This window comes from Notechis scutatus, chromosome 3 (assembly GCF_049901735.1).
Source record: "Notechis scutatus isolate UNSWTSFEM ecotype Mainland chromosome 3, rNotScu1.2, whole genome shotgun sequence".
Classification (NCBI taxonomy): domain Eukaryota; kingdom Metazoa; phylum Chordata; class Lepidosauria; order Squamata; family Elapidae; genus Notechis; species Notechis scutatus.
This window is the reverse complement of record NC_142011.1, coordinates 45,762,638-45,884,533: the sequence shown is the minus strand read 5'-3', so window position 1 is coordinate 45,884,533 and position 121,896 is coordinate 45,762,638. Positions and strand designations below refer to the sequence as shown.

General features: G+C 38.3%; 1 protein-coding gene and 1 non-coding gene across 3 annotated transcripts; one reads left to right on the top strand and one right to left on the bottom strand.

Annotated features, from left to right (window-relative positions):
• Positions 1 to 900: 900 nt before the first annotated feature.
• Positions 901 to 973, bottom strand: TRNAK-UUU (transfer RNA lysine (anticodon UUU)). Its single transcript has one exon. It is a non-coding gene; the product is annotated as a tRNA-Lys (tRNA).
• A 4,738-nt stretch (positions 974 to 5,711) lies between these two features.
• Positions 5,712 to 92,371, top strand: CDK18 (cyclin dependent kinase 18). Of its 2 annotated transcripts, XM_087959670.1 has the most exons (17): positions 5,749 to 6,071; positions 49,769 to 49,851; positions 64,249 to 64,403; positions 77,072 to 77,211; positions 77,565 to 77,690; positions 78,982 to 79,038; positions 79,886 to 80,000; positions 80,280 to 80,374; positions 81,125 to 81,187; positions 81,439 to 81,562; positions 82,390 to 82,510; positions 82,973 to 83,070; positions 83,913 to 84,018; positions 84,619 to 84,661; positions 88,026 to 88,116; positions 89,128 to 89,205; positions 90,478 to 92,371. In XM_087959670.1, exons 3-17 carry the CDS (start codon positions 64,280 to 64,282, stop codon positions 90,510 to 90,512), a joined length of 1,416 nt encoding a protein of 471 aa, XP_087815796.1. In that variant the 5' UTR covers positions 5,749 to 6,071; positions 49,769 to 49,851; positions 64,249 to 64,279; the 3' UTR covers positions 90,513 to 92,371. The 2 variants fall into 2 exon arrangements, with proteins under 2 accessions (XP_087815797.1, XP_087815796.1); XM_087959671.1 differs by lacking the exon at positions 49,769 to 49,851 and having other exon boundaries at positions 5,712 to 6,071.
• The last annotated feature ends 29,525 nt before the right edge of the window (positions 92,372 to 121,896 follow it).

Sequence of the window (121,896 nt, the reverse complement as noted above, 5' to 3'; positions counted from 1 at the left end):
GATGTGATGGACTCATCCTCATGGCATGAAGAAACTTTGCTAACTTTATATTTTTAAAAGAGATGTTCCACGTCCCACAAAAGAGGCATCTTAAATTTGTTTTTAACTGTTCCAATTTTAAAAGAGTATTTTGCCTTTTCTCAATACAGATTATGCTGTACAACAGTATCTCACTGACTATGCTGGGAATGGCACATCTGCCCCATTTCTATTGACTACACAATGTTCCATACTCATTTTGTCCTGAACTGCAAGGAAGATTAGCCATCTGCCTAAATGAGCATTGTTAAGTTTTATGTGTGCTCTAACTTTATTGTGTTTTGAAATAAGCTAATTCTGTTTGTTCAATCCAGGTTTAATGGTCTTTTGAAAGGCCACTAGTTTGGCCTTTAAGAATCAAGACCAATATTCCCTAGAAAGATTCAAATGTGTGTTGCAGGATCTGTTCAAAATGAAGGTTCTGGCAGGAAAAGGTTTAGAGTAGAGTAGAGTAGAGTAGAGTAGAGTAGAGTAGAGTAGAGTAGAGTAGGGTAGGGTAGGGTAGGGTAGGGTAGGGTAGGGTAGGGTAGAATAGAATAGAATAGAATAGAATAGAATAGAATAGAATAGAATAGAATAGAATAGAATAGAATAGAATAGAAAGGGACCTTGGAGGTCTTCTGGTCCAGTCCCCTGCTCAGGCAGGAAGCCCTATATAATTTCAGACAAATGGTTATCCAATCTCTTCTTAAAAACATGGAGCATTCACAACTTCTGGAGGCAAGTTATTCCACCGGTTGTCAGGAAATTTCTTCTTAGTTCTAGGCTGAAAAAAAACAAACAGGATTTCATTTATTCTTTTCAATTTTTTCCTTTGAAAGGATGTTTCTTCGTGCAAGATTTTCTATTAAAAATAGTTCTCGCCCGAACAGGGACTTGAACCCTGGACCCTCAGATTAAAAGTCTGATGCTCTACCAACTGAGCTATCCAGGCACTCTGATATCTGTGTGTTCATACTTTCTACCTTTTCATTATTTTGTGGGGAGAGTGGTACCATTTTGGTCACAGTCATTCATTATCAGCACTACCCTGCTGCTATTATAGATTTGGGATATTCATTTTGGATGAAGCTGAGTTCTGCCTGTTTCTCCTTTCTCCTTTGATATGTTTTAAGTATGCAGAGATGCACAAGGTGAAGCAGGAGATGTCCGATGGTCCACAAAATTTCTTCGCCACATTGATGATCCATCATTTGGTCTATTTCCAATTATGGATTTACCTGACTTCTGCAAGAGCTCTAAATCCATGTTCCAAAATAGCCAGCCAATAGGTCACGGATGAGAATCTAAGGAACATGGGAATCTAAGATTCTGTATTTACTGTAGTTCTAGCATTAGGATACCTTGCTATGTCAATACAGTTTTTTGCTTCCTTGATCTCATGCAGCTGGTTGGGACTCAGCACTGTTCCAGGTACCAGTCTATAGTCATCAAGCTTGTTCCAGCATATCTTAAGGTTAGCTCCTAAGGACATGGGGGATCTTTGGCTTTGCTTTTCTAGTCAACAAGGTGACAGTAGATAGGAGAGGAAATGAAGACAGGAAAATCCACCAATCTCTTCTCTTAAACTTTAAAACTAAGGATACTACCAGTCACTAAAGACAAACAGAGCTCAGCTGTCAGGCCAGCACAATTTATGCCAGAATATTTTTCTGCTAACTCAATAACTGGAGGAATAAGCATTAACATAGCCACAGAAAGAGTCCTGCCTTCAATAGCTGTCATAGCAATCTATGGATTCTGAAGGTATTTTCTATGCAGTATTTTGATGAGTTGCAACCATACGTAACAAGGAATACTTAAATCATGACCATTTCTATTGAAGCCTTGAAGTCAATACATAGTGTGTATGTTTGTGTGCATTAGTGTCGTATTTCTTAGCATCATTCTTGGGCTTACATAATAAACTGGTCTCCAGGCTTTTATTTTGAACACAGGACCTATAATAATCAGTGAGTGTAGCCATTGTGTAAGTTATCTTTCAATACACAGAGAATATTCTTGTGTGCTGTGCTCAGATTGAGAACCCTTTTGTTAGGGAAAATTTAGCTATGACATTAATTGATTGAAAGTAATTGGTGTTAATACACAATAAGAATATATTTACAAACCAAAAACCAATAAAAGGAAATCCAGGGATGGATAGGGGTAATAGAGGTAGTCGGCAACTTATGACTACAATTGAGCCCAATATTGATGTTGCTAAGTAAGACATGTATTAAGTGAGTTTTGTCCCATTTTATGACTTTTCTGCCACCGTTGTTAAGTGAATCACTGCAGTTGTTAAGTTAGTAACATGGCTGTTAAGTTGCTTGCTTGTCAGAAGATCGCAAAAGGTGATTACATGATCATACAGTCATAAATATGAACCAGTGGCCAAGCATCTGAATTTTGATTATGGAACCATGGGGATGCTACAATGATTGGAAGTGTAAAAAATGATCATAAGTCACTTTTTTCAGTAACTTTGAATAGTCACTAAATGAACTGCGGTAAGTCAAGGACTATTTGTAGTATTCTATTTTCTGTAGTTTTCTGTGTTTTGATTGTTTTAATGGTATATACATCCATATACTTTACCATTCAGAATATCTCCTCCCATCACTGGTTACTGAATTTGGAGGGAAATTTCTTTTGAACTTCAAAAGTCATTTTTGTAGAATTAAAATCCTTTGTTCCAGCAGCCTGCTGTTTGGATATTGTTTGCTTTTTCAAACATTTACAACTGATATTTGTATTCATATCTTTTCTTGGTTTGGTCTTATTTATATATGTATTCATTTCTATGCATGATTGGGCCAACATTTTACATGAGTAATTTGATATCCAAACTCTCCCAGCTGTGTCGGATATTATTTTTATTTCTTAATTATTTCTCTTTATTTATTTAGCAGTTGTAGCTTACCGTGCCTTTAAATCCTGTTATCCAAAGCTGCCTTCATTTTTAGCTCTTCTCTCCAAGATGTTTTTGAACAGACAGTCCTTTTTGTGCGAGTCCGCAAGTTCCTTTAATTTGTCTCTCGTACCTTTGCATCCATTCTTTCCAAATTATAGTCTTAAACCACCATTTCAGTGAGTGAAGATTGCTATAATTTCTCATTTCTGATTAGTAGTTCAAGCCAAAATCATTTCCTGTGACACACTCACAAAATGTATGCCCAAACTTGTTAATGTCTTGCAGAATTACTTGTCTTAGTCTGGTTTCTGGAAATTGACTATTTTGAAGTGAAACTTTTCACTTATAACAACGTTAAATTTTCCTGTGTAATTCAAAGTGATGTTTCTGAAAGAGTCCTTACCACATACTTATATATGAGACTCAGGTTGGTGTAAGTGATTAAGGCACCAGGCTAGAAATCAGGAAATAGTGAGTTTGCACACCAGTGGTGGGATTCAAATTATTTTACTACCGGTTCTGTGGGCGTGGCTTGGTGGGCGTGGCAGGGGAAAGATACTGTAAAATCTCCAGTCAGAGCTAGTATTTGCCAGTTCTCTGAACTACTCAAAATTTCTGCTACCGGTTCTCGAGAACTGGTCAGAACCTGCTGAATACCACCTCTGTTGCACACCCACAAACACACACAAACACAAAGAGAAATGCATTTTCCTTGTTCTTGTTCATCTTAACAAGAGTTAACACTAGATAGGACCAAACTTTCTTGTTCATGTGTTATTCCAGGGGTAGTCAACCTTTTTATACCTACCGCCCACTTTTGTATCTCTGTTAGTAGTAAAATTTTCTCTAAACCGCCCACCGGTTCCACAGTAATGGTGATTTACAAATTAGGGGACAAAACCCCTACTGCCCACGATGAAAGCTGGAACACCCACTAGTGGGCGGTAGGGACCAGTTGACTACCACTGTGTTATTCTATCTTACAATAACAGTTACCCTATTCCTCCAGTTCAAAATGAATTTAATAAGATTATTCTGGTACAGAAAGAAAATATTCCACTTCCTTGAGAATAGTGAATGGCTGAAAGACATAAGTCAAACATCTTTGATTTTAACTCTACCTTGGTGTTTTAGATACCTTGCTATTTGACGCAAAGGATAAAGTGCCCCAATTACTACCAACTAATTCCACAGACATAAATCAATTGGACCAATTCTATTTCAGCATCCTTCTCTATACTCTGAGCTCAGGGTACCCATGCCAACAAACAGCGTTCTCCGATACCTGGTCACAAGTGAGTTCACCCACCAGACTGAATATTCTCATTTTTATTAATGAGAATCCTGAGATTCTTTTCATTTTGATTCATTGAAATGTTTTTTTGTATCAATTTCTGAAAAGGCTTCAGTGTTGCAGCTTTCAGAATAATGAACTGATCCTCGGGTAGCACTGGTGGTGTTTGGAGTTTCATACCCCTTTCTAATAGATGCAAATACATTGTAAGCTGTACAGAGTTGCTTAAGATGGGTGGCCATATAAATATTTTAAATAAATACAGTCAACAAGGTCCTCAAGTGAACGTAGGTAGGCATCTTGCAAGCAAAGTTGGAGAAATTAACTGGAAAGGGAATAGCAACAAAAACAGTTCTTGTGATTCAAAGTAATCCACATGAGCTGTGATCACTCACATTCCTGTTATTGTTGTACTACAAAAGACAGATGAGAGAGAGTACCCTGGAATGTTATTCTATGAGAGAAGAAGAGGTCCCTGGGCAGAGAAAACTAGCATAACAGGGAGAAGACATCAAAAACCAGGCAGCTTGCTTTCTATCCGGATGAAATTAAAGTCTGGCAAGAATTGCAGGGGTCTCCAACCTTGACAACTTTAAGACCTGTGGACTTCAACTCCCAGAATTCCTCAGCCAACAAAGGAATTCTGGGAGTTGAAGTCCACAAGTCTTAAAGTTGCCAAAGCTGGAGACCCCTGAGGTAGAGGACAGTAATTAGTATGCAAAGATCCTGCATCCAAATTAGGCAAGGTAGACATAGATTGATAGCAGAGGATTCAGATCTTTTTCTGCTATAAGGTGTGGACAGGTAAATGCCTATGGAGGTTCTCAGTCATCCCGATCACGATGGTCCCAAAGGTGCATTTAATAAAGGCAGCTGGGCTTTCTTCGTTTTTCTTATCCTTGAAGACATCTCAATTGTCAACCAAGAAGCTTCTTCAGTTCCAATTAACTGGTGGGGAATGGAAAGGATTTATAATCTTTGCAGCCGGACAGTCATTAACACTCTCATGGTCGTGGAAACCACTTGGGGGTGGGGGGGAGTTGTTAAACTGGGTTCTCAGATTACCTGTCAGGTGGAGAGGGCAGGAGAACAGGGAAGCTTCCTTGATATTGTATACTTCGATAAAAGTGAACACAAAAGATCCTTGCCTCTGATCTAAATCAGAGTCTGTATAATGAAGCTCAAGAACGAGTTGCCTAGTTGAATTTGGGTATTTTTTTTAATTGCTTTCCATCCTGATCGGTAATTTGATTATCCCTCTCCTTCGATTATCCCCCTTTCTCTACTTCGTTTTTACCACCATCGCATTGCTTTCCGCGGCATGGGCGCTACAGACTTGGAAAGGCTGCATCTGTTGAATTCTTGACTTTTCTTCCCACCGCAAAATACGGCATCGTTGACATCGGGAGGACAAATCCCGCGCCATTCACGCCCCTCAGGCCCTCCCTCCCTCTCGCCCTCCCACCTCAGGCCAAGACGGAGAGGAGGAACCAGCGCCGCGTGAAGCCCTCTGGCCCTCTGCGGGAGGTGGCGGCAGGGTCGCCCCTCCCTTCCGAAGCGCCGGGCTCAGGTTGTTCTTGGAAACCAGAAGCCTCTAGTTCTTCTTTCTGCCCGGATGGGACCTGGCCAGGGAGCGTCATGAATTTCTGCCGGGAGGCGTGGACGTGGGACTTCGCTGCTTCTTTTTAACGCCAGAGAGGTGGGGGGGCGCGACGCCAAAAGCCGGCGAGGCGGGAGCGAACCCCTCTCTCCAAAGCAGCGCCTAAGCGAGCACCGCCGCGGCTCCTTCCGTGGGGCTGTTTGCTTTCGTTTCCACGGGGTTTCGGTGTAAACCGAGCAAAGGTAAGGCGAAACGCAGCGTGAATGGCGGGGGGAGGGAGGGAGAAGAGGAAGAAGGGAACGGAGTCCGTCTCTTCCAGGGGCCTCGTCGTCCCTCCGGCTTCTCCTTTGCTTTCTCAGCCGGATTGGAGGGCGCTTTTGTGCCACGCGTGAGGGTGGGGTTCGCGAGCTTCTTGCGAGGAAAGTTCGGTCAGTCGGACGGCTTTCGAAAGAGCGCGGCGACAAGAAACAACTCGCGGCTCGACGACCTGTGCGCGTAGGCTAGGACCCCTTTCTCGTTCTGACGAATGGTAATTCCGCGCCTCTCTTGTTGCGCCCCAAACCTAGGTAAGAGGACCTGGGCGGGATTTTCTGTGAAAGAGAGGTAACGATCCCTGCGTGCGGAAAGCTAGTGCGCCAGGGAGATTACGCTAGGAACTTCACCCCGGCAGCTTGTTTTCTGTATGCATCAGAATCCTGCAAGAAATCCACTTAGTAAAAACGTCAAAGTTTAATCACTGCATCCTTTGTGAGAACAAGACAGCGCCGCTGGATTTATCCTTAGATGTTCTGGTTTATTCAAATCATTTCTGCCATAGAAGCCTTGGGCCTTCAGACTATGAAGATGAACTTTGCGTAGCTCTCATTTTCACTTTGACACCATCCCTCTTTTTCTCTCTCTCTGATATATTACCTGGCCTCTGATTCCTTTAACCCCCTGGACTTTTATCAGATCAGTACTTTGACCTTCTATAGAGGAAGCTAGCAAGGAAGGGGAAAGGAGAAAATCTTTGGGAATGTGATTAATGCAGAGGTTATTTCCCTTTTTTACCTGTCGTATTCTAGCAGGGGATAATCTGCCAGATTTCAGTATAAGGTTTTGATCATGTAAACAATTCACATGGTTCTAGCATCAACGGAGCTGGAATTATTATCATTTTTCCTGAGTAAATGGAAAATCTGTGTTTAAAATGTTTATTTGACATAGTTGTCTTCATCTGATTTGATGGGCTCCCCAAACTGGACGAGCATATTAGAAAGTCCTGAGCTGCCAGACTAAAGCTGAAGCCAGCCAAGGATATTTGAAGCAGCTCCTTACTCCCAGAAACAAAAGAGAGAGTGATTGTTGCACATACAAGAGGACAGTGGTGGCATTAATTGTGAAAGGCAATACAGAGTATCCTCCAAACTGTGGGCATGGATTTTTATTTGTGGTTTTTACCAGTCAAGTGAATTGGAACAACTGGCATGTGGCTCTGAGGGTGATGAAGTAGCTACTACGAGGATGTTTGGCTCTAATAAAGTTGAAGGGAAATATATCAGGAACCATATTTGGTATAAAGAAGACAGTGGAGCAGAAAAATATATCAACAACCATATTTGGTGTGAAGCTTAGAAGGCAATTTTAGGGGCCCTGTAAGATACTAAAACATGCAGTTACATGCTGTCAAATAGGCAATTAATTCAGAAGGTATATAGGACTGCTATACATTTTGGGCACAAAAATCAGAACAACAACTAGATGGCAGCAAAGAGTTAAACATTCATTGTATCCTCTGCAGATCAGACATGATAGCAACAGATTTTGTCCTGAATATTAATGCTTTCTTATTGTCTATTAATTAGACAGCAAACATTTTTTTCCTAAACATCTTACTTGATGGTCTTTCAAAAAACAAGATGTTATATAGTGCTTTGCCTTCTTTGGGGATTAAAGAAGCAATTCTAGTATTCAGAGATGAGAATCTGATATAATTTAGTTTGAAACTTTGCCTTTATTTCAACAAAAAATCAAATCCAAATAAAGATGTGCTTGCTAAGTCATGTGTTTGTTTGGTTCTGTTTTAGTATGTATTCACTAAGTCCAGTGGTTTATGGTTTATAAGCCACAATGAGCTTATTTAAGAATCAAATTAATTGGACTTTGTAAACAAAGCATGAATTAGTATAATGTTAGTATAATCTAGTTAGCATAACTAGATCATAATGTTCCTGCTATCCCTGTGTTTTGCTGTGCAGATATTACCATAGGCTGCAACTTTGTGTATATCTTTTGAAAGTGAGTTCTTTGAAACAAGTAGTGATTGCTGAAATCTAGACATGTATAGAATTGTACTTCAAAAAAGAAACCCCTCCCTTCTTTTGTTGAAGCCCTCTTACACATGGTAGCAAATGCTGAGCAGGAAGTGTTCAGTGAATGAAAAGAAGCTTGTTCCATTTGCTCAAGTATTTCATGATGGTTTTACTCTTCTACTGTCTCACTTTTCACTCTAGGCTAGAGTGTATTGGGTCCGATGTTCTGAATGCGTTTCATCTCTCTTTGAGACCAATTAATGGAAAATTACTTAACATTTTACATAATTGTATAATGTATTGATAAGTAGCACCAGCAACAGTTGTACTTTGTATCTGTGAGCAGGATACTTGAAAGATCCTGAGTCTGTCCAACCTAAAGCGAAAAGCAGAATTATTAGCATTAGACCTTGGACATATGCTGATAAATAAAGGCTTATTCATGTATTTTAATATGAAAGATTGTTACTGTAGAATTGTTATTTGGGGTTGATATTCTGACATAATAGCCCCTCTCTGCATCAAAGGAGAATTGCAGTTGTTTGGGTATATCATCCTTCTGGCTTTCTTGACTAATTCTTAGGCTATTGTGTTTCTGTTTGGGACTTTGTATTCTACATGCAATCATAGTCTTGCTTACATAATCATTGGGTGAAAGAAAAGATTTTGCCAGGGAATATGGATTATTTTCCAACTCATTTTAATCTTTCATTCATTTCCTAAGCTTATTTACAGAAGTGAAAATAAATAAGTTAGAGGTTTGTTATTCTAGGCCTAGGATAATTAATTCCACTGTCAAGGCAACTTTTGATGCTTGAAATGTTGCTGAACTACAAATATGATCTTATATCATCAACCATACTGACTGTTGGGCTGCTGGGAATGATAGTTCAGTTCACATCTGTTATGCTATAAGCTGCTTATATCTGCTACAGATTACTATTACTTGATGCTCTCTTTAGCATACATTTAAACATTTAGCCTATCTTTTTGTTAAAGACCTGTTTGCCTTATATGTATTCTCTGCTTCAATGAACTTGTGAGTTATCCCTGCAGTTATTCTTGAATACTTGTAAATTGTTTGTGTTTCTTAGCCAATATTAGTTTCAAAGCCCCAAGAGAAAGTTGCTATCCTGAAAAAATTCAGAAAAGGGGGTGAAATGCATAATATATTAGTAGGCATCTTTGTACTGGCATGTCTTCTGCACAAACTGCATTGAACATTCACTCTGGGGGCTACTATGCTGCCTGTGTTACATCCAGTTAAAGCCATTTGTTCTATATAGCATTATGCTTTACAAATCCATATGAGTATTTTATACACAACAGCTATTTGTGCTTTTTTTCTTTCATATTGGAATCTGGTTGCCTTCATTTTCTGCATTTTATTTAATGCAAATGGTTTAAGGGTTGCAGTTAGAGGTCCCACAGCTAATTCAGAGTCCCGTTATAGTAGTTACCGAAGTAGTTCATATGCTGTAAATAACAAAAAAAAAAGGGGTAACTATGTGCAGTTTAAAGGCAAGGTCCAGAAATATAAAAATTTGCCAAAGGTTCCAATCAGAGCTTTAAAATAGAAGTTGACTCTTAGTAATCAGATTGATCTTCAGTTCTTACTTACCGGTACTTTTATTTTGTTTTACCAGTGAGAGGTCAAGGGCTTTGTCTCCCATTACTGTCTTTGAAGAAAGAAAACTTCAGAATGACAAAAATGTGCATTATCTATAAGAGAAGGCTTCTTATCTAGGCATCTAGCAACTGAAATTCAAAAGCCTCTGAACCTTAGATCCCTTTCAGGATGTCTGCTGAAAACTGAAAGACCAATTTCCCACTATTTTAAAGTAGGAAACAAATAAAACTGCAATGATAATCCTACTGTAAATAATTCATAGCTGTTAATTTTTTTTTTAAATGATAATTCCCCCACATTGAACTTCATAGCCAAGGTTTAATGTAGCTCCTGCTCAACAAGAATGTTTACCTTCTACTATAGCCCCTTTTGCAGCCAAAAATGATGTAAATTTACAACCTGTCTATGATAGTTGGCTTATTTATCTTGACAATGAAAGATCCTGTTGAAAATACTACTGTGGCCTTGTCATTGCTTTTAGCTTTGTCAAGGCTATGCTGTAAGAAGCTGGGCTATGGTGAGCTAAGAGTGCAAATAGGGGACTACATAAAAATATATCAGCAACAGGAAGACTTTATTGTTCAGATCATTTTCCAGGCCAAATTGTCTTTCCAAATAGTACAAAAGTCCACTCACCAGTATAGGTGGACCCAGTCAGTCATTAATTTAAAAATGTTTCAATCAGTAAGATATTCCAAGTTGTAATTCTGGTAGCTAGATGTTGTGGTAGTTAAAGTACTAGCTTGTCACTTGGGACACCTGGGTTCAAGTCCTCGCTCAATGACAGAAAATCATTAAGTGATGAGTCAGCTGTTTTCTCTCACTTCACAACTATTTTCTACTACTTTCTACTTCACAAGAACTATTGGCAAAGCACTGGAGAAGAAAACACACTATAAACAAGTTTCAGCTCCTGGACAGAAGGTAGGATATAAATTTAATAAATCAATAATTATCAGGGAGACCCAGCTATATATATTATAGGTTGGGTGACTCCTGAGTCTCTATCAACATATTTAAAGACCCAGGAAACAAACAAAGAAAAAAAATGAGAATGATTTATTTCTTCCCCTTGGGAAGATTGTTTTCATTTTGGCCTTCTCTTTTATTGGAGAAAAAAAATTGAATAAAGTTTCCCCTAAATCCATTTCTGTCTTCATATCTTTAAGTCTATCCCTAATATACAATACTTTCAATGAGATATTGAACATCTCAATTGTGTCTCTCATTAATTCACAAAGGTACTATAAAAATCTATAGCAAAAAAAGGAATCTTCCATTCTTGTCTCCTAAGGCTGGATACCCTCTAACACTTTCTTAAATCCACATTTTATTTAATATGTATTTAGAAGATATATGAAGAGAGAGAGAGAGGTGTTAAACAGAGAGAGAACCAAGTGATAGATAATCCATATACCAATGAATCTGCTTCCTCAGATTTCCTTACAATGTTCTACCCTTTCTTTTGCAAAAGAAAATGAAAAACAGAATGTCTGCTTTTGATGTTGCACAGCATGTTGATTTTAGTCCTGCAAACAATTAGGTTTTACAGAGCTATCGTACACTAATCAGATGCAGTGTTTTTCAAAAAAATGCAAATACAATTCCTTTTAAGATAGTCTTTCTCTAATTCTTGTTACTTCTGCAAATCTTACAGACTCTGTTCCAAGGCACTTGGAAACCAGAAGAAAAGCTGAGCATGGTTACTATTTATAAAAGACTAAATTTTAGAGGAATGGGATTGAATGAAATATTCCAGAAGGTAGCATAGCTGGTCAGTTAGTTTGAACAGTAAACAAAAAAACCTCCTCTGTATTAAAAGATTTTGTTGAAGGACCACTCATTAAGAACTAATTTGGGTCGGTGTTTAATTTTCAGATCTATTTCTTATAACATGGTTTCATAATAATGTATATTAAATACAATCAATATAAATACTTCCAGCATAAGAAGTTTAATCTGGCTCAATAGTGAATGCCTTCACCAGTCATCACATTTTGCCGAACAAAAGGAAGATAAAATTTTGAGGATTTTTTGACATCTGAAATTTAATTTTGCAGCTGTAAGATTGAACCTGATTTTAAAAATTGTAATACAGTAGCTGCAATGGTGTCCATGTAATTCTAGGATTCCAGGCCAGATTCTATTGGAAAGCAGATTGTTGCCATCCGCCAAATGTGATAAATCCCAATCTTCCTGCAAATTTCGAAACTTATAGAAGAGATGTGGAGGTGGATCATCTTTGCAATTGTGTATATCTTATTCTCCAGCTTCCAAGTTTAGACTCAGTGATGTTGAAATGCTTGGAGCATCTTAGCACTCAAAGTTCTTTGTGACTCTGGAGCTAGAGGGGATGTCAAATAGATCTTATGCCTGTGCTTGCTAGAGTGTCTGAAATGTTTCAGTTTTAAATATTCCCACTTCAATTTCACACTAGAAGCTGACGATAGGAGTATGTCATTACTGTTGTTGCCTTTAACCCAAAACCATAGACCTAGAAATGTAAAGTCAAATCTATTTCTAAATGTACTTTAAGATGATGGAATCTTCAATTATTTATTTATTTATCAATTTTGTTTGCTGCCCATCTTGTGGTTCAGGTGATTTGGAGCAGCTTACCTCAAGATCAAGGGTGTCAAAATTTCATTGAGAGCTGCATCAGGGTTGTGTTTGACCTTGGGGGGCTGGGGGGGGGGGCGTGGCCAGCTTGACATCACTCATGTCGGGGGGCGCCTTTGGTGGTCCGAGCACTTTGCCAGCGAAAATAGGTCCCCAAGCTCTGTTTTTGGCTGCAACAACCTTTTGCAACCCTCTGAAAATGGAGCTCGGGAGGGCTGCTCGTGGGCTGATCCTTCGCTGTTTCCAGGGCAGCCCTGCAGGCCAGATTTAAGCACCCCGCAGCCCACATCCGGCCCCCAAGCCTTGACTTTGACACCCCTGCTCAAGATAAAACCCACAAACAATAAAAAAAATATAAAAATATTTTTAAGATGACAAAAATTAAAACAAACCAGAAACAAGGATTTGGAGGGAAAACTTGGGGTGCCTTCTCTGTTAGTGCAACAGCCACCTCCAGCCAACATCTTCTCCTTCCAAAGGCAGCTGGCATAGAGAGGTTTTAAGGCTTTTCCTGAAGGCTAAACGAGAGCAGGCAGACCTTACCTCCTAAGGCAAGATGTCCCAAAGGACAGGAGCTGAGGTAGAACAGGCCCTTCTCCTGGATCTCACCAGCTGGAATTCCTGGGCTGATGGGATTGCAGAAGGCCCCTTCTGCCAGCACAAGTGGGGTGGTCCAATCTCATTGGGGAATAATAGTTCCACAGATATCCATGCCATAAAGGGCTGGTTTTCCTATATCACAAATGCTGAGTCACAGATCTCATGATGCTAAAGCTTGTTAGTCCATCATCTACCAAAATCGAAGAGTGCAATCCAGAATGATAAGTGCTATTAACCCAATATGGTTAAACTGTTAATCTGGGTTTCTGTGAATGATAAAAATTGATATTTATAATTATCACAGATGCTTTCTTTTTTGCAGGGGTGATGCAGTTTACTTATCTCTCGGCCACCTGCCTCACTTTACAAATGCCAATTATTTATAGAACATGACTGGAAGTAGCCATGCTTGGTGAGGCCAAATTGTGATAGTTACTTTTCCAGTGGCCTGGGGAGAAAAAAATTGTGTGGAATTATAAAATGAGTATGAAGCAAAGGAAATAGATTGTTTTTTATACTTAATTCCCATTTCTGCACATCTTGAAGCACCCACTTTGCTTCAATAAGTCTGACATTAATTAAAAAGCACTGTAAAGAAATCATGAACAAAAGATCAAAGGGAAGACTTTTGATCTAATGTTTTAAATAAAATAGGAGGAGGAATGAGCATATGGTTCTGTAGGGTGAAAGCCATGGAGTGAATCAACTAAAACACAATTTAGAATATTCTTAAACAAAAAAGAAAACAGAAAAAAATGGGGATACCTGCATAAAATGAACCACTTTGAAAAATTTAACTGTTACAGTCTATCTGTCAATAGCCACAGTAATATATCTACACCGTTGAATCAGGCTGCATTCTATCAAGATATGAGAAGGATGGCTGCATTTATTATTCACACATTCCCTGTTTATGTAAGAATGAGAATTAAAATAAATAACTTCAGAAGAGCAAAATGTTTAAGGGGAACGCCACTCTCGCCTGCCCTAGGTTTTGCCAAGCATTCCTTTCTCCTTCTATGCACAGGTCATTCTCAATTTACAGAAGTTCACTTAGTGACTATTTAAAGTTGCAACAGCACCTAAAAAGTGAGTTATGATAATTTTTCGCACTTAATGACTATTGCAGCATCCTCATGGTCTCATGTTCAAAATTCAGATGTTTAGCAACTGATTCATATTCATGACAGTTGCAGAGTCCCGGGTCATGTGATCCCTTTTGCGACCATCTTACAAACTAAGTCAGTGGGGAAGCCAGATTCACTTAACAACCGTATTACTAACTTCATAATTGCAGTGATTCACTTAATGACTACAGCAAGAAAGGTCATAAATGGGGCAAAATTCACTTATCCACTGTCTCATCAAACAACAGAAATTTTGGGCTCAATTGTGGTCATAAGTTTTGAGGCTTACTTGTACCAATAAAAGGAAGAGAAAGTTTGGGAAGAGAAATGCCAGAAATGCCTATATTTCAGAATTTGAGAAGGGTTTGGTATCTTAACAAGTGGCTCTATTTTGGTCTAAGACAGATTCAACCTCTGTTTGAATAAGAGCCACCACTTATGATCTGCTTGTGCATATCTAATTTGCTTCTCATGGATCTGCAGCAGAGGTGGTATTCAGCAGTTTCTGACCAATTCTAGAGAACCGGTAGCGGAACTTTGAGTAGGTTGGAGAACCGGCAAATACCAGCTCTGACTGCCCCTTCCCCCATCTATTATCTGCCTCCTGAGTCCAGCTGATTGGCTGGGTCTTCTTTTGTTGCACAGGAGAACAGAGCTGGAAAGCAGGTTAGTGGAATGGGGAGGGAATAGGATTTTGCAGTAACCTTCCCCCAGGAGTGGGGAGGGAATGGAGATTTTGCAGTATCCTTCACCTGCCACACCCACCAAGCCACAGAACCAGTAGTAAAAAAATTTGAATCCCACCACTGATCTGCAGGAAGTGGGGGGCAGAGTTTCCACTATTTCAATGGTGAAGAAGAGGGCAACTGTGATTACATTGGAGGATAGAGGTTGTTGTGCCATGCGTTCCTTATATCTTCTGTGACGCAAGTGCTTAAGTAAGTTAGTCCAGTCCATTTCAAAAGGCGGATTGACTGAAAGCGCCATCTTGTCCTTCATGTCAAAGAGCAAATTATCTTAGGGTGCCCTGGTTTGAGTTGTGTATTGCAAACTTTCCTAAAACCTGCATTTCACAACCTGGAAATTCAAACTCAGCAGTATTTCCAGTGCTGCACCATGGTCACTCAAAGGATACCTCAACACAATGTATTTTCACTCAAACTCTTCCCTCTCCCTTTCCTCAAAAATCAGCATGAAGCTTCTGCCAGCTTTAGAACACTGAGAACAGGCCAGGAACACTAGGAGACCATCTGTCCTTCCTCCAAATGAGCAGGAGGGAAATTCCAAAACAAAACAAAAAAAAAAGGAACTGGAACAGTTATCTCACACCTGAGCTGCTGAGCTGGAGTTAGAAAAAGATCTTTGTCCCCACTTCACACACACACAAGAAAATAAAGGTCTAGTCCCAGTCCTATCCAAATGTTCCACACATTCTGCACTTTGTATCATTTTCAAAAACAAATGAGCAGTGGTGACCAGGTGAAGGAAAGCAACACTGTGCAGAGGCTCTTTGTTCTCTTTCTACTGCCTGTAATGCAGGAAAGATAACACGATGATATTTTTCCAGGAAGGTGCTCTTCACAGTAGCTCTAACCATGAGTGTAGTTTGTGGTAAAGACCGTCTCTGTGTGGGTGTTGAGTATGGGAGTTTAATTCTGTAGCTTGCCTGAGCTGAGATGCAGCAAGACGGGGTTCGGTGAAAATTCAAGACAGCTTTTTGTTTTCACAAAGATTATGAAATTGATTAGAGATTGGATTTGTTAATAAGATTGCCTGTATTATTTCCACAGCATAATTATTTTCTCTTAGCCAAGCAGGAATTAGGAGGTAAAAAAGTGCAAAGCCAATAGAAAAAGGGTCTGCCCACAATACCCAAAACTCCATAGAAAAAAGTCTAGTGTTATTGTTTCAGATACAGCGAACCAGTGCAGAGCCTAAAGAGTTATTTCAGCCTTCACAGTGAACTAATTCCATAAGGATGGCAAATCCAGTGGCAATTCTGTAGTGGTCCAAAGGAGGAATAGATAGAGAAAGAAAATTCTTTCAAGAGTATAATTTAAATAAAGTACTCACCACTGTCTGCTAAAGCAACATAGCCAATAGTAGATCTTTGTTGATAGCACTCTTTCCTCCTCAAGAGTTATTCTATAACCCTAAACTTGTGCTTTTTTCAAAAAAAAATTACATATTTTTCTCTCGGTTTTGATGTGGGTGGTGGAGCATCTTAGCTTTTAGCATTTGTCATATTGTACACAGTAGATATTTCACTGCTTTCAATTTCATCTTGATCTTGACAATTGCTGTTGTCAGTCACTAAGATTTTTCGTCATTATTTTTCTGTCTTCTGCACAGTAGTGGATTTTTAAGCTGTGCAGATGCAGATAGATAAACTCAACAAGACGTCCATAACAAATTACATTTATTGGTTCATCAGGTATCCTCATAACTCATGTTTGTGACGAAGTTCTTCTTTAATGACCAATCCTTTGTATATCTGCCGTGTAGTAAAAAATGTAGTAAAAAATCTCCTAACCCATCTCGTAGTGATAGAAAGCAGCTGCCATGAGTTAGAGAATGCAGGCAAAAGTGAAGAAAACTCCCCCAACCCATCGAGGGTCAAATTAGTGACCAATCAGGATTACAGATGTGGCCACGTGACATGAACTACATTTCCCAGGATACATTTAACTACATTTACCATGATACATTCCCTTAAGGGAACAGCTCATAATTCCTAAATAACTATCCAATTCCCATAGATTGCCTGGGACAGCACACTCCCTGCCTGGAATTGTAAATTCCATTATTAAGAGAAGAGAAAAAAAATTAACTATAAAGTAGATAATCAGTAAACAGCAATACTATGAATAGCAGATAACTATATAACTAAGATAAACAGTTAGCTATGTAACTAAGAAAAACAGTAAACATTAATAAAGCATCAAACAAAGCAAAGCATGCAAAGCTTGAGGTTCAATCTTCAAGTTCGGCCTTTTGGTGCAAGTCACCTCTGGCGGCCTTTTAGGGTGTACAGGTATTCTTGGTGGCAAAGGTGAAAGTCTGGTGGTCGCTTCTGGTGGCCTTTTAGGGTTGACAGGTACTCTTGGTGGCAAAGGTGAAAGTCTGGTGGTCGCTTCTGGCAGCCTTTTAGGATTGGAATGGTACTCTTGCTTCCATGGTGTCAAAGGGCATCAGGAAGCTGTTGGAAAGGGTGTTGTGGAGGCATATACCTGTGTAGAGCATCTTAGTGGACATCTGGTGGTTGTTGGCGACCGTTTATTGATCACTGGTGGCCTTTTAGGCTGGAACGTCATTCTTGTTTTCGATGGTGCTAAAGGGTGTCAGAAGGCTGTTGGAATGGATGGTGCTAAGGCATTTGCCTGGGTTGGAGCCTGGATCCGATCGACACTGGCAGTTCTTACTATCCCCCATCCTAGTGGGGATTTGATGGCCACTGGAGTGTCTACAGGGCCGCCGACTGACTCGGAGAAGAGAAAGGCACGTGGGGCATTATTTCCCAGCAAGAGTAGAATCTCAGCCTCCAGATCTAGAGTGGGAAAGTGATGAGCCAGGTGCTGTAGGTGAGGCATGCTACTTATGACCTAAGGTATTGCAATCTGACTGCAGTTGTTTGGCACCCCATTGCATTCAAACACGGGCAGCAGTGGGAACCGGGAACTTCCATCCAATGACTCTATGCAGAGTCCAGTAGCTCTCCTCCCCGCCGTGCTTCTTGGTCCATGGCATGTTAATACAGCGAAGGGAAGTTTGTCCTGTTGCACCTCAAAGGGGTTGAAGAATGCAGGTCTGGCCAGGGTGCAGGTGCTTTGAGTGTCTATCCACAGGTACATTTTCATGGCATCTTCGGGGCGTCCTTCAGGGTACACTTTGGCTAAACAGATGGGAAGACACAAATGAGGGCATGCTGAGTTGGCGCACAGTGCTATGCAGTTGACACTCATCCTTGGTTTTGGTTGCGGTTTGGCAATCTGCCGAGGAGCCCTGCATGCTTCTGTGCTGTGCTGAGGCTCCTTGTCCAAAGGAGGGCTACAAGATATATGAGGTGGCGGCTTGGAGTCTGGATGCAGCGCGGTCAAGTGCTGGTCACTATTGCATAAGTCGCATTGCACCTTGGCTGTGCAGTACTTGGACGGGTGTTTGGATTCGCAACACTTGTAGCAGTATTGGTACTCCCTTAGCAACTCTTTTCTTTGGGTCAGTGATTTCGCTGCAAACCCAGTGCAGCTGTTCAGCGAGAGACGAGTGTGGTGCATAGGACAAAACTGTACTCTCCTTGTGTTCGGAGATCTAAATTGGGTTGTATCTGATGAGTCCTCTCCCCAACTGTGTGTGGATGAGGAGTCGATCTCGGTTTTCTGGACAACCATGAAGAGTCTTTCCCTGGTAGTGTGCATAGGGCCTGAGGGCGATATGTGGTTGCTGTTGTATCTTCTGTCATTAGGAGGACTAACAGCTCTGAGTCCATGGGCCTGGTATGTGTTGCACACTGTCGCCTGGTGGGACATGAATTCTTCAAGAAGTGTGAAGGGTATAAAGCGGTGGCGACCCTTGGCCATGAAGGTGTCAGACAACTGGAGCCACTTTTCAAGTAGCACCTGCGGAAGTTTTCGAACAATTTTTTTCTGCATGTCGACGTGATCGAGACAGGCGAGTCCCAGTAAGTTGGGATCCTGTTGTGCCGTTCTCAGCTGAACAAGTATGTTAGCGAGGTCTATGATCTGGCGAGGCTTGTCGAATTTTAGGAATTTTAGGAAAACTGTTGAGGCTATCCAAGAGTGTTGCTTCTACGTCCTCAGAAGTGCCATACAGTTTGTCAAGTCTTTTCCATGATGACCCTAGGGCAGCAGCCGGGTCGTCTAAGTGGGATTCATAAAGTGCACTCGGTATGTTGGCAGAGTGGCCCTAGCCATGCTATCAAGTGTCCGATTATTTCATCAGGGTTCAGGTGTGCCATGAGTTAGAGTGAGGCAAAAATGAGGAAGTGAGCTCATAATTCCTAAGTAACTATCCAATTCCCATAGACTGGCTGGGACAGCACAATTATATACAATTATAATAACCATTCTCTGAGGCGTTGTGTGATTACATTGTGCTAAATGGTTTAAGGGTTAGGGTTAGGGTTAGGGTTGGTTTTTTTTAATGTAGCTTAAAATTTTGATGAAAGGCTGGAATAAAAAAGTTAATAGTTAAAAAGCACATTCTAACAGATCTATGGGAACTACAACTCTAGAATTTTCAGTTAGAATGACCCAATTGTAATTCTGGATTATCTGAAGAAGACTGTGTCAGAGAAGACTGTTCTAAGAGCATTTTCTAACATAATAAGATAATAATTCAGAATAATTTCTGAAAATATTAGATACTGATTCTTTTAATGATGGCTAGCATTTATATACAGAGGAATAATACCCTCCTTATCAAAATAGGTGAGATTGGGGAAGCATGCATGTCTCTGCTTCTGGAATTCTTTTTATTATATTCCTAAAAGCTCTTCTCTGAATCTCATGGCCAGATAGAAGGCAGACATAAGAATGGAGCCATCAGTAACATTGCAGAGCTACTATCGAACTTCCTTGATAGGGATGCATTGGGAGCTTCTTTTTTTGCAGCCTCTGGCCAGAGCTGACCCATTTTCAGAATGATGTTTCTCTTGTCAGATCTCCCATGGTATCAAAGTTGGTCCCATTCTGTTCTGTTTTCAGAAAGTCATCATGGTGACAAACAGGGAGAGACAATTCAGACTTGAATTGCTTATTTGTTTTGCTAGTCTAATCATAACCAAATCTGAGCAGTTTACAGACATACAATCAGTAGTAAGATTAAAACAATATAAAATAACTCCATAACAACAATTACAACAAAATCCTCATCACTGAAAACTAACCTGCAGAAATGCCATCCAGAATCACTTAGATGAGTCGGACAGAGTAGAAATATGATCAATAAATAAAATAAATACATATTCAACCTTAGGAGGATATAAGATAAATGGCACTGGATAAGCTCTAAGAATGTGAGAAGGGAAGAGGAAGGTGGTTTTTTTTTTTTTAACCTCTCATTACCATGATTTGGTTTGGACCTGTTACCCAGTTCTTGGAACTGAAGAAGCTTCTTGGATGAAAACTGAAACATCTTCAGGAAGAAACAAAGTCCAGTTGCCTTTTGAAAAAATACTTTTGGGATAACCATGACCTGGATGACTGAGAATCTCCATAGATAAGAGAAGCAATTAAATAATTTCTTTCAAAGATTCCACTGGATCGAGGAAAAAATATTTTGCTATGCTCAATATCCCATGAACTGCTCAGTTCATTCATTTCATTTATAGAAAGGATTTCAAAGCTTACTTTTTACACTGCAGAAGTTCCACTTGCTATAGGAGGAAAATTATTTTCATATTGTCCTTAACTCCTTGTGTTTTCCATTCAGGGTATCATGAAATTTTGGTATGAAAGAAGCATGAATTTTGGGGTTAGCCTTGTGTATACTACCATAATTATACAAGTGCTAGAACTGGTTTCTGTGGCTATAGTCACGGAAACTGATAATGAAGAAAATGGTTTAGATTCCTCTTTCCACAACTTGTATTTAAAGAAGTGTGTTGGGAAGCAACCATGATATAAATCAAGTCTTTTGTTACAAGTGGTCCTCACTAAATGACCATTAATGACCAGTCCTTTAATGACCATTCAAACTTACAATGGCACAGATTGAATAGTACTTATGACTAGTCCTCAGAATTCTGACTGTTGCAACATAAATGAGGACCCAGATTGTTGGGGGCAATATGCTGACTCTGTAAACCAGTTAGAGAGGGCTGTAAAGCATTGTAAAGTGCTATTGCTATTGCTATTCTTTTTGTTCCTTTTTTCTCTTTTCTATACTTTTTGCTTTTTTTGTATTTTTCTTTTTGTAGTCCTTTATTTTTTTATTTTATAGTTTTTATTTATTTTTTTCTATTTGTAACTCTTAAGAAAATTATTTTGAAAAACAAGTGCAGTGGGAATATGGAACATAAGCATGAACCACAGGGAAATTCAGCATGGTAAAAGATGAGTTGAATCAATGCACATTGATATCCTAGGTATCAGCCATTTGAAATAGACTGGAATTGGACACATTCAGTCAGAAGATCATATTTCTCACTGTTTAGGGCACAAAAAACCAAATAAGGAATGGTGTTGCTTTCATACTCAGGAAGGATATAGCAAGGACAATGCAATGAAGTTTAAGCTCAAGCCACTGATGCAGCAGAAATGGGAAGGTTGATGAATTTTATGATCAAGTTAAATCTGAGATCAACAGAAGAATCAAGATGTTACTCAATGAAATGCAGTCAGAAATTTTTTATCAGTAAGGTTGTGCTAAATGCTCGATATCTGCTCTATTTACAATCCGCCCGTAGGCTTTATGTGCCACCCAACACACACAAACCAGGACCCTTCATATCAGATTCCTTTATTTTAATTATTATCCCAATACATAGAAGATTCTAATGCAACATTGCCTCAGTTCTCAAACATTAACGGAAAGGGCCTGTACATGGCTTGAAAAGGAAAAAAATGATGTTAAAATAATTAAGTCAATTTGAATAAACATACATTTTACACAAGATATTATTTTAAAAAAATGACAATGAAAATTACTGTCAGAAGCTTTGTTATAATATTCATGTTTCCAAAGTTGACCTTGATAAATATAACAGAATGCATGTAGATTATTAAACACCTTTATTGGAACATAATTATTTTGTTAATAAATTTGTCAATTTTTCCACCTTTGAATTTTCCAAACTTTATTAATATTCCTTTGTTTCATTGTGCGGGAACAGCTATAATTGTCCTCACTTATTAGAGGAAAGCAGAAATAATGTTGGCAAAGAACTATAGCAGAACTGTTAAGAGATTATAAATGAGAAAGTAAAAGGCAACTCAGTCCTGGGAAATGAGGAAGCATGAGAAATACCCATGTCTTGATTCTGTATTGTATAGGAGGGGGAGAGAGGGAAATTCTGCCTGGCTTTCAACATTGTTATTATTTATTTATTTATTTAATTTTTATTTATTTAACTTATTTATTTATATTGCCGCCTATTCACCCATGGCGACTCAAGGTGGCTTGCACAATGTAAAACCATATTTAAAACAAAAAATAAAAATAGAAAACAATAAAAACTAACAAAAAGAATCAAATAAATTAATAAAGTACAATAGAACAAAATCTGGACAAAATAAAAAATAAAAAAAATCACCCCCCAACTCCCGCCTAGCGACAGCAGATCACACTAGCCATTTAATGGGCTCCATCTCACTCTGGGTTCCCCAGGTCCAGTGGCAAAACCAGGTCTTCAGTGCCTTTCGAAAGAGTGCTAGATTGGGGACCATTCTAATCTCTGGGGGAATGATGTTCCAGAGAGAGGGAGCTACCACGGAGAAGTCCCTTCTTCTGGGTCCCACCAGGTGTATCTCCCTCAGGGATGGGACCCGCAACATTCCCTGCCTCCCCGCTCTAATGGGTCAGGTAGATGTGACCAGCAAGAGACATTCCCTCAGATAACCCTATATATATTATGTTATATATTATTATAATATATTATTATAATATATATTATAATTATATTGTATATTATTATATTTTATACCCTATATAACAATGTTCCTTAACCTCAGCAACTTTAAAGTGTGTGGATTTCAGCTCTTTGAATTCCCCAGCCAGTTTGATGAGTGGGGAGTTCTGGGAACTGAAGTTCTGGGAATTGAAATTTAAAGTTGCCAAGGTTGAGGAACTTCCTTGTACCAATAAAATCAAGTTGCCGTAATCCATACGGTGTCTGTTTCCTGGCCTGGCCTACCTTGAAGGGCTGGCATCTTCAATATCCATGCTAAATGATAGGATTTTAAATCCATCATACCTGGAAGATTTGAAGATGGAGAAAAACTGGTATAGACATAAAAAGATGCTTCTTTACACTGGAAACTTCAACACAAAGCTTGAAATTATGAACAGTATACTTTTATCATGTTGGATGATGGCACATAAGTATTACCTTCCATTATCTTTCCAGTTTCCAAAATATTATTACCTGGTGGAGGACCGCTGGCTAAAGATCTGCAGCTGACTAAAGAAAAGCTTGTAGCTTCTGTGCAGTGGTGGGATTCAAATAATTTAACAAGCTGTTCTCTGCCCTAATGATTTCTTCAGACAAACTGCTTCAAACAAACTGCATCAAACAAATTTCTTCACCAAACTGCTCAGAAAGTTAACAACCGGTTCTCCCGAAGTGGTGCAAACTGGCTGAATCCCACCACTGCCTCTGTGGGACACTGAACTGTTGCTTTTCTCTCCAAGGAGATATCTGAATGGATATGTAGAAAGTGAACATGCAGATACAAATAAATATGAAGGAAGGGAAAGCACAGTTTTAATTCTCTGGATAAATTTAACAAGTTCTCAGAATTCTCAGGGGCTGGAGAGAGGGAGCTTTGTCATCATATCATGTTATTAAGTATTAATTGTGCTATTAAGGGACAGATACTGTTGCCTCTTCAGACAATTTACATGGTCATGAAAAGCAGTGAAGTTGCACTGATTGGCCCACCAGCAATCTAGCCTTTAATTTCCAAAATTGTCTTTAGGCCCATGTGTAGCATTTTTGTTGTTTTGAAGTCTGTCACAAATATACAAACCCAATGAAAATAACTTGTAATTCATCAAGAGTAGCCTTCCCGAGCTGACATTTTGTAGTTGTCCTAGAAATACAGCACAGAGAAGATATCAGGATTATGTTGGCTGGGATTTGTAGAAATACCCAATAGAGGAGAATATATGTAGTTTAGGATTGAACTGTGCAGTCCATGGTGTTCTCTAATCATCATTGTTTGCTTGCAGATAATAAACAGAAAACAATATGCTAATCAAGAAACTACCAAAGAGAAAACAATACCCCCACCAGTACTGACAGGGCAAACTACTGTCTATAAACAGACAGCAATCCCCACTCCCTTCTAGCACTGAAGACATTACCTAGCCAGGTAATGAAATGTCTGCAAGCAAACAGCCATGCTCAGAGAGACTCCACAGCTCAACCCTGAGCTACATATATTCTTTTCTACTGATATTTTCTACACATTGTAAAGGTTGCAGTCCCAACATTTTTGAGGAAATTGAAGAAGACTACACTGCAGCGACCTTTATATCTGTAGACCACTTTAGGTAACTTTCAGTCATATACATTTTCTGGTAAAGGCTTATATTTTAAAACATTTTCAGCCTCCAATAAGCCATGCAGGGCTTTTCTGATGCTATGTGCAAGGGCAAAACTTTTCAGCTATAGCAGTGTGAATGAAATTTCTCACATAAATGGGTGCTTTTTCATCTCTTGGAGGCAAAATGATATCAATATGAAATGTTGGTGGCATGACCTGGGGATATTTTGAGGATGCAGAGGTGTGTTTAGGAGCCACATGGAGTCTGAGAACCATGAATCACCACCTTTTGGAGGCCGATAATTTTCATGTACCCAGTAGGTATGAAATAACATGCTACAATTCAGTAATAATACTGCTTACATTATACTCATTAGAAGACAGTCTCCCCATGTATGAAGCCTTTGGGAATAACTGAGCATGCAATTATCTAGTCTACATGAAGACAGCAACTAAGATCTTAACACATTATCACAGCACCACTAATTATATAAATTAATCACTCATAATAGGGGGTAGGGCGGATTAAGAGTTTAACACAAAATCAATACTGGCCGCAAGTTCTTCAAATTGGTTTTTCTCGCATGTTTTCATAAGGCTGAAAAAGCTCCCAAGAGATCTTCCAACAGTTAAACATTGAGAAAAGCCATCTATTTTAAAATACTGGCTCTCCTCGTACAACATCATTATTTTGATGGGTCCAGTGGCTTCTCTGGTCACCAGCTTTACAAACCAAGGACTGAGGCAAGAATGGCTGTGGATAGTTGTAAAAATCCCTCATCCAGCACTGAAAGCTGCAGTAATGCCCATAGGCCCCCAAAAGAAATTTCATTTCAAACTGGGGGAAATGGTATTTTCTGATGGAAATAATTTTCCTTTCCTAAAGATAAAAAATACTTCTGATAAAAGCATTTCCTTTTAATTTTTTAAAATCCAAAATTATTTTTAAAGAAGATAGACCACCCTTTCTCTCTGTCATTCACAAGACTGGTCAAACTTTGGGACTTGAGGTTGTATAGAATAAATAGGTTAATTTTGTTCCACAAAAAGGAAGCTCTTGTCCTCAGTTATTCAAACACGACTTTCCAGTCCTGCAGCTTTCTGTTTGCTGTGCCTTTGCACTTCCCTTTAGCTAAAAAGCCTAGGATTAAAACAAACATTTCAGTTTTCATCACAGGCCAGTCAAGGTTTTGCCCTACGATCACCAGAATCTCAGTCAAGGATTATACAAATTACTGAGAAGTTGGGTTTGTTTTATGCCTCATAGTTTAAATTTCTTGTGAAGAAATCAACTCAATGCAGAGGCAGAACAAATAAGGTTAATTAGGCTTCTCTTTCTTAAAGACCATGGGGAGATGTTTAAAAATGTACTTTTTCTGACTTTCTTCCAAGAAGCTCAAGATAATAAAAATGTTTTTGACAATACATGAAATTATAACTTAAAAATATAAAGCATAAACCAGAAAAGTGATATTCATTTCAGTATACAAATCACAAATAAAGTTTAATAAAATCATGGGAGCAGATAAAATCTTAAGTTACTCAAAATCACAATACATTCTTATATAAATAAGAACAAGAATATATAGTTCTCTTTCAGTACTACATTTGTTTATTTAGAAAATATACAAGTAGTCCTTGATTTACAACAGTGCATTTAGTGACTGTTTGATGTTACAATGGCACTGAAAAAAAAGACTTATAACCATTTTTCTCACCATTGCAGCATCCCTGTGGTCACAAGATCAAAATTTGGACCTTTGGCAACTGACTCATATTTATGACAATTGCAGTGTTCCAGTGATATGTGGTCATCTTTTGTGATCTTCAGACAAGTAAAGTCTATGGGAAGCGAGTTTCACTTTACAACCATGTTACTAACTTAATAACTGCAGTGATTCACTCAAAAACTGTTGCAAGAAAGGTCATAAAATGGGGCAAAACTCACTTAACAAATGTCTCGCTTAGCAACAGAAACTTTGGTCTCAATTGTGATCATAAGTCAAGGACTACCTGTAGACACCTACAACTCTGGGCAATAAACAATCCATACAGAAAGAATGCTAAAACACCCTCATAGCCAATGAGAATAATACAATGGAAGAAAAGATAATAATTCAATTAAAAACAAACACAGGCGTATTGAACTCCCTAACATCCCGGTTCAATTTAAATACCCTAGGCTGGATTTCACAAACCAAGTGCCTTCGAGATATGTTGGATTAAAATAACAATGTTCAGCCAGCATTAAATTGTTGGAAAATCAGGAAGACTTAATAAGGCTTAATGGAGAGGCAGTTTCTGTAAGCAACACCAGCATGTTTCCTTCCTGCCTTCCTTACAGGATTAGGCCAGTAATTTCTTCTAACAACCGGTTCTCCGAACTGCTTAGAATGTTAACAACCGGTTCTAGCGAATAGGTGCGAACTGGTAGAATCCCACCCCTGCCAGAGTCCCCTAGAGGCCATGCTCAGCTTTATTCCACTGGTGTGGTAGAAGAGCTGCAAGGGGAAGAACAAGGAGGCTGGGAGTAGGAAGCCCACTAAAGCAAACATGTTGTCTTTTGAGAGGTTTCAAAATGTGCCATTCCTAAAAGGTTGCCGGAATGATTACTAGTACAACTGAACAAAGATAAAGAAAGATACAGTTGAGGGACAGAAAACCCTTACAAACTGGCATATATCAGTTTACAAACTCATTCATCACCCTTTTAATTTTCAGACAAGGCAATGATTTTAAAAATTCATTTTTGTCACATGAATTCGCAGATTAGTCTTGCACATTAATTACTAAAGTTCTCTAAGACTATTTCTCTGGCGGTCTGAGAGACGGTGTTGCTTTATAAGGATAGTTTTCAACCCACTTTAAAAAGTATAAAATCACATCCAACTTTAACTTCTGTTGAATGTTATCAGTGAAAATCTGCCAATAATAATTGCTTTTCGACAATATGGGCATCACTGACACACTAAAAACTAGAATATACAGGAACAACCAAAGTAGCGTTTTTAATGACCGCAGATATTACTGACACTTCCATAGTACACTACTTTCTCTCTGGAATTCAAGAAGAACAAATTAAAATGTATCTGCTCATTATTTTCATTCAAGCCAACTTTGACCAAAAGAAGCCACAAAACACTTTGTGCAATCACAACCGTACCCAACTTCTGCTGGAGATGGAGCAGACGGGAAAAAAAGCCTTTCAATTTATTTCCATATGAAAAATGAATATCCGGCTTCTGCTTCCCTATATGTATTTTCAAAGATGTTGTATGTGTTTGTATGGATATCACAGAAAAGTCTGTGCTTATATGAACAGAGAAGTATCTCTTATGGGTGAATGTACTTAGCCAAGTTATATTTCTTCTGTATTAAAAACCCCACTGACAACAGTGAAGATAGATTGGAATTTTGGTACCAAAGGTGGTTTTTCCAATGCTTCTAAGTATGCTTGTCATAGCTGCAGTAACAGCTGAAACCTGGAAAGAGGGCATTACAATCTAAACAAAGATTTTGGAAGTGTATGTACTAAAATTTCATCATAAAGGTACTTCCACACCAGCTTTCATTCCACTCTGGAGGTGTAACCAAAATTCCAAACCTTCAAACTACACAACAAAAGAAAAAAGAACTACAAACTCCAAGCCTTCTGACATATGCTCCTACTTTGGCAAAGATAAGGACAAAGCAGACAGAACTCTTGTCAATTTCCCTTCTGCAGAGAATGAACAAGGCTGTGCCTGACACTGCCTTTCACTATTCTCTTCCTCTCTTCCCCTCCTTCCTATATTTCTTGCTGCGTTTGCAGAATATACAGAAATCTCTGGCTAATGCGACTGCCTAAGAAGATCTCAAGGTGATTTCCTAATATTTTCTTTTTATTTTTGGGTGTTTTGTTAATATTTACTAATCACCAAGGCATCTTTATGTGTAAGCGTGAATAACCATCTATATTAACTGTTCAGTCCATTTTCATTTCAATTGATTATATGTCATCAAGTTGATATCACCTATTAACAAACACACGCACACACACACACACTTTTCTGGGATGAACCATCCTCATCCTGGTTTTTCAGGTCTTCTAATGGTTCACCCATAATTGCTGAGCTGTCTCCAACATCTTGCTGCTGGTTATTTTATTTTTCTCTTTCCTAGCATTAGAGATATCCCAAGAGAGCTAGGCCTTTGCATAATGTGATAATTTGAGCCTGTTCATTTGGACCTCAAATGAGAGTTCTGGGTTGATTGGTTTCTGTTATCCATTTGGTTTTTTGGCTAGCTATGATATTCTCAGGACTCTTCTCAAAACCATCAATACCTTTTCTATCCTAATAGATGACCAAGGCCAAGTTTGCTATGGTAGTAAACAGAAGAAGGAAATCATTCGAGATTTTTATGGGAAACTATACACACAAGAGAATATTGATGAGGAGAGAGTTAAACATTATTTACAGAATGCTAATTTACCCCAGATACCTAAAGAGATTGAAACAATGTTAGAAAGCAATATAACGATGATGGAGTTAACTGAAGCACTCAAGAAGCAAAATAATGGAAAGGCATCCGGCCCAGATGGACTTCCGGCAGAATTTTACAAAACATTACAAGAATAATTGAATCTTCCATTGCTAGAAGTTATGAATGAAGTTGTTAAAGAAGAGGATACCTAAATCATGGTCAGAAGTTTATATCACACTTGTTCCAAAAGAGGAGACCGATCCATTACAAATCAAGAACTATAGACCTATTTCCCTACCAAACACAGATTATAAAATTTTTGCTTCAATATTGGCAGAAAGACTTAAAAAATATTTAAATAATTTTATCCATCCTGATCAAAATGGATTTCTGCCAAAGAGACAAAGACAATATGAGAGTAATCTTGGACACTTTGGAATACTACGAGGCACATCCTGAAAAACAAATGGCTCTGATATTTCTAGATGCACAGAAGGCATTTGATAATGTGAATTGGCGATTCATGTTATTACTGCTGGAACAGATGGGCTTTGCTAGAAAATTTATTCAAGCAATAGAAGCTATATATCATAAGCAAACGGCAAAGGTAATGATAGAGGGAGAACTGACAGACTCTATCGATATAAGAAAAGGAACAAGACAAGGGTGCCCACTATCACCTCTGTTGTTTGTGTTAACTTTGGAAGCGCTAAATAGAAATATTAGAGATGAATATAAAAGGGATGAAAATTAAAAAGGAAGAATTTAAGTTGCAAGCATTTGCAGATGATCTGGTTTTCATCTTAGAAGACCCACTAGAAACAGCATCAAAATTGATAGAAAAGATAGAGACATATGGAAAGGTGGCTGGTTTGAAAATAAATAAAGATAAGACAAAGATCTTGACAAAGAATATGCTATCAAGACAAAAGGAAGAACTGGCAGATCTATTGAAAATTCAGGTTATGAATAAGATCAAGTACTTGGGGATATACTTGACAGCAAGATGCAGTACACTAAAAGAGAATAATTATATCAAACTTAAACAGCAGATAGCGCTAGATTTGGCGAAATGGGAAAATTTACAACTCATTAATAGGGAGAATATCAACAATCAAGATGAATATATTACCCAGAATTTTATATTTGTTTCAAACAATTCCAATTAGGCTTGGAAAAGACTACTTTGAAGATTTAAATAAAATTGTGTTGAAATATATATGGCAAGGTAAGAAAGCGAGAATAAAGTTAAAACTTTTGCAAGATGCTAGAATAAGAGGAGGATTTGGTTTGCCTAATTGGGAGTTGTATTACCAAGCTAAAAATTTGATGTGGGTTAAGGAATGGATAACATTAAGAAATACTAGATTGTTGACATTAGAAGGACATGACCTGTTGTTGGGGTGGCATGCTTTTTTATGGTATAAAGGAACTAAAACACAGGGTACTTTAGAAGACATTATATACGGGAGTCTCTGTGGTTAAATCGGGAGAAGATTAAAAGACAATGTTATTTGAAAATTCCAGGCTGGCTATCGACTATTGAAGCATTTTCTTATCCTATAATATACAAAAAGGAACAAACAGTTAGATATAGTGAAATATTGAATGAAAAGGGTGAACTTAAATCTATACAAAAACTAGAGGAACAAGGTATAAAGATGAATTGGTTTTCATATGCACAAATACATTCAAGGTATGATAAAGATTCTAAAACAGAAGGTTTCTATGATAAACTGACTGACTTAGATAAGATTTCGACAGGTACTGATGAAAAGGTAATTAAAAAATTGTATGGATATTTATTAGAAATTAAACTAGAAGAAGAACAAGTTAAAGAAACTATGATTGCTTGGGGGAAGAATTTTGGATATGGGATTGATTTAGAGAAATGGCAAAAATTATAAAATGACAATGTCAACAGCATATAAAGAAAATTTGTGTAAGATGTTTTACAGGTGGCATTTCCCCCCGACAAGAATAGCAAGAATGTTCAAGAATAAATCCGAAAAATGTTGGAAATGTCATCAGACACCTGGCTCATATTACCATATGTGGTGGGCTTGTGCAGATGCTAAAAAAATACTGGACTAAAATCCACACGTGGTTGGAAAAAATGACAAAAAAACATACAGATTTGAAACCAGAGATATTTTTATTGGGAATTTTACCTGAAATATATAGTAAAGACTTGAAATACTCAATTGTAAATGTATTAACAGCGGCTAGGATTGTATTTGCTAAAAACTGGAAAAATGAGAAAACACCATCACAGGAGGAAATTATTAAGAAAATATTGGAATGTGCTGAAATGAGTAGATTGACATTTGAAATTAGAGAACAAGATGATAAACAATTTTATAAAATTTGGGATCTATTCTATCAATGGTTAGACAATAAAATATAGTAATGAAATAGGTAGACTTTTAGAAAATAATAAATATATAAAGATGTATTCTTTTCTTATTATATCTGCAAAATGATTCTAGGATAGATTTGGGATGATAATATGAACTGTCATAAAACAAATTAAGTAAAATATGATTATTTCGTAAAACATGAATGAATAAAAGTATAGTCAAATGATTGATTAATAATAATATTAATGTATTTAATATTTCATTGAAAATACGAGATTATATACAATGTAATTGTAATTGAAGACTACGAAATGGAAGCACAAAACAATTTGTAAACCAACCGACACACTGTGTGTGTGTGTGTGTGTTTGGGTATTTTCCCACGTCATTGTAGTTGTGCTTTTAAAGTTGTAGCAACGTTTCGGCAGAATCTCATCTGCCATCATCAGGCTTCTGTATAGTGTTCATCTGTGAGTCAGACTTTTACAGTGGTTTCAGATTTAAATTTGGGGCAGCCTATTGCTGTGCCAGAATGTTTTTTTCTTCATCCTGATTGGTTGGGAGTCTTGGTCTGTGTTTATTGGTCTTGGAGTTTGCTGTGTTCTGCTTGATTGGTGTTTCTAATATCCTCTGTCTGTTTTTTGGCTCTTTTTGTATCTTGATTGGCTGGCAACATTGTGTTACTTTATTGGAGGCCTTTAGTGCAGCTTGGCTCCGGGTAAAAGGACAGCTATCATTAGTTAGGAAGCTGAAACCACTGTAAAAGTCTGACTCACAGATGAACACTATACAGAAGCCTGATGATGGCAGATGAGATTCTGCCGAAACGTTGCTACAACTTCAAAAGCACAACTACAATGACGTGGGAAAATACCCGAACAAAGCTGAATGCCATACATGTAAGTACCAAAAAAACTTAAGAATATATATATATATATATATATATATATATATATATATATATATATATATATATATATATGATGACTTGATGTTTTTATGTTTTGTTTGTTTATGTTTGTTTTAAAAACCAATTTTTTTTAAAAAAAAAAAAAAAACTTTTCTATCCTGCTTTTCAAAATCCAACTTTCACATCCACTGCCCGCTTCATCCTGATACATCACAGACACATCAGACATCCAAATATTTTGTCAAGGCCTTTATTGCTATTTTACCAAGAAAGATGCTAGTCTGTAGCATCTTTCTTGACTACTAATTGTTTTAGTGAATCCTAAAAGGCAGAAGCTATCTACCACTTCAGTGTCTTCATCATCAGTTTTAGCAGTAGTTGCTACTGCTGTCATTATGTTGTTCCTCTGTATATTTAATCTTAGTCATCTTTGTCACTGTGACCCGTGCCTCTACTATTACAGCTTACAGATATTTTACATTTTTCAGTTATCAGAGTAGTGTTGTCAGCATGATAGGATTATTGATGTTATCCTCCAGTTTCAAAAAAGCACAACAAAGAATGTTCTTTCTGCGCCAACTCAGAAAGCTCAAACTGCCCAAGGAGCTGCTGATACAGTTCTACAGAGGAATTATTGAGTCTATCATCTGCACCTCTAAAACTGTCTGGTTTGGTTCTGCAACCCAGCAGGACAGACATAGACTTCAGAGGATAATTAGGACTGCAGAAAAAACAATTACTACCCACCTGCCTTCAGTTGAGGACCTGTACACTGCACGAGTCAAAAAGAGGGCTGTGAAAATATTTACAGACCCCTCACATCCCGGACATAAACTGTTTCAACTCCTTCCCTCAAAACGACGCTATAGAGCACTGCACACCAGAACAACTAGACACCAGAACAGTGTTTTCCAGAAAGCCATCACTCTGCTAAACAAATAATTCCCTCAACACTGTTCAACTATTTACAAAGTGTACACTACTATTACTGTTAATCTTCTCACCACTCCTGACCACCCATCCCCTCCCACTTGACTGATTTGATTGTTGATTGTCATAGTACCCTATGACTATCATTAAGCGTTGTACATTATGATTCTTGATTCTTAACGAATGTATCTTTTCTTTATGTATACTGAGAGTATTTACACCAAGACAAAATCCTTGTGTGTCCAATCACACTTGGCCAATAAAGTATTCTATTCTATTCTATTTAAAACCAAGCTCATCTTTTCCAACCCAGATTCTCTCAATATAGATTCAAGATAAAGGTTGAATAAATAAGGAGAGAGTTTGCCTCATTCAGTAACCATACTCTGTCCAGAATATTCAAGTTTCTGCCATGGTTATTGTCATCTCCGTCTATATGCATATTCATTATCTGTATTGTGTTATTGTATTCTATACAATATAATAAGAATTCTACAATAAGATTTCACATTGAATACAACAAGGAGGCATAACCTAAGAGTTCAATATATATTTTGGAATATATATTAGTGTATTTGTAATGACATCACAATGTATGAATTGAATGCATCTTAATCCAGCTCTTAAAGAAACCTGAATTAACAGATTATTTGAAGTTATTATTTGACCTATTCTTAAGCCATTGAAGACAACCCTGTGCTGAATGCAATTAAAGCATTGCTGACACAACACATTCAGAGAAGGGAAGGTCACCTCCAATAATTGGTTCCACTGTCAAATTGTTCTTGTTTTTTCCTAGCATTACATTCCTGTAACTTAAATCCATTATACTGTGTCCTGTACCCTGGGATGATAAAGGAGGGGCATTGACTTTCTTCTGTGTGACATCCATTAAGATGCTTGGAAACTGCCCTCATCTCTTCCTTCAGTTCTCTTTTCTTAGATTTTAATATCAAGTTAGGTATTCCTCATTTACCTGTATATCATATGCCCACACATTTCCTCCCCCTCATGGACAGTGATTAATATTTATATGTATTTATATGTTAGGGTGTAGGTATATGTATGTATATAGCATTTCTATATGTGTGTTATGTATGTGTACACTTTTGAGAGCAGGCAACAGAATTTCATTTTTAATGTGTGCAGGAGAAAAATGACAATAAAGGTAGTAATATTTAATAGTTGAACAACTTTGTGTTTATTCACATTAAATTTCATTTTGTTATTTTTATCCCCTTCCCCATCTTTATCAATATTTTGAATTTTAATTCTCTCTTCCAGCTATCCTATTTAGTTCTGTGTGCTGTCCAGCCAATGTATGGGAATTGGATAGTTAATTCGCAATTGTGAGCTGTTCCCTTAAGGGAATGCATCATGGTAAATGTAGTTAAGGTATCCTGGGAAATGTAGTCCATGTCACGTGACCTCATCTGTAATCCTGATTGGTCACTAAATTGACCCTCGATGGGTTGGGGGGAGGTTTCCTCACTCTTGACTGAACTCACAGACTCATGGTAACTTCTACTTCTACTGCTACGAGATGAGGGGAAAAGGATATCAGATAACCATCTTTTTACCTGTAAGACAGCTATACAAAGGATTGTTCATTAAAGAAGAACTTCATCACAAATGTGAGTTATGAGGATACCTGATGAACCAATAAAAATACTTTGTTATGGATGTTTTGTTGAGTTTATCTATCTGCATCTGTACAGAAGACAAATCTACCACTGTACAGAATACAGAACATTCTGTATGATCTGCAAATTTGATAAATATTTGCTTCACCTCTTGATCCCAGTTATTACTGAAAATGTTAAAGAATACTGGACCCTTGACTGACCTTGTGGCCCTCCATTTGATGTTTCACTCCAATGAGGAGTTGTTTATGAATACACTTCAGTTATGGATAGTATAGTGTGCAAGAAATGAGTACATATTTATTATGCTACTTCTAATCAAGAATCTGAATACTAATGGTCAAGGTAAATTGGCAATAAATAAAGTCAACAGAATTCCAGCAGGGCTGGGCTTACATCTCTTGTGGATGCAAAGGGACTCCAAACTAATAACACACTTGAGCCCTCCCTCAGGCTCATCCTGGTCATCTACATATATGTCTAATACTCATAATAGCCAGCCCATATTTATGAAGCTTGTTGATCAGAATGCCATTGGTCTATAGCCTTTCAGGTTGGAATCTGAAATCTGCTATGTCTACAGCATTCCCACAACAATAAATATCAAAACAAGTAAGCTTTCAAAAATTCAATAAGATTACTTTGGCAAGAGTAGTTATTGACAGATCCTTGTTACTATATAATAATAATTTCTACAGTCTTCCCAGATATTTATGTCAAACTAACTTCAATTTCATGGATCCTCTAATTTCCAATTTTTGAGGTTAAGGACCTTCTCCAATTCTGTACTTCATCCATTCTTCTGAGTTCTCAAAAATAATAGATTAAGGCTCAGCTGAACTATCAAGTTTTTTCAATACCTTAACACAGGTATGTAAGACTTGATTGAAGATTTAATTTATAAATTAATGTTTAATTAATTAATTAATTTAAGTTTTCCTCCCTCTCACTCAAGATCTGATCTCAAATTTTGTTCTGTTGATTGAGCTTCAGATGAATCTGACCATATTTTACTGCATGTGAAAAATTAGTACCAAAATATGAATAAGAATGTGGCATCACATGTTTAGATTCGAAATGTACGTGGCCCAAGGCCCTAAGAGAGTAATAGAATAATACAGTACTACAGGGAAAGTGATCAGCTGCAAAGTGCCATGGCAAGTCATCCTAACACAGAAACACATTTAACATCAGTTTTTGGAATATGGATTGTAACAGCATACAGTGTCTATTCTTTCACACAAAGTAGTGTTGGTCATACCAAGATTAATCAGATTTCAGGAGTATTCATGAATTGAGGGCAAATGGGAATACCAGAAGAGTTCATTTGAGGAAGTGATTTATTCTGCAATGATAACTTTTTTAATCAGCCTTAAAAATGGATATTGCACCTAAGCTTTCACCAAGCATGCAGTTTCAATCAGTCAGCAGTAATGCGAGAGATGCTTGAGTCTTCAGCTTTTTTCTTTGGGTTTATATAGTTTTTATTTACCTAGCTACCCTGTTTGCTCTCAATATAACTAATGCTAGAAGTCTGATTTCTGAAAGTAGCCATGGCAATTATTTTCCAACTGACAAAAGAGCAGATTGTTTACTTTCTCTTCAGGAGGTTAATGCAGTCAATCAGGAATCAAAGTTTCTCCAGGGATAATTAAAAATGATCTTCCTGAATGCTGGCATATACCATTGTCCATCCAGCACAGTGTAGTTGTGTCTCCATGGAATTAATGGGCCAAACTAATGGGACAACTATTGTAAATGGAATTAGTTAGAAAGAACTTTATTTATGATATTTGTTTAATTTAATGTATTTGTTAAACTACAGTTTTTGTGCTGCTCAGTGGTGGAAATGTTTCATATGCTGTTATTATCGCTATATTTTTATCCCACTTTTAAAAAAATATTTTGGTCACCTCAAGGCAGCAAAAATACGTAATGTTCCTGCCTCTGATTTTTGCCCACAACAACAGCCCTATGAAGTAGGTTGGAGTGAGAGAGAGTAACTGGCCCAAAGTCATCCAACTGGCTTTCAAGTCTAAGAGAGGTTTAGAACTCATCATCTCCTAGTTTCTAAGCCAGCACCTTAACTACTACACCAAACTGGCTATTGTATGTATGTATGTATGTATGTATGCATGTATGTATGTATGTATGTATGTACAATATGTATGTATGTATGTTATGTATGTATGTATATTTACTACTTGATGATTACAACTTTAAGGAATAGTACTTCCTTAATATCCCACTGCAAGTCAAATTGCACAAAAATAGAGGACATCACTCAGGCATTGTTTGTGTATATTGGAGAGAGTAGAATTGCACTTGCGGTCCTATTATTAAGCAAGTTCTGTATAATAATTTAAACCTACACTTTAAATGGATATAAGCCATGCCAGGGATTTGAAATAGACAGAACATCAGTCACATCTGATCTCTACATAATCAGCACATTAGTTTCCTTAGCCACTATTTTATTATGGCAATTAACATTTGTAAAGTTCTATTTGCTCTAGTGTTGAAGACCTTTGGTCTTTCAGTACCATCTGTCTTTCGATTAATGCTCTATATTTTACTTATTTTCTTTGTATATTTATACTTTACCTTTCTTCCTTCATGAAACTGAAAGTTATTACTATCAGAAGCCTGGGGTCAAACCTGCTTTTAGTTTCATTGAGATGGATGCTTTATGGTCTGTTGTGAACCATATTTTGTTCTATTAACTGCCTTTAAGAGAAATTCAAATCATTTCAAATATGCTAGCTTTCCTTCCACTTCCCTTTATGCAGCTTATCCCCACCTCAGTCTAGATGGACTCTAGACAGTTTGTATATATACTTCCTTCTTATAGGCAATACAAGAGGAGATACTGCATTCTTATCTTATGGCAAATGTTTTAGAACATGCTTGGTTGGAGTTTCTCATCAGTAAAAAGCATTCCATAAACTTTAGCATAAATAATGCCACTATTGTTATATTATAAAATCCAATAGAGTTTAAGGAAGGTTTCAAAATGCAGTATACTCACAGGAGAACTCTCCAGGAGAAGTAATATTCATGCAATAATCTTGGAGTGAGGAAAAGGTGAGTGAGTACATCAGAACAGGGGGTTGCCAACCTTTTGGACCTCAGGGACCACCAAACTCATAATTTTAAATCCCTTGGACCAGAGACCCTGGGAAAATCTCTAAAAAAGTCTGCAGGAAAATTCTGCACCCTGTTTTCCTATCGATCAATCATTCTTTATTTGGGATTGCAGGATATCATCTCCAGCTCTGTTCGAGAGAGAGAGAGAGAGAGAGAGAGAGAGTGACTGACTGACTTTTGGCTTCATGCAAGGAAAACAGCAGAAACAGCAGAAGTCTTTCTTTCTCTCCCCCAAACATCACCAGAAATGAGTCTTTGTGAGACTTGTCACACCGGCAGAGCCTCTTGCAGGGTCACACCGGCAGGATGCCTTGCAGGGTCCCAAAGACTCATTTCTGGTGGTGTTTGGGGGAGAGAAAGAAAGACTTTTGCTGCTTTCCTTGTGTGCAGCCAAAAGCAGAAGAAGAAAAAAGCAGAAGGAAGCAGCCCAGTGGCCAGGCAAGGTGCATGGGGTAAGTGGGGCAAGTCCCCCCCTCCACCCTTTCTCCCCTCCTCTCACTACCTCATGTTGTTTGCAATGCAAGCAACGCAACCCTTGTGTTCCCGTGGGTTATGTGGGCGGCGTAGCCTTGTGTTCTTGCGTAGCCTGGCTTAATTGCTTTGGGGGTGACATTTTTCTGCGGACCACCAAAATTTTCTCGCAGACCACCAGTGGTCCCTGGCCCACTGGTTGGCAACCACTGCATCAGAACATCCCTTTTTCAATTGTGAAATAATTGGAGGGTTTACTTTTGGGATGCTCCCTGGTGGTGGTGATGTCCTCTTGTTTTAGGGGAGCAAAAAGTAAGCTGTGTTGCATAAGGAACTAAGTTATTTATCTGGAGATTATGCTTCTTCTTATATTGCTTTTCAAGAATATTCATAATGCTCAAATATCGGTCCTTTCTCTCTTACATTTTGAAAAGGCTCGTGCACTATTATCAGGGTTTTTTAAAAATCAATTTTGCCCTAAATGGTAAATTCAACATTGTTTACCTTTCTGCAATTTTATTAGCTTATACAAATGAATACATATAAAAATACTTTTCTGCTTGTTGGTTCTGTTACCCATCCAGTTTCCAAAACTCTGTGCCTTCCTATTGCACAAGAAAATCCTCTTTTTAAATGGTCCAATTGAGGAGCTGTACATCCAAGTCAAGCTAAGAAATAAAGACATATAAGAAACCAGACAAGCAGGGGACTTAAAAAAAATCTTCAACAATTAGCATTGAACAGTAGATGGCACAGGTCATCTGGACATAGTCTCTACTAGAATGAGGTCTATTTAAATTGCATATGTATAAATATGTACTCCCAGATATTTGCTTGTTTTAAAAAAATCTTTGCAACTATTCTCTCCTTCTCTTTCCCATAGACTTAATTTCTTTGATTTGCTTGCTTTACATCATTTGATTCTACTGCAGCTTGAAATAACACAGTTTCACCACAATGGCGTTTAGCTGGCTGTCCTTTTGGTTGCTGCACCAGCCTATGGAAAAAAATGTATGGTATTATTTCTTCCCTGGTTGCAAATCTGGTTAATAAACCCATGATAAGTATATTGGATAACAGCAATCTTTTACTACAATTCTTACAGTTTGGTTTACACTAAAACCACAATGAGCTTTCAACCTTTGGTCTTTAATGGAAGATCAGGTTTAATGATTCCTTGTTTTTAAGTCAGAATAGGCTCTTAATCCTTTCTCCCTTATGAAGGTGAGACTACTCCCATCTTTCTTGGAAGCAGTGAGCAAAATGCCACATTGCAGACAATAGTATAAAGATTGAAAATCTGGGATATCCTCATTAAATGTCTTCCTTGCCCAGCTCAATGACTGCAGAATTTTTTCCAGGGGGCAGAAATACATACAAATGACTCCTTTGCTTGCAGTAATTTATTGAACACCTTCTTTTCTTTGAAAATATATTTAGGAATCCAGCCATTATTCTTTCTTTTAAATTTTGAACATTACAATTCATCTGTACAAACTGGAGATTCTCACAGCCTCATTTAAGATGCAATATATGGTATGATATAGTAAGATACAATATATGGTATAATATAATTTCAATAGATATGTGTGAGAGGTTATAGCAGTAGGCTTTGTCTCCTGACCTTTAAACAGGAGAAAAAGCTAGATCTTTTTTAGATAGAAAATCCTGCTATCTTCTACTTGTACACATTTCCTGTTTTCTTCCACATAGAGCAGAGCCGGAGAAGATCATTAAGTTGCAGGAAATACAGTACAGTGTATTTTTAACATAAGGAATCTTTACCAATAATTTTATTTTGTTTCTTTCTCTATTAAAAGTAAAAATTTAAGTACTAAAAAAAACCCAGCCAAGTGGCAGTCTAGTCATAAATGCCAAGTGAAGGCTGAACCACTTCCTATACTAGATATTGAGCACTCTTGAAATTTCAAGGCAGCTAAGAGCATCAAGAGGCTCACTGCATTATAAGTGATTATGCTGTTTCCATTTCTGTTTTGTGAATTATGTCTTCTGGCAAACAAGGCACTCAGGCTGAAATGGTCATAATAAATATTTGGTGAGGAATTCCTGTTTCTGTGGTGGAGGTAAAAACACATATATGGAAAAAGAGGCGTGTAATCTCCCTAATAGCATTTTTGAAATGGAAATATAGGGACTGATTTGTGTCAAAATGTGCTTCATAATTCTGCATGTGCATGTATGTATATGAACAATCCAGGTTAGAAGAGGGAACAGCCCTAAATACAGTACTAGCTAGCATATAATAAGCAAAGTAATCATTGTTTCTGATCTGCTGCTATTTATCATCCCAAAAGATTTATCAAAGCTGTGATGAAAGATAGAGATCAATATCTGTTGGCCCATCTGGTAATGACAATAACATATGGAAGATTGTAGGAGGAGTGAAATGTAAAGAGCATAATTCACAACTGATATGAATGAAAGAAAAATAGGCATGCTGTTATATGTCTGAGAAACTAAGACAAAGGAAAAATATAATAGATGTGAATGCCAAAAAAGTTGAATATGTATCATTTAGGTTGCTGTAACTGCACATGAAAATTCGATTTGATATGTTAATGATAGTTGCATAATAGTAATGTCAAGTGTTATGTAATTTTTTGAATAAATGTGATCTAGAAGAAAATATTTTATTTTATATGATTAGATAAATGCAGACAAGATCTGAAAAAATGATTAGGCCATTTGGAGACAAGTAATAGTGACTGTGGAATGGGCATTGCTTAGAAATAGGTGTGTTGTTTACTTGAATACATGGTTTAAATAAATGTTTATTCATATATACAAATGGAAGAAGAATAAAATAAAACATGATTGATTTGACCTATTCTTTCCTATTTTTAATAGTGGATCTTGAGGGAAAATGGAAACAGAAGAAAAAAAAGTAGAGTAACAGGAAGAGAAAATCTGAGTCAGCTGTGAATAAGTATTAGAAAATAGAATAATCTCAACAGAATGGATGGAGAGTGAAGTTGCTTGGAAAGAAATGAAAAGAATTATGCATTAAATGCCACACAAATGTGTAGAGTTTTACTCACATAAAGTATAAAAAAGGGTGATTTCTAGATATCATGAAAGATTATGTATATAGGAAAAAATAATATGATTGCTGCAAAATAACGAGAAGAAAAAGATACTGTATAATATGTATACAGAAGAAAAATAGTTGCAAATTATGTAAACAAAGAGAACAAGGAATAGTTAAGATAAAAAGGGGGAAAGAATGCAGAACAATTTAGTTAGAAATCATAATTGTTTTGGATGTGAATGAAGAAGGCTTAAAATAAAACATCTAGAAGAATGAATGGGATTAAAATGAAACAATGATTTGGGATGAAGATGAAGTGAGGGAATGCTGAAAAAAATACTGTTTAAGATTTGTATTGGAATGATAGTGGTGTGTTGAAGAATAGAATGGGGGAAAGGGCTATAATTGTACTGAAGAAATCATTGTTAAACAACAGTTGGAAATGTTGTGGGAAGATTGAAATATATTATGACCATAGATGATAAAACAGGAGAAATGTTATAAAATATGGGTGACGTGTGCTTAGAGAGTGGCTGTGCAACTTGTTTAATACATGCATGAAGACAAAGTGGCTTGCAATCTGAACTTTGGTTATCCAGATAACATAGAACTTACCTTGTGGTAAGATGGGTGGCAATAAACTTTATAATAAAGAGAGAGAGAGAGAGAGAGAGAGAGAGAGAGAGAGAGAGAGAGAGAGAAAGAAAGAAAGAAAGAAAGAAAAAGAAAGAAAGAAAGAAAGAAAGAAAGAAAGAAAGAAAGAAAGAAAGAAAGAAAGAAAGAAAGAAAGAAAGAAAGAAAGAAAGAAAGAAAGAAAGAAAGAAAGAACCCTAGTTTTGTTCAAATCATATGCAGGACTGTTTGATCCTGGAGAGAATAACAGAGTTGAAAGGGACCTTGAAGGTCTTCTAGTCCAACCCCCTGATCACCCTAAATCAGTGATGGCTAACCTTTTCGGCACCAAGTGCCCAAAGTGCGCATGCACATGTAACCCCCATGCATGCCCCCCTACACATGGATGCATGACCCCCAGGCACGTGCCCCACCCCCATGCATTTGCATGCAAACCCCACGCGTGCGCCCTGTCCGAAGCATGCATGTGCGACCCCACACACACATGCGATCACCATGCATGCACCCCTGCGCATGTGCAGCAGAGAGGCAAAGACCAGCAGGAGGCATGCACGTGCATGCGCGGTGGAGCTGAGCTGGGGCGACGGCTCACGTGCCTACAGAGAAGGCTCTGTGTGCCGCTTCTGGCACATGTGCCATAGTTTCGCCATCACGGCCTTAAACTATTTCAGAAAAATGGCTGGCCAATCTCTTCTTTAAAACCTCCAGTGTTTAAGCACCCACAGCTTCCGAAGGCAAGCTGTTCCACTGGTTAATTGTTCTGTCAAGAAATTTCTCCTTATTTTTAAATTGGTTCTTTCCTTGGTTAGTTTCCATTCATTGTTTCTTGTCCTGCTTTGGAGATGCAGGTGCTTTGGAGAATAGGTTGACCCACTCTTCTTTGTGGCAGCCCCTCAAATATTGGATCCCTGCTATCAGGTCACCCTGCAATCCTATCTAAACCAAGGAATATAAGCCCTCCTCACCAGCTCAGTCAGCCCAAGGATAGCCCTGCCAAGAGAACTGCAAAATAGAGAAACCCCAAGGTTACATCCTCCATCAGTTGATCCTTAGAATTTCTCACATTATAGCGTTCCACTTCTTTAAAAATCCTTGCTTTTCCATTTTTTAGGGTCTTGAATCATTAAATAAATTGCTGGCAGTTTCTCCTCTGTGTTGTGTTCCTTCAGCAAAAATCCACTAGAGTATAAAACTTACTTAGAATTTTACCTTTTTAATTTTTAAAATTCTACAAACTATGTATGTATGTATGTATGTATGTATGTATGTATGTATGTATTTATGCAGAATATAGACAAAAGAATTACCCAAGCATCAAATAAACCCTTCTGAAATCAGCTGTTGGAACTGTGTGTAAAATACCTTGACCTTTATAAAGAAAGTTGGATAATTCATTCAGGGCATATAATTAGAAGCTATCTTAGAAATTTACATTACAAAACAAGCAGAGCATTCCTCATTTACTTCTTGTATTTTTTGCTTATTTCAGTGCCACAAACTGAGCTTAGATAACCTGCTTGTCTTAATTGTTAATTGCAGTTTCTTCTTAAACAAGGAGTAGAATTCTGATGTTCTAAATCTTGCTGTCTGTACCTTAATTGCTTGTTTCCACATAATGCTAAAATAAAATAACGGGTTGAAAGCCATTGTTGAAAATGCTAAAACCTGTTTCACAAAAGAACAGTAGTTCTTTTCTTTTAATTGTTAATTTTCATGACTCTAGATATTCTCTTAGCTCTGCGTGGGATGGAGCATGACTGAGATGTCAAGATCATGGAAGCTTTAATTAAAAATTTAAAAAGAGAAAAATGGTTGCGTTCAGCCCTATCCCAAATGTGTATATCAGTGGTTGGCAAGTCTGGCAGCTAGTCTGGACATCTTAAAGTTGCCACGGTTGAGAAATGCTGCTGTAAGTGAAGTGACAGCTATCAATATAAGTCAGCCAGTTGTCCATGTTTATAGAGCCATTTAATTTTTCCATACTCGTCCATATTCCTTTCAATGAGACATTTAGTTATGCTACCTCCAGAATAGCCTACTGGGAAGACTGATCTTGAGCTTCTCCTCCAAAGAAACTTTCAATCCAGTTGATTCAAAGCTGTCTGCATCCCACACTTTCATTCCTTCTACTTTACCAGCATGAGAATAATCCAGAGGCCAGATCAGATTCTTTAAATCAAGAATATCCTTGTATTTCCATAGTAACAACATCAGTAACAACAGGAACACTGGGGATGATTGGCAGTGATACATGGTGATAGTTGACTACTTTTTAGTTATGGGGTTTCTTCTGTTTTGCTTTGTTTGGTTTTGCTTAAATTGTAAAAAGACATGTTTAGCTGTTCCTCTTAGGAAAATGTGTTAAATGTCAGAGGCTACAAATATACAAATTATCAATCCTGTAACATGAGTAAACGTAAGATGTGTAATATAAAACAAATAATTTGTTTGAACTGAATTTATTCAGCTGAATAAAAAAAACTAATCCTCTGCTTAAATCTTCTGATAGAAACTGCTATGGCTTGATGGTGATATAGTGATTATAGCTGAAAGCATGTGATCCATGCAAAATGCTGACACAACCAACTTCTTTTCAGCTTGACAAGACCGTCTCTGAAAAACATACAATATTGCTATTGAACTATCAGATTATGACTTGACAAAGTGGTACTTCATTGTACCGTATCCAGCCAAAGTTAACACAACATGCCATTTATTTATTTCGTTTCTATTTTTCACTACTTATAACCCGGGTTAAAGTGAGTGGGGGGAGGGGGATTGCAGAATTGGCAAAGAAGTGCAGGAATGTCATGTTAATACTTTCCCTTTCAGATGCTTCAATTATAATAAAGTCCTGAAAATAAAGAAGTTAGATTCCAGGTAAATGTTGCTTGGGGGGCGGGCGGGCAGGTGGGAGGATCCTAGCATAAGGTAAGTTGAACAATAGAAGTGATTGCCTAATGGTATGGTGAGCTGCGCTTCATTGCACCTATCTCAATAAAACCTGAACGACCATCTGTGGACTTCCACACTAAATGTGGAAAGTAAACAGTCCTCTCAAACTCTTGTGATTTTGTGTCCCTGGTAACTCTTACTGTGTCTGTATTTCTAGGACTTTAAAGAAATCAAAATAAAGTTGTATTGTCTTGGAAAATAGCAGTTCCTTTGCTCTTTGCAGATATAAACACATATTCTATTATTCTGTTACTAATTACTGGCTCTTGTTTGTGGGTATCTAGGGTATATGTACACTTCTGTAGACTCATTGCTGGGAATCATACAAGTCTTTATCATTTGCCTTGTAAAGAAAATGCCTTCCTCATTTTATTTGGCAATCAGCTCATAATTCAAATGATTGCTCATTTGAACAGGTGAGAAAAGTTGTAATTTGCCGATAGTGAATAATTGGCACAAATAATAAATTTCATGGAAGTTGAAGATGAAGACAAGGGAATATAAAATAGAAGAACAAAGTGTGTACATACATACATATATACATCCCCTTTTAATGCTAGCTTAAGAATGAAATTGCACATTTTATATTTGTTATGCATCTGATAAAATGGGCTTTGACATATGAAATTTGTGCCACAATATTGTTCTTAATTTTTTTAAGGTGTAATAGAATTATAGAAGGGGGACATGGCCAACAGGTTTTACCTGATTATTTCCTCTTGCCACCTGTTGCATTTGTGGGATTCTAAAATGTATTTATCATGGCTGGCATTTCTTTGTGGTGATATACACAACCATTAGTATGGGAAATCCATTCAGTCCATTTTTAATATAAAGTTTAGAGGAAAGGGACAGAGGGAGGGACGTAATCATTATGTAAGCAATTTTCCTAAGTTATGATATTTGGCAGTTTTAAGAAAATCTATTGCAGCTCAAGGAGAGATGTTGACAAGAAAAGTTCCCATTTAAAGATCAGAAGTAGATCAGCAGATCTTTTCAGACTAATAAATGTAATCAAAAGGCCTAAACAATCAGGAACTGTAACTCACTTCATCCAGAGGTGGTATTCAGCAGGTTCTGACCAGTTCTGGAAAACTGGTAGTGGAAATTTTGAGTAGTTTGGAGAACCAGCACTAACCTTCCCTCAGGAGTGGGGTGGGAATGGAGATTTTACAGTATCCTTCCCCTGCCACGCCCACCAAGCCATGCCATGCCAGGCCCATCAAGCCACACCCACAAAACTGGTAGTAAATTTTTTTTTATCCCACCACTGACTTCATCATATAATGGGGTTAGGATTAAGGTTAGGAGTGGCTACCTGAAGGGCAATAAGTCTATTGATGAGGTGGCAGAAAGGTAGGAAAACCTGTTTTAAATAACCTACACATTGCAGCAACTGGTAGCAAACAATTTTTTAGACTTGGTCTTCAATGGTACAATTTTGTGTCATATGTGCTAGTCTTTCTTCTTTGTCCAATGTAACAAGCAGGCTAATATATTCCTTTGGAATGTCAGTATTATTACTTGGCATTATTATTATTATTATTATTATTATTATTATTATTATTATTATTATTATTATTATTATTATTATTATTATACAGTAGGAAACTTCAATTATGTTAGACCTTAGCCTGACTATCCTAAAAGTAGCATCAACTACTTTGTTAGTTAGCATAACTATATAATGCTGGATTTTTATTTTCTTCTATTAGAATTTCTTAATTCTGCTTATATATTTTGCTATTCAGAATGCCACACTACTATTTGAAAAACAGTTTCTCGGTCACAGCATTTCAGAAACTAAAATGTCCTCTGAAATGAATCAGCTTTTTTGAGCAAGCCAATTTAAGATTGAAAATTATGTACAAGAGAGCAGTACAAGAACAGATTTTATTGAGCTGATGATGAAGGAAAGGAGCTCACCAGGACTGGCAAATAGACATTAGGGGCATTCAGAATCAAGACACATTGACAAAGTGAGGTTTGCAGAAGAATTTGGGTTTGTTTTTTTTTCCTGAGATTCATTGTTGGCAGTGTGTAAAACTTCATTTTGAGATTTATGGGCAGAAAGATAATGCATGAAAGTTACATTATTTACCTTCTTCTGTAATGCAAAGGCAGAGAGCCTAGGTTGCTTGGGGGGGAAATCAGTGCAATGCTTTATTTTCAAGTTATAATTATGAGAATGGAGATGATTGACAGTTGTTTGAAATTAATCCAGAGGAAGATAAAGGTTTTCTGTACTTTATTAGTAACCTGTTCTACAGACAAATAAGAGTAAAATCTAATCGTGTGCAGACTGAGAGAAAAGAAGAAAACTCAAATGAAGTAATGCATTTAGGAACAGGAGGCTAGGAGTAAAATACATGGGGGAACATGATAAAAGATTTAATCCTTAAACATATACAAGTAAGCATTGTAGATGCCCACAGTGTGGATTGCACTGAAGTGTGGAGGGATGGGTGGGTGGGTGAGTGGGTGGGTACATGGGTGGGTGGGTGGAAGATAGATTTGGTCAGTTTGATCTAATAGTTAAGGCACCAGGTTAGAAAGTGGGGGACCATGAAAGCCAGCTGGGTGACCTTGGGCTAATTCTCTTTCAGTCCAACTCATCTCACAGGGTTGTCACTGTGGAGAAAATAGGAAGCCACCAAGTATATTGGATATGTTAACTGCCTTGAGTTATTTGTAAAAATTGTAAAAGGGGATACAAATGTTTCTCAGGAGCTCAGATATTTTCAGTTTTGTATTCTCTTTCTTGACAGAGTTTTAAGTTCTAAGCAACCTGGCTTTTCCACTAGTTATTTTTAATTAAGATTAAGCCAATGAACCGCAGAAAAAAAATGAATTATTAAAGGGCCAACAGAGGTAATTTGCATTTGTCTGCTGGTCAGCACAACCATGTTTGGTACTGCTATTGGGTACCATTTCTATTCCCCATCAGACAATAGGAATGCTGGTTCTGTCATATTTGGCTATTGCCAACTCTGATCAGTGGTATCATCATGAAGATAAACTTGCTAAGAATAGGATTTTCTGTCCTCATTCAGATAGTTTAAAAAGAATGGTGCCTAACAACAAGAGCACAACTATCCAATGTCTTCCTCTGGTTGCACCATCTCCTTTTTTTCCTCAATATCAGTAACTATGTCTTCTCCTCCACCTTTAATTTCAGTATCTGTGTACAGATTGGCAAAGCTGACCAGCTTGGTACTAGTGAACCACCTGGAAAGTAAGTTAAATGTGCATGAGGGGCAACTCTTGAGTCCCAGGCAAACAGCTGTTTTGTGATCTTTCAGCAAAAGATCCAAAACAGACATATCCTTGCAAATAATTGCGCACAATGAAATCTGACCTTGACCTCATTAGACAAGCAACCAGACAGCACATCTAGTAAAAAAAGCTAGAAGCTAGCTGCAATTTATTACAGTTCTTGGAACACAGATTGGAGCAGGATAAATGCTTATTCTTGTGAGGAGCGAATGGGCAGCCACATCCATTTCAAATTGTGGACATTTTAATTGGAGTTTCCTGTGAAAATAATCAGATGGTCCCAGTCTAGTTAGAAGAAATTGATTGTGTTTTTGAGAGCCAAAGAGTCATAAAGATAATGAATGCAGAATAGCCAAGGAATAACAGCAACAAGACCTAATAATATCCTGCAATTTCTCAGCTACTCTTTTTATCTTGTCTCACTTCCTCTCCAATCTCTGTTATATTTAGTGAAATATAACAAATTAGTCATATGAAGAGAAATCTTTTGTCACCTGCAATTTCCATATTACCCTTAATAGAAGCCATTGGATCCAGCCAAGTATCTTCGGACTTGAAAGAGGCAGAATCTTACATTTCAGACAGAAGAGATGGGAGAATAAGAAATGGAGTAAAACCCCAAATTTACTGATTTGTCAGTAAAGACAAATCCTTTACTCTAGAACAAATCCTTAGCAATATTACACTGGATTGGATTGCACAGAATTATCAAATTCCATCATGCCACTTTTAATAGTGTGGATTTACCTTAAGAATTTTGCTTCATTTGATCCAAGTAAAAAATATAGTCTGTGCGGGAGAATACAAACTTTCTATATTAGAGGAACAGAAGATGACAAATGCTTGACATGTTGATCTGTGCTAAATAAGAAATCAACTTTCACGGAAGAAAAGTTGGTTATATGAATAATAAATAACTAATAAGCTTTCATTGTGGATTCAGATAAACATCTAAGTTGGCAACACCCATTTGTAAAATATACTAATATACTATTGCTAGTTGTAAGATCTCAATTTACCAGCTCCTGGTAAGTAAAAAATAATAATGAAGTGTGAATTAATTAATTGATATTAGTTCATAAAAAGCTATCATATACTAAATTTGTTTTTTACACAGCAATGTTTGTTAATCAAAAGTATTCACTTTCAGTCAAAAAGCTGACAACTTTTTGTAGCACAGGTGCATATTTTCAGGCTCTGGGTACTTTCTGGATTGCCTTAATTGCACAGTGATTATATCATCAACCAGGAGAAGGAATTTTATTATTTTTCCTGGCTGTCTATACAACGTTAATCCATGTGTCATTGCTTCAAAGAGGCATTCTTTTCATGAGTGTCAACTTGAGTTTATTGTTGTGTTAGATCAAATGAGCTTGTGCTCTGTACAGCCATGCAGAACTTGATCTGAGTACTTACTAACTTGGCTTAACTCCAGTCTTCTGTGGAGTAGGTACTGGAATAAGCAGTGATGGGAAGTAAAGCAGAACTAATATAGAACTATATCTTGCATCTTTGTTATGGGGGGTGAGGTAGGAAACCCTTGCTTTTTGGAACACATGTGATAGTTCTAGGTCTGCAGCAAAGATGCGCTCTCTTTTGAATTCTCAGATGCCAAAGAAAAAGGATTGGGGTGTGTGTGAAATGGAAATAGCCTCAGCCAATTTCTTTCTGGATAAATTTCAGGCTCTCTGGTAAGATAACATCAAGGGACTTGACTCATCAATTAAATGTCAACCAACAAACAATAGAATATTGTCGGTAGAACATATTAAATAATAAAATAATCAAATTTTAATCTAATGCCAGAGCAATACAGAAAACATTTGTATGAAAGTATAATACCAATAATTAAGCTAGAAAGTATTCAGAAGAATTTCACTTCAGCTGACCTCTGGAAACCATCAGTCTGACTTGGGGAGGTGCTGTGCCATAGAAACCCTTCCTCCTGGCCTGATCCTCCAAAGTTAGGAATCGCTGGTAGATTTTCTCAGGAAATAACTAAGAAAAATCACTACACTAGTTTGATTTTGATTTATGATAGCTGGTCTTCTTGACCAACCAGATTCTTATCAAGATGATATGGGTCAGGTGATTTAAAGTAATATAATAAAGTGTGTCCTAAGACTGGAAATGTGCTAATAGCACTAAATGTACCTGTTACATGGAGACCAGACATCTGACCAGTGACTTCAACTCTTTAATAACAGTAATATAGAACAGAACAGAGCAAAACTATGGGCAGCAGTAGCCCCTTTTATAGGGTTGGCTGCTACCCTATTAACCAATACTAGTGCATCAAGTTCAACTAATAACCAATAAGAAGTGTCCTAAGTTTAGCCAATCCTTGTTCGTTGTTTAAGGACCAATCAAATGTGCAGGCTTCCAAAACCTGCTTTGCATTTAGGCTTAGTAATTTTTATTCATTCACAACAGTACCAATAATGGATTACTAGTCCTGACTCTTGTTTATATCCACTTTGATATCTGGAACTACTTGATGTTCTGTTCTGTGGATATTAGTGCCACTTTTCTGAGCAAGATTGGAACAGGGTATTGCCTACAGAGCAAGCTGAACTACCTATCAGTCTGGAATATTTAAGATTCAGGAGCAGACAATTCAGAACTGAGCCTAGTCAGGAAAGTTAAATGTTTGATTTCAAAGGAGATTATACCAATATTTTTTTATTCTGATGAAATAGAGTACAATATACATGAATTTCCAGTAGAAGAGAATACATGAATTTCTGTCATAAATATGTGAAGTTTTATTTCTGTTTTTGCTAGTAATATAACTACTGCCCTCAGCCTCAAATTACATAATACTCATATTATGAGATAATTACTAAATATAGTCAAATTTGTAAGCAATCTGCAACTTAAAACATGATATTAAAATAACTATTAATGGCACATTTTTTTTTATTTAAACAGCAGAGGAGATACCTGATTCCCAAATGACTCTGGATGGCTGACAATATAACAAAACAAAACAAAATTAACACAGTACAAGATGTATATCCAGCCATTCCGCAAAAAACATCCACAAAAAGTATGCCAAATAGGGGCTCCATTCATCCTACCCCAAGGCCTGGGAGAACAGCCAGACTTTAAGGCCTTCTGGAACACTATTAGTGTGTGAGCTACACAAATTTCAAAGGGAGATTTTTTTGCTTAAAGTAGTTTCCACCTATGTTGAATGAAGAAGTAGTCAGAAAAGCCTTAAAATATGCTCCTTTAGATCAGGGGTATCAAACTTGCAGCCTCCAGGCTGGATGCATCATGCACTGGCCATGCCCACCCCACAAAGGGGGGGGGGAGTTGTGATATGTCATGTGATGACAATATGACTCCATGAGTTTGATACCCCTGCTTTAGATGGTCAAATAACATTCCATTTAATGGTTTTTATTACATTTAATGGTTAATTCATACTGAGGGATGAGAGATATTTTTCTGGAGTCAACTGTTAAGAGAATTATGTGTTACAGAACATACGCTTTCCCCCCCTCCATAACACTTTGTAGTCATTTCCTGTGCCATTGGCAGCCTTACCACCAGGATTTTAATTATTTCCCATCTAAAAAATTGCCATATGGAGGAAATAACCATGCAGTACCAGTTTATGCACAACTGAATGCTAGGGTTTCTAAGCAGTGAAGGGCTGTTCGAGTCCTTAGATAGTGGTGTGCCTAGTAAAAAAGAGAAATTAGAAAATGCATTTTGGATCCTTTACAACAAATGCCTACATTTTGGAGTACCACAAGAGCTGGAAAAATAGCACACAAACACACCCATACACACACACAAGCCTACAGCATGTTGGTGACACTGACAGATAATCTTTTAAGCTTTTTCAGTGCAGACATTTTAACCCAAATGTTCTGTTGCCATGGTGAACAGTGAGTTAGCTCTGGATGCTGAATCTGACCTCAACAATCTGGAATGTGATCTTCATTTGTGCAAATATCCCATCATGGGATCATACTGGAGAACAAATTGCAGCTTTGCCCAACACTTAACCTCCCTTGTGCATCATAATAAGAATGGGGAGAACTATTGTTAGCATCTTAAGAAACTTCAGTGGAAGTCTGTTGACTGTTTAAAGGATAAATGTCTGTTCAACATAACAAATTTTTACTAACGGTAAAAAGTAAGTCAGTTGTACTTCTGGATTCTCTCTCTCTCTTGGAGCATGCTGGGTATTGGTCAAAACTCTTAAAGTAGGAGAAAATTCATGTGTACCAACATCTTCTATTCCTGCTCATACTGATGGGAAAGTATAAGGACCCATTTTGTTCCCTGCAGTGTAGGTAAGGTTGTCTGAAGGGAAATTCTGTATGGAGATTTTCTTCTTACCCAGAAAGAAGCAGTAAAAATGATAGACAAAGTATTCAAAAGTAGTTATGGAATGGATGAGGAGAAAGACCAGAAAGAAGTATTTTGTGTACCAAAGAATCCTTGCTAGAAAAACTACATACGTGTGTATGAATTGATGATATCATATTCTCTTTAAAAACCTATGTTTGAACTTTGGGCATCCTCTGGATGCAAACACCTTTCCCCCCTCAGCTTAGGTTGATTTTACAGCTGTAAACCTAATCTTATTAGGTTATGTTCAACTTTAATGGTATCGGCTTTTGCATATTTTCACTTAACATAGATTGGCCTTGAAGATAATCAGGATGTTGCAGTGTGTGCAAGATGCAGAGGCTTTAAGGGGTTGGAATTTAGATCATGCACATTTGCACTGTGTTAGAATAGGTTGAGGAATTTGCTGTACATGGTTGATCCAGGACTGGTAATTGCTTTTTTAATGGGAGACTACCAGGAAATCCCAGGGTGGAAATTTGAAGCAACGTTGCTAAAGAAGGCAGTGACAAACCTCTCTATGAAAACTTTAGGTCAGCAGGTGTCAAACTGGACTTCAGAGTCTTTCCTTGTTATATTTATTATGCTGAGAGTCCTGTTCTAATTGGTAAAAAAGAAGATTCAATATGGGCTCTGGTTTAACTACAGTTGGTAGGCTCACTCTTCTAGTTTACAAGACAGTGATTAGATCATTAAAATAAAGGTTTGCTTGGAATAAGAAATTCTACTTTTCTCATAGCTCCTCTGAATTGTTATACTTATTTAGTTTATACTCAGCTTGTCTACTCAACTTATTTCTCTAGTAGCAAGACTTTCTTTGTTTTATAAGGCAAAATTGCAAGGCAGAATACTAAATGCTTGATGCTGAGAGGCACTTTTGGAATAAGAAAGGTGATGATGTCCTGTATATTGATATATAAGCAATGAATTTATATAAATAAAAATATATGAAAACTTTGGAATTCAGTATAACTCATTGCAGAAACTGTTTAAGTTCAGCTTTATATAATTATGACTATGGGAGAAAGCAGAATATCAGCAAGGGTGATAAATTACACCTATTCCTTAATTAAAAATTGTATCAAGAAAGGTGGGATATTTTTCACCAATGTGAAATCTGTCCATAGCAAATCATGTTGTTTAGAATTTATTTTGAGACTTTCTGATTGTAAAATAAATAAGCATGTTACTGACTTCTGGGAGTGAGTTATAACTCACTAGATCCGTTATTGGACAGAATACAGAATAGGATAGAGAGTAACAATGTTGGAAGAGACCTTGGAGGTATTTTACTATTACCACCTGCTTGAGTAGGAGACCTTATACCATTCTGGACTGTCCAGAAGGCAGTCCACTCTCTCCTTAAAAACTTCCAGTGGCAGAGCACCCAAAGTTCTGGAGGAAAGTCATTTCCTCTGATTGATTGTTTTCACTGACAGAAATTTCTCCTTAATTTTAGGTTGGATGGATCTCTGTTTAGTAAGCTTCCATATGTTACTTCTTGTCGTGCCCTAAAATGCTTTGGAGAATATGTCAACTCCTTCCTCTCCATGGCAGCCTCTCAAATATTGGAAAACTGCTATCATTAGACTAGATACACCCAGTTCCTCCAACCATTCATCACTGGAAATATCACTGTTGATACTACCCATATTCCTTGGAATGAAACATAGAAATTGATATGCAAGTGGGTTTTTCTGCACCTGCTTTGAACAGGTAAAAGAGAACACACAAAAAAGGAAAATAGACAGAATACTGTAGCTAAAGAGAATTAACATCTTCAGCATAAATATGTGGCTTTACATGCTTTCTATGGTTTTTGTATTTTTGATTACCATATAAGACAACTGCATGTAGTACAGATTCCATGATGTTTTGAAAATTCTGCTCAGCCCTTTTTTAGTTAGTTAATATCATACCTGCACACTGAAGTTCATCTGTCCGCAAAGCAAACAAGAATAAATTTCTAACTACTGAATTGTTTCTGTTACTAGTTTTTATATTTTACTCTGCTATAAATTCCTCATTTAATGCAGCATGTTCTATACAAATAGATCTGGTTTTTATAAGCTGAAAGGACCATGACAAAACTATTTCCATCTGAAAATATGTGATGGGGAATACAGTATAAAGGATAATTGAATTGGAAATTGCAAGACCCTCATAACAATGAAACACCACAGAATTTAAAGAAGGTGCCATATATCCAGAGAAATAAAGAAAAAAAGGGGTGATATACACTAGCAAAAGCCTAGCAAAATAGTCTGTTCCCAACAAAACCTGTTTCCATCAACAGTCCCCTAAGGGGTAGTTCTGTCTGTTTGCAGCTGCATCACTGTGCGGCCACAAGAACCAGCAGAAGGAAAGAAGGTAATTACCCTGGAAATAAACAGTGCTGTGTGCTCAGTGCAGTTGTGCTCATTTTAGCAACTGGTCAAATAGAGCTTCTCTTTGAGGCCGAGGCCAAGGAGTTTTTAGCATTGTTATGTCCTGGAAACAGTCTGTAGGCTGTTGAATGGTATGTTTGTGTACTGCAAATTTCAAACAGAGGCTAGATGGTCCTCAGTAAAAAAAAAAAATGCTGTAGTGGATCTTGCAATGAGCAGAGAGTTACACTTCCTATTGTATGATATATATGGTGGGGAGTATTAGATTGAAGAAGTGGATATTAGGTAAAAATCACCTTTAGCCTTGAAAACCCACCAAGTGGGCAGTCAGTCTCCTTTGCCCAATTTAACTCACAGGGCTGTTGTACTGATGTTAAATTGAAAGGAAAGTTTTTTTGTAATCTGACTTGTAAGCTCCTGGAAGAAACTTGAATACATGCATAACAAACCAATAAAGCACATGGTCCACAGGTATACATTAAATAAAAAGAAAGAGAACATCTCATAAATCCCATAAAGACATAAAGGATCACTCTGAGGATTGTTAACTCGGAACAGAATTGAAATGTCTCCATAGGCGACACATTCAACAAATCTGTTCTGGACAAGTGGCATTATTATTAAACACAGCACAGTCCAGCTTATCATTTTTTCCATCAAAGGCCAGATGACATTTCTTACGCTGTGAAGACTTCAAAAGCTCATGCTTGGTAAAATTTGCAGAATATTTTAATCAAAGGCTGCATGTGTTACAGTCATAGAAGTAAAAGCACCAGTGCAACAAAATATGATAACATGGATTGCTTGTTACATGATGTCAGATTTAACACAACTTTTGGGGATGATGGGAGTTGGAGTAAAAAGATAACTCCTGATACTGAAAACTGGTCTGGTATATCCAGTTAGAAAATTGAGGACTTGCAGGCAAATAGGGGTGATCCAAGTCTCTAAGGGCATATGGATTCCTCTCCAGTCATCCTGGTCAAGCTTTGTGGGAAATAAGGTTTGGCGTAGTCAGTAGAGACTTTATTAAGATACTGGATTCAAACCAGTTCCCTGTGCCATGAAAGACTGTGGGAAGTAAGCACAGGAGATATTAGATCTACCACTTATGTTGTAAATACGTTTACATGTTTGGTGTAATATCTGTTAATGTCTGTTAATCTGTTAAGTCTTTGCCTGCCTACCTATCCCAAGAGCGCTACCAAAATAGATATAGCTCCTAGCCTTTTAAAGTATGGAGCAGAGAGGGGAATTTTGATGGCACTCAGATGGACAGTTGCAGCTTAGTCAGGGAATCCAAAATTCACTCTTCTGTATTTAAATCTAAATGGCATGCTTTGGCATTTGCACAAAGAAGATCCCCCAAACTTATTCATGTTAAGGGCTTTCTAGAAGGATGGCAGGGATGAGGCTAACATTTTCTCAGGGAAAATGATGGGCAGAGCCCATGGCAGAAAAGACACGTCTAAGAGATCCTTCATCTTTAAGATATAGGTAATATTTGAGTTGCTTAGGTGTATTTGCTGATTATAATCCTTACTTGTTACTAGTAATCCTTATCTGTATTCTATCTGAGCTGTTTTGTAGACAAGCTCAAGTACACCATGTTTTTACACCTTTGAGCAGCAGATCTCATCTACCTGGGATCTATTAATTTTTCCTTAATTTATCAGCATTTCCTTTAGGGCAGTGGTCCCCAACCTTTTTGTACCAGGGACCGGTTTCAAGCAGAACATTTTTGCAAGGACCGGGGGCTTTCCTGTCGCCGCAGCTATTCCGAAGCGCCCGTTTCACCCCCACCCCACACCGCCCGCCGCCAGCCTTCAATCCACAGTGTCCCGTTCTGCCTGCCTGCCTGCCTGCCTTAGTTTCTGGTTGTTTGGGAGCAGCTTCGGCTGAGAATAATAACTATTCGCCTCTTTTACTCAGCCGAAGCTGTTTCGATTCAACCATTAACGAAGGCAGGCAGGCAGGCAGAATGGAGCACTGGGTTGAACCCGCCGCGCGGGCGAGCGGGCGGGCGGACGGGGTGGGGTGGGGGAAACGGGCGCTTCGGAGGCGCTGCGGCGACAGGAAAAGCCCCCGCTTCTTTGAAGCAGTTTCTTCCTGGGCTGGTGGAGGAGCGAGAGAGCGACTGAGAGAGCTGACCCAGAGAGAAGGACAGGCTTGGTTGCTTCCTCCCTCCCTTCTTTCATTTGTGTCCTTGATCCCGATCCCAGCAGCATTCACCGAAGGTGAAGAAAGCCGCCATTTTTTTAAAAAAAATTCTTTGCGGCCCGGTAGAGAGTGCTCCACGGCCCGGTACCGGTCCGCGGCCCGGTGGTTGGGGACCCCTGCTTTAGGGCATTATTTGCTCTTTTTCAGTATTGAAATTATTTACTTGCAAGCAAAGTTCTAGGAATCTTGTCTATGAAACAACCCAAGTTTAAAGGAAGGTTGCTAGATAAAGCTATCATTCCCAGGTAAAGAAAGAATTAAAGTTCTATGTGGTTTGGATTAAGTACAGTATGTGTGCACTCTCTTAACAGTAAACCATAATACTACATGACACTGTAGCTTTCATACAGTCAGGCTAGAGAAAGCTAGACTGTAGCTTTCATGCAATTAAGTTAGAGAAAGCTTATTGTCAGTTTTTAACAAACAAACATTCAATTTTGAAGAGTTAATCTGTGTATGGATTAAGATAGGCAATAGGCCCCATCCCATCCCCAATAGTGGTCAGTAGACTTCATTTCTTATTTATCTCTTAAAAACTGTTGTGCTTCTTAAAATAAACAATTAAATCAGTGGTTCCCAAAGTGGGTGGTACCGCCCCCTGGGGGGCAGTGGAATGCCTTAGGGGGGCAAGGGGGCTGGCAGGGGGCGCTAAGAGGTGGCAGGGGGCGTTCAAGGCGCCGGCCCTGCAGGTTCACTCGTTGACTGTAGCACCGCTCCAGAGCCGGCGCCTCCAATGTGGAAGGGGTGACACGTTATGGGCCGCCACAGCCGTGTTCGATGCACCGCCCCCCTGCCGCTTCTTAGCGCCCCTCTGCTGGCCCCCTTGGGGATGCTAAGAGGCGGCAGGGGGGCATTCGAGGCACCGGTCCTGCAGGTTCACCCATTGACTGTAGCACCGCTCCGGAGCCGGTGCCTCCAATGCGGAAGCGGTGGCACGTTATGTGCCGCAGCAGCGTTCAATGCACCGTCCCCCTGCCACCTCTTAGTGTCCCCAAGGGGGCTGGCAGAGGGGCACTAAGAGGCGGCAGGGGGCGTTCGAGGCGCCAGCCGGCATTGCAGGTTCACCCATTGAGGCGCCGGCTCCAGAGCGGTGCTACAGTCAATGGGTGAACCTGCAGGGCCAGTGCCTCGAACCCCCTGCCACCTCTTAGCATCCCAAAGGGGGCCAGCAGAAGGGCGCTAAGAGGTGGCAGGGGGGTGGCACGTCAAATGCAGCTATGGTGGCATGTAACGTGCCACCGCTTCCGCATTGGAGGCACCAGCTCCAGAGCAGTGCTAGTCAATGGGTGAAACTGCAGGGCCGGCCGGCGCCTCAAACACCCCCCTGCCACTTCTTAGCCCCCCCTCTGCCAGCCCCCTTGGGGATGCTAAGAGGCAGCAGGGGGGCGTTCGAGGCACCGGCCCTGCAGGTTCACCCATTGACTGTAGTAATGCTCCAGAACCGATGCCTCGAATGCGGCAGCATGTTGGGAAAAGCCGCTGCCACCACTTTCCCAAAGTGCCGCCACTGTCGCATTCTGTTTGTCTGTCCATCCATCCGTCCATCCGTCCATCCATCCATCCATGCATCCAAAAGTTCTGTCTGTTTGCCTGCCTGCCTGCCTTCCTGCCTACCTACCTGCCTGCCTGCCTGTCTGTCTGTCTCTCTCTCACTATCCATCCATCCATCCATCCATCCATCCATCCATCCATGTTCCAAGCGCCGGCCCCGCAGGCACATCGGGAAAGTAGAGCAAAGCCAGTCTGAGAGGGAGGGAGGGAGAGAGAGAGGGAGAGAGAGAGAGAAAGAGAGAGACCTGATGCATCAGACTGAATGAGGCCTAGTTTAGACTGAGGCCCTTTTCCACATTGAAAATATCTTTGCCAGCACATTGAAACCTCTTTGGCTTCTATTAAAGGTTTTGTGGACGAAACATGGTCAAGACTATCAGGAAGCTGTCACATTTTGTTGAGGCTTTAGACAGGATCCATTGGACCAGATCTCCACCCTAAAAATTACTTTTCCTCAATGTATTACTAGTGCCAATTCTGAAGAAGGCAAAACCAAAATGTACTGGTAAATTACAAGGAGAACACACACACACACACACACACACACACCCTTTTAACCCTGCTGGAGCAGGTGATTAGACTAGAATAGATATCTCATTATCTTTCTCCTCCCTCCCTCCCTCTTTCTTTATTTCTTTTTCTTTCTGTCCCTTCCTTCCATCCCCCCCTCTTTCTTTGTCCCTTTTTCTTTCTTTCCCTTTTCTCTTTATTTTCTTCCTCTCTTCCTCTCTTTCTTTTCTCTCTCTGTTTCCCTCTCTCAGGCTCATCCCTTTGGATCAGGGGTCGCCAAACTTTTGGACCTCAGAGACCACCAAACTCGTAATTTTAAATCCCGGAGACCACAAATATGAATTTTGATGGACGGTGGCTTTTTGGCGTTGGTGGGAGAGAGAGAGAGAGAGAGATCTGATCCAACCTCTCTCTCTCCCTCTCTCTGACACACACAGGCAGGGGTGGGAATTAGATCCCTGATCTAAAGCTGTCCAAACTCCAAAAACTGGTCAAGTAGCTCTGGGGAGGCCAGTCATAAATTAGAACACTTGCTAAACAACCGCTCATTAAGTGAGGACCACTTGTATTTGATTTGCCTGGCCACGCCCACCCAGTCACATGACCAGCAAGCCACGCCCACCCAGTCATGTGAACAGCAAACCACACCCTCAAATTAGGCCACACCCACAGAAATTTGAATCCCACCCCTGGGCGGGGGGCACCGAGGATGAGTTTGTAGCACCAAGGGGGCAGTCGACCGAAAAAGTTTGGGAACCACTGAATTAAATTAAATGGAACACAGGCTTCTATGAAGAAGCTCCCAGCATTGCTTTTTTTTTTTTTTTTGCCATGCCCTTGAGTGCACCTGGGAATGTCAAAAGAGGGTGTTGGCTGACCAAGCCCATCATGGAAGATGTTATCTGAAGGCAGATCTCCCGTAGAAATTCTTTTGTGAATGAATTGCTCACAAGTTCTCAGAACTGTAATAGTGTCCATGGTCCAAAAATATTGCACACCCTGGTCCGAGTGCTCTTAGTTACATAACACATTCTCCCAACAGATCCTTGATCTTTTTTCTCATCTTGATTGTGCTGTTGTTCTACTGTTAATCTATTTGCCATTTCCATCAAGCACACTAAGCAGTTTTAATGTGTTTGTCATTTTAAAGTCTATCAAAATAAACTTAGATGCAGGTTACATAAACAGTAAGAATATAATAAGAACTCTCCTGGATCTGATCAAAGGTCCAGCATCCTGTTTTTCAAAGTAGTTGGAAAGACTGCAAGGACCATTTGAAGATATTTTTTCTCTTCTGCCACTGCCCTGCTGTACAAAGTATTTAGCAACATATGTCTTATAAACTTGTAACATTCCTAAAGCCTTACATTAACATGGTTTTACTTCATTGATATATTTAACTCCCTTTTAAATCCATTGAAGTTATTTGGCAGTAAATTCTGTAAGTGATTTATGTGTTATTTAAAAAAAAAACTACTTTCTTTTCTGTGTCTTGAAAATTTTGCCAGTTTTATTGGGTAAATAACTGGCTGGCTTCCATAATTTAATGTATTTATAGACATCTTGTGTTTTGTGTTTTGTGTTTATATTTTTAGAAGTGTATTGCTCAGTTTTATTAGTTTTTGTTGTTTGTTATATTATTGCTTTACCTTAGTATTGCCAGAATTTGTTCTCTTGAGAATAAGAGCTCCACGTTTCAAATAGATCTTTGCTTTTTATAGCTTTTCTGATTCTGCTAATTAACCATGATGGTGTCTGTTGGACTTAGTCATATATTTTCTAACTTAGAATGTATTTTCTAGCTGAGTGTCTGTTAGTATGGTCTTGGTTTCATTCAAATGCCTTGAAAAAATGGAACCCTTTGACCCTTTCCCTTTAACTAGTTCCCCCATGCCTTGGAAATTTAATTAAATGAAATTAAATGTGTCTGCATTTGAGAATTTTTCCTCTTAATATGCATCCAACAGTCTAACATTGCTTGCATTCCAGGTCAAGTGCAGGATACCACCTCAATTGTCATATGTCACCTTGCCCTTTTTAGTTCCCATGACTACCTATTCTGGGCTCAGCCTTTTATTATAAGTTTGCGATACAACTCAAACATTCACTTACCCAGCCATCATAAGGTTAATTGATGTTCTATTCATCTTTATATGATGGGGTTTTTTCCCCTGACGTAGTTCAGCTTGCAGAAGAAGCCACAAGAAAACATGGGTATATTATTGTTATTCAAATATTTCAGCACTTTGGTTCACTATTCCAGCAGATCAGCATTTTTAATTAAAATGTCCATGTAAACAATCTGTGAAGGACAACACTCTATTTAATAATATCCACTCCCAGTCCAGATTTCAGAAGAGATAGTAAAGACACACAAAGCTTTAGCATCTGGACTACAGCTGGGACAAATAACATGTACCCAGTTTTTAAATGTGCATCTAAGCCACCACATGAAAATATCCCACACCTAGGTATGGGGGGGGGGTGTGTGCCTTTTTTCCTGTTGCCTGTCACTGAAGAAAAGGGTAATTCCTGCATAATAAAATGTAAGGATAGAGAGAAAGTGGTTTGAGCAATGGTGATGAGACTGCAGAAGATTGTAGAAAACCTTTCTTAAATGCAGTTGCCCTTATTAACATCTGAAACGTTCCTTTTGTGAAACCAAAGTTAATTAACAGAAACATAAAATACACAGTTTGGGTTGCTATTAAGTCTAATAATATTTCTTTACTGAAGAATTGGATGGTGTTTTTTTTTTGTCATTTTCTACTCACAGTTAGTTATTTCTGAGCTGAAACAAAACAAAACTGCCCAGATGGTACACTTTGGGGGTGTATTTATCCCTGCATACCCATGGATCCTGTTTTAGATTACTGTAATCTAATCCTTTTAGCCATGTACTGTTGTTGTTAGGGTGACTTTCTTCAGAAAAGACCCAGAAAGTTGGTTTGGTTATCTGAATAAAAATGAGCAAATTTATTTATTTATTTGGCTTTACGTAGCTAAAAGAAAAAGATAATGCCTCTTAATATTTCTTAAGGAAACTTCTATAGGCTACAAAATCAGTCCCAAACAATCTTTATGGCCATTATAAAAGTGCTGAATTGTTTATCATTTATTAGTAGCCAGATTAATTTCTTCTAGAATTTATTTACCTAATAACTAGATTATAAATCCAAAGAAATTTATAGGACAGCTATCCGATGTTGTAACTACCTATATTCCAAAACATTCTCTGTGCAAATTTGGACTAGAGGAAATGGGCAAGACTGGTGAAGGGAGTCAACTCTAGTTATCTATCTAGTTACATTAAAACTAGAACTAGCAGTTGTATTAAGTTTTAGCAATGTCCTGTCTCAGCGAATTTATTTTACTTACATATTATGGGTAAAATTCAAGAATCTTTTACTCTTTGAGAATGTGATCTATTAATGGCAGTATATGTGGTTGCATGCAAAAAAATTCTACTTTCATTCTCTTGCATCTTCAAACCCTGACAATATTGGCAAAACTGCATTAAACTTATTAACTTTGAGTTAAATGAACAATTGGTAAGATGGATTTTGAAAAACCAAGCAGAGACAGAGAAAGGATGCAGCATTCAACCCTAAAAAATTTTTTTCATGGTATAAAATAGCTGGAGCACTTAGTCTTTCCTGAAAAACTGGAAGATACTCTGCAAACCTACCTCACCCCTCCCCTTGTCTTTAAGAGACTGAAAATAATTGCAAACAACTTTAATATGTTCACTGTCTTGTCGGAATTTAAACTACCATAATTATGATTCATGTTTGAAAATGTTGCCAATCCAATTTGCAAAATAGTTTCCCATAAACCAAGATTCAAGAAAAGTTTATTTAGAATTTGGATCCATTCAGTACTTCTATCCAACGAGTAATTATTCCTGAATAAGAGGGGCTATTACATTGAAAGAATTGAGGATGGGCAAAGAATTACTGGAAGTCCTTAAATGTATTGGCTCTCTCTATATGCTTTATATATAACTAAAGATGCTGATTATTGCTTACAAAGCCCGTCATGGACCAGGACTGTAATGTTTGCAGGTCTGCCTGAGTATTTCTGCCCATTCCACATGGTCACATGGGATGGGCATATTCCAGGCTCAATTTTGCAGCAATGTTATCTGATAGGACCTGGGAGACAAGCCATTTCTGATGCAGTGCCTGCCTTTTCAAATAATTTCCTCCCTAAGACTTGGACAGCCCTGACCCTATTAACCTTCAGGAAAGCTTTACAAAATCTACTTTTCCCAGGGTATTGGCCCAGGATAATAGATGAGCCCAACTTCTGAGAAACGGAATGTATGATTGGTGATCCCCATCTCTATGTGGTTGTTATGTTGGCTTTTGTGTTATAGTTTTTATTTGCAATATTCTTGGGGGGAGGGCTTTGTTTCATGCATGCTGCCCAGAGTCATGATTATGTGAGTTGCACAGCTATATACATTTTCTAAGTAAATGAAAGGTCACAAAGAATACACGTTTTAAAATAAAAATGCATACTACATGTTGCTTTGTTGGATCTTTCTAAAAGTGGCTTTTCACACTTACTGTAGCTTCTACCAAATATCAAAAATGACTGATATATTTCTCCAGACATTGATGAACTACACGAGCAGATCCCTTTAGGACTTATCAATGTATTTATATTTAAGGAAAAATAATGATTATCATTTTAAAAAATGTATTCCAATGGTTCTTTTTGTCCCCCATTACAAGAAGTCATGGATAGTCCTCATTTTAAAAAAATATTATTTAAGGTTTAAGAAAACTCTGATGTAAAGCATAAGTTCATTCTTTTTTCAATGATCAAACCAAATTCTGGGTATATGCTATCATTGTGTCTGCTTCAACACAGTAAACTGAATCCATCTTTTCATGTATGAATCCCTGCTGATTGAAATGCAAGAGGGAATTATTCCATTTACTGTGAGTGTGATTTCAGTGGAAATCAGAATTTCATTTCCTATATCTCTGGTTGCAGTTCTGTGAATAAACTGAGAACCATCATTTTGATTTTCTTTCCTATCAGATCCTATAGTTGACTTGCTCTACAGAATAAAATGAACAAGATGAAAACGTTCAAGCGCCGCTTTTCGCTTTCAGTTCCCAGGACAGAGACTATTGAGGAATCCCTGGCAGAATTTACAGAGCAGTTCAATCAGCTCAACAACAGGAAATATGAAGGTAACAAGTTGAGGGCGACAGCATTGAAATGTTAAGTGGGTAATCTAGGGTGTCCAAAGCCATTTTAAAAACAAAACAGCTGAACTCCTCAGATTACAGAAATCCACCTCATGGGAGCAGGGCCTTGTTGTTAGCCACCAAAATCTATGAAGTGCAAGATGTTTCAAATTTAAAACATCTTGAGCTTGAAATCGTCATTTTGACTGTTCAGAACCCCAAAAACTTTAACCTTAGACTGTCTACTATTGACCTCACCCCTTTCCTAAGAGGTGTAAACAATTGGCAAATCAAATAAATAAATAAATAAATAAATAAATAAATAAATAAATAAAATGTTGTTTCAGTGCTGGAAAGAAAGCATGCTGTTCTCAGGTAATTTCAAGTTGAATGTTGAAACAACCTTGAAGTGGTCTCAGCTCAACAACAAAACATCTGTATCTGAGAGTTTTGTTTTGAGTTGGAACCAAACATTTAGGCTGTTTCAACTGACTGATTATTTCAAATAGGACTGTTTGTTCCAGTATGGAAACACGGGATGTTTCCTGTTTTTTGCACACCTCCCTATTCTGAGGAAGTGAACTAGGACACAATGGCTTGCTTGCTTATTTGAAGACACATTTCTGTACTATCTTGTGACCCTACAAGACATTTCACAAAATGAAATACCATATAACTAATTTAAAAAGTGACAAAGTTAAGCAGAAAGTTAAAGATCAGTTTTTTAAAAAACAAAAGGGGAGGTGGCATTATGGAATAATCTCTCCAGGTGGTTTCCTTTCATATGAGAAGATTCATTTAGCCTCTGGTGGATGTGCCTGGGAAGCATCTCAAATGTAAGATAAAGTTCAAGGTATAGCTGAGATCCTACAATAGTTCTCTGCCATTTTCTTTATATGAATTTATTTGTATAAAATCATGAGTTATATTTGAATGTGAGACTAGAAGAAACACATTGTTCAAAGCTATTCAGTATCTACTTAATATTTTAATATTGGAAAAAGCAAACTGCAGTCAAGATCTAATATGACATGTTTTCTGGTTTGTACATAATACATCTGATTGTGGAGAGGACAATTTTGTACCTTTTTCAAGTTTTGGGTTAAATATTTATTAATGGAATATATATGCTTGATTTTATTTAGACATTTCAGTTTTGTAAACCTTTAAATTCATTCTTCCATTGAAATCCAATCTTCCCATTAAGCATTGGTTGGTTGGGTGGGTGGGTGGGTGGATGATTGATTATGTGCCCTCAATTTAGTGTCAATTCTTAGTGTCCACCTAGCTAGATTTCCTCCAGGAAGATTTATCCTCAACATTACTCTTTTGGATCTTTTAATCATATATCCCTTGCAACTATAATTGAGGCAATTCACTTTGCTATCCATTGTCCTTCTCTTTCTTTCCATATTTCCCAGCATGATAGACTTCTCCAGAAAATTAAGCTTTCATATAATATCTCCAAAGTATGATAATTTTAGCCTGGTCATTTGTGTGTTAAGTAAGAGCTCTGGATTAATTATTCAATAATTCTTTTTTTTTTTTTTTTTTTGCTTTGTTAGCTGCATTCTGGTATCCACAGGAGAAAATTGCATTAAATGTTACTTCTCTGTTATTCACTTTTGTGCCAGCAGCAGCTATTAATAAACTAAAAAGAGTGAATTATCAAACAAATAATTATCACTAAGCAATAATAACAACAACAACAACAACAACAACAACAACAACAATCAAAAGACTGGAACAACATACATTTTAAGAAGATACTTGATCCATTTTTAAAAGTTCAGTTGACTGAGTTTCATGTTTAATGAATTTACACACACACACACACACACACACACACACACACACACACACACACACACATTGCAATGTTTAAAGACTAATTCCTTCAGACTCTATACAAAAAAAGTAATACAAAATTGTTTCTCTGCCAGCCAGTAATTGCATGATATGTTGCTTTTAATTTTATATCATTTTTATTCTAGTTTTGATATTTTGTAAGTTTCCCTTGGATTCTTTTGGAGAATAGGATATATATGTTTAAAACAGTTAAACAGTTACATGTTCCTATTTTTTTTCCTTCTCTGTATGAACTGATTGCTGTAGCAAAGTAAGGACTAGATATTTTTTTCAATTAATTACTCCTATTTATAACTAGACTTTAACCAATGTTATTAGTCTGAAAAATCATATCCGATCTAAACTTTGCTTTGGTTTGCTTTATTCTACTCTTTCAGATATTCTCATTTGACTAAGATAATGTGCACAGGAAAAGCCTAGAACATACAAAAGGAAAATCAAATAATTTTCTGACTGGGCACAAGGAGTTCCAAGCAGTGTCACCTTGGATTGGGCACAACCTGCTGGTGTAAAACTAGTGATGTGTTTTTTTCAGAATTGCCAACCATTTATGAAAGTGATGCCTTCAATTCTTCCTTTGACAAGGACCTTCTGCTGTCTTAATCCCATATGGAAAAGCTACTTGTCATCTGGCTCCTTGTGATTCACATTCAGTTAGAGAACTTTGAGATCCATAAAACAAAGCTTCGTGACTTGTAACAGCAATAGATATGTAGATATTCTCTTCTCTCTAAAATCTCAAAATCAACTTGGACAAGTTGTGAAGATGGTTTAGGCCTCTCTTTGTTTTTGTCCCTCCTCTCTGTTCTCTACAGATGAGCCATAAAGGATGATATTGCTGTCAGTTCAAATTTTCTCTTTTGATAAAGTTATTGGAGTACAAGCAGTAATGGGTAGAAAATTGAATAGGCTATATTTAATGGATATTTTTATGTTGCTTGGTCTTTAGAATTGAGCAGAAATGTTAATGCTTAACCAAGTAATTAAGACTTTTGATTCAAGCAAAGGAAGGAGATTCTGGCCTAGTTCCCCAGGAGATCAAAGCTTGAGAGGCAGTATTTAAATATCTTGATAAAAGAGGGAGGATCATCAAAGGCAGAGGAATGTTTGTGATTTCCCTTTTAATTTACTTCGATACCTTATGCGCCCTCGTTATATGCTGAGTCATAGGGCCTTCTGTGGTTCACATTAAAAGTGAAACGGAGTTAAGCAGGTCTCTGCAATGTTCTCCCAGCGGCTGCCTTCAAGTCCACTTAATCCTTTGGCCAAAACAGTTAAGATGTAAACACCTCCCAAGTTTGTTACATCAGCTATGCCTTTTAGGACAAGATAACGTTGTTTCTCTTATTCTCTCCTCTGTCCTTTCTTGTCTATTCACTTAGCCTTCCCTTGTCAACTGCCTCATTCACCAACTGTTTAAAGTGGAGCAAAAAAAAAACTTGACTGGTCTTCAAACTTGCGACTGTCGCAATGTCGTTATAGTCACATGATTGCCACTTGGGTGCTTTGCAACTGGCATGCATTTATGGCATTCACTGAGTCCCCTGGTCACATGACTGCCTTTTGCAAGCTTCACTACCAGGTTCTGGACAAGCAGTCAATGGAGAATGGTGGAACTGTAAGTTGCAGTCATGTGATGTCTCACTTTTTCCCTCTCTTTTTTAAAAAATAATTTTATTCAAGTTTCCAGATGCAAAGATAAAATACTAATACAAACTAAGAAAAATATTTGAAAGTAAAGAAAAGTGCAGTCATTAAATAAGGGTATCTGTACTACCTCATAAGACAGCTATAGGGTAAACTCTACTGTTACTGTTTTATTTTCATATTGTTTTCTCTCACCTAATAATCTCTTAATTTGGTTTTTTTTTTACTTTGACACCTACATTCTAATGTTTAATGACAGTCTTCCAGATCAATTGCCTTAAAGCAGGAATGTCAAACTGGCGCCCCTGCAGGTCAGATGCATCATGCGCAGGCCACACCCATCCCAGCTCCACAAAGGGAAAAAATGTTGCGAACAGTTGGTGCATGATGGCAACATGATACAATGAGTTTGACACCCGTGTCTTATAGGCTTTGACCATATACTGTGTGTATATTCAGATTTTGTTCTGTGTCTGTTAAATACATTCCTGAGACATACATTATATTCAGGAAACCTAAATCAACAGGATTTTTTCCCTTTGTTTTTTGCATACCAGTAGAAACTCTGTGCCACACATCTGATGCTGGTATTAAATCTTTTCACTGCTCTGCCTGCCAGTCATACATCCATGGAATCTAGAAATTTACTAGTTTAGATTATGGCTAAAATGGTCTCCCCAAATTTGTCGTTCTAAATGCAGATTATATATTTTTGGTATGTTGTTCTCACATTGAACATTTCGGGAACGGTTTTGCTTCTTCAAATGGATGGAGGCAAACCAACATTTGAGAGCTACAAGCTACTTTTAAGTTGGTTTACAGATTTTTAGTCCCAAGAGATGAGTTAATCAAGGCAGACTATTGTTTTAAGCTGTTGCAATAGTTGCAGATTTATCAGAATTTGGACAACTCTCCAAGTAGATTGGAAGTCATGCTTGCCATGGGAGTAACTCTCGGCTGGTGGAATTGTAAGCCGCAAGCCAAGCCTAGGAGGGGAGCATGTTTTAGACAAATTAAACATTGTATTTTTGTTTGCTCAAAAGTCCACATGCTGATATTTGGCCTTTTCATACTATACCTTACATTTCTGTGATAAATAAAGGAGGCAGAGTCAGAGGCAGCTGTAGGAATTGGGGGTGGGGGAGGGGATGGAGAAAGAGAAACTTTATTTGTAGCTGTGTTCAAATGTGTGTTTGGAGGAGGGTTGATCCTGCAGTTTTTCCCTTGTAGAATTACTTAGAAGTATAGTAAGTAGAAATACCTCCATTTGGAAAACTAGTACAAGTAGTGCAGATTTTTGTCACTTATGACATTTCTTGGGACTATTTTAATGCAAATATGTATTCCAGAAAAATCTTTTTTTTTTCTTTAGGAACTATTGCTATGATGCTTTTTCACAACATGAAACAAATAGGATTTTCCCACAAGAATTCATTTCAGCTCTTGAGCTCATTTCTGCTTAGCTGAGCCAAATATTTATTTTATAGAATATAAATCAATGGCCTTCCTGCTTCACGACATCATGAGCATCCATCCCAGTTCATGCTGATTGCAGCATTTCCATTCTGCATTTATTTACTGTTTCAGGAGTTTGCCCGATACAGGTAGTCCTCACTTAATCATGGTGACAGGGACTGGAATTTCCATCACTAAGTAATGCAGTTATAAAATGTGACATCACATGACCACTGTCCCAGTTGGACAAAAATCTTGGGTCGACATGTGACTGTATCTTGCAACTTTCTCCTATGAGCTATTCAGAGCATCCAGTAGTGGAAGGTTCTTCAGTCTCTGCACGTCTAGGCTGGGCTTAATTTCTGGAACGCTCCTCCTCCTCCACAGGACTCCTCCCCAGCATTCATCAGTTTTGGCTCAGCCTCGTGAGGGATAGGCAGTGCTTGTGATTCTTCCTTGGCCGAAGCAGGAAAATTCGTTTCTTTACTAGCAGGTTTGAAAATTGATCAGCTTGTCTTTAGGATTCTTTAGCCTCCTAATCACATTACGAACTCTCGACGTTGGCTCTTTAACATCAGGCAGTTGCAGATCGCTCGCATTACAGGGAAGCGCTGTTTTGTGCCCCAAAGCGGAGGGAGGCTTCGGCGCTGCTCTGCACCCCCTCCCCACAACCGCTCTTTCTACCTCTGCCATTCCAACAGATAGCCGCAGTTTCTTTCATCTGAACAGCGGCGTGAGCTCTTTGCTCACAACAGTCGTCGCTTTCCTTCCCCTCTCTGAACGCTGCCTGGGGGTGGAAGATTTAAACGCTTAGTTCCTTCCACCCTTCCCCCGCCGTTTAGCCTTATAGGAAGAGCCTTTGGAGGCTACTCCTTCACCCGGCAGGAGTTTGCTGCTGGGGAGCGCGCCAAAAGGTTAACAGCCGGAGGCCATTTTTTCTTACAAAAACCTCGTGGCCACGCTGACTGTATTTCATTTTGTGCTGTGTGAGGTACTTTCTTTCCCAAGCAGAGGTTTCTCTTTAGGAACACTTGGGATCATTATACCCTCATCTTGTTTTTACTACATTCGAGGCTATTCCTACATTTAAATTGTTGGCTTAACCCTCACAGCCCAATCAACCCAGCGGCACAACAGCAAGCACCTAGGCCTGTGTCCGCCTGTGCAGGGAAGCTGTTGAAGGCCTCTACCTTTATCAACTTGGGCCTTTAGGCATTCTCAATTTGGCTGTTTGGTTTTTCAGCATTTTAGCCTCGTGCTATTTAATTGATATTCATATACATATAGCTATATATATTAGTGATTAATAATAATTATTATTATTATTCAGTATAATATTTTAATATCAATAAAATATTATTACTGAGATACGACTCATTATAGATAAGTATTAAAAAAAGAGAGAGAGAAAAGGGGGGGGATAAAAAACATCATCAGGGCAACCGGTCTGTTCTCAGATCAGGTCCCTGGGCGTGCCAACCGCCTTCACAGTATTGCATTAAATAACAAGCATACTGTAATTCCTTCAATCGAAATGGCAGGCGGTAGCAGCTCTCAGACCTCATCCTTGAAGGTCAAAGCCAAATCTCAGCACAAACCCAAGCTGGCTAAAGGGAATTCTAAAGCTTCAGAAAGGGATGCCAACAGGCGCCATAAAGCATTAGGAAAGCAGATAGATAAGTGCACACGGGAGGCGCACAGGGTCTCACAGGACTTTCCCTCCTCCAGTCCAGGTCCATCTACCTCTTCCCACCCTCCTCCTCCCCTAGATCTCTCCCTCTCATCCAGGCGCAGCTTGGCTCCCCAAAGCCAACAGGCCCAGTTACCTGGAACACCGACCACATGAAGGGCTCCTGAAGCTACATTCACTCCAATGGCTGCTGGTCTTCGACAGGACGACACTTTTCCAGAGGAGGTTCCAGAGAGGATGAAGGCCTGGATGGAGCTGGCAATCCACCAGGGAATTGCAGCAGGTCTTCAACCCACAGTTCTGACCAGGGAACATCCTGTAACCACTGATTATGATTCCCAATCGCTGAGGTCATTGACCAGGTCAGAGCAACACTATAGATTGAATCGGGATCAATACATGACAGCGAGCACCTGTCAGAAGCAGACCCCTTAGAAAGGGGGATGTCTGAGGATGAGGGTCTTGTTCCCGATCAACCTGTATTTACAGGATTATTCTGCCCACAGCTTTTCAGATCTCTCTTGTTTAAGGCAAAAAACATTGCGTGCCTGAACAAGTCGACCCCTTCTACCACTCCAACTCCTTCAGAAGAGGGACCGGAAGATCTAATTTTCAATCAACCAGTAGTCAGGGCAGATGTGATCCCAGTTCTTCACATGTTTTCGGACCTGGTACAGAAACAGTGGGCGTCTGCAGTGGCGTACCCGGCCCCCACTGGATATGACAGGAAATATTTCAATTTGGCCCCTGATTTCTCAAAATTGTTGAATACTCCCGAGGTAGACAAACCTATAGTGGGATTAGTGTCCTCCTCCATTCCCAGTGAAGCGCTGGAGGCATTAAAGCCACAGAAAAAATGGACCGAGCTAGCCCTACGCAGGGCCATCAGAGAGCCATGGCCGCCTCCTTCTTTACCTGTTCTTCTCTCAAATAGCTCCGCCTCTTACGGGAACATGTCCCTAATTCCAACATTAGAGCGCACCAAGATATTGCTAAACTTATAGCAGCCGCTGAATTCTCAGCTGACGCAACTTATCATGCTGTCAAGTTTTCAGCCAGGGCCATTTCTTCACATGTCACAGTGCGATGCTTACTATGGTTAAAACATTGGCAAGTGGACTTTAAGCACAAATGCAAGCTGGCTTCATCTCCTATTGTGGGAGACAGACTGTTTGGCCCTTCCCTTGATCCGCTACTCATTGAAACCCGAAACAAAAAGAAAATTCTACCTTCGTCAAGTCTCCAATTTCTGACGTATAAGGTAGTTTTCCTTGTAGCGATCACTTCTGCTTGTCGTATTTCGGAACTGGCAGCTTTGTCAATCAGAAAAGACCTTTGTGTCTTCCATTCTGACTGGGTGGTCCTTCGTCCTGATCCTACATTTATACCCAAAATTAATTTGGCGTTTCACAGGGCACAAGAGCTGATACTTCCTAACTTTTGTCCCAGGCCATCTCAAAGGTTGGAACTACAATGGCAACGGCTTGATGTGAGGCGAGCATTGTGAATATATATTCACCGCACAGCGACTTTCAGGAAAACGGAAGCTTTATTTGTGTCATTTCAGCCAAACACTCAGGGATGCAAGGTCTCTTCTTCCACAATAGGCCATTGGCTACGGGCTGCGATAGCGAAAACGTATCAGACTCAATCACTACAGGTGCCCAGGGGCATAACAGCTCATTCAACAAGGAGTGCAGCAACATCGGCAGCATGGGCCACGCAGGCACCAATAACTGAAATTTGTCGAGCCGCAACCTGGGCCTTTCCATTGCCCTTCATTAGGCATTATAAAATAGATGTGTTTGCATCCGCTGAGGCCTCCTTTGGCAGAAGAGTCCTGCAATGGGTTCACAGGGACCAGGAGAGGATTCCAAGCCAGACGGATTCCCTCCCATAGGACAGGCCAAGTTTTGGTATGTCCCACTACTGGATGCTCTGAACAACTCATAGGAGTAAGGGCATTGGTACTTATCTGATACGCCCGTTCTCTTTGAGCTGTGAAGAGCATCCAGCCCCACCCCTTTTTTCTGTCTGGTGGGGTCCCGTTTTGGCCAACGAATTGTTAAGGTGTTCAGGGCGAGTGGTGTTTATTCTCTCGTCTTCACCAAAACTGGGGAACGCTGGGGAGGAGTCCCGTGGAGGAGGAGGAGCGTTCCAGAAATTAAGCCCAGCCTAGACATACAGAGACTGCAGCACCTCCCACTACTGGATGCTCTTCACAGCTCAAAGAGAACGGGCCTATCAGGTAAGTGCCAACGCCCTTTCTGTTATTATCCCTCAAGCAAAATCAATGGGGAATCTGGCTGGAAGTTGCAAATCACAGGTGGATCACAAGCAGGCCAGAGGGTTGGTGAGTACCATGGAGTGAAGTGAAGAGGTGCTGTGTGGGACCTGGGGATGTTGCTGCGGTGTTCAAAAAGTGCTTGTGGGCTGGGAATGAGGTGCTACAAAGCAAACACAGACTGTGGAGTATGAGATCCCTAGGATCTCGTCATCTGAAACAAGGTTGATTTTACTTGTAGGAAGCCGGCAGGGAGGGTCACAAATGGAGACCACATAATTATAGGATGCTACAACTGTTATAAGTTTGAGCCAATTGCCAAGCGCCTGGATCACAATCTCATGACTGAAAATGTGCTGCAACGATCAGCATAAGTACCATTTATTTCACTCCATCACAACTTCAGATAATTGTTAAACAAGTGGTTGCTATCCAAGGCCTACCTGTAATTATCATTAAGTGGCTGTTTTACTTTTTTATCTTAACCTTTTCTGCTTCTTACTAGAGTTCTGACAAAGTCACATCCTTTGGGCAGAAGTGGAAGAGCAGTGCAGTGAGTGTATATGATGTAATGTTAAGGTATTGGCCTAGAACTTAGGAGACACAGGTTCCAGTCTGCCCTCATCCAGGGAACCATGAAAAGTCCCTGAGTGACCTTGGTCTCTCCACCCAGCCTACCTCATAGTGCTGCTTTCATGGAAATAAAATGAAGGAAGATCCCTTGTAAACCCTTTAAAACTTGAAGGAAAGTGCAAGAAGTAATTCTAACAAAGAAACAAGCACAAAGTATAGGCCACCATGCTGTTCTTCCATCTTTGTGAAAAAACAAGAGTTACAGATGTATATTTTACACAGCTGAGACCTTCACCAGCCCTCCTTTGGTTCAGTTCACTCTACTGGTACTTTTCAATCTCCCGTTGTTTTAATCAGTGTTTACATTTGTTCTAAAATACTTTTTCACCTGCACTAAAATTATTAAGGTAGAATCAAATTATACACTGGATTAAGTAAAAATGTTTCACACAAAGCATAAAAGTATAAAAAGCACTGTGCTGGATTAGACTAAAGAACTGTTTGTCTGCTAGGTTGGCATCCATTCATTCACTCAATTTAATGGCCACCCAGCTGCATAAGATCTGGGCAGCTTATTTGATTAAAATTTTAACCTGTGTCTGAAATCTTTCTTTAAAAGTATCTACAAAAATGTGGGTGTTTTTGGTTTTTGTTCATTTTAATAATAAGGAGAAATGTATGAGGAAAAGTTAAAAGATGAGAATACATTTAATGCACAGAAGAGATGGCTGATCGGAGTTGTGATTGCAGTCTTTTAATATCTCAAGGCTTGTCACATTGAAGAGGGAGTGGCTATATTCTGTATTGTGCAAGAGAGCAGAACCAGAATCAATGGTTTAAACCAGGTGTGTCCAAACTTGGAAACTTTACTACTTGTAGACTTCCAGAATTCCCCAGACAGCCATGACCACAAATCTTACAGTTGCCAAATTTGGAGGCCTTTAGTTTAACTTTAAACTAAAAGGAAGTAAATTCAGGCTAGAAACCAGGAAGAATATACTTAATTCTTTAGAAGCTGGATAAACATCTCTCAGAGATGCTTTAGTAGACCCTGTGTATACCTGCATCTATCATTTCTATCCCCTGTAAAAGAATCTGATATCACCTTGTAGAAGGGCTTGAAATAAGCATGCAGTACAGCTCTGCTAGGAGAGTTATAGTTATGAAATGTTCTTTTAGTCGCATGTTTTTCATAGAAATGCCTTTGCAAATTCTGAAAAATGTATTTAATGGAGCCCTTCAGTAAAATGGTGAAGAGTTTTGCTGAACTCCCCTCTGGGTCTCCCTTCTTCTAACAACAGCCATCAAATTGTGAACCATGGAGAAGTAGTTACACATGGAAGGCTCCTTTCTTTCAGATCTCATTTTCCATTTGTGGCTCAACAACACTTCAGAACTACTTTCTCAAGAGATCACTTATGTTTCTTAGAGACGCTCTTTTTTTTTCAAGAGCATAAGCAGCTATCAAGTGAAGAGGTAGATATGGAACCAGGGCATACACTTGAAAAACTATTTGAAAAAAAATCTTTGAACCTCTAACAGATATAAGGAAATAGTCATTCAAGTCTCTATAACTCTTAAAGCAGCAGAAGTCTGAAAAGGGGGTTATTTTATGACAAGCTGCTAATATTTAATTTAATCCCCTACATTCTAACTACTTACATGACAATGATCCTATTTGGCTCGGGTCCTCTGTTAGAATTGAGGAGTTTGAATATGGGATGGGTGTCTCAGGTATTGGAAAGTGCTACATTAAGTTACAGGTGGCCATTTCCATCTTCTCCTAGAGCAGGGGTGGGCAAACTACGGCCCGCGGGCCACATCCGGCCCGTTGGTCTGTCCAATCCGGCCCGCCCCTGAAAAAAATCACTGGGCGTTGCGTATTGCCCTGTGCCACGTGGCCCCCAAAGCTGCAAAACAGTGCAGAGCGCTCTCGGGGTAGGAAAGAAAAGAACTTTGCAAAGGCCTCGGCTGGGAGTTCGAAATCACCTTCGAGTGCGACCTCTCCGAAGGTGAGTCCCCGCCGATCCCCCTTTTTTTTCCGGGGCTTCCAGGCTTAAACTTTGCAAAGGCAAAGTTTGCAGGCTGGAGCGTCTTCCCGCCGAGGAGCGGGAAGGGTTCCGTCCAGCGGGCGGGCGGGCTGCTTAAACTTTGCTCGGGCGGCACTTTAAAAGCCTGCTCCCAGCACCCGAGCAACTTCCCAGCAACTTTCGGCTTCCTTTTTCCTCGCAGGCGCTCGCGCCTGGCCCTGAGCTGCATGGCGGAGGGGAAACCCAGAGCGCTGCCGGGTCGCCTCCTCCAAGCAGCCCGCCCGCCCGCTGGAAGACGCTCCCGCCTGCGAACTTTGCCTGTGCAAAGTTTAAGCCTGGAAGCCCCGGAAACCCGAGCAACTTCCCAGCAACTTGCGGCTTCCTTTTTCCTCGCGGGTGCTCGCGCCTGGCCCTGAGCCGGGCGGCAGAGGGGAAGCCCGGCGGGCGGGCGGGCTGCTTGGAGGAGGCGACCCGGCGGTGCTCCGGCAGCAGCAACAGGCAGTTCCGCCCGGGCTCCGCTCAGGTGTCCGGCTGGGGCTGTCAGGAGTTGCTACCGCCGGCGCAGCTCTGCGCGGCTCCAGTCCCGCGTTGCCTTGGGAAGGAAAAGGCAAAACCAGGAGCCGCTGAGCCTGAGCCTCCTGTTGCAAAGCACCGCCGCGGCTCTTCCTTTTTGCCTTTCCCTTCCCGAGGCAACGCGGGACTGGAGCCACGCCGAGCCGCGCTGGCGGTAGCAACTCCTGACTCAGGGGCCTCCGGGGAGGGGAAGGAGGAGAAGAGGGGGGAAGGGGGGGCGATTCCCAAAAAATCTTGTGCTGACCCGGCCCGTCTGTCAAATTTTAAAAGTCAATGCGGCCCCCGAGCCAAAAAGTTTGCCCACCCCTGTCCTAGAGAAAAGGCCAGGATTCTGTGTCTGTCCATCATGGACCTTAGATGGACAATTTTATTGTGTTTCACGTGGGATCTCTGATATCTGGTAGTCCAACACCCCCTCTAAATACCTGCTGATTTAAATTTTTACAGTTGCTCTAAGTTGCTTTGTTTATCTCAGCCACACACTGTCCCTGGCATTGCCAGTCTCTATGGTCACCTACTAAATTGCTATTTATTTTTCCTTTCTGATCAGATATGGCACAAGGACATTTACATCTGGCTCACCTGAATAGGGATATCCGAATGCAGCCCAGTTCTGCCTCACCTTTGGAAGGCCGGTCCCCGACTTCTCTACATTACCGAAATGGCAACCAGCGCCGCTTTTCTATGGAGGTAACGTGCAAACTATTAGACAAGCTTTGCCCAGTGGCAGAAATGATGCTGATGGAGTTCTTGGAGATGCCTCCTCCTCCTCCTCCTCCCTTTAAACATAGCAAGATAAATTTGAAAGCTTGACACCGAAAGGAAGCAACCTCAAATATCAGTGGCCTATCTAGTTTTCTCTTAACATGTGGTGTGTTTTGTTATATAATAATTGTGCATATGGTCTAGAAGCTGCTCCCACAACAGGTAATGCTAGATTTAACCTGGCATTTATAAAAACTATATTGTATCATTTTGTAGTTGGATCCCACTATCCAGTTTGGAAGATCTTGTCAAGTGTAATGTGTTATTTTTCTTCCCAGGATGTCAGCAAGCGTCTCTCTCTGCCCATGGATATTCGCCTACCCCCAGAATTCCTCCAAAAACTAGAAATGGAAAATCCAGAGATTTCTAAGCCTCTCAGCAGAATGTCACGGCGGGCATCTCTGGTGAGTCTCCAGAACTCTAGAGGTTCCACCGTTTGGCCCAGAGTTTTGTGTTTCGGTTGTAATGTCATCAGATGGTACGTCATCAGTTGCAAACATTGGCTAGAGATTTCCTTAGAGTTTCTCTCAATTCTTACAGTTTCATCTTAAAAGAAAATATTTAAATGTTTTCACAGTAAAGTAGCGTAATGATTTTAGTAGTTTTTCATTGAGCAATTGACTCGTTTAACTACCATTCACAGTAATGACAGTGATGAAAAAGTAACTTTGCAATCAGTCCTTGAATTTACGATCTTTGGACATCTGTAAAGCCAAGGAAACCTGAATTGCGGTTGCTAAACAAGAACTGCCTAAAATAGAGTATCAATTTCACCAAGGGATGAAAAATTCCAGTTCTAATCTAGCTAATAATACTTCTTTAGTGAACTGAGAATGAAATGCTTCTTCAAATCTTGTTATTGTTGTTGTTATTTAAAAAATGTGTCTTTACCACCACCTGCTGTTGAATAATAAATATATTAAAATGAGAAATATGAACCAAGCATCTTTAATACTTCCACACAGAAAACCTCTTACCAGCCTAGAAGGATTGATCCATGAATCTGTCATCTTCATTAGTGCTATATATTGTTTTGGAAACATATGCCATATTTGCTGAATAAAATTCAACCTAAACACAGTAGATTAATGTTAGTTTTTCAAGCATTATAATATTCCATGGGAATAGAGTTTGTGAGAGACCAAAATCTTCTTGTGTCACACAAGAGGTCAGGGGACTATTTGGTGAATTAGTCTGGTTATCTTGACCCTTGGATCAATATGCTTATATTTCATAAGCAAAGGAGAGAATCCCCCAGGCAATCCTCACTTTTAATTGATGCATGTGCTGACCAAAGTAACAGGCCATTTGAGAAGTAAATATGAGAAATATTGCTTGCTGCAAAATACCCCAAGCAAAGACAAGAATGTGAGCAGTCTTGTTTTTAAGCTCCACAGTGGGAAAGAAGCAAGAGATCTCCAGATTCTTGAAAGTCAAACGGCTGGTTCTTACCAGCAATTGGCTGGTGACTCTCTGCGTGGTAACAGATGCTGAGCTGCAAGTTCAAGGACCTGTCTTCATTTATTTCCCAGATAATTCATTTTAAGCAATATATTTTTACAGAATGGTTATTGGTAAGCTTCTCCTGGAAATCAATCCAATGGGCTAGACTTCTTAATAGACCTGTGTTGACCTGTGTTGTGAGTTTCTTAATATTGCATTTTGTACTGATACTTCTCTCCTTTTTTATGGTAGTCAGACATTGGGTTTGGCAAGATGGAAACTTATGTTAAACTGGAAAAGTTGGGGGAGGTAAGAATAATCTCAAAGAACGATCGGTCCCATCCATCCGTCTTTGCAAGTTCCTGTTGTATTTTTGTGATAATACTTTTGCAACCTGATTTGGGAAACTCATATTTGACATATAGGAGTTTAAGTGTTTAATATCTCTCTAATTCTGAACTGAATTTAAATACTATAGGATTTATCTGCATAAAAAAAATAATTACCATTGCGTGCCTTGGAGCATATCAGACTATCTTCATTATAGTTTATTACATCCATTCCTTTATAGTTTCATATAACATATTTTTCCTTTTATTTCATTAGTTAATTCATGCCTTTTGGCACTTATTCCTTTTATAGTCCAAGTTGCAGTTCATATGCCATGCTTGTCACCAAATGACACTAAGATTTTGACCCCTGCCACTCATCATGTCTATTCAGAGTGTGCTTCCCAAATTAAATGCACTTTCCATATTAGAATGGACAGGAAGAAAAAAATGGCAAAATTGGTGTGGTCTGGTCTAGAAACTAAGAGACTGTGAGATCTAGGTTCAGCCCAACCTACCACACAGGGTTTTTGTTGTGGGAAATTAGGATAAGGAAGGAGTGGTATTAGATATGTTTGCCACTTTGAATTGATAAAAAAAAATAATGTGTGAAAAAAAATCTAACAATAATAAATTAGATCCAGCCTCTCTGTGGAATTTGTTTGACAGATGGTGTCAGTGGAGATTTATTTTTAATGCAAATTTTAAAAAGTTTAAGGAGTTAATTCCTTAAATTCAGGAGGCCCAGAATGAAAAAGAGAGAGAGAGAGAGATGTAAAATCTATTGCATTTTGTGGTACTTACTTTTGTTGCTGCTTTCTTCACAGGGCACTTATGCTACTGTATTTAAAGGACGCAGCAAACTCACCAAGAATCTTGTGGCGCTGAAGGAGATCAGGTTAGAGCATGAAGAAGGGGCACCTTGCACAGCTATACGGGAAGGTAAGATGTAGACTTGGGGTTTCCAGACCCCTGTTAGCAGCATATAGCAATTATTTTTCTAGATCTATTCCTACAAATTCATATGTTGTCAGTTTTCCCTAACATGGTTCTTCCTGGTGTCTTAGATTACATGTCCCATAATCTGTCTTTAAGTTTCCTGGGAATTGTGTAACTGGTAGTCCAACCAATCTGTATGGATGAGCTGTGATTCCAACTCATAGCTCCAACACCTTCAGATGATGTGTTGTGTGATTGATACGGCTATGGTTTGTCTTACAGTTTCCTTACTGAAGAATCTAAAGCATGCCAACATTGTGACTCTCCACGATATCATTCACACAAAATGCTCCCTCACTCTTGTTTTTGAATATCTGGTAAGTTTACAGATCTCTTTCTAAGGGAAGGTATAGCTGGCTAAGGCAACTGGCATGGTAGCTTGCCTGGAATACATCAGTAATGTGCTGAGCAGTGCTAAGGTTCTTGGTTTTCTTTTAACTCTTAGCTAATCAGTAGCATCCGTTAGAAAATGTTCTCTGAAGAATGTTCATTTATTGTTCCCAGATATTGTTTAATTGTGCTCCAGGTAGCACAGATAGCAGTTTTGTTTACTCAGCCATAGTATGTACTCAGTCCTATTGCATTTGCCAAGCCTTCCAGAAAAGGTGAACAGAGTTGCCCTAAATAGTAATTGCAAATGGTATAATTGCAACTGCTGGAGAAAACAGAAAGAAATGGCATTTTCTTAGCAGTAGCAAAAATGTGGCTTAAGAGTTGGGAAAATTTGAATTTTCTGAAACAGATGTGTTTATCAGGAAACATTTAAATAGCATCTGGATTGGGTGTGTTTGCTAGAAGAACTGCTTTTTATCTCCTGTTACAGTTATACCTGCATATTCATTTTACAATATCAACAAATCTCTGAAAAGGTTGCATTGTTCAGAGTTATATAATAAGCCTTACTAACATCTATGTTTTGTTGGAGGTAATACTTAGTTGCAAATATATCTTGTTCTTCTGAAGTCCTGGAAAACATAATTTGATTTGCATTTTCTAATACTGAAGAAATTGTGGACATCTCATTCCTCATAGCAAGTTATGCCCTCAGGACATGCTTATCTTTGCAGGATAGTGACCTGAAACAGTACCTGGATAACTGTGGGAATCTGATGAGCATGTACAATGTGAAGGTGAGTAGACAGATCGATGGATAGAAAGATTGGCCTTTTCAAAGGCTTCTCTTGGAAAATAAACTTATGAGAGAATTGTGCTTCCCTTCTCTATTTGGTATCCTGGAAATATATTGGATTACTATATGCATAATTTACAACACTTGGTCATTAGCATATCTGGAAGCCATCTGGTTGAGAAATCTGTATTTCGGAAAAACAAACTGCGAATGTTACCAATTGTTTCTTCTCTGATCTTCTCTTGCTTCAAGATTTTCATGTTCCAGCTGCTTCGTGGTTTGTCCTACTGCCATCAGCATAAGATCCTACACCGAGATCTCAAGCCACAGAATCTGCTTATTAATGGAAAAGGAGAACTAAAACTTGCTGACTTTGGTAAGTTAGTGAGTGAGACCTTCTCCTTGGCTTTCAGAGTAATGGTATTTATTTATTTATTATTTATTTATTTATTTAGCAAATTAATATGGCCACCCATCTCACATAATGTGACTCTGAGCAGTGTACAAACACAGCAACAATTAAAATAACCAGACAATCTTAAAATACTGAACATAAATCAAAATAAAAGCACAGAAATGCAAAGAACGTGAGAAATAAAAATCACTTAATGTCAAACTACCATCTAGCAGGTTCCCCATGGATTCCCTAAGGTTTTTTGAGGGGGGGATTAATCTGTTGGCCTTCAGAAGAGTTTCGATGGGTGCTTTTAATATTAGGGTCACACATCTCAAGAAACTTTCCCCCTTTTTTCTCTAATATTTTCCTGTATATTATTTACAAATAAACTGGACTTTTATTCAAGTTATGAGATTATAAGAACCTTTTTTTCAGAAGCATCTTGTAGTTGTTCTGTCACTGAGAACAAGCTCCATTGAATTTAATGAACATAGTTCTCTAAGTGAAACAATCAGTTCAAATAGCTCATACATAACTGTTATGTCCACCACTGTTTTAAGCAGAGGTCTCCAAACTTGGCAACTTTAAGACTTGTGGACTTCAACTCCCAGAATTCTCCAGCCAGCATAGTTGAAGTCCACAAGTCTTAAAGTTGCCAATTTTGGGGACCCCTGCTTTTAAGTATTGAGTTACATAGGACTCTTTTTTGTAAAAACAGGTTTGTTTTTGTAAAGCATATATGGGTTTAATCTAAATCTCGATTAATAACTGCAGCTGAATCTCACAGGGAATTGTTTTATCCTCAGGTCTAGCCAGAGCCAAGTCTGTCCCAACAAAGACATATTCCAATGAAGTGGTCACATTATGGTACCGACCTCCTGATGTCCTACTAGGATCTACTGAATATTCCACTCCCATAGACATGTGGTAAGCCTAATGTCTGTACAAGGGTGAAAATGATTGTTCTTCATGCAGTTCCTTTTAAAATTAAGAAATTATAGTTTGGCTGCCCCCAATACATACTTTTTCCAAATTCCACAGCATGCTGATGACTTAGGCTTTATAATGTTAAAGACCAACTTCTAAATAAGGTGGCACTGCAGTTTACAAGTACTCACTTAGCAGAATCAAACTCACAGGGGAGGGATGTTACAGAAGATGGAAAAAAATTAGATTTTTGTGGCTCATTCCTTCATGCTCCTTGAAACCTCTCTTGTCTGGTTAGCAATTTAGTATGAAAAAAATAATCCTTTTTGCCTGATCTTCTGGAGTCCTTCAGGATTCAGCATCTTCTTCAGAGACTGAATTAATGAGAGGTATTAATGAGACAAGGCAACTTAGGAGAAAGCACATTGCTCCATTCAACTTCACAAGACCTTCTCCTTTTAGGGGCGTGGGTTGCATACACTATGAAATGGTCACAGGACGTCCAATGTTCCCAGGATCCACTGTGAAAGAAGAACTTAATTTAATATTCAGAATGTTGGGTGAGTCTTCTTCGTTCTGTTTCTGTGTTGGGCAGAAAATAATGCAATAGATTTCTTAAATGACAATATGTAAATTAGCAGGGAAAGTACATGGAACTCTGCTCAGGAAACAGTGCTATAATAGCAAGACAACCCAAATGACGCCTTCAGATTTTATTGTATCAAAAGAGGTACACTTGTGTAATTAACTTCATATGCATGCTTTGTGTTTTCAAAAGTCATGAATATTATTATATAATATTATTACATAAGCAATTATTGCCAGAGAAATAAAACAGAGATTAAAAAATGCAGGTATTTGGAATAAGAAAACATGGACTGCAGGAATTACCGGGAAGGAGTTCTTTTCTTCTTCCCAAAGAAAGCAGGTGCCATAGCAAAATGATGGGTAAATTCAGGGGAGCACAATTTGTCAGGCTCATTGTGTGGTATTTCTTACTGAAAGGATCTTAGGATGGTAGACATGGCAAATCCATACTTATAATCATTACTATTAAATGTTAACCATTACTTATTATCAACCTATGCCAATGTAGAACATCGTTAGTTTTGCCAATCTAATGCAGTATTTTTCAACCTTGGTTACCTGAAGGTATGTGGACTTCAACTCCTAGAATTTCCCAGCACATCTTCAAGTGCCAAGGTCAAATAACACCGGTCTACCGCTATCCTTAAATTTCTATGTTGCCCTACCCTACAAAAGAATTTCTTAATTTTGGTTTTATTATTTGAAATGTTCAGAAATCTAAATCCCATGATAGATAGATATATGCCACCTCATGTCATGCTGCAGGTGGATCTAGAAAAAGTGTTAATCCAATCCATTTTTTATTAACTTGCAGGAACTCCTACAGAAGAATCTTGGCCAGGCATCACATCCAATGAGGAGTTCAAAACTTACCAGTTCACACAATATCGAGCCCAACCTTTGATAAATCATGCACCCAGGTAGAGGCAAAATCAAGAAGAGACCAATTTATTATGGATCATAGCTGTTGGTTGCAAGTATTGCAAGGAACAAAATTTCAGCAGTCCTCTTAGAAATAACTAAAGAAATAGATACAGAGAATAAATGGTGGTATAAAGAACTCCTGGAAAAGTTGTTTGATTGTCTGCACTGCCCTCAGTGAACACAGATGATTTTTCTCTGTCCCAATGCAACATGCATGGTTCTTATTTGCACCGAGATTGAGGAAATGAGAGGCTTTCTTTTCAGGGGCTGCCACTAGATGGCAGTAGTGCTTTGAGAAGTTCAAACTGCAAAGGTAAAAGCTAGGCTTTTTTACTGCACTGTGTTGTCTCTACCTAAGAAGGAACTCAAATTGCCAAGTGATTTTTTTTTTTTAATTAGCTTCTGCAGTCTGCTATCCTCCAGGCATATTGGATTATTATTTCCACCATCACCAGAATTCAAACTTTGGGGAAGTTGATCTGAGCCACTTTTCTTTGAAGCTGGCCCTTTTAACCAGAGCTAGAGTCATGTGTTCAGGTATTGGTCCTGCTGCTTGAAGAGTTTCCCAAATACAACAATGCTTTCTTCTCTTGCAGGCTAGACACAGAAGGTATTGACCTTTTGACAAGTCTCCTCCTGGTAGGTGATCTTACCTGCTTATCCAGATATCAGAAATGTCACAGCCTAGTTCCCACATGCTGAAGGGATTCAGTATCATTGGTTTCCACCCTGGGGATTCATGGAGCGACTGTGTGTCCAAGAAATCTTCCCAGACCATTATTCCTACTACTCCCCTTGATTTTTCTAGTTGACAGTTTTTATTCTAGAAGTCAGGAGTGTCAAACTCAAAGCCTGTGGAGTGCTTAGATCTGGCCCATGGGACCGCCCTGGAAACAGCAAAGGACTGGCCCACGGTGTCTCTGCCAGTGAAAACTGAGCTCGGGCCACCACAGCCCCCCCCCCCACAACATGAGTGACGTCAAGCTGGCCATGTCCACCTGACCACGTCCACCCACCCCCAGGTCAAACACAACCCTTATGTGGCCCTAATGAAATCCAGTTTGACACCCCTGCTATAAGTGAAAGAAGCTAAGATTGTTAGTGCTGAAGTTCTATAAATGGATGCTGAAAATAGTATGGGTAGTGCTGGCCTCTCCTCATTTTGACCTTTTGTGGCCACCAAACAACCTTTTTCTCAATATTATTTTTGTGCTGTCCAGGCAGTTTATAGTTAATTGGGAAGTGGGATAGTTAGTTAGGAATTGGGAGCTGTCCCCTTAAGGGAATGCATCCTGGGAAATGTAGTTAAGGCATCATTGGAAATGTAGTCCATGTCTTGTGGTCACATCTGTAATCCTGATTGGTCACTGAATTGACCCTTGGTTGGGTTGGGGGAAGCCCTGTGTCCCTTTCCTTGCCTGGACCCAGCAGCATGCTGGCTCCCTCCACTCCTTTGTTATGGGATGAAGAGAACTGTCTTTTTACACTGAATGAAGTCAGCTATTCTTATAGTCTTATTTCAAAGTAAATATGATATTACAGTGATATTCCAAATCCTAAGTAAGGTTAGCAATCTTCTAAGAAGTTTATTTGCTTGCTTTTTCTGGTGAATTCTAAGCATTTCTCTTGATTTTCCTGAGTAATTTCACAAAGCTGCACCATCATGCTGCATTCTCAGCCTTTCCTTCTTCCTGACATTTGAACAAATCTTCTCCAAATCACTGTTTCTAAATGTTCTTGCTTCACATTGAAGAAGACAAAAACAGCCACTTAAAATGCACTGGGAATGGTAATGATTCCATATTGAGATCTTTGTTTTTCATTATTTATGCAAAGGAAGCCATGTTGAGCAATTAAGGAAAATATTTTATAAACATCGGTTGCTAAATTCTCTCAGGCTAAATATTAATCAGAGTGTATGTGGGAGTATGGGAATGCATGTGGTAGAAAGGGAGAAGAGGTTGAGAAAGAACCAGAGGATGCTAAACCCCAAACTCTGAATTTAGGCAGTCTTAAACTGAATCGTAGAAAGCTGTTCCCAGTTGAATTTGATTGGTTTCTGGATCTTATGCAGGTTTCAGGTTGCACCTAAAAGTGTTAGAAGAGGAAAACGGCTAGTTCCCACTTATAAATATTTATGACAATATTTATAGCCCATCCCAATTTAATATAGCTTGTGTGGGATACAAAAAAAAGGAAAAAGGAAAAAATATATGAAATAAAAGTAGGGATGGGAGGGATGATATTCCAAGAAGGAAGACCACCACTGAGAAGGCCTGGCACCTGGTTCATGCCCTTTAAAATTTACAAGGGAGAAACCTAAAACACACTCTCTGTGGGCAGATAGATGAGCAGATTTGATTCGCAGGGGTGTTGGGCTGGATGCCTCATGGCTAGGCCACGCCCACCCCAGCTTTCGAAGGGGGAAAAATGTCCCAAAAGGTCACGTGATGGCAATATGATGCAGCGTTTGACATCCATGTGATAAGGCATTGCCTGATTTATCCCAATGCTGCATCGTGAGGGTCTTCAAGGTATTGATCAGCGCATTGAATAGCACCTGAAAGCCAGCTGACAGCTAATGTGGCAACTTCAAAAGAAGCATTATTCTGGCCTGACAGGGTTGTCCCATCAAAAACCTTTGCATTTCATACCAGCTGTAGATTCTGGATCATCTCCAAAGGCAACTCTACATGCCACAAGTAGCCGTACTACTACGACTACAATGGTCATTTGAAACCAAGCTAGGATAGCATTCCCTAGTGCTCAAATGTTATTTTGATTCTCATGTGGAACATACATCTGTTTCAGCTTGACAGTGGTATATTTAGTGGTAGACCAAAGGCCAAAAACTACTCTGAATCAATCAATCATTCACAATTGTGACTCTCAAATACACAAGTACCACAGTATGCAACTCAGAACAGGCCACTGATATTGGGGCTGAGGCCATTGGGAACATAATTCATTTGTCAGCCTTGCCATGTGGATATAGTAGTTTTACCCCAGCTTTCAGGCAGATATAGCATAGGCAAAAATGACATGACTGGCAAGTTCAGATCAAAATAATTGCTATTTCTAAATGCTGTTGCAAAGAGGGGGTAGAATGAGGTTTATCCAGAATGGTGCTACTTTAACCATCAAGTTTCAAGTTTGCACTCAACAGCACTTCTGGATCTTAGTCAACTAGCCCTCTTTTACAGATATTGGAGATGAAATCAGCTTAATAATCCCAGTGGAATTGAGGAATACAGTTTGGAGCTCCAATCAGAACCAATAATGCCACTGTAATTGGCCAGGAAACAAGAAACTGAAATGATACGATTGGAAGCTTCAGAAAAACAAAAATAGCTGGTTTACTTTAATAGTAAACCAGTAAAGATTCCCGCAAAGGAACATAACATGTCTAATCATTCCAGTGAACAGGCATAAATGTTCCTCCATTCTAAGTCTGATCTATGATGTTACCAAGTCTCAGATTTGTTGATTATTGTGTTGCTTTGTTCTGTTTCTGCTGCCAAGATTCTTTTGTCCTGTTCTGGCTTTTGTAGGCAATGTTGTTTGACTCTGCAGTAATTGCTTGACTTCCCTGTACTGAGCCAAAACTAAAATAAAAACATACATTTTCTAAGGTACAATTGTTTTGTGTGACTGCAGACTGAAGAAACCAGACAGGATGCAATTTTGCAGAAGAATTTGGGGGGGTCATAGATTTGACAGACTTAAAACAAATGGTCCAACTTGTACAACATCTCTACTGAACTCCAAAGGACATTAGGAAAATAGTATTGTTAGCAAAATAACTCTTCATTTTATGTTTTCTAGTAATAGTTTCCATCTCCCATCATGCTGTTCAACCAATCATTTATGATTCTTCTGCAGAGTAATATCCTCAGATCAGTCAATTATTTAAAAACTCTGCAGCCACACAATGAATCAGCATCTGGGAACAATGTATAAAATCACTGTAAAAATATGGACTCAAGTCTCTTTTTCCCTCAAGTATGAAGCCAAACAGCGTATCTCTGCTGAATCAGCTCTACGACATCCCTACTTTATGATCCTAGATGAACAAGTCCACCTCCTTCCTGAGAGTAAGCATACAATGGGAACATTGTGACATAAGATGACTTCATAATAGTTCCAAAGTATGAATGAAGCCAATTGTTTTGTATCAGATTTAAGCCCTTTCTCTGATTCTTTCAAAACACCTTGTACTTCAAGCAATTAATCACAGTAAAGTTTTAGAAGTATCATACAGGTCGTCCTTGACTTACAACAGTTCATTTAGTGACTGTCCAAAGTTACAACAGCATTGAAAAAAGCAACTTATGACCATTTTTCACAGTTACGACCTTTGTAGCATCCCCATGATCATGTGATCAAAACTGAGATGTTTTGCAACTGGTTCATATTTGTGGCCGTTGCTGTGTCCCAGGACCATGTAATCCTCTTTTGTGACCTTCTCACAAAGTCTTTCTCACATGCAAAGTCAATGCAGAAGCCAGATTCACTTAACAACCAGGTTATGAACTTATCAACTGCAGTGATTCACTTAACACATGTGGCAAGAAGGGTTGTAAAATAGGCCAAAACTCACTTAACAAATGTCTCACTTAACAACACAAATGTTGAGTTCAGTTGTGACTGTAAATCAAGGACGACCTGTAGTTCCCTAACAAGAACTAAGATATGGTTTGTTGTGCAGCACAGTTGATGGCTGCATTTTATTGTTTGTAGGTGTTATGCTTTTCGCTGTCACTCTGAATACATCTGCATTTTAGTCTCACAAAGCCAAGTACGCAAAATAAATATGTAAAATATTTAAAAAGGCAGAAGCGGAAGAAATAAAATCCAAGAAATGCCATTTTTGAAAAGAGAAGAAGATGTGGGAAGAAAAGCTACTACCAGAACTTTGGTAACATAAATAACATCCAGTGAATACCAATACCACTAATCCAATTGATCTTCTATAGGTGTACTTACTTGTAGGCATCCATCCACTGTAATCAATTGGGTCGTATACACAGAATGAATCAGAATGGCAAGTGACCTCTGAGAGATCCAATCCATGACTTCTGTTTCCATTTCCTTCTCTCCTCTAGCTACCTCCATCTTCTCTTTGAAGGAAATTCAACTTCAAAAGGACCCTGGCTGCCGAGGCTCAAGTTTCCAGCATGTTGGTAGGTACCAACTTCTTCTGGAAAGCAGTTTGACTGAAGGCCCTACAGAAATCTTTTGTTTTCTACATTTTTCTGATATAGATTGGAACAGTGGAAAGCACTGGTTCATAGCAATCAGCTATCGAAATATGTTCTAAAGATCAGATCTCATAACATAGAGATGATGGCCTGTACTGTTCTAAAAAATAATAGAGTGTGTGTTTCCCAAGTATATGCCTTGCTAGTTGTATATCATGATTGATCCTTCACAGGAGAGATCGTCATAGTACATGATACCACATAAAACCCAGGTAAATGAATATAAGGAATCCCAGAAGGTGGTGTATGTAGAAGGGAGAGATTTCTAACCCTCCAAATGTTGCTGTAGTTTAATTTTCAGCAGATACAGCTGCCATGACAAGGTAAATCAAACTGGAAGGTAAGATTTGGCAATATTTTGCCAGAGGCCTTGCCTATTTTGAGGGGGCCAGAGACAGGAACTAAACATTCTTCACACATACTTTTCGGGGACACAAAACAAACGAGTAGTATTTTTTTAATCATATCCATCATAAGTCCTTTATACTATAGTAATATATATTATATATTATATATTATATATTATATATATATATATATATAATATATATATATATTATATATATATATATATATATATATATATATATATATATATATATATATATATATATATATATATTCTTAAGTTTTGCTGGTACTTACATGTATGGTATTCAGCTTTGTTCAGGTATTTTCCCCCGTCATTATAGTTGTGCTTTTAAAGTTGTAGCAACGTTTCGGCTGAAAAACTCATCTGCCATCATCAGGCTTCTGTATTGTGTTCGTCTGTGAGTCAGACTTTCACAGCCATATACACCCAATCAAGTCACACTTTACTAGCAGTTAAAAGGAAGAAGCAGCTGCAAGCTCACATTACTCCGAGAAGCACAAAGCCAAAGACACAAGCCTGAAGATGATGATTGAGACTTCATCGAAACGTCGCCTAGATACTTCCAATTTTACTTGGGATAAAACCCAAATAACCAAAGATCCACATACAAATACCCGTGAAAACCTCAGAAAACAAATATATATATTTATATATATGTACCATTATACCATATATATAATATTAATTTCCATTCCTCCTACATATATAAAGTAGAGGAAGGAATTGTGATGAAATCTCCTTTTTTATCTCATCTTCCAAGCCACAGATTTTGGTCCAAGGTTCTTATATCCTCTAATTTTTCTCCTTCCCTACTTCTACAGCTCGAGGAAAGAATAGGAGGCAAAGCATATTTTAAGCCTCTTTGTTCATTCTTCCAATCACTGAGAAGATGGAAGCACTGAGAAGAGAGCAGACCGCTGGATCCCAGATAGTCCATCTGAGAAAAATAAGGGGTGGCATCTACTGTACAAGAGCTGCCTTGCAATCAGCTATTTCTCAAAATCTCGCCTCTTTCTCGAATGAGAAAGGAAAAGAGAGACATTGTAAAGCCTCAGCCAGCTCCCATTCTTCGTACAGCTGTTGGAATATACCACCTGGGCAAGAATCTGCATCAGATGGTGAGTGGCCTCTGAAACAGTGAGGCTGCTGTTTTAGATGGAAGCAATCCAGTCGTGGAATCAACATCAGCGTTGCTTCTTCAATGTCTTATCATAACCAACATTTTGCATTCCATTAGATTTCTATGATGTCTTTCAGATATGATGAGTATGAAGTAACAGTGGAAAGCACTGGTTCTCATGCAAATCCCTCTCCCTCTGCCTTTAAACTGAAAAAAGAAATATGAAGGTTTAACAAGGGCAACTACAATAACAATTTAAAAGCCTGCTTTCTTTGAGTTACCTTTGCTCTATTTTTTTAAGAAATGTTCTCAATTCTAAAAGGTAAAAAAATTAAGGAGAAAGGATGGAGTAAGAAAGGAAGGTGTTTTGATAGATTTTCTTAGGCCCTTAGTACTTAGGCATATCAAAGCATATACTAAGTTTAAGTTTTCTCAAACAAGATTTCAACTTGCAGACCATGATTTAAATCAGTCCTGCTCTCTAGATACATTGAATTATAATTCCCACAATTTCCAGAAGCTAGGTACATATGAAACTTGTATTTCAGCACAGGTAAGGAGTACCAGTTTGGAAGAAGCTGATATAGGCTTTATTAAATATATACCTCCTATTTTTTAAGAATCTCTTTTTAACTTACCATATTTATCAGAAACACATAGATATACAAAGGCTGAAATCAAGTCATAAAAAAGTAGACAGTACTTGAATCTTTAACTTGGTTGACTGTAAAACTGAAAAAAACTTTGATTCTTTTTTTTTTTTTTTTTTTTGGCCCTTTATACTTCTGTATTCCTGTACTGAATCATGTCAGTACTGTACTGATTCCTGTACTGAATCATTCCTGTACTGAATCATGTATGAAGATACAACTATTCTTTATTGTTTGTCCCTGCCACTACAGAAACATGCTTTAAAGTCACAAAGCATCCTCGGTAAACTTGCCACATCCTTGGTGATCCTGGCACAAACAAAAAATTCTACACTCCTATGTGCATTTATGTTTTTCTCAATATTATTATGCTAGCAAGCCTATTCCCTAGTAAGTATGTGCGGCACTTCAGATAAATCCCCTTAAATCTATGGAAAGCAAGGGCTGCTGATCTATTTTTATTCCTGAGATCAGTCAACTCACTAGAGAGATGGTAGTAGTGGAATGAAAAAGCTTGAAACCAATTCCTCCTACCACTCAAAAGATGTTATGCAACTGTTCCACTTTCTTAATGAATGTTATATGTTAAAACAAAAGTTGTAACAAATGGTGGGAAAGGATGTGAAACAAGGACATTAATTTTTGGATCAAATACATGCAAAAACCCTAAATTATAAGTGAAGATGCAAAGTGAATGTTCAATAAAAACATAACTAAAGACATTTTTATGAGGAAATCAGAGTGCTTCGATACTGAGAGTAGCTAGCATTACCAAAACCTTTCTTCTTTTTTTTTCCTAATAGAAAAAAGGTGAAAGAAATTGTAAACAAACACCAAGTGTTTCCAAGTGGAATACAACATATTCTAGATATATTCCTCCTCTTAAAATGTCATGAATGAGCCAGGGCAATTGCACAATAAAAGCCTTGCTTCAAAGCACCCAAAGATTGGCAGATTGTGTAATCAGTTCAGGTGTCTGTGTGATTCAGGTATCTGTGTGATGCGACTCAAGATTATAGTACTTCTTCTGCATAGCCTAATGAAAAGAGGTGGTTAACCTGGTTCCTAATAATACCATTGTGAGCAAGACTTCTCCCCCGATACCCGCTCCCCCACAAGTTCCTTATCTTTGCCTTTTATAATATTTTAATTAAAACTGAGTTCAGTTAGAAATGGGCATACAGGCAAAATGAATATTAGCCTCAGGGCCCCACAAGCATATTTAGAAAATAGCAGCTCTCAATGCCTGCAGCACAATGCTTTATTTGAACTTGTGCCTATCAGCTCAGAAGAATCCAAAGTGGAAACAAGGAATGATGGAGGGGTCAGAAAGTGGTGTCAAATTAAAATTACCTTTTGATAAATCTACTGTTTGTGATTTCTATACTGACATGATGGATATTTTGTTGCTACATGCTCTCAAAATTGTCCATCATATAATTGCCTATCTCTGCTCTAGAAAACTATTCTTCAATGCTTCAGTTTTAACAGCTGTTCAATGAAAATATTTAATTGAGTGGCCATTTGCCATTTGTGCAGTAATCGTTCAAAATTTGTTGTTCTGTTTTTGATTGTTGTTTCTTCATTTTGGAGTAAAAAGTAAGGAGGAATCCACTTAGGTAGCAGATTCCAGAAGACGCACCAAATTAGAGTCACCAATCTCTCTATGAGATCCAACTCTGATGGGAACGAAGGAAAAGTCATTGATCTTTCGCTTTGAAAATGTTTTGGTTATCAATGGTTCCCTTTTGTAAAACAAAGACAATATATATATAGATTTTGCATGATTTTCTTAAGAAAAGAAAAGGTGTTGTACAGAAATATAGATTGATCTCATCAGCAACGAATTAGCAATGGTCTAAATACTTGTAGTAAAGAACTGCCTAGCTACTTAAACTATTATGTGAATTTCAGCCTTTCTTCTCTTATCGTTAGTGTGCTTGCTTCCTCACTCAGCCATAATACCCTGGTGACAAAAGAAACTATAACTGACCCACTTCCCTTTCTTTGCAATTTCTATAGATCTAATCCACTGAGAACCTATAATGCCAGCAGATCCCTCGCAACCACAGGCTTAAACCTTCAAAGCTCTCTTGTCTACTTCCTTCCTGCCAATAACATACAATCATTTCTCTTAAATGTTGTGTTGTGTTTTACCACTTTCTCCCCCATAATTCCCCACTTGGATACTGTTTCCAAAATGCCAATTTTTTAAATCAGGTTTCTGTTTCCCGGGTTATTTCTCACTTTATCCTTTCTCTTCATCTCTTAACTTACATATGTGGCATTCCTTTTATATTCAGTTTCTCAACACAAGAAAATACATTTTATGGAGATTATCTTGTTTATATCCTCTGTCAATTTATCACAAACCTGTACATCAGGTTTTTCTTTTGATTCTTCTTAATCCACTGTTTATTTTTAAGCATCATGGCTCTAGCTCTTGCTTCCCTGCAGGGCTATTTCCCAACACTAAGTCCTCAGGGAGCCCTAATTCCTGAAAGAAATTTCTTCCCATTCCATCACAGAAGAAGCTGAAAATATGAATAATTATTTCTTGATCAACTGGATTCTGTTTCATTCATTGCTGTTGGTCAACCAGTCAGTACTGTTTTAATTCCTTCCAATACTAGGCTTTAATGGCCTAATTTTTCTCCGTTTGGCTATTCCAAAATAAATTAGGTATTCTAATTATCACTCAGTTATATGGTTTTGAACTTTCAGGAAACATCTTGCATATAATTAAAATTAAAAGAAAAAAATACTTGAAACATCATATCAACAGACAAGGTCCCCCATCGAGGATATACAGAATGACAAGGTGGTTGAGCTGGCATGCCAATTATGTTAGTAAAGGCCAAAGGAAAACTGTCAAGCGGAAGGGCTTGCTTGGGACTTAAGGGCAAATCCACCCAGTAATCATTCCCTCTCGTGTTATCTCAGTGGTTTTCCACAACTGATGGCTTTATTTTACAAAGCTATTTTTGCTAACATAGATGCTGCGTCCAAACAATGCAGGGCACTTGATAGTCATTGGAGGAGCAGCCTGAAATTATCTGAACTATGCCAACATTGTCAAGGTAGATTCTATCTGTTTCTTCAGTCCTATTTGGGCATGAAGGAAACCCAGACCTCTGGCTTTCACTGCCAGCCTTTTTTTAATGGTTTGGTCAGCTGGTTAACCTTAAGAGTGAAAGACCCTGAAATTGACTAGCCCATCCCTGATTTTCACTTAAAATGAATGCGAAAATAGTCTTGTCTCTTGTGCTTCTTTAGCCTGTGTGATTTGCAATTCTTTTCCCAATTGCTGCTGTTCCAAGGAAGTCCCAGTGCTTTGCTCCCTCTCCCTACATATATTCTTAGGATAAGTTACATCTGTCACACCATTTCATATGACTAAGTCCTTCCTCAGATGCCACTCTTACCCACTGTTTGAATCTCAGCTACCAGATCTGGAAACCAAACTATGATTCTTTGTTACTATATAGAGGTTATTAGGCTGACCAGGTGGCCCCCACTTTCAAGGAATAAAAATAGCAAAGTACAGTCAATCAGCAGAAGAATGGGAAGGGAGGGAGGGAGGAAGGAAGAGAGGGGTAACTAAAGCATAGCCATAAGGCAGTGGTGGCTAACCTTTTCGGCACCGAGTGCCGAAACGGAAGCGCACGTGTGCTCATGTGCCAGAAACTGGAAGAACAGCTTCCCAACACATGCACAGGAGAGCTCCGGAAACCAGAAGCTTAGGTTCCTGGTGGACATATGCACAGCGGCCACTTGGTCTTCTGGTTTCTAATGCACGAAGACCAGCTGGCTGGTGCGCACATGCACTCTAGGGAGCTGCTCTTCTGGTTTCTGGCACTCCTGTGTGCACAAAGACCAGCTGGCTGGCACACATGCACGCGCCGGAACCCAGAAGAGCAACGGGGAATGGCTGGCATGCCCAGAGAGATGGCTCCGTGTTCCACTTCTGGCACGTGTGGCATAGGTTCACCATCACAGCCATTGGGCATGTCAGCTGGAGAAGACTTTTCACCTTCTGAATAACCCCAACTGAAGCTGGAATTTCAGCCAAAGGAACCACCATTCATGAATTTTAGAATGAGGTGCCTTAACACTAGAGAGGCAGCATAAATGCATTTTGAACATGTGGTGAAGGTATTCTGTAGGGGCAGCAAGATTCAGGTGGCATATTTCCTGTCAGCTTTGAGAGAAAATAGGAACACCATAAACAGCTGTGTGGTTAAGCCTAATCTTATCTTGAATGAACGAATCTGGTTATTGGGATGAGGACCATGAAGTTAGAAAGCTTTCCATTTTATATGAAATTTCAGAAACCAGCCAGGAGAGAAATATGTCTTTTTTTTCCTTTCCCATTCTTCAGAAATCTCTCTTGCATGGAACTCTGCAATTAATTGTTAAATGAATCATGAAACACATCTTTACCAGCTTTTTCCTTCGCATTATATAAATGAAGTGGAACTGAATGTTTTTTCTTCTGAGCCAATTAGATTATATTAACAGTTATTTGACATATCCTGGAATAAATACTTTGACCAATTAAAACCACAACCATAACTGTTTACCCAATGTCACATTCACTTTTTAAAGACTTCCGTACAAAAGAATGATAAGTATTAAAGAGGAAAGCAGTAATTTTAGTACTGGATTTTGCTGACAACCGTTAGCCTACTTGCAGTGCTATTTACAAAGTTAAGACATTTACCTGGTTTTTTTTTTTAGACAAAAATATTTGCATAAGAAATGGATTCAGTAAAGCATTTAATTACATGCTAATATTTTGCATCTAGATTGACATATGGAAATCACTAAATACCATAGAGTTTTGGTGTGTTACTATTCCTAGGATGAAACATGGAGATAATCATTGCCTGTTTACAATCATTATTTATTCATAGCTTTTTTGTCCTGCTTGTTAGCCAGAAAAGCTGCCAGCAGCACAGTAAAACAAGACAGGGCTTGCTTCAAGCTTGTACGGTAATCACAGCATAGAAAACTGAGTGGGGAAGGATAAGAGAGAAAGGAGATTCAGACTCAGTTATTAAAATTACAAAAATTCTTACAAGATTAATTTTGTAAGATTAAAACAATTATATGAGGTGGTATCCAATGGAGTATTTATTTCCCATTCCATCCTGTTTTGATCAAATGTCTCTATCTTTGTGTCAGATTCTATTGGTATATGTTTCCCCTTCCTTGGCATTCAAATTACTTAAAATAGATTAAAGTGCCAAATGTTTTCTTAGTATACATTTTAAAATTTGCTTCCTCTATTAACACACTTACAACAATCTTAAAGACAACAGGACTTCCTTCAGTACACAATGGCATTGTACTATAGTTATTTAAACTCATATATTTCCCTTTTCTTCCATTCTTATAGCATTCAGTCAATACTTTCTCAGATTTAACACAGTTGTGAATCTTATTGAATTTAATTTTATATCTCTTTTCACCTGAGAGTTTAACAAAAAATTGCAGTCAATTACATCAAAATTACTTGGGAACAGATTTAGCCTTTGCTAATAGTCACTATGGTGAAGAAAATTGCATGATCAGAATCTAATAACATGTCTAGAAAAATACATGTTTAGGGGGAGGAAATGCAGGCTTTCCAATCATCTCCTTTCTGGGTGCATGTAATTATAGGAATATACATCTGAGCTATAATGTGAATAAGGCATTAAATTAGGCTACCTGTATGCATACATCAAGGATAGTTTTGTTAGCAATGATCCTGCATGATTGCAGAGTATGCATAGTTTTGCACTCCTTTTTCCTGTTACTTACAATGTATGAGCCAAGAGGAGTCCAGTTCTTTCAGAAAGTGCACAGTATCCCATGATCCCGAGCCAAAACATCTAACATGAAGAATTATAGAAAAGATATTTTAGGCCATTGCATCTTGTACCCCTGTCTTCTAAGATATTAGAATCCTGTCTGATTTATCTAAGCCATTGATGAAAATATTGAATACAGGTACCAAGGCTGATTCTTCTGGCAGCCTAATCCATTTGCTATTTCTATCAAATCTGAATACCCCTTAAGTACAGTTTTCAATCTGGCCACACTACCTGTTGTTATTCACATCCCGTGTTTTGTAAAGGTATTTCAACAGCTTTCCCACAATTCATTAAAGGTGGTAGACAGTTTTTTTAAAATGAGGTAAAATTAAGTTGATAAAAATTCATTCTTGTCAATTCCATGGTCATAATCATAGCATTTTAAAGAAGTTTAGAGATTAATGTGTATGATCTGCTCCAGATTTGACCCATATATCGACAAGTCTATAATTTCTTTCTCTTCTCCTTCTTGAAGTTAGGGTAAAGACAACATTTACTCTCCAGTCGGGTGGCATTTCACCAGTTTTCCAGGTTTCTCAAAGTTAGAATATTAGAATATAGCCAGAACATTTCCTAGTTACATTGGTGACCAAGAGACAGTTCATCTAGTGCTGGCAGTTTAAATTCATTCAGAATAGAGAGATATTCTCTGGTCATGATTCCATCTACCACTGACTTACCAATGATCAAAAGGACAACAGTAGTGGTGGCCAGGCTCCTAGAGTCAATCCACTTGTGAAGTGTGTTCTGGGCTGCCAGTTGGAGCAATGAGTTCTGTAATGGAGAGGCTTTCTTGGTCAACTATTCTTCCTCACCAAATCTTTTTGTTTTGTTCTCCTTTATTTTTGGAAAATTAGGTTGTCAAAAGAGAGTAACTGAGAGAATGTTGGTGTTTTCCTGATCCAACTGACAGGGTGGAATTAGTTTACTCTGTATAAATCTGGACCTGTTTTTGATTAAATGTAATCTCCATGAAGTTACCTGATTGTGTTAATTAACTCCTTTTTGGTGTACTCACAATATGCTAAACTTTCCAGTTAACTGCTTTTGGGAACAGGATTGTTGGGACTTGGTCATTTGGAACAAAGCACCAGTGTTTGCTTAGTTGAAACTATAAAAGCAAATTTAACCTTGACCCATGGAATTCTTTACCCATGCACACCAGCAATTTCACTGTACTTTCCATCATTCTCCTTCACCACTAGGACTTTCAAATGAACCAAAAACCCAGTGACTTATGCTGTTTAAATTCCTTACTTTGCTCACTGAAAATACATGTAGAATTTACATAATCCCACTGCAAAAGTCTTCAGCAAGATCTTATAATCAGTTGAGGAATATAAAGCTATAGTTACCATCTCACAAAACACATATGAACCAAATATATTCCTTATTTGGATGACATGTGGGGAAAGGTTCACCTTGTCATTTAGTTTTAAAACATATAGGTCCACCATCCAAAAAGCCAGCAGCCTAACTTAAAAACAGGAATGTTTGTGACGCATTTCTGCAAAAGTGACATATCGTGTTTAAACAGAATAGAGGAAACATTGCTTAGGTCTTGTACCATTTTTTGTCTTTTCATTTTAGGATGTTATTGACAAAAACAAATGGAAGAACACAATCAATAAATAGACTGAGTTAAAACTAGGAGCTCAGTTTTCCTTGCAGTATAGAGTCTGTTTTAAATATAAAGAAATATGTTTCTGTATTTGTTGCTTCAGGAATTCTGTTTTAAATGGTGAAACCAGGGGCTGGGGGGATTGATGAAAAACAGTTAAAAAGCGATTTGACAGTTCTGCAGGATCTACTGAAGCAATTCCTGGAAAGCAAAGCTGGATCTATAATTGTGTACCAACTAGCAGAGAATGTGGTCATTTTTCTTCCGAATGGGCTGAAAGTACTTCAGTCATCCTGAAAAGATTTTTCCTATGGGTCTTAAGAGAGAGGCATTACCCAAAATTTCTCCGAAGCTGAAATTTGTTCCTGTCCCTTGTTCTTCCATTAAGTAGCCTTTTCCTGAAGAAATTATCAGAAGGACCTGGTAATTTATTAGACTGGGGACCCCAAACCTGGGCCCATTAAGACCAGTGGACTTTAGCTTCCAGAATTCTGGGAATTGAAGTCCACTGGTCTTAACGGGGCTAAGTTTGGAGACCCCTATATTAGACCTTTCTTAGTCACTAATTAATGTCTGTTTGAGATTATCCTTTTGTTCTAACAAATTTCAGTACATATATTTTCTATTCAGCCAAGTGATATTATCAGCAAATATTTGGTGTTCTGATATATGCAGCTTGAATTATTATTCCTCTGAACCTGCTCACTCATATGATTTGGCAGATAGAATTTCTGCTGATGTCTTTCTGCTGGACCTCATGCACACTGCCCTTTCCTGTAGGTCTTAGGAAAAAACTTGCAAACCAGAAAGATTTCAGAAAAAAAAGAGGCTGACATTTTCTAGCAGAGCGGTAATACATATTGAAAAGTTATACTTTATTGAATCTCCTACTCTTAAGATCCACATTTTCATTTTTGCCTATGATTGGAGTCCTTCTGCCTTGGCTTCTCTAATTATTCTTAATAAATATAGTTTGCAAATTAATCCAACTAGCCAGTCACTCAATACGTTGAAACATTAATTAGGATTATTTTGTTAATTTGTTGTTGCACAATTGCCTTACCTTGTTCATGGTGTAGATCCAGACAATATTGTTTCCACTAGTAATTTTCCTATTGAATTCTTCCTTACAAAGAAATAAATCTTCCAAATAGACAGTTCCTGTTTTGATTACTCTAAACAACATTTTTTCATTCTCACATAATTGGATAATGGGGTGAGAAATTGGTTAGAATTTGCTGAAACATGATTTATATCATCCTTGACCCCAAGAGCAGTAAGAAGAATTTGCTTAGCAACATCTAGAGTGCCACCAATTTCCCACCCCTACTATGCACCTGCTTACTTGGGAATTGGCCCATCAGGATCATTCCACACATTTGTAATATTCTGCAGACCAAAATCCAATTTATGGCTATACATGGAACTATGTTTTACATTGTATATTCCTGTGTTGCAGAAAACAACATATGTTTTTCTTTGGGGGTTTTTTTTTCTTTAAAATACGTAAATTATCTATATTTCTGTACTACCTGATCAGCAACAACTACCATTTAAATTTGAGTAAATTTGAATTAGATAGACATATGTTTGAGATATGAATTAGTATCAGAATGATAATGCTTTTGTAATGTACTTGGGATATGACTTGTACAATCACCTTTCTTGGTCATTGTATGATTATTCCCCCAGATTATGCCTTCTAGATATATTAGTCTAGAACACCCAGTATTTCTAGTCAACGCAAGGATAAGAATTGAAGCCTAACATATGGAAGTCCCCAATTTGAGGAAATCTGCACTAGCACATTTTCTGTTTGAAATAAACTTCAGATAAGTCTGTTTCCAAGACAACATTTGCTTTTTCATACATAAAAATAGAAAATACACCTTTCTTACATGCATTTTAGTCATATTTTAATACTAAAGAAGAAATAGTACAGAAAGTAGATCTAGAAAATCATTCTGGGCTTGTCTTGTGGAAGTAAGTCCTAACTAACTAGGTAGTTGATTGCCAACCAAATGAGTCACCCAACTGCTTTGAAACTCATCGGATTTGGTACTCAATGCATTCTGATATAAAATTTTGTTCAGTACTCATTGTTTCTTTGGTACTCAATGCACAAGCTAGAACTTGTTGGTGTTGGCTGCCTTGTGACTTATGGAAAAAATTGTTTGGTGCTCATCGTTTTTGGTACTTATTGCACCTCCCAGAACCAATTCATGATGAATACTGAGATACCATTGTAATTCCAATTCCACCTCTAACTTCATCCACAAACTAGCAAGCTTTGCAGATACCTGCCCATTTATCTGATTTTGGAATGTCTAACTTCTACATTTAATATTTACAATTGCAACATTTCTTTTCCAGTATCACCATAAACCCTTTTTCCATGGAAAATAATTTTTCTCCCTTTCATTTCCAAATCCAATCACACTTCTTAAATTTAGTCCATATTTCTGCTCTTTTTCAGAAGGCTTCTGAGAAATCAAAGGGCTGCCACGCTTGCCTATTTACTGGTCCAAGGGAAGCAAAATTCAGTCTGCTCTTTTTTAAAAGTTGCTCTTTCATGAAAGTGCTCACCATCTAGTAGTACCAATATCACAGGCAGTACCCCAAATATGAAACTGAGTTTGCAAGGCAACCCTAGTATCTTCAAGCAATGGCTTTTGCTTTTTCCACTTTTGATTACCGGCTCTAACATTCAGTGATGCTATCAGGGCAGGATTTTGGGAGAGATGCTTAGCACCCATTCAGTGTGACCAGAAAAAGCCCCCAAGTGTAGCAAGACCACCTTATTACATCTACCAGTAATTAAGCAATAGCCAGAGCTCTTTTTTTATGTCACTAAATCCAAAATTTAAAATTATCTAATTCTGTGACTGTTGAATTCATGTATTCCCAAATCATGAGACTTGGGGAGACTTTAGCAAGGAAAAAGTTGCCTTCCCCATGTTTTTCTGAAATATCTTACATTCTTCCTTTCCTTGGTCAGATTCTAGCCCTCACTTTAAAACCCACATGACTAAATTAAACTGTGACCTTGAGGCTTGTTGGTTGTTCTTTTTTTAAAAAAAACTTGCTCACTTATTTACTGAAATCTAACACAAGGGGAGAGCGTGCAAGCAGGCTGAGGCGCAGCACATGATTTCAGCAGGTTAACTCCTTATCAGCTGACACCAGATTCAAAGCCATGTGGAATTTTCAAGGTCCTGTCCTAAAACAGTCTGATTGCCCAGGGCAAAGTAACTGGCTTCCATTGAGTCATTTCAACTCCCTAGCCTAAAACTATGTCATTTTCAAGCACAATGGGGTTAGAGTGTGATTCTACTAGCCCAGGCAAAATCTGTGTATCCTACTGTGATCCTTTTGGATGATAACAGGATAAAAAACTAATGGTTCTGCTAACGGAAAAGCGCAAATCAAACCTGACTGGCTGCATCTGTATCAGCCGTATATCCTATATTTTAGGTAATGTGTGCAATGTACCCCTAAACCAAATCTTGTCTCCTGCTTAATGTCATCTTGCAGTAAAAAAAATCCATATTATTCATTGCTCATTTCTAAACGTCGTAGTTGATTCAACTCAGCACTGTATACATTCCTGTAAAAAGTTTTGGAATGATTTATCTTGAAAATACTGATAATATATGGAAACTTGATATTATTGTACAAATAAAAGACAAGTTTAAATGTGATTATTTTATCAAACTTTGCCAGGTAAAGTAGTTCAGATTTTCTAACAGAAAGTTTTTAAATAAACTGAAGGTGACAAGGATAAAAGCTTGCCTGAATGTGTGCCTCCACAATGCTTTATAAATGGTACGGTAGTTTGAGAGATTATTTACCTACAGCATGGATTGTTGTGTTCATTACTTTATTCAGGCTTACCTTGCAAAAGTACTACTGAAAATGAAATTTGAAAAATAAGGGGCTGTTCAGAACAGAGATTTTGTTTTGAAAGGTAGAAAGATACAATATCAGTCGCTAGTGGGATCTTGGGATCTTTATGTAACTCCAATGTTGTTCAAACTTTTGCATAGTTATGGAAAACACTTCATCAATAAAGTGACAGTGATCTCTCCCTCTCTTTCTCCCTCTCTTTCTCTCTCTTTCTCTGAATTAAATTATTATTAATATATTGTTTTGGTCAATGAAAACTTACCAAATGTAAAAAAAAAAAGAATGAAACAACATTTTCTGCTTTTTGAAGTTCCCGACATTTTTTTTCTTTCTCATATTCATTTTTAGAATTGATATTTGCAAGCTGGGTTGCTTGATGTATGATCTAGAAAGTCAGCCAGATCTCTATGAAATATTAAAGCCTGCTTTTAATATTTTAGAGGTAAATACTGCTGCCAGAGGAGCAAAGTAACAACTAATAGAGCAAAGTTGCTACCAAATTATCAGTCTGAATGGTTAAAATTAGAAAATTCAAGAATAATTGTGGCAACAGTATTTAAGTTTAAATGTAAACAACATTGAATCAGCTTTTAAAAAACAACAAATTTATCAGCACAAGTGAAGATCCATAGAGTAACAAATAAAATAGGTACATTAAACATTGGAGGAATAGGAGTTGTTTCCAAAATATCACAAAGTTCAATTTTATGTTTTATAAAAATCATTGTGATATTCCATAGCCACATTAAATCTATCACACAAACGTCTATAAATTACTTCGTGTTCAGCAGCAAAGCATCTACTGGAGTTAATTGAGTTCAGTGCAACTAGTGATCTAGTAAGAAACCGTAGCATTACATTGATCATTTAGTTCCTTTATTTATTATGTGTTTGTTTATGCTGTCCATCTCCCTAATAAAGCAACCTTGGGAGGTGTAGAATGAGAAAGTGGTACAACTTTTTAAATATAGGAATCAGAGACTCAGGCATGGGCACAAAGATAAATTTAATTCACACAGTGTTCTACAACTGTTTAATCCAATTTCTGTCTTCTTGATAAAATGTATAATCTCATTTGAGGAAGGATACTGTTCAGTGATAAAATGCATGTGTTACATTTGAAAAGTTTCCAGTTTTCAAAACTTCAAAAATGGCTGGGAAAAAACTCTTGATTGAAATAATGCTGAGTTATTATTAACCCATGCAATAATTTAATGACCTGATTCCATATAAGACAGCTTATTTATTCCTTTTAAGACTCATTCAGTTTTAATACAAGATGTTATTGAAGTGTAGGATAAAATTCAGTCAACTCTTCTTAGCAAACCCATTAAATTTTATTTACATCTTACGTTTTATAATACATCTCTTAACCACCACCCCTTTACATTCCTCCCACTGAAATATTTTTACACTGAAGACAATTTCAGTCAGAGTGTTTGATACATTTATTTCATATGTCATATTAAGTCAGTGGTTGGTTCATTTGGGGTTTAGCAAATTGTGGGAACACAGTTATATTTTACTAAGTACACCATGATTTACAACAAATTATCAAAATCTGAAGCAGATTACAATTTAAAGCAAGCATCATTGTTCTCTATGCCACGTTTACACTTTGAACATCTATTAGAAAAAAATATATATTCATGAGCTATACATGTTGTGACAAGGATGCAACTTTCATCGGTATGAATCATATATAGGAAATGAAATGTGGCAAATAATTGTTTGCAAAACAGGTTTGGCTTCAAGCTTGACTGAACGATTTCATATTAACCGCTTTCCAATAGAGAAAAGGGAATAACACTATTACAAGCAAAACCTCAAGCCTGAGCAGAATTGAAAGATGTTTCAGCAAATCTTTTGGTAGGCTTCAACATATCCACACTAAACTTTTTCACCTAATTGTAGTCTTGGTTTACATTGTCAGATCGGAGTCACTGTCCAAAATTCATTCATTCAGTGATTTTAATCATCTGAGCAGAATTCTCTTACCTTACAGAAGCAGATCCTATCTAGAGGGGACACGCTTACTACTTTCATGGCAATTGGTAGTCTGGCTTGTGCTATCTCTTAACTTTTGAAGGCATCTACTTTGTGTCTTCAGCCACATTTTCCAAAAGGCAAACTCCCTGTGGTGATTGTATCTGAAAAGGAATTGCATTTTATGATCCTCCTCTCTGTCCAGAAAATTGCATTAGAATTGAGAAATAAGGGTTAAAGTTTGGTACAAAATGGCAAGGAACATAAACTCGAGTGCTAGGGTTTTGGTTGCACTGGCCATAAGCAAAAGAAATTAGATGTAGAATAAATAAGATCCTTGGAGACACTAAAATATATAGATTAAAGGAAATGACAAGATGTCATGTGTTAGACAGCTTGATATAAAGGACACGTGGAGGAAAGAGCAATGAAAACTCTGAAAGGAAACTGTTAAAATGTATAGAAGTGTGAATACAAACATACATTCTAATGCTAAACAGCATCCATTCACAAAGCAACAGCAACATGCTTTCCTTCTATCAAGGCAGGAGAAAAGAATGTAACTGAAAACTGCTGGCCATCTCCAAATACTTTTTACAATGAGCATCACAGTCAGTAGTATTGCTCCCCTCACAGAAAGTAGTATGGGTCACTTTCAAGACTGTCATTAATTTTCCTGTTTCAAGCCTAAACTGGAAAGAAAAAAAAGCAGTTCCATGCATTATAAATGTTCACCACCATCCCCTCCAGCCAACCCTGAATCAGAAGGCCCTGCGGCCATACATATTGCCAAATGTAATGCTGCCAAATGTAGGGTATTCGATTTTGATTAAGAAATTTTTTAAATCCATTCTAGAACCTTCAACAAAAAACAACACACCTTTTGCTGAATTCTGGCCTAATGTTTTGTGTTTTCTCTTAGAATCCCCTATTTTGGGCCATTGAGGGACTATTGAATGTGAGAGGGGAAAAACCAGAAGGAAAATATAATTCACTAATATGCAGTCAGAAGGAAGAAATTGGGGACTTCAAATTAATTTTCTGACTCTTCGGCCCCACCCCCTCCAAACTCACAAAGGCCCTATGTTTATTACCCAATAATTTCCATTTCGGAAACCAAAAGCTAAAGCCAGAGGCTGCAGCAGACAGAATTGTTGCTGAAGAAACAGCAAGTGATTGCATTCACAAAAGCTGACGAGTAACAAGCCTACTTTACTGAAGCAGGAATTTACATAAATGCTGCAGAGCCTTTTATTCTGTATACCAAATGACTGAGCTGCTAGCTCTAAGCAAACTCCACCACAGGACACTAGGAGATTCATTCCATTGAGTTCAATTCCTTAGTGTTGTTTTAAGGTTATTCTTCTACCTGTGTAATACTCTCTGTATGATGACCGTTTTCCCAGTGCAAGCAGTAAAATAGATTGTTATGGTCTGTGTGTATGTAAAGCTTGATATTTTTTCTTATTGGATGCCTGGGAGGAGAATTTGCCCCTTAGAGAATCCCTGCTGGTTGGAAACTTGGCAGCAGGTTTGTTTAAATTGTAAAGAAGCTGGAAGGATTCTGCTTGAGAGATCTGTGACCAGTCCACAAGCTTTGGCAAGCATTTCAAGGAGAATTTTAGCACAAATTTCATATGCTTGCTTTGCCTTACAATAATTTAAATGTGTATGTGTGCGGGGGGGGGGGGGTGTATTGGTGTGTATTATCTTCAACAGTGTCTGAACACATGAGAATTTTCACTGCTCAGGTCACTGAGGTTCATACTTCTACCTTACAATAAAAGCCAAAGAACTGGTTTCCTTACAGTACACCAGTAAATATGAAATATTGCATGCCAATACATAATGACTTCCTTAGTAGGAAATGAAAAAGTATTTGTTTGTTTGTTTTTAATTGGAATCACCTGTGTGTAGAAAACAGCTCCCCTTGGAATTTTCTTGAAATTGTATAAAATCTTAATGTGCTTTAATATAATAGTCTTATACAAAAAGTTTTAAATTTACATAGTTTTATGTTTTCTACATTACAGCTTTTATTGCACTTGTTGTATACAACCATATTAAAACTCTGGAAAAAAGTATTAAGACAATATAATCTATTATCAAGGGACCATTATGATCTCCATTTCAAAGCGAACATTTATAAGGTACTGTTATGGTGGGTATAATGCCTACCCCGACTTAACTCAGGAAGAATTAATCTCTGTGTAAATAAGTTTAGGAAAGTAAAAATATGTATACTTATATCTATAACTGAGAGTTATTCAATAACAATGTAGCATCTAATATAACAAGAAGCCATATGGGTAGTCCTTAACTTACAACGGTAATTGAGCCTGAAATTATGGCTTTAAGTCATGCCAGTTGTTAAGTGAGTCATCACTTGACCATGCCCAATTTTATAACCTTTCTCATTAAGTGAATACCATGGTCATCTAGTAAAAGCATTAATTACTGTGACACAACCATGGGACAATGCCAATGGCCATAAATGCAGGCCAGTTACCAAGTACTCAAAATGCAGTCATAGGATGCCCTTCAGGGGAGATGCCCTTCAGAACATGATCATCAGTTCCTTTTGTGGATCCATCATAACTTTGAACAATCATTAAGCAAGTGGTTCTAAGCTGAGGACCACCTGTACCAGCACACTTTAATTCAGATGAAAACATTATGTTAATGAAATAAACCTTCAAGAACAAGCTGTGATGACTCAGAGTGTAACACAAACGTAACAAAATCCAAAACGTAAATAAATGTCCTGTAATGCCTCCAACTCGGCCCCACTGTTCAATAATACTCAGTTGGAGATAAAACGTACTCAAAAATAGTCTTCCAAATAAAGCAATACAGTCCGAATTTAATGAGCAGATAGAGGTGAAATAAAAAACCAAACAAACTACAATGATGAAATTTCCACAACAGAACAGGAGAAGTATTTACCAAATTCAAGGAGATAACCATCAAGATAAATTCAGACCAAAATAAAACATGCTGTGCTTCTGGCAACCTGTGTTTTAACCATCTCTCTTATATACTCGTCTCCCCAGCTGCAACCAATGAGGAGGATCATGGCCGCTTCCTCTCTCGCAAGCCAAGTTGTTGCCTTCTCCATTCCTCCCTGTGTGTCCTAGGATGCAGAGGGGATGGGCCTGGTTCTTCCTCTGACTGCCCAGCCAGTCTCTGCCCTTCCCCAGCCTCTTCCACAACTTCTGGAGCCACACCTCCACCCGCTATCAGTGTTCCTCCTCTCCCTCAGACTCCAACTCTACCAAGGGCATGACAAAAGCTTTCTGGAGAGAAGCTAACAGAAATTGTGATTTTTACTTAATGTGCACTTATATCTAAGCATAGAATAGACAGAACAATTTTATGTAATACAGTGTAAAGTAATCACAGCGATAAAGCAACATAGTAATCTCTATAATATATAATAACCTATAAAAGACACTTAACCTGAACAAATGTAACGTACAGCTATATTGAGTAATGATAAAATTCTTCCACTTTCATAAGTTCCTAAGAAAAGGGCCTTTTTAACTTTTAGGAGATTTGACTCTAAATGCAATTGAATGTAGAGTTAATTCTAGGAGGTAAGAGCTAAATCGGGAAAAAATGTTCAATGTGACATGGTCATTTGATCAGCAGGACAAACTAATTGATCTTGATTGCATAACTAAGCTGAGCACACAGGAAGATGATTTATAATTAAGTTATTTGAATAAGTGTTCCTGTACACGAGGCCCAGAAAGTCAGGATCAGCTATTTAAACTGATCATCCTCCCAAATATCTAGTTATCATAGGGATTGGCAAAAAAAAATTATTCAAGGACAAATCAAAAGAGGTATAGAGCTACCCAAACTACTTTTTTTGAATCTCAACTAGAGGTTGGAGAATGGAGTCAAGAAGGCTGCCAGCTATCTACAACAGTCCAGGCATGAGTTAGCTGTTCCATGTACTAGAAAGAATTTCATTCTGTACACAATATCTATCCAAGTATCTGGTGAAATAATCTCAACTGAATTTTAACTCAGAGCTTTAAAAAAAACAGATCATAGCACGAGGAAGTTAGGTTGCTTGCTTCTTAGGCAGATAATCATTTTCAGCAAAAGATTATCCAGTTAATAAGAGTATCATTTCAGCGGTGTAAATCTTTATCATAAATATATACTCATGGCAGTATTTTTCCTCACTCCAATCTTTTTATATTAAAGCCTATACAGCTATATATGCAGTCACAAAACTTTAAGGAATCTGAAATAAACCTTATGACACCTGTGCTCCCTCTATAAATAAAGCATTTGAAACTTTTCAAATAATTGCAATACTATGCAATGGTATATGGGGTTTAATTGAATTTGCAAGGTGATAGATATTGTATTGTATGTATTAATCAATAACCATTAGGCAGGGTGGTAGGGTAGTTTTTGTTTGTTTGTTTACTGCCTTCAAGTCAGTGTTGACTTCTGGTAGACGCCTGGACAAATCTTTGCAGTTTTCTTGGCAAGATTTTTCAGAAATGGTTTACGATTGCCTGCTTCCTGGAGCTGAGTAAGAGTTGTTTTGTGGTTAAAGTGAGACTAGAACTCACATCTCCTAGTTACTAGACTGGTGTCTTAACCACTAGCCGAAACTGGCTCTACCTAGGTGGCAATTACTTGTCAAATATATAGTGACCCAGTAGTTCTCTGGAAATAAAAGGATCTCAGTGTATGTTGCAGGTAGCTTTGTGCTGCCTCATTTCTACCTTAATGTTTTAGGTTTTTAAAAATAGCCAAATTTTTCATGTGGAACTAACTTTTCTGAACCAAACTAGATTATATTTCTTCAGTTCCTTTAAGGATATGCCATCTTTCTCCCCATGGACTCTAGTTACAAACAGATCAGCTTGACATAGTTAATATGGGGTTAGCATACTTGATATGGTTAATATGGAGATAAGCAACAGCTGTTTGCTTAGCAGCATATTCTCTGCTAAAACAGTATTCTTTTTCACAGCCCCAATCACATTCCCCAGCTTCTATCCCATACCATCTGATATGTTGAAAAACCTACCTGCTTTTCATTATTGTAACAGAAAGACAAATTAGGCAGAAAGATATTTAAGGTTTGTATATAGGAATCAACTACCTAACATTTTGATACAACTTTAAGGCTTGCTTGATTAATTTTCTACAACTAGAGCAGGGGTCCCCAAACTTGGCAACTTTAAGACTTGTGGACTTCAACTCCCAGAATTCTCCAGCCAGCTAATTCTGGGAGTTGAAGTCCACAAGCCTTGAAGTTGCCAAGTTTGGAGACCTCTGAACTAGAGAGACAGAAAATAAATTATACAACATCTTAGAAAATTACTCTTAGGCAATGAAGAAAATTCATGATCAGTATTTGAAACATGGGCGCAGCTGCACCTTTGTAGCATCTCCATTTGTAAAGCAAGGTGACTGTTTAGTTTACATTGTCATTGCACCTCGTATAACGAAATCAAACACCATCTTCAGTGCACATCATGACCATGAAAATAAAAACAAAAACACATCCTTCACACTCCACACATTGAATTGAACCCCCCAACACTGCACCGACACTGCACTATACAGTAGAATTCAACAGAGTTACTGCCCTGGGATAGAAGCTGTTTTTCAGCCTATTTGTCTTTGTTTTTATTATCCTGTACTGTCTGCCAGATGGTAATAATTAAAAAAAAAGGGTGCCCAGGATGAGATGGATCTTTCAGAATGTTTTGAGTTTTCTTAAGGCAGCAGGAGCTATACAGCTCTTCCAAAGAGGGGAGAGGGCAACCAATGATCTTCTGGGCAATAACATTAACCCTCTGGAGTGCTTTCCTATCTGCCACTGTGCAACTGGCAAACCATTCAGAGGTGCAGCAAGTTAAGATTCTATGGTGCAGCGGTCGAAGGTCACCAGCAGTTTTTCATTCAGTTGTTGTTTTCTGAGGTGGGGGATCTTCTTTATTTATTATAGCAAAATCTTTTCTGGCCAAGAATTTGCATGACCTGCTATATGCTCTGTTACCCTGAGCTGGACATATTATGGCCTGGGAAGAAGAAAGGCAACAGTAAATCAGAGGAAACAGATGCAAAATGAACTGACAATTATTATTACAATGTTAACATTAACCATTCACGAAAACATCGCGAATTACATATTCAATATATCTTGGCTTTGGGTAAACTAATTAATATGTGTATGATTTCCCTTTATCCTCAATTAAATCAAATAGTAGAACTGAAATTTTTGATGAATTATATCTCAACACTTTCTCACTGTAGGCTCCCTTTGATGTGTTGTTAGTCAAGAATGATCATTTTCAACATAGGTAGTCCTTGACTTACAATCACAATTGGGCTAGGATTTCTATTGCTAAGCAAGACAGTTGTTAAGTGACTCACACCTGATTTTATGACCCTTTTGCCACAATTAAGCAAATCGTTGCAGTTGTTAGGTGAATCAAGTGGTCATTATGTGAATTCAGCTTCCCCTATTTGCTTGTCAGAAGCTGGCTGGGATAGTTACAAATGACCCCAAAATGCTGTAATCACTGTAAAAGGTGCCAATTGCCAAGCACCCAAATTTTGATTACATGATTTTGAGGATGCTACAACAGTCATAAGTGTGAGGACTAGCTGTAAGTCACTTTTTTCAGTGTTGTAACGTTGAATGATTATTAAATGAATAGTCAAAAGGCAAGGACTGTACCTCTATAAGAATTTATTTATTTATTTATTTATTTTGTCAAAAGCTTACAATACAATAGAAATAAACATAAACATAAGTTTAAATATAAGAAATAGGAAGTAATAATTGGGGACAATAGGACAGGGATGGTAGGCACAATTGTGTGCTTATGCACGACCTTTACAGACCTCTTAGGAATGGGGTGAGGTCAATAGAGGTTAGTTTGAGGGTAAAGGAGTGGGGATTTGAGCAGGTGACAACAGAATCAGGTAGTGAGTTCCAGACATTGACCACTCTGTTGCTGAAATCGTACTTCCTGCAATCAAGTTTGGAGTGGTTTACATTAAGTTTATATCTGTTGTGTGCTCTTGTATTGTTGAGGTTAAAGCTAAAATATTCATTAACTGGTAAGACATTGTAACATATGATTTTATGTACTATGCTTAAGTCCAATCTTAGCCGGCGTAGTTCAAGGTTGTCTAAGCCTAGAATCTCAAGTCTGGTGCTGTAGGGTATTCTGTTGCAAACAGAGGAATGTCGTACTCTTCTGGTAAAATACTTCTGGACTCGCTCAATTGTATTTATGTCTGATATACAGTGCAGATTCCAGACAGCAGAGCTGAATTCAAGTATTGGTCTAGCAAAGGTTTTGAATGCCCTGGTTTGCAAATCAGTATTACCAGAGGAGAAGCTTCATAAAATTAAATTTACAACTCTTAAAGCTTTTTTGGCAACACTGTTGTAGTGAGCTTAGGAAGAATCTTAGGAAGCTGAAATATTCTCCTTTTTTGTCAGAAATGGCCTTTTTTCTCCATATAAAACACAAAAAGATATTGTTAAAATATATCACAAGAGAAGATGAAAAAAATTAACTCAGTCATATTACAGATGATTTATAATAGAGTTGACAGGATAGATAAAATTGATTCAGGGACAGAACTGGCAGCAGGTTTTTTTGCAAGAGAAATTTACCTTTTATTGGATTTTTATTATTAACCTACCATGAACAACATCTATATAACATTGTCAACCTCTAAGAGTCCTATGGGGTTGAGTGCTGTGCAGTTGATTAAATTAACAAACTAACCAAAATTTGGGGGTTGTGTGGTGTTTCTTGTCAGTCGGGATGTTTTAAACTGAGATTGGATGGAAGGTCTTGTCAGCCCTTTGAGGTAGACCAGGTCAAGAAACAGACACTGCAGGGATTCCAGGAATATCACCTTATTTTTGGAGGTATATTGACAAACTCTTGAAAGCCTGTCAGAATTTCTTTCTACAGTATTTCATCTTATATGAAACAAAATCAAAACCATTTTTGTAGTTTTTCTCACACTTTCTTCAATCTCTGTATTGTCTCTTCTCCAAGTTTCTTCCCTGTGGCTCATTCCTTCTTTTCCCAATGTAAGCTCTAAATTCTTTATAGGTCTGTATGGAATTACTGAACTCCCATTCAATGACATTTTGAAAAGGAAATGCCACTCCTAGAACAATGTTTCCCAACCTGAACCAGTCTGAGATGTGTGGATTTCAACTCTTAGAATTCCTAGCAGTGGCCATGTTGGTTGAGTTCTGAGAGGCAAAATGCCATACATCTTAAAAGTTCTCCAGATGTTGGAAAGCAACTGTCCCAGATAGGAGGGCTGAAGAGCGGAATTAACTTGGACTTGCTGTGTAAACACAAGAGGGCAAGGTCTGACCTGCCCTCTTTCTAATGCCTTTGAGCCTTATCTAGTCTTTTCCAGCCAAGAGCTGTCAGTCTGGGAGATCCCTGTATTATTGGCAGTGAACAATAAAATACCTAGTTTGAACTTTATATGTGTTGTTCATGCCTGACACCAGGTTGTGAAACATTGGCCTAAAATGAGTTGCAGCTGATGGACAAGGTGATTAGAGATTACCTCAGAGATAACATGTCTCAACTCCAAAGGGTATGAGACTTCCATTGTTTAGAAAAGGCCCTTGTGTCAAGATTTTCCCTGTTTGTGGAAAGCTTCGCACTTCAGACACTGAACTACATCTACCACAGGATATAGTCATATGAATACTTTGCAGTGACTCATGAGGAGGCTTCCTTTTCGGTCACAATTACATAAGAGATTTGAGGAAAATAGAAATCTCAATGTCACCCTTCCCGGCCAACACCCAAGTCAATAAAAGCTTCTGAGCTATCCAAATAATCAAGACTTCCTTCTAGATTTTATCTGGACAAATACTGGGAATAAAAAGAAGGCACCATAAATATTGGGATATTACTTTCTGTTCTTTAGCTTTAAATTCTGGCAATAATTTTGATTCTATAACCTTATTATGTAATTCAAACTCCTGACCAGGTCTTGAAAATGTTTTGTATAAGGACCGTCCTAACTTGCTAAGGACTTTTTTGCCCAACTACAATGAGGTTCATAATCTATATTAAATTTTATTATAAAATGTATTCAATAATATAATAATTAACATTGTCTCCAGCAACCAGTACCAGGTAAGCAGGGATTAACACCAGAAAAATAAGCAGAAAATAATACACTAATCAAGCTTCCAAGGAGAAAAAAAAACACACACACACACACACACACACATATACACACAAATAATGGCAGGGCAAGCTATTTTATATAAACAAGGTATAAACCCCACACTCACTAGCACTGATGATGTTACCTGATGAGGTAATGAAAAGTCTGCAGGTGAACAACCAAACTCAGAGACCCACGATGTTCTTCTCTATATAGCAATAAATTATATTTCTTTGTACAGCAATAAAAAGCAAGTTTTGTGTAGGCACCAGGTTAGAAATGAGGAGATGGTGAGTTCTAGTCCCTCCTTAAGCACAAAACCAGTTGAGTCACTCTCTCACACTCTAAGATTTCTGAAGCCACTTCTGAAAAACTGTGCCAAGAAAACTTGCCAGGGCAGTCGGCAGAATTCAACACCGATTCAGAGGCACAGCAGTATGGCAGTAAACAATATTTAAAGAAGCCTCAAATAAAATTCATTTGAATATACTATGAATTATGAATCCTATAATTAGCATAAAAATGGTCAAGGGTGTAAAAAGCAGCAGTAACATCTTATTTCTAAATGCAATCAATATGCATGTTATAGAGCTTGCAAGAGGTAAATTTCCAGTAAAGGATAGTATGTGAAAACTTGCTGATGATTGATCATAATTTTTAAAATAAATCAGTTACTATAAGAAGAACATCTATCTTTATTTCCTTGAGCTGATATTGATAGGAGCTGGGAACTTTTCTTGAAATGCTATAGGATAATTCAATGCTTTATCATCAATTAATGAACAAGATGGAGCGGGTTGTCAGTTATTGTCATCTAGCTGACAAACAAAAGAAATTTGCATAGACCAACAGTTTTGGTGTTTAAGGATATGTCTCCCAAAATAGAATGGAGACTTCTTAAAATAAAAGTAAGTCAAATCAAGTTGTTAAACCTCAGCAATTGCAATCAGTATAATCCAGGTCATTATTCAGACTGCATTCAGAAAAGATACTAAGATACTTGTATCTTTCTAGCACTGATTGCAAAATGAAATACAATACAGTATATTTTATTTGGAATCTATACCATCTATATATTTCTTTTCATCAGAGACTGTTTCAGTGCTGGGAACTGTGTTCAGGACTCTTTGGATTCCTTCCTTCCTTCCTTCTTTCCTTCCTTCCTTCCTTTTCATGTTGCTTCTTCTCTATCATCTGTGAAGAAAAATAGCTACAGAAACACCATAATCAAGTTATATTGCACATGGGCATCTGGCTTTCTGCTGAGATCTATATTAAATGCAGTCAAATCCCATTATATTAAACAGACATATTTCTCTCACACACATAGAAATACACACACAAACCATGCAATCAGTTCTCTGAAGCAGAAAATGTAGGTTCAGTACCCATCCAGATGTTTCAAGCAGATGGGATGGTGGGAGGGGATCCAATCTAGGTTCCTATGAAATGGGATTCAGTGGTTTAAAATTTGAAATGAAAACACAGTAGAAGCAAGCTAAGTCCTCCTCCCCACCCACCTTTTCCCACCCAAACTTGTACTTTGGATCATATTATATTTTCTTCCAGCGATGGTTTTGACTTTCCAGTGAGGAAATGCCTAACAAAAAGAATTCATATAGGAATTCAACTCTGTCCTTCTGCCTATCCATATGGAATACAGAATAATAAAGTTGAAAGGGACCTTGGAAGTCTTATAGTCCAACCCCTTGCTTGGGCAGGATATACCCAGAGGTGGGCTGCTGCCAGGTTGTGATGGTTTGGGTGATCTAGTAGTTACGATCAGGGGTGGGATACATTTTTTTTAACAACCGGTTCTGTGGGCGTGGCTTAGTTGGTGGGTGTGGCTTGGGGGTCATGTGACTGGCTGGGCGTGGCCAACTCAACATCACTCACATTGAGGCAGGCATCTCCTCGCCTGGCCTCTCATGACTGTGGGGATGCTGCAACAGTCGTAAGTGTGAAAAATGGTCATAAGTCACTTTTTTCAGTGCCATAGTAACTTTGAATGGTCACTCCACACAAGCAAAGTACCAGCAAAGGAGGGGAAAAAAGCTCCAGAGATGTTCCTGAGACAGGAAGTCTAGTCTTGCCAAGAATGTAATAAGGGTTAACAGAGAGGCAGTTTCTGTAAGCAACACCAGAATGTTTCCTTCCTGCCTTCCTTACAGGATTAGACCAATAATTTTTTCTAACAACCGGTTCTCCGAACTGCTTAGAATGTTAACAACCTGTTCTAGTGAATAGGTGCGAACCTGTAGAATCCCACACCTGGTTACGATTCTGTGCAGTTTGGTGAACCGGCAAATCCCACCACTGGCTGGCCCCACCCCTGCTCATTTTTTGTCTGTTTTCAGGCTGTTTTTCAGGCCGTTTTCAAGCTGTTTTTTTACAGCCTGAAATGGCCCCCAAACAACCCCAAAACAGCCTGAAAATGGCCAAAAAATGGCCAAAATACAGGCTGAAAAGAGGCCAGCTAGTGGTGGGATTAGCCCCAACCATCTGAATCCTACTTCTGCCTTTGAAGTGAGTGGCCAGGAGGTGGGGCTGGGTGTGATGAGTGATGTCACCCACCTAGTCACATAACCAACCAGCCATGCCTACCCAGCCAGAGAACCAGTTGTTTAAAAATTTGCAGCCCACCACTGGATATACCATGTCAAACAAATGGCTGTCCAATCTCTTCTTTAAAACCTCCAATGATGGAGTACACACAAGTTCTGGAGGCAAGCTGTTGCACTGATGAATTGTTTTCATTGTCACAAAATTTCTGGATCTCTCCCTAATAAGTTTCAACCTGTTGCTTCAGGTGCTTTAGAGAAATGCTTACCCTCTCTTTTCTGTGACAGCCCCTCAAAAATGGGAAGACTGCTATAATGTCACCCTAGTTCTCCTCTTCATTAGACTAGACATACCCAATTTTTGCAACCATTAACTTTAATTAACTTTAAAGCCCCAACTCTATCAGCTGGATCCTGCACAGGGTTTGCCTTCATCTGCAGGAGAGTGAAATCTGGGTGAAGTGTCTCCACCACCCCTTTTATGTACCAGCCTTAGAGAGATCCACTTTAGCCTTTTCTAAGCCATTTCTGCAAACACACTATGGCTTTGGTTACCTACTTAAAACCGCACCTCACTGTAGGCACAATTGTGGCTTTTCTAAAACCAAATCTGGAACATAATAAGGCATGTACCCAAACCATATGACACACGCTAAAGCAACTGGAAATTGAAACAGGCTGGGTTATTTTAAAAACATCAACCATATGCTAATATGACACCTTTTCTCTGTGATATTTAAAATGGAATTGTTAATACAGTGTTGTTTAATGCAAGCGAACCAACTATACTACACGATACTATTCCTAGTTTATTCCTAAAGCCTCCTTTGAATCCAGGTGGACACTTGATGACTTCATTGACACATCTTTGTGGTTTTTGTGGCAATGATATGTAACTGGTTTACTTCTACCTTCTTCTGACCAGGTATTTCCTAGTAGCTTCCTATCCAAATACTAAAAGTCCAGGTTTAACTTTTTGAAATCAGTCGAGAGCTAACAATTTCTAAGAATTTGGCTGCAGCAAAGGACTATATGCTGCTGTTTTTCTGCAGACTTCTGATAACTCTGGACTACATAGATTGATTAATATCTATGTAGACAAGAGATATCAGAAGTGTACAGCTACATTCTAACTTCATCCACTCATCTATACACATAAATGCGCTACTCCTTCCAGTATTGCTAAAAAACACTTTGCTTTTTCACATACTGTATATGTTGGCCAGTTAAATTTGCACTAAATGACAGGCCTCTCCTATATTTCAGTCCATCATGGGGGAAAAAAGGCAATGCTAATTGCTGCCTAGGCTTTTAAAATAATAAAAATTCTTATATCATCGATGGGCCTTTTTAGATCCGGCATAAAAGATTCATACTAAGCTATTGTCTCTTTGTGTTGTCGGCAAAGAAAATTCTATTTTCAAGCTGTACCCACAGAGTATACTAAACTATGCTTTTAAAACTGATGGGGGAGGGGGGGACAGCAGTTCTTTGGTTAGCAGTTGCAACACTGAAGCTTTAAAGCAGCAGCCAGCATTTGAACTTCTATAAGATTTGGGAGGTTGACTGCAGAATTTCTGCTCCAGAATTCCTAACCACATGGGTGCCTGAAATTCAGCAAATTCAGAGGAACCCCAGCTGCCTTATATTAAGCTGCTGAATCTGTGAAGTTGCATGAAATTGCCCACACTTAGTGACAATACGTTGAAGACATAAGGAGAAGTTAAACAACTATTTCAGGAAACTTTGGAGGCAACCAAAGAAAGCGGAGGAGTCAGGGGTGGGATGTCCGGGTACCACTGGACACTTCCTGCTTTCAGGAATTCAATGGATTCCTTTGTCTTTGAGAACTTATTGTGCTAGGATTTGAAAAATGACAAGGTCATCAATAAGTATCAAAACAAGGCCTGCCTTTTTGATTGTATCATGACTGATGCATAACTTGACCTTGGATACATCCTCCTTCCTTTTCATTCCTATCACTTCACCATCAAATATGGCAAAGATTTGACCTATTATTCCAATTGTCTTGAGCTATTTTCTTGATTGTTTCCCAATATCTGATTGGTACACTTAAAAGCATTCATCAAGTTGCCCTGCTAACCACCCCTGCTATTTTAACTAATTAACATTATGAAATATTTCACCACTTCCTTACACCATTGCCAAAACCAATCACCTGCTTTCTGGTTTACCAGCATAATGGAAGCAATAAACCATCTTTGAGCAATGAAATATATGTTTGCTACACCTCTTAATGAGCACTCAAGTGTTTGAAACATTCTACACTTTTTTGATTCTATTTGTTTAACACATCTACAAGCTGTTTATCATGTAATACAATATTTAGTCTGATGGTTCCTGGTTTAGAGATTAGGCTTTAGGGGGTTATTTTTTTAGGGGTTAAGGTCAAAGGAGCTTTAAGAATCTTGGGGTGAGGAGATATAATCTCCAAATTGTACTCCACAAAGGGCAAAATAACTGCAGCCCCAATATCTTGGGGTGTAAAGAAGAAACATCACAGATATGGCAGAGTAGATGGGGAATACTCTAATTTGCACAAGGAGTGATAGAATTTACAGTCAAATGAATTGCTTCCATTGAAAATCTCCCCCAAATGCTGGAGCAAGAAGAATGGAAGGAAAATACAATTGGTAACTTTCTCCTGATAGTAAGAATCCAAAATGTTTTGGATTCTTTGTGGCTTCTAATGTTGCAGATTGTCACTAAAAGGCTAAATTGCTCTGCTGAAGATATGATGCAAGAACAAAACAGAAGGGAAGAGTAAATTAAAGTCACCAACTGTTTCAAAATGTTCAGGAAGCAGCCTGGGAATGAAACATCCAAAGAGAAGGTGGTTCTGTATTATTATACTAGGACTACTAATATAAATAACCACAGAATAAGAAAATACAACACCAAGGGTCTCTTGAGAGAAGGGCACTCCAAAATCATCCTGAGTCTCCAGTTGACACAAACATTGTCTGAAAAGGAGTGGGGGGACAATACTGTAATAAATAGAATTTATCACATTGGAGATGAATTAGGGAGAAATCCCTGCCCGCTTCTGAAGTCACTGGGACTAGTTATTACTGAGGGAGGAAAGAAGGCCGGGTATCTTGTGTGTCTTTTCCAATCCAACCAGCCACAGATGCACCTCCCTCCCACCTTTCAGTACATTTTCCAATTCTAAATGTTGTTTTGCCTCCTTTTCCTTCAGCTTCCATGTACACTCCGTACTATTTTGCCCTTTGGTTGAGAAGACTTGAAAGGGCAGAAGGTTGCAGGGGAACTGTGAGAACACTGCAGAATAAAATATGAAACTGATTACAGGAATGCAATTGCTGTTGGAGGTGCAATAAATCATTGTAACTCGTGTAAGTTGACCTAGTCCCATTAGGTCCTACTCTGAGGTGAAATCACCAGATTCTTACAGTAACTCTAGATGATGAGAGCATGTCACAGATTATTTTTCCAAAGATATTTGGCCATGTTTCTTCCAATTCTTATTCATTCACTTATATACCTTACTTATATACCTTACAGCAGCCAGGGTTCACACAATATCCTAACCCAAAACCATACAAATCACAAGGTGACTTGGCATGATGTATGAACCACACAAAGTTGAAACAAAACAAGTATAACCTGAAGCCAGCAAGCATATTCCAATATAACAGGGGTCTCCAAACTTGGCAACTTTAAGATTTGTGGACTTCAACTCATAGCTATGCTATGTTGGCTGGAGATTTCTGGGAGTTGAAGTCCACAAGTCTTAATTGTCAAGTTTGGAGACCTCTGAAATATAACTTTCTAGAAGAACCTGTGATGATGGATGTCAGAAATATCAGCCAAAGCAGGATATCTTCTCCCTGTTTATATATCAGGAGGAAGAAGAGGAGGAAACTGATAGTACTACTACTACTTTGGAAGCACCAAGGTGTTTCCATGGTGAAAGGATTAGCCATTGACATCCTCTACTATCCAACTGGTAGTAGAGGAATTGGGGAGATATAGATTGAAAGACAGGTTTGAGGATCGGATTCTTAGCTTAGAAAAATCTCCACCTTTCAGAGGGAAGGGTTAGGAATATATTTAGTATCACAGAAGGCAACTACTGACTGTACAAACATTGCAGAATCAAGGGAACCTGTTTATAAACCATTTTAAGTTATTCAATGCACATTAACCCACTTAACCTAGTGACTCTGCTGTATCTATCCTGTATTCAACCTGGTCATATCAGAAACATATACACAAATAAATAAAATATTTAGTGGTTATATCAAAACTAAAGAATTCTGTAAAAATCTTCCAGAATTTGTGGGATTTCATTTAATTTTTTTTTAAGAAAAAATACCCATAATGAGGACAGTATATGACATAGTCTATGTAGCCGGTATTATAGAAAACAGCAAAATAACACCATAGTGAAAAGATATGTACTAGAGACTTGAGGAAGAAGATGGCTGGGTTAGGCAGGTGGCATGACTTACAGAACATATTAACACTATTAAATTCAGTATCTAAATCTGAATACAGCTACATACAAAATACAATACAAACGGAACTAGAAAATATTGAGAACATTATACAGTTTTATTATTGGTTACCTGGGGATCCAATTAAGCCTTTAAAATAGCAGTTTAGGGAATGTTCTTCATTTGCCTTATCACCTCTAGATGTGCTGTACTATAACTCATATCCTTCAAAGAGCATACTAGCTAAAAACATGACAGGATTTGTAATTCAACACTTCTGAAGGGTGGCAGATTGGGAAAAATCTGATTTAGATTATGTCCATCTGGCACAATCCTTCTGTGTGCATGATACCTTGGATAATTGCCTGGTGAGAATTATTTCTGAGATTTGCCCAGGAATGCATTGTAAATCAATATTTTCCAATACCTAATCAGGATAATTAATTGCACTATTCCATATTTTGGGGGGAAATCACAAGATTATTAATACTTTAGAAAATTATTGTCAAGGATGCAGAGGTCTTCTTGGTTCAATCCTCTAAATTTATCAGCATATCAGCAACTGAGGATTTTTTATGTATGGGAAAGTAACAAAATAATGTTCATACAATGATGGAAGTTATATTTGCAGCTATGTATTGCTGATATAATTTGTCTGTCAACATTTTAATTGGTACTGTTTCAACAAAGAGGCAAGAAAGGGGATTTCAAAACATCTGACTGAATGTTTTGGTGTTGCCATTCCTGGTTTTCTTCCCGTTTAAATGGTCGTGTTACATCTCATTATTAATACACAGTCTTAATCCATTAACTCAGAGGTCTCCAAACTTGGCAACTTTAA

Excerpts from the sequence above, each read along its gene's own strand:
- CDK18 (XM_087959671.1), top strand. The coding sequence starts at position 64,280 with ATGAACAAGATGAAAACGTTCAAGCGCCGCTTTTCGCTTTCAGTTCCC. Across the intron at positions 80,001-80,279 it reads TTGCACAGCTATACGGGAAG|TTTCCTTACTGAAGAATCTA; the intron begins GTAAGATGTAGA and ends TTTGTCTTACAG. Across the intron at positions 83,071-83,912 it reads TTTAATATTCAGAATGTTGG|GAACTCCTACAGAAGAATCT; the intron begins GTGAGTCTTCTT and ends ATTAACTTGCAG.